Source organism: Numenius arquata, chromosome 19, assembly GCF_964106895.1.
Source record: "Numenius arquata chromosome 19, bNumArq3.hap1.1, whole genome shotgun sequence".
NCBI classification, from domain to species: domain Eukaryota; kingdom Metazoa; phylum Chordata; class Aves; order Charadriiformes; family Scolopacidae; genus Numenius; species Numenius arquata.
Genome location: NC_133594.1, coordinates 6,820,106 through 6,961,462, shown reverse-complemented (window position 1 = coordinate 6,961,462; position 141,357 = coordinate 6,820,106). Strand labels below are relative to the sequence as shown.

At 49.9% G+C, this 141,357-nt stretch overlaps 5 protein-coding genes across 8 annotated transcripts; 2 read left to right on the top strand and 3 right to left on the bottom strand.

Annotated features, from left to right (window-relative positions):
- The first annotated feature begins 1,382 nt into the window (after positions 1 to 1,382).
- On the top strand, positions 1,383 to 15,764 carry FIBCD1 (fibrinogen C domain containing 1). The gene is made up of 7 exons (XM_074161087.1): positions 1,383 to 1,454; positions 6,362 to 6,838; positions 7,836 to 7,995; positions 8,751 to 8,887; positions 14,640 to 14,736; positions 15,051 to 15,230; positions 15,505 to 15,764. The coding sequence occupies exons 1-7, from the start codon at positions 1,383 to 1,385 to the stop codon at positions 15,762 to 15,764; spliced, it is 1,383 nt and encodes a 460-aa protein (XP_074017188.1).
- Positions 15,765 to 20,429: 4,665 nt separating this feature from the next.
- QRFP (pyroglutamylated RFamide peptide) lies at positions 20,430 to 20,822 on the top strand. The gene has a single exon (XM_074161093.1). The coding sequence runs from the start codon at positions 20,430 to 20,432 to the stop codon at positions 20,820 to 20,822; it is 393 nt and encodes a 130-aa protein (XP_074017194.1).
- Positions 20,823 to 26,343: 5,521 nt separating this feature from the next.
- Positions 26,344 to 108,791, bottom strand: ABL1 (ABL proto-oncogene 1, non-receptor tyrosine kinase). 2 transcript variants are annotated; one of them, XM_074161085.1, is made up of 11 exons: positions 108,656 to 108,791; positions 50,806 to 50,979; positions 49,769 to 50,064; positions 43,176 to 43,448; positions 39,307 to 39,391; positions 38,766 to 38,943; positions 36,402 to 36,586; positions 33,646 to 33,798; positions 32,991 to 33,080; positions 32,519 to 32,683; positions 26,344 to 30,111 (listed from the first exon to the last, which is right to left on the bottom strand). In XM_074161085.1, exons 1-11 carry the CDS (start codon positions 108,789 to 108,791, stop codon positions 28,412 to 28,414), a joined length of 3,435 nt encoding a protein of 1,144 aa, XP_074017186.1. In that variant the 3' UTR covers positions 26,344 to 28,411. The 2 variants fall into 2 exon arrangements, with proteins under 2 accessions (XP_074017186.1, XP_074017187.1); XM_074161086.1 differs by lacking the exon at positions 108,656 to 108,791 and adding an exon at positions 60,427 to 60,505.
- A 7,479-nt stretch (positions 108,792 to 116,270) lies between these two features.
- EXOSC2 (exosome component 2) lies at positions 116,271 to 121,056 on the bottom strand. Of its 3 annotated transcripts, XM_074161222.1 has the most exons (9): positions 120,873 to 121,056; positions 120,685 to 120,786; positions 120,509 to 120,554; positions 119,927 to 120,016; positions 119,533 to 119,598; positions 119,318 to 119,386; positions 118,281 to 118,457; positions 117,979 to 118,107; positions 116,271 to 117,086 (listed from the first exon to the last, which is right to left on the bottom strand). In XM_074161222.1, exons 1-9 carry the CDS (start codon positions 120,995 to 120,997, stop codon positions 117,006 to 117,008), a joined length of 885 nt encoding a protein of 294 aa, XP_074017323.1. In that variant the 5' UTR covers positions 120,998 to 121,056; the 3' UTR covers positions 116,271 to 117,005. The 3 variants fall into 3 exon arrangements, with proteins under 3 accessions (XP_074017323.1, XP_074017325.1, XP_074017324.1); XM_074161224.1 differs by lacking the exon at positions 119,927 to 120,016 and having other exon boundaries at positions 120,873 to 121,000; XM_074161223.1 differs by lacking the exon at positions 119,318 to 119,386 and having other exon boundaries at positions 117,006 to 117,086; positions 120,873 to 121,000.
- Positions 121,057 to 123,283: 2,227 nt separating this feature from the next.
- Positions 123,284 to 131,572, bottom strand: PRDM12 (PR/SET domain 12). The gene is made up of 5 exons (XM_074161272.1): positions 131,359 to 131,572; positions 130,260 to 130,450; positions 129,042 to 129,197; positions 124,694 to 124,805; positions 123,284 to 123,666 (listed from the first exon to the last, which is right to left on the bottom strand). The coding sequence occupies exons 1-5, from the start codon at positions 131,570 to 131,572 to the stop codon at positions 123,284 to 123,286; spliced, it is 1,056 nt and encodes a 351-aa protein (XP_074017373.1).
- Between the last annotated feature and the right edge of the window lie 9,785 nt (positions 131,573 to 141,357).

Sequence of the window (141,357 nt, the reverse complement as noted above, 5' to 3'; positions counted from 1 at the left end):
AGAGAAGCCGCTTGGAGCCCTAGTCCCCGGCACACACAACCTGTCACCCCTGCGCCTTATCTGCCACTGCAGGACAGCAGCCCCCACCCCACTGAAGCCACACAGCAGCTGCTGGGGGGGGGGGGTGTCCCAACTGGGGCTGAATCCCAGGGACAGAGACAGAGGGGGGCTCAGAGCACCCCCCAGCCACGTTGTACCGCCTGCCCAGGGCACAGCCCCATGCCACAGGAGGGGGGAGCATGAAAGGGGGCTGCAGGATCCCCCCAGGAGGTTTCCCAGGGGCTTCTCGGCATTGAGAGAGAAACCAGCCTCCCCCCAGCTGGATTATCGCAGGGCTGAGCCATCGCTGCTCTCATGGTGCTCCTCTGAACCTCTTAGCAACACTCCTGCCCGCAGGTCAGACAACCGGCAAATGAAAGATTTAAGTGAGGTGCCAGAAAGGTACGGTAAAGAAAACCACATCCAGGCCTGGAGAGGTGGCGGTAAATCAGGCCGGGAGGGGGGACGGGGGGACACTCCTGTGCAGGAGCTGGCAGCACGCAGGGCCAGAACTGCTGCTTTGAGCTCAGAACATTGGGGTTTGGACAAGTGATGCTCCAGTGGGCATCGCTGTGACCCCACATGCTGGGGGGCCAGGCCGCCGCCTCCCCCCAGCTTTCCGCCATGCACGGGGTTTTGCTAAGAGGCCCCCAGCATTTTGGCTGCCCTTGGGCACAAAGGTTTGGGGGGGGGGGCGATACCAATGCCTCACCTCCTCTCTGCCCATCCCTGCCCACTGGTGGGACTGAGCCCCGTCAGCATGGGGTGTTGAACTGGGGATTGTAGCTTTGGAAAGGGGGTGAGGCCCCCCCACTTGCCCCCCGACCTCCTGGAACACCCCTGGACCCGCCGGCACCAACGCCTGCCTTACCTGCTGCCGCTCCTCCAGCTGTGCTTCCACATCTGGGCAGCTGCGGAGCCCAGGGACCGAAGGCGGGAGTGGGGAGCGGGGAGGGGGCTCAGATCCGGAATGACTCCGGAGCCCCTGGGGCGTCCGGGGGGGGCTCAGGGCAATGCTGGGGAGGGGCCCGGGGACAGTCCCCGGGGCATCGACCGGCGATGTCCCCGGAGCGGGGCCGGGGGAGCCCCGGGGGGAGCGGGGCGGGCGGGGAGGGAAGATCCACCCCCGTGTCCGTGTCCGTGTCCTCCCTCCCTCCCTCCCTCCTCTTCCTCCCTCCCTCCTCCTCCTCCTCCTCCGCCGCCGCCGCCGCCGCCGCCGCCCGTGCTCCCGCCGCGGCCAGCCGGGCAGCGCGGGCGGGCCGGGGGCTGCGCTGCCGGGGAGGGGGTCTGGGAGAGGTCGGGGAAAGAGGGTCTGGGTTCTTGGGCTGGAAGTTGGCGGCGCGATGGGGAACGAGCGCTGGAAAACCATGGGAGGAGCCTCGCAACTTGAGGACGGGCAGCAGGAGAAATCGCAGGTACGGGGCGGGGGGACGGGGGGGGGCAACGGGGGGCAGCGACCAGCCGGGGGTCCCCAAAGCCCCCACCGTGCCCTCCCAGCCAGCTTTTCTCCCGGTGCAGCCCGGCGGGGCGAGCTGTTGCTCCCCCCTGGGCTGCCTCCCCTCACCCCTCATCTCCCCCCTCCCCAAATATAGTTTATTTATTTGCAGCCAATGTCCCCTCAGCCCCCAGCGCTGGGGCTGCCCCTCGGCCAGGCAGCGGGTGATGCTCCGGGGCTGCCCTACACGCCTCTCCGGAACCGCTGCACGTTTCAAACTGCTTAAATAACCCTGTAGAGGGGATTTTGCCTCTCGGCTCCCTGCTGCAGCCGGAGCCATTCCTCTTGGTTCGGAGACTCCCGGCCACCTGGCCCTCTCTCAGCCTGCAGGTTGAGCCCCCCTGGTATTTTGGGGAGAGGCCGGCTTTGCGGTGGTGTGCGGCGAAGCATGGGGGGACCCGGCACGTGCAGGAGTCTGTTTGCACAGCTCACCACATGTGTGCCAGCTCCAGCACACAGGCAGCGGCCGGCTGCCCCGGCCTCCAGCCGCCCAGGGTGCCCCAGCAGGTAAGGAACCTCAAGCATGGCACCCAGAGAGCAGGCAGCACAGGTCATGGCACCCAGAGAGCAGGCAGGGCAACCGCGTGCCCCATAGCGGTGCACCCTGTGGTGCAGGCAGGGTGGGAAAGGGGTGCAGAGTATGGGCAATCATGCCTGGGAAGAGATGGGGGGGAAAGCGAGTCTCGGATGGAGCCTGCGAGTGAAGGGAAGGAGCCTGCCCTCCCTCTGCATCCCAGCTGTGGCTGTGAGACTCACTTGCCCCCATGTTTGCCACTTCCCTGTCCCCCTTCCACCCGCAGCGATGCAGGAAAGGGACTTCTGCCTGACTTCTCCCTTCTGCACATCCTTCTCTGAGCCCTCTTCTCCCCGGTCAGCCCATCCATGCTGAGTGGCTCCCTCACCCTGCTGCCCCAGACCCCCCCCGAGAGAGGAACCTCGCTCTCCTCTCCCTGTGCCGGCAGAGCTGCTCCCCCCCCTCCCAACCCCGGGTGCACAGCCCCTCCACGCAGGGGACTGAGCGGTTTGCAAAGGGGGCACAGAGTTTGTGCTGCCGCCGGTGATGGGCTCCCAGATCCCGTAACCCCCAGTGGGGCTTTTCCAGTGGGAAAACCATCCCAGCCCGCTTGTGTGCTCACCCACGGACCCGGCTCCGCTGTGATCACCATCCCTCTCCTCTCCCCGAGCCGCAAAGCGCTCCGTGCCGTAGGAACGATATCAGGCAGGCTTTGGATGCCAGAAGAGAGCAGGTACCGGGAGCGGGATTCAGTTCGTCTGCCTGCGGGGAGTGAGTGAAGTACGGCGTTAGGCTCCGGGAGGATGTGGGGAGCAGCAGGGTGCAGGGGGAGCGGCTGGGGTACAGCCCCTGCCCCAGAGTGAGCAGGGACGGGGGCTGCAGCCCTGTGTAAAGCTGAGCAGCAGCAGAGCTGGACAGGCAGGGAGGGTGGAGAGGGAGAGGGGCAGCGGAGCCGTGCAGGGCGAGCGGCTGGGATGCAAAATGAGCTGCTTGAGCAGCTCTGGAGTGAGCAATGGCTTGGGGGAAAATGGGACTGTCCCCTGCTGCCCTGAGGCTCCCTTGGGGCTGGGTGGACCCTAGCAGTAAGGTGGGGGTACCTGGACTAAAGTTTGCCCCAGCAGCTGAGCCTGATGCAAACCACAGTGTCCACCTGCCTCAGAAGAACAATCAGGGTCCTGGTTTGTACCTGGCTGGGGGGACGGCTCAGGGGCAGAGCACCCAGGGCTGCCTGCGATGGCTGCCCACCCTCCCACAGCTCAGAGCTTGCCTGGCAAGCCAGCAAAGAGCCACGGCTTTGGCAAGAGCAAAGGGCACCTCCTCTTCAAAGAGCATCTCCCACGGCAGAGCTCAGCCTCTCCCACCACTGTTCTCCATCCGCGCTCCCCGGGGTTCAGCCCATCTCTGGCTCTGCTCCGGCTGCCCCAGGGACAAGCTGGCTCTTATCCTTCCCTCCCCACAGGCTGCATCTGCCGGAGCTGCTGTCTCCCACGCCTAGCACAGCTGCTCACCTGTCCGGATGGCTGAGGAGGCTGGGGATGCTTTGGGGGGAGGGATGATGGGCACAGGGGCTGCAGGGACCCACAGCCCCAGGGTGAAAGGTAGCCCACGGGCTGCTCACACGGTGCGTCTGGGGCACCAAGGACTCAGCCCCCATGGGGCACAGTGGCCAAGCATTGAGCAACTGCCTGAGCCAGTGCCTGGAGAGCCCGGTTCAGCTTTGTATCCAGGAGGCAGCAGAGCCTCAGTTCCTGCCTGGGGCTCCCTCCCCAGCTCCAGAGTAGGTTTGCAAGTGAAGCTCCACTCGTCCTGAGCACTTCCCAGCCTTGCAGCTTCTCCTCTCCTTAGGAAGGAGTGGTTTGGAGACATCAGTACCTCCAGCCTGATGGAAGTCCCCAAGGGGACATCAGTAACCAGGGCAGCTGCCACATGGTCAACAAGGAGATGTCTTGCAGCTGCCTGAAAGCCTTGGCAAGAAGATCCAGGAGCCCAAGACCATGCAATGGAGGGCAGAAACCTCTGGAGCCACAAGGGCTGTGGCCGTGGTGGGGCAGGAGCGTGCGGCAGAGGCGTCTGCAGGGCTCCGTGCTGGGAGCTGGGCAAGCAGAGGCAGTGCTGCTGTGCCGGGGGGGACTTGGGGGAACTCACACCCCAGTTTGGAGCTTTGCTGGTGCCGCTGGCTGAGCGTTTCCCTCCTCTCCCCATCGCAGGTTGCCAGGTAACACAACCTGCCAGCAAAATGCCGTGGGACTCGTAAAGCTGCCACCGCTCGGGATCTCGCGGTCACAAGCAGAAGGGGTCACTTGCAAAAGGGATTGGCCCCTGGTTCTGGCTCCAGTTCCTGGTGCCGGCAGGCGGACAACGATACTGGGGCTCGAAGGCTGGAAAAGAGCTGGATGCAGCTCCCGGGCAGAGCTGCGGGATTTTGGTGTGTTTAAGCCCAGTTGGGATTTGTGTGGCTGGGGGAAACGGAGTATCAGCCATGCATGACTCCGCTCCTGAAACCACTAATGCTCAGATGGGTCCCTTGGCCATCACAGCCCATCTGTGTGTCCTGGCAGGCACGTTTGAGCTGGGGACATCAGTGTGGTGGGGAGCAACAGTGTGTGGGACAGGAGGGCGCAGAGCTGGGGAGCTGAAGGTGCGGCGATAGCTGGGAGAGCCATGGGGACACAGTCCCTGTTCACCCTGTGGATCCCAAACCACTCGACGCTGGCCTCTGGTCAGCAGCCATCTCTCCTGTCACTTCTCCACTCTCAGGGTGCCGAGGGGCTGGGCAGAGCCCAGGTCCTGGATGTCCATGTGAGGATGTCAGCAATGTGTATCTCCCACCTCCATCTGCCACCGTCTTGCTGCTCCCGGGTGCCACTTGTGCCCCCGAGCTGGGGCTCTGTGTCTACAAACACAGGGCAAACTCCTTGACCCTCTGCTTGCTGAGAGCTTCCCTTAACTGCCTTCGACATCTCCTTTTAATGCACACCGAGGGGCCGAGCCTGGGGCTGCCTCATTACGGAGGTCCCCACAGGGTGGCTTCCCATTCAGCCCAGTGTCATTTGCATCTCCAGTTTCACTCCGTGGGCTGGGGAGAAAACCCGGAGCATCCCCCGTGGCTGATGGGGCATCCGTGGCCCCCCGGCCCCTGGCCAGCCAGCCCTGCCGCAGCCGGGGTCACCTTAATGCAAATGGTTGCAGGAGCGTGAATGAAATGAAGGGTGCTTGAAGGAAGGTGTCACTCCAGATAGATGTGCACAGGAGGGGACAGGGCCTGGGAAATCTTTGCAGATGCAGCAATTTTCCCCTCGTTTCTGGGGAAAGTAGTCTTTGTCTCTCCGAATCTGCAGTTTTCTGGCAGCCCTGCAATTCCTTGTGACAGCCGTGGCCGGGGTCAGGGGAAAATCACAGCCTCTGTCCTGCAGGTGTAATGAGAAGGGGAGGTGGCGGGGGGGGACGGGGGGCTGATGGGGCTGGGTGGCAGTTCACTCCGTCCACACTGACAGCATTGGCACTTCTTGCTTTGCAAGGAGAAAAGGCTCTTGGTGCACACGGAGCAGCTCCTGTGGGCTGAGCCAAGGGGTCCCTGTCGTGCCAGAGCTGTCAGAGGGGCTTGGGGGGTCGGAGACCTTTCCCACAGCAACTCCCCCTCACCAGGAGGCTCTGGGATGGGCTCGAGGGCTTTGGGAGCAGCTCTGCTCCCCTCCAGCAGGCAGCAAGGGTGCAAGGGGATGGGGATGCACGGTCCCCCACACTTGGGAGATGCCCTGTGCAGTGCAGGTCCCCGCGATGCTCAGGGCAACGTGGCCCCAGCGTCAACCCACAGCCTCCCCTTACTGCCAGGGACAGCCCCTGCCCTACCTCACCTCCTTGCTTTCCCTGCTCCGGGGGACACAGGGGATATCCCTTTTTTCCCCTTTTTCTCCCCGTATTTGTGCCCAGGGCAGCACGGAGCCCTGCATGCACCTCCCAGGGGCTGCTCCGGTGGAGTATCACCGCCTTAAATAAAACATGCCAGCGGGAGCAGGCGGCCGCCGCGCATTCGCTCTCTTTATTATTTCATACCTCTGGCTCCCGGGTGGGTTTAGCTGCTTTGCTCTCTGAGCGCTCGCCCATGGCCTCTGTGTCCCTGGCAGAACCGCAGGGCTCCCCGAGGTCCTCGCATCCCCTCCTCTGCCACCACCCCCGTGTCCAACATCGCCTCCCTCATTGCTAGACCCCCTCCCCGCAAAGCTCGTGAGGCTTTGAACCCACCTCTCGGATGAAGGGGAGCGGGATGGGTCTGTCCGGATGGGTCCCAACGGTGTCCGTCTCTCTGCCTGCAGAGGATGAGCTGCGGGTACATCCTGTGCACTGTCCTGCTCTCGGTGGCCGTCCTCCTGGCGGTAACGGTCACGGGGGCCATCCTCTTCATGAACCACTACCACACGCCCGTCACCGAGTCGCCCCCCGTCATCAGCACCAACCCCGAGGAAGCCAACGCGCTGGTCACCATCGAGAAAGCCGACAGCTCCCGCATCAACATCTTCATCGACCCCAACTGCCCCGATGCCACAGGCACCTTCGGGCGCCTGGAGGGGCTGCAGACCTCCCTGCTGCGCGCCGTCACCGACCACGATGCCGAGACCAAGGCCACCAAGAGCCAGCAGAAGGCCCTGCTGGTCACGGTGGCGGATGAGGTGGCCAAGCTGCTGACACATGCTGTGCAGCTGCGCGCCGACTGCGATGGGCTCAAGAAGGGGCACAGCGCCATGGGGCAGGAGCTCAGCGCCCTGCAGGGAGAGCAGGGCAGGCTCATCCAGGTGAGACAGGGTGCTGCACGGTGCTCCTTGGGGACAGAACCCCCCTGTCCTCATGTCTCTGGGGGCATAGCCACTTGCAGCCCCTGCCCATGGTGTTCAGGGGAGACCTCCAGCAGCAAGAGCTGAGGTTTAAGGCGGGTGCTTGAGAATTGCAAGTTAGGAAGCACAACTTCAGCTCCAGCTCATCAGTTGTCTGTGTCTCGCTGCCCAAACCACCCCGGTGCCAGTGAGCCAGCTGTGCAGCCTCCCACATTGTGGGTTTCCCAGCTCCAGGTCCAGTTTGGGAGCTCCAAGCAGAGCTGAGCATGGCAGAAGACCATCCCAAGGGCGGTCCATGCAGCAATCAACCTCCCCCTGCTTATTTACAGTCCCCAAAATTTCCCAGCTGATGAGCTGTGTTGAAGCACTCACCTGGGTGTGCCGGGGGTCTGCTGGGCTTTGTAGCAAGACCCAGGGCATGGCTGGATTCTTGGTTCTGTGCCCAGTCCTCCCGGTGCTCGTCTCCCTCCGGCCGGAGCTCCTCCATTCCTGCTGCTTTGCTTCGCTCCCCACCCTGCTGCTCTGCCACCGCCACCCCGTGTCACTCGCCCGGCCTGGGTCACCTCGGGGGACAGTGAAGAGCCAGCGGTTGTCTCAGGACACAGCTATTCCTGCCACCTCCGCGATCCTGTCCCTTGCCCAGAGATGCTCTTTATCCCACGGGGTGGCGGCACCGACGCACCCAAGTTGGGGGATTTCTCAGCCCAGGTGGCAATGGGTGCTATCTGGACCCTGACCCGGGGTCAGAAGGCACCAGAGATGGCATGTGGCATCTGCTGTGGCTTTTCTGTCCCCACCCGGTCCCCACCAGCCTGTACCCAGGACTGCTGCCTGCAGACACTTGGGGAGCCGTGGGAACAGGCAGAGCATCCTCATGGTGGGGTGGTCAAGGGGCTGGTGGGTGGAAGGGGTTTAACCATGTTTAACCTTGTCCCCTCCATGTGTCCCCTGCCCACAGCTGCTCTCAGAGAGCCAGACCAACATGGCTCGGCTGGTAAGCTCCGTCAGCGATGTCCTCGACACGCTGCAGAAGGACCGTGGTGGTGCCCGGCCCCGGCTCAAGGCCGACCTGCAGCGAGCGCCGGCCAGGGGAGCGCGTCCCCGGGGCTGCTCCAACGGTAAGACAGCATCCCCTCGGTCCCTGGGAGAGGGATGCACCTGAGGATGCTCTCGGCAGGTCTCTGCCTAAGAAGAAGGGAGGGAGAAAACCACCTGAGATGGGGGAAAACAGCCTGGAGAATGGATTTAATACAGTGAGGGGGCTGGCAAGAAGATGGGGGAGGTGGAGCAGGAGGGAGATGGAAAGTTGTGTCCTAGAAGGGGTTTTCTCACCATGTAGCCCCTAGTCGTCCTTAAAGCAGCCTGCAAAGCCAGCACAAAAGCCACCTCGCACCCCTGCAGACCCACCCGGTCTCCACGCAGGTGTACCTGGGACAAAAGCAGAGCAAGAAGCACCCATTCGCCTTCCTTCGGGTGCAGAGGGCAGCGCTGCACAGGACTGGGAGTAAACAGTCACATTCATCATCATTTGGTTAAGATGAAGCTGAGTAAGACTGTCCCGGGGCTGGGAGCACATGCCCACACTCCCTGCAGCTCCCCCCGGACATCAGCTCCCTCCCCCTCAGCTGGGTCCCAGCCTGCCCTTGCCGTCACACGGGGACATGGGGTCGGTCCCCGCCGGCTGCCCCGGCCCCCGGGCACCGCTCACCCTGAGCATCGGAGGAGAGTAGAGGGAAAGAGCAAGGCAGCGCCGAGCCGCCAACTAGAGCTGGCAGCAAGGTTGAGAGCCTGAAAGAAATGGCAAGACATTAAATTAGATCATTAATTAACCAGCTTTCCTCTCGTCCCACCCCATCCCAATGCCATGCTGCAGGCTCCCGGCCCCGAGACTGCTTTGACATCTATGTGAGCGGACAGCAAGAGGATGGGATTTACTCCATCTTCCCCACGCACTATCCCTCTGGCTTCCAGGTCTACTGTGACATGACGACCGACGGGGGTGGCTGGACGGTGAGCTGCTGCTGTGTTGGGGGCCACTGGGTAATGCCACCCCCAGCCACAGGCTGTCCCCGTGCTGGGATGCCAGTGGTGGGAGACGTCACTCTTGGTGCTTGGATGTGTCATCGGGGTGGGGGATAAACGCTAATGGGGTCTGGCGGTGCACAGGGTGCCCGCTCCTGCAAGGAAGGGAGCAAACAGGCTTGTTGGCATTACCCGGAGCCCAGAAACCCTGTCCTGGAGCCCAGCAGCCCTGTCCCGGGCTTGGGGAGATCGGCTGGAGCTGGAGGGTGGTTTCATGCAGGGAGCCGGATGCCATGGCTGGAGTTCATCCTTCTCGGTGGGGATGGTGCATGGCACAGCTGCAGTTGTGCCATAGGGTGAATGGCTGAGCTTTGTCCCATCCTCGTGGTCCCAGTGAGCTGGGGCTGGGGATGGACCCCAAACCCAGCCCGTTTCGCCTCATAACGCAGGGGTGCCTGGGGCGCCTGTGATGCTGTGCTGATTCACTCGCTCCCCGGCCGCCCTGTCCGATTCGCTTTGCCGTGGCGGCTGCAACAGCCCCGTAATCACAGTAATGGGGGCAGGGAGCGGAGGGGACAGGGGGACACGGCACTGGCAGCCCCAAGCCCAGAGATCCCCCTCACCTTGGCGGCCCCTTGGGTGCAAGCAGCCCCTGCCCAGGAGGGCATTGCTCAGGGTGCCAGCAGGGCAGCGAGGGGGTCCCCATGGAGGTGGCGGGGGGTTCACCAGGACAGGAGGGGGGGCAGGCAGCCTCTCCCCTGAGGACATGCTGGGTGAGCAGAGCCGAGCCAGCCAGCGCCCCTCCAGCTGGGTGCTGCAGGAGACAAATCCCCACGATCTGATTCCCCTAAGCAGCTTTGAACAGTGCCAGGAGGGAGCTTAGCCCCCCTGCCCTTGGGGGGCCGATGAGCCTTCGGCCTCAGTCTGTCCAGAGCCCACCCTGAGCAGGAGCAACCTGTCATGCACAGGTTGGTACCAGCAGCTCCAGCAGGGAAACTGAGGCACAGCGCAGCCCCAGGGACCCTAGCTCCTGGGAGGGGGTCACAGAGGGAAAAGGAGGGGCCCTGCTTGCTCCCCAGGGTGAGGAGGGTCCTTGCAAACCCCATGCACAGCCTCTGCCAGCCCCAGCCATGCTCCAGCGCTGCCTGAAGAGCAGCCCAAGGTGATTAGCGAGACACTCAGAGGCTTATTTAAAGCTGCTGCAGCCGGGAGGGCTTGGGCTGAGGAGGGGGCGAAGCAAATGATTCTACGCCCAGCAGCACTGTGGGGGCTGGCACAGCGCTGCCTGCACCACCCTGGTTCTGCCATGCCCTGACCCAGGCAGAGGAGCCAAAACAAGTCCCAAATCCCAGCATTCCGGAGATGGGTGCATCCAGAGCAGGGCCAAGGGTGCTTGTCCCAGGCTCCCATTTCTTGGGGCTGCTCTGCAGAGTGCTGGCTCCTGAACATACCGCCAGTCCCTCAGGGTGCAGGGGGTGTCTCAGCCATCTCCTGTAGGGCTGAGAAGGTCTGCTTGGGGCTCTAGGTAAGCCATGGCACGGCTGGGCACCATGGTGGAGAGCCTGGGAAATTTCCCTCCCCTCCTCCTCCTCCTCTGGAGCGATTACTCCTGACATTTGGGCTTATTTGCATGTGGGTGGGTGGGTGGAAGTGATAGCAGCAGCTGAATCAATTTTGACTGGGGAGCTTGGGAGCTGCTGAGCTAAACCTTAGCCTGCATGGTTGGCTTAGAGACCATAGGGAGAAGAGCCACCCCAATGCCCTGTTGGGGAGAAACCCGGCTGCGGTTGCTCACTGGGTGCTGCTCAGCACCTTCTTGTCCCCAAGGTGTGATCTGTGGTGTCACCCTGTCCCCTTGCCAGAGGCAGAGGGGGTTGTTCCCTGGTTGTTCCCTATGCCCTTCTTTCAGGAAGGCACTTGTTGGACCAAAGCCTCTCTTCTCCGTGGTGGCCGCATCCAGCCCGGGGCAGCCACAGGCTCCTGCACTGAGCACATGATTACAGCTCTGGGGCCGTTTGCTGCCTGTTCTGCGTTGTCGAAAAGCAGAAATCTGGCACAGAGGGCAGCCAGCATTGGCATCCATGCAGGGCAGGGTGGCAGGAAGGTGAAGAAATATGGGAGGGAAGAGCTAGAGAGCTCCCAGCACAACCCCCTAGTGTGTTTTGTTCCCTCCTTGGTCCAGCCCAGCTGTCTGGGACGTGGGACTGGGTCGATGCTCGCCAGCGCCAACGGGAGCATCCTCGTCCTGCTCTCAGTACCGACTTTAATTGCAGCAACTCCCCCCGGTGACCCGAGCCTCACGGCAGTACCGGGCTGCAGCCGTGTAATTGCCCAGCCTGACCCCAACCCCCACTTTGACACTCACCTCCAGCATGTTATTAAAGTAATAACGAGGTGGGGGAGGCTCAGCATCCCGGGAGGCCTGAAAAAGTTGCCTCTTCACGTGCTGTTGTCTTGGGAAGTCTTTGCAAACGCCCTGTGTTCCTCCCAGTGCCCCCAAGCCTCCATCGCTGCCCAGATGGGGCAAAGCCCCCCGGGATCAGCATCTCAGCCCCATAAGCGATGGTGCCACGACAGCTCTGGCCACATCAGCATCATTTTTCCGTGTACAGTGTGTAGTGGGAAGTGGTGGGAAAGCCAAAGGATGCAGAAGAAAAGGCTGTGCTGGCAGGACGAGGGCCGTGGTGATGTTAAGTGACAGCTTCCAGCTTCACGGGCACCTGCCGCGCTGGGGATGCTGAGGGGGATGGTGCCCAGCCTGCTCATCACCCACCGGAGGGGTCCCGGCGTGGGCTGGGGGGGTTTGAGCAGACACTGATGCATTTACACACGGGCTGGGGCAAGCCAAAGGCAGCGGGCGAGACGAGCCCGGGGAAATGCATGCCGTTTCCAAAAGATGTGATTTATGTGTCGCCACGAACAGGGATGAGACACTTCTGCTGGTGGGGACAGGCAGAAGTCACTGGGTCCCTGGGATGGCCAGCGCTGCCGGTGGGGATGGTTGCAGGCTGTCACACGGGATTGGCACTTCCCAGGGACCGGCTCCTGCGATGCTCCCAGTTTATCTTCTCCGTGGCTGAACCCAAAGATGGTCTCCCTGCTGTGATGGGGCTCAGAGGAACGCCGTGGGGCTGGGGCTATGGGGGGGCCGTGCCACAGCTGCCAAAAATGTGACCAGGAGCTGGAGCACTGCGGTAGCAGAGAAGTGATGGCCGAGCATCTTCCCAGGCTGTGGCTATGGTGGGGTTTTGAGCCCGTTGGGGGCTTGGTGGGGTCTGGTATCAGGGGGCTGCAGCGAGAGGGAGCACAGTCCTCCCTTGCCACCAACGCCGCCATAGGCACGAGCTGGCGCTCCTGCTTCTCTCTGGTTTTAACCCATTTTTCTGGGTTGGTGCTTTTGCAGGATCCTGCCCTGCGAGCTCAGCGTGACCAGGGAAGGCAGAGAGCAAGGGAGATAAATATTTCAGCCTTGCCTTTAAAGAAGGGAAGGAAATCCTTTTTGCTTAAGAGGGGGTGATGCATATTTGATGAGAAGGAAAAGAGCAACGAGGCAGGGCTGGGAGTGGGCGGCGAGGCTGCGGGTCACCGATGCAGGCAGCATCCCGGTACAGGCAGCATCCCAGTACAGGCAGCATCCCAGTGCAGGGGTGAGGAGGAGGCTCCCATGTCCTCACCTGCACACAAGTGAAGCATGAGGAGGGACTGTGTACGAGAGATGATGAAAATGGAGCAGGAGACCCAGGAGGACACAGGACCTCCAGTGCCCACCAGTCCTTCCAATTCGGTTTCCAGCCCCTCGGGGACAAGCCTGGTAGGCAGCAGGGCACCGAGGGCTCCTTTGGTGCTCGGGGTGATTGCCAAGCCATGCCGAGGCTCAGCCAATGGAGACGTGTCCCACACGCTTCCCTGGGCACCGCTCAGGCAATTGGCCTATTTACAACCCTGGGTCAAAGCCGATTAAGAGGGAGCATTGGTGCTGCCTCTGCCGCCTTCCACGCCCGGCAGCGCCGGAGCCGACTTTGTCCGGGGAAAATCAGCTTCAGGCCCCCGTCCAGCCGTGCCATCCCCCTCTCCCAGCAAGCCTGAAGAAAGCCCCTTTAAACGGGCTTAACCGCAGCTTCTCAAGTGCTCAACGCAGGGATAAAAATTAAGGCTCTAATTCTAGAAGGTAAGTACAGCAGGATCAGAGCTGTGCCGTGCTGAGGAGCGCGCCGCAGCAGGTGCTGGGCATCCCCAGCCCCAAAAGTGCCCGTCTGGTGAAGGGCAAATTGGTGTGAAACTCATGAGCTGGGTCTCCTCGCATGCTGGGATGAAACCCTGGCAGGAGCAGCCTTGGGGAGGCTGTGAAGGAACATCCCTGTGGTGGAGCGAAGCACAGAGGCTTCCCGGCCGGCACTGGGGCTCGGTGGCATTGCCCGAGCCTGGGATGCTGGAATCGGGTGATTGGGCTCGGTGGCACAGCCCAGCCCCAAAACCAGGGTGCTCTGGCCCCTTGGCTGCCAGCACATGGGGTGGCTGTTCCTAAATCACCCAGCGCCCCATCCCCTCCCTGCCACGGCCACGGGAGCGCGGTGCTTGGTGACAATCGGGCAGGCTGGCTCAGCCAAGTTTAATGCAATTAATCCAGGGCTGGAGGCTTAATTAAGTTCAAATGGTCGGACACAGAGCAGCATTTTCTGGATCATTGTCAATAAATCAAACCCAAAACTACGGATAAAGGGGGATGAAACACACAAGGGCATGCCATGCCAATGAGCAGATGGGAGAGGAAAAGGGAAAGGCTCCAAGGAGAAAAGCCGGGCTGAGCCCCGGGGATCTGGCTGGGATCTTGGGGCTCTGCAGGAGTCGGGGCGGTTGGTGCCCCACAGTTAATTTCTGTGAGAAACTAATGAGGCTGTCGCAGGAACGATATCTGATAACGGGGTGGCTGCCCAGGAGAGAGCGGGAACTGGGGGGTTTTACAGGGCACCGAGCATCCCGCCATTAGGGCAGATTTAGATTAGATATAGATTAGATTAGATATTAGGGAGAAATTCTTTGAGGGTGGTAGGACCCTGGCCCAAGATGCCCAGAGAAGCTGTGGCTGCCCCATCCCTGGAGGGGTTCAAGGCCAGGCTGGATGGGGCTTTGAGCAACCTGGTCTGGTGGGAGGTGTCCCTGCCCAGGGCAGGGGAGTGGAACTGGATGATCTTTAAGGTCCCTTCCAACCCAAACCATTCTATGATTTGCAGGATGGCTTGGACTGAACTGGGCTGCACATGCTGCAGGGACAGACCTTGAGTCATGCTGTCATTCTGTCTGTCCATCTGTCCATCCATCCCTCCGCTCTCGCCTGCAATGGCAGAGCCCAGGCTGTTTCCCGCACGCAGCCTGGAGCCAGGCGCGGGGTGCCCACCCCTCCCGGGGGCACCGGCCACCTTCCCGCAGGAACACGCCACGGGTTTCCTGAGCTCCGCTCCCATTTGCAGGTGGAGGATCCAGTGAAGTGTTTTATCTGAACCGATTCATCCGTTCCCCGGGAGCCTGATCTGGCATTTCCCTGGGGACCTGCTCGCCAGCATCCCTATGTAATTACTGATTTGAAAGGCCCAGTTTACAAGGGGGTTGTAATTACTAATTTGCACCCACGTCTAATAAGGGGGTGGCAGGGAGGGGTGGGCAGCATGGTGGGGAGCAAGGGGGGCTGCTTGGACTATCCAGGCTCGGAGCAGTCCCACGACTGACATGTCTCCCTCCCCAGGTGTTTCAGCGGCGCGAGGACGGCTCCGTGAACTTTTTCCGTGGCTGGGAAGCCTACCGGGACGGCTTCGGGAAGCTGACAGGAGAGCACTGGTTAGGTGTGTGGGGCCGGCAAAGCCTGCCCCCCCAACCCCAGGGCGTCCGGGTTTTCCTTTGGGACACCGAGACCCCCCTGGCCAGCACTTACATCGTAGGAGTGACGGCCCGGGCAGGCGGGGGGGGGGGACCAGGTGGCTGCACAGGGAAGCCATGGGGATGTTTTCCCCCAAGCCCTTGGCTGTGCAGCAATAACAGAGCCGGGGCTGGAGGGTGGGAACGGCTCCCCGTCCCACCCTGCAACCCCCTCCCCAGGGACCCCCAGCCACCCCGTCCCTGCTGGGGTCCCTGCACTCACCCCCTGCCTCCACCGCAGGGCTGAAGCGGATCCACATGCTGACGGTGCAGGGCAGCTACGAGCTCCGCATCGACCTGGAGGACTTCGACAACGGCACCGCCTTCGCCCACTATGGCAGCTTCGGCGTGGGGCTCTTCTCTGTCGATCCTGAGGAGGACGGGTACCCTGTCTCCATCGCCGACTACTCAGGGACAGCAGGTAGGGTGGCAGGGCAGGGCGACACACGTGGTCCCATGAGGCAGGGGGAGCCCACAACCACCAGACTCCCTCACTGGGGTCTTGGCAGCCTCCTCTGGCAGTGGAGCTGGAGGCAGGAGAGGAGCTGCAGCCAGGCGTTTGGAGGGTGGGTGATCCCAAGTGCCCTGTACATCACCAAAAGTGCCTCATTGGGGTGTCCAGGGGAGCCCCCCAGGGTGGGAGACAGCCTGAGGGGCAGGAAGGGCCCATCATGGCTCCTTTTCCCCCATGGCAGGCGACTCCTTCCTGAAGCACAACGGGATGAAGTTCACCACCAAGGACCTGGACAACGATCACTCAGAGAACAACTGCGCGGCTTTCTACCACGGCGCCTGGTGGTACCGCAACTGTCACACCTCCAACCTCAACGGGCAGTACCTCAAAGGCCACCACAGCTCCTACGCCGATGGCATCGAGTGGTCCTCCTGGACCGGCTGGCAGTACTCCCTCAAGTTCACTGAGATGAAGATCCGGCCTGTCCGGGAGGAGAATTAGCTGGATGGCATGAGTCCCCCCACCCTATGCCTAGCCCCCTGCCCTTCCCCACCACCTCAGAGCCCCGTCCCCCCAACTACCATCCTCCCCGAGGGCTGGCCCATCTTCGAGGTGCCCCTGGGGAGCACCTGCCCCCAGCAAGGGGGGATTTAGCTCCTGGGCACCCGCGGACATCACTGGACCTTTGCCTCCTCCCGCCACAGCTCCCCTGCAGCCCAAATGGGTCTCCTGGCCAGAGCGTGACCCACGGCTGGTGCTCACTGCTGGGGGGATTTGGGGAGCGGGGATTTGGGGAGCTGTGCCCAGCAGTGTCTGGCAAGGAAGGGAAGGGGCTGCCTGGAGGGAGGGAGGGAGGGAGGGAGGGAGGGAGGGATGCAGCAGCCCGGGAAGCCTGGGCACCTCCGCTCATCTCCACTTTGGGCATGGACACCCGGCCATGGCCTGGCCGAGCCAGCAAGGGACTGGCAGACCCTGGGGAGCCCCCGAGCCCTGCAGAGCCCCTGGGACAGGAATGGGGCTGCTGCTCCACGGCTCCAGCTCGCCGCATGGTGCTGCTGGGGATGGGGAGGGCTCGGCAAGGTTACAGCCCATGCAAACGCCTGACCGGGCCAGTGATTCCTTCTCCGGTCTGCAAAATGCTCGCCTCTCCCCCCTGCAAGAACAATGCAGGTGAAAAGGGACAACTATGAACTCCTTTGTCGCTGCTGTCCCTGTCCTGGCTCCTGGAGCATCCTGGTTAGGTTGGGGCACCCCAAAGCAAGCCGTCATGGAGTTCCAAGGATGCACACCCAGACCTGAGCACGGCACAGAGCTGTTTTGCCAGTGCTGGGGAAACAGGGAGCATAGCGAGGAGGAAGAGGAGGTGAGGAAGGCTGGCTTCCTGGCACGGCTCTGCCTGTGTTTCACAGCTCCTCCCTCCCAACCAGACCTGCTCAGACTCACATCAGACTTTCGCCATCCCAAAGCTGTGACCTTTCCCCAAACCCTGGACTTTGGACAGCATGCCCACGTGCCCCCCGCATGAGCCCCCTCCGCTCGCTCTGGGCCTGGGGACTGGAATTCATTTTCGCCCAGGATGAGCCGCGCTCTGGCTCGGCACCTGCAGATATTCAAAGCCTTTCATTTCTTCAAATCCCATTAAGGTTTTGCAAAAAGAAGCCCTGAGTGGGGCTTAGCATCTGCAGGGCCCTGATAACCGGGCGGCAGGCGATGCCTCGTGCCAGCTGACCCAAAGAGGAGCTGCCACGGGGTGTGGGGTGACTTCTCCCTTTGGTTCCCTGGAAGGACTCAAATGGGGGGATTTTTCCCCCCAAAAAAGGGAGGGGAGGGGGACAGCTGGGACCCCACAACTCTTTATGTGATTTTCTGCCAGTGCCGCAGCAGCAATGGGGAACAAAGCCCCACGCTGGCCCCTGGCCCCAGCAGACACCGTTGGATGGACAGACTGCCCAAGGAGGGGAGGGAAGCTCCCACCAGCCCCATTTCCAGTGGGGCTTAAGGCCTTGGGAGATCAAAGGCTCGTCTTCCCAGCTGTGGCAGATTTGTACTTCCCTTCGTGCTTCTCCTTTTCTTTAAGCCTTCCCCACCTTGGATCCTGTGCCGGGTGCATCCCTGTTTTTCTGTCCTGATGGGGAATCAGGGACAAATGATGCATTGGGGATCACCACAGCTTTCCCCTCTGCCAGAGACGTTCCTCAGAGCCCTCAGGTGAAGACAAGCTTGGAGGACAGGTACTATCCCCACCAACCCTGTCCGGAGCAGCCAGCCAGGCTGGCTTCCTCAAGCCATGGGATTTGGAGAAGCCTGGTGGTGGCTTTTCCCAGCCAGCACGAGAGCAGGAGCCACCAGCAGCTTCCAAGGGGCTCCCTGCACCTCACTGGACCCCTCCGGAGTCCCGCACAGGTGGGGAGCACAATGCTCCTCCTTACTTTCTGTTCATTTATTTCAGTGGATTAGCTGTAGCTGGGTTTTCTAGGGCTTGTCTTCAGGACAAGGCAGCACACGGAGCCATGTGCCCTGGGCAGGAACGTTCGTCCCCTCCCTGGACCCCTCTACTGGTGTTCTTCCATGGTGGGGAGGGGACATTGTACATGGAGTTTGTTGGTAGCACACCCTTGTGTAACTGCCTGTGTCACCCAGGGCCCCCTAATGACTTTGACTTGTGCGAGAGGTATTGAATCCATGCCGAAAGGCAGGATTTCCCAGGATTATTCCCAGGAGCGCACACGTCGCTCTGCAGCCCCAGATTAGGCTAAACCCCTCCATGGTGACACCTCCCTGGAGAGGGGTGGCCAGGGGTCCGGGACCTGGCCCCGTACGTACCTTCTCGGCGAAGCCCTGGGGCGGGTCGTGGTGTGTAGCAGTGCCGTGAAGTCTAGGTCATGTGTGAGTGGTGTCCAACGCTGTACATGTGGACTTTCTTAACTCCTTAATAAAAGGAACTCATCGTTAGCCAGCGTGTCGGTGGCCGTGCCTGTGGTGTGGTGCAGGGACATCGATGGAGGAACCTGCCATGGTGATGGCAAAGGGATGCACGGGATTATCGCAGCTCCTGCCGGGCTGTGGGTGACGGCTCCTTCCCCACGCCAGGCTCGTGTTGTGGCATCCCCAGGAAGCAGCACATCCCAGGCTCAGCCTGCCCGAACCGCTCCACAAAACTGCTGGGGAGACCTGGAGGGGACAGGGATGGGGCAGCGGAGGCTTCCCAGGGACTGCAGCCCAAACCCAGGCACCGCAGGACCTTGGGGTGGCCCTGGGGCCAGGACAGAGAGGAGCCCCCGGTCCATTCCCGCTGAGCAGCAGGTGCTTCTCGCCCCACACCCTGCTCTGCCCAGGACAGGAGGGACCTGGGAGGGGACGGCCAATTGCCAGGCGTTGGGGACCACCCTTTAGCACCGATGGCTGTGTTCACCGGCCAAGGATGAGGGACACACTCGGGCTCATCTATGTGGGGCCAGTCACTGAGCGGGTCTGGGGGTGCAGGGGTCTCTGCCGGTGCCCGGGCACCCACCACACTTGCACACACGTCTAGGACCCCCAACAGCCACACACCACCAACAGGGTGGGGGACGTGAGACCCTTCCTCCAGGTGCCAGTGACAAGGCCAGCTCCAGCGCGGAGAGCACCCAGCCTCTCCTCCAAATGAGGCAGCAAACGAAGGAGGCGCGTTAATCAGCAGTGGTACTGCACTCCCATTGTGGCAGCTCGGCCAGCCCCCCCGTTCCCCCCATTCCCCTCCCCAGCCCCCTCCCCGCCGGCATCCCAGCCTCTGCTCGGTGCGGCCACAGCCCTGCCAGCCGGCCATGCGCTCCAGGGGTGACACGGCAATTAGCGCCGGCGGGTATTTAATGGCAGGTAAGGTGGGCTGGCTGGCTCAGTCTGGGCACAGGGCGGCACAGAGCAGGGCCAGGGGAGGCGGCACCGGGGCATCACTCGAGACGGAGAGGTGAGTGGCCATCGACCATCTGTCTGTCTGTCTGTCTGTTTTCCCCTGCTTTGTGCCCTTGCCTCGATGGGCAGCGCAGCCAGGGAGGAGGGAAAGGATGATGGGAGGCAGCTGGGGGCAACAGGCAGGGCTGGGCACCCACTGACACCCCCAATATGGAACTAGGGAGCCCCGATTCCCGGTGCTGGGAAGGTGCTCCGCACTCTGGGTGCACCCAGAGATTCGGCTCCACGATGGGCAGCTGGGTGCAAAAGGGGAGAGCACAGAATAGGGAGAAGGTGCGAACGAAGCAGGGAGCCCCCCAAAGCGAAGCCCACGGGCAGGGGAGCTGCTGGGGCGGGCGTGGGTTCAGCTGGGTCCAGCTCAGGAGCATCCACAGCAGCCCCCCAGCCTGCAAGCTGTGGGGCAGACAACCCGGCTACCGTCACCAGCAGTGACTTTTAAGGCAACACCTCCAGCAAAAAATAGTAATAATAATAAAAAAATCCATTTCCCCTTCCTGAGCCTTTGGGGGAGGAGGAAGGGGAGGCAGAGCAGCCCTGCCCACACTCAAGGTCACCCCGGGTGCCAGCGGCATCGTCGCCTGCAGCCCAGGACCACGCTCTCTCCTGCTCTGCTCAGCAGACCCTGCTGCCAGAGGGGCACCGCCGAGCCCCATAAAGCAGAGGGATGTCGAGCACCTTCCTCCACACTCGCATTAGCCGGGCGCTGCGGGCAGGACCTGCGCAGGGGGAAGATGAGGCCGGCTCAGGCGAATGCACTTAAGTCCTCCCCGCAGTGCCTCTAAGAGGAGCAGGCGGCTCCGGAGCCCATCAGCCCGCCTGGCTAATAGCCCACTCAGCCACCCCCATCCGCGCAGAGCCCGGCTCTCGGCTGTGAAGAAGGGGAGTAGCTCCAAGGCTGTAATTTGTGAGCACCGAGTGGCTGAAGATGGAGGGGAGCAGGTCTGAAGGAGACAGGGGAGAGGCAGAACCCCCCACAACCACCAGCATCCCCACTGCAGCCAGAGGCTGCGGGAGGAGTGGTGGGTGCCGGAGGGGTTTTCTCGCAGGGTGTAGGGGTGGCAGGGCTGGTTTGTGGGTGCTGCAGCGGGGATGGGGAACGCGGGCTCGCCGAGGACAGCCCCTCTGCAGCCACACATCCTCGCTGCTGCTTTAGCCGCTGCCCAAGGATGCTTTGCCGTTTACCGACACATCTCTCCCTTCCTCTGCTTCCCCCAGATGAGAGCACCCTACTCCCTGTCCTGCCTCTTCCTCCTGAGCCTGGGGGCCTGCTTCCCTCCCAGCCAGTGGCAGGAGCCGGCAGACCCCGGGGAAGGGACCCTGCTCAAGCCCAGCTGGCAAGCGGCGGCGGTGGCCGAGGACTTGGGTCCCTGCTGGAGGGCAGGAGCGAAGCGGAGGCGCAGCGAGGAGCTGAGCGTGCTGCTGGGCATCGCCCGGGAGCTGCAGGGCTACGGCAAGGAGGGCAGCGGGCAGCGGCTGGGCAGGCAGGGGGGCTCCGAGCTGCTGCCAGCCAGAGGGGAGAAGCGCAGCAGCACGCTGGGGAACCTGGCTGAGGAGCTCAACGGCTACAACAGGAAAAAAGGGGGCTTCACCTTCCGCTTCGGGAGATGAGGGCCCGGACTTGACCCCCCCACCCCTCCTGCAGGTCACTCTGTCCCGTCCTTCCCTTCCATCTTGCCTAGATTTGCTCGGACAAAAGGGTATTGGGGGGGGGGCGGGGGGGGGGTTGCTGCTGCCATTGCCTTGGGGAGGGGGACACATTGTGTTTGCTCCACTTGCAGCCCTGCTCCAGCTCTCCTGTCCCTGTTCCCAGTCAGTGCAATGGAAGAAGAGGAGGATGTCTTAAGAAGAAGCCACTGTGTCCCTTCCCTGGTCACACACGGCCTTTGCTGGGGCACGGGGCAAGGGTCTCCGGTGCCGTGGTGCTGGCAGAGGGCAGGGATGCCACCCCAGGACAGGCAGAAGTGGCTGGGGCAGGCGTTGAGGCTGGAGGGAGGAGGGCTGAAGTAGCTGCCGGCCAGGACAGGGCTGTTGGGGAGGAGCAGGTCCCACAGAGCTCTCCATGGAGTCGTGGAGTTGCTGCTCTCCTGCCTATTAAGGAAAAGTCCCTCCGGCAGCAAATTCCGCTTAGTGTCAAGATGCCACTTACAAGAGCCAGCTCCTGTGTGCAAACCAGGACAGTTTGAGCTGGCTCCTGTGAGCAAACCAGGACAGAGCAGCAGGGTTCGAGAAAATCTTGTCCTTAGAAATCCCTGGCGTGAGCACAGAAACCTGCCCTGGCATCACCAGTCCTGCTGCAGTCCCAATGCCCCACTCACACCCCAACCCCAAGACCTGTCCTTAGATGCCACCAGAGTCCTCACAAGGGTGAGAAGGAGATGACCAACCTTCAGCATTCTTGTCCCATCACTTGCCTGAAAGCTTGGCCCTTCCTAGCCCCTTCCTGGCCTCATCGCCGCCTATTCCCAGCTGTAGCCACTGCAGAAACGTGGGTGCAGAGGGGCTGAGACAAGGACCCCTGCACCTACCCAGGGCCACCGACGGGTGCTCGGTGTCCTCCTGCTCTACGGTCCCCTCCACTCCAAGGGTGCAGCTTGGAGAATCACTAGCCCCAAAAGCCAGCACAGCCACGGCTGCGAAGGACAAGCCCCGCTCCAGCGACTGCCTTCTCCTCCTTCGGGCAGATTTAGCTCTGCCAACGCCAACAACAACGTTTGCCTTTGTGTCTACCACTGCAGGCAGAGATATTAGCAATCAGAGATCTAACTACCTGGCTCGCAGGCACTAACGGCAAGTTAGACACCTAACAACTGCTAATATTTCATTGCAGGCACAAAAACGAAGCAGGGCAATTATTTGCAAGCGCTAAATTGCACCCTCAGAATCAAAGACTGTGGCAGGACTTGGTTGGGGGAAAAAAATGAAATAAATAAAAAAAAAAAATCAGGCTCCAAGAGGTGCATTGTAATATCCATCAAGGAGACAGAGCACTTAACACAGCGCTGCCAGGGCTGGAGCGAGCCGTTCTCGCAGCAGGAGCGACGTAAGAGGAGGCTGAATGGAGGCGACTGGAACCCGCAGGCAAACACCAGCCATGGGGCAGCCGGGTCTAGGGAGGAGCAATGGGGGCACAAGAGGAGGCTCCTACGGGGAGCTACACGTGGGTCACAGCCCCACGGGTGCCGAACGGGAGGGACTCCGGATGTGCAGGGACACAGGTGACACCGGGATTTGGCCCTCGCACGAGGACGGTGCCAGCTGCGAGGGTGAAGGAGAGGAAGGGTGCTTTCCTTCCCCTGCGTCCCTGCTGTGGCGACCATTTCACACCGCGGGGACCAGAACAGCGACCAACAAACCTGGTGGCACTCGGGGTGACTGCACCCACACAGCCCCCTTCATCCGGGCGCCCCCAAAGCCACCTCCCATCCCTCTCGACCCCCACCCCACCGAAGGCCACCCGTTCGGGGGACGCAGGCGCAGCGCTCGCATCACGCAGCAGACACGGGAGCTTTATCGATGTTTCTATGGCAACGTCTCTTTTTCCTTCCCCCCCCCCCCCCCCTTTTCTTTTGAATGTTCAAACCATCAATAAATATGCACTGATCAATTTTACCCTGCACTGGAGTCGGGGGGAGGGATGGGAGGGAGGAAGGGGGAAAGAGTTTTGGAGCAACGCTGGGTTAGCGAGGGCTGGTAAATCCCTGGCTTTGCCGTGACGGATCGTTGCGGGGAAAAGTGGCACCGTCTGCTGCAGGAAGGGAAAGGAAACCCGCTGGGCGATGCTGGGGCCAGGCGGGATGCCTGGGCTCCCACTCTCAAGTCCGGGAGAAGAACAGGGTCAGAGCAGCGGGATAAAACCCCACGTATAACGAGGCTTTGATTGAAGCGCAATAACCCTTTGTATAACTTACTTAAAAGTAAAAGCCAGCGCTTCCCACAGCCCTTACCTGCGGGTGGGACAGAGCTGGGCTCAGCCCCTGCGCCCGGGGGGCTCCTTGATGGGCAGCTCCATGCCACAGGGACGATGCCACCACCCTCCTCGCCCACAGGGAGGAAAGGGGCTGTTGGGGGTGGGCGAGGGGCTGTGGCACCCCCCGGAGCAGCCCTGGGCAGGCGTTAAGACGAGTGATGTGCTTGGGAAAAGGCAGCGCTCCAGGCTCTTCGTTATTGCTCCTTGGTGATTGAGGCTGGGGAGGGGGAAGGAGGAGATAAAAGCAAATGGAAAATAACTGCCTGGAGTCCGGGGGTGTTGTCTAGGGGCAAGGAGGGGAAGACACACCAGGAGCAACCTGGAAAGGTTGGAAAGGCCTTCCCTGTGTGCTGGACATGGTGTCTCCCATCCAGCTCCCATGGGAACCTACGCCCCCTCCCAATTCCTCCCCTCCCGGCTCCCTTTGTGGGGCAGCTCCCAGGGGGACACCCAGACCTTTGAGAGCCAGAGAGCTTGGAGCCCACCTGCACACTGAATCGTAACGAGCTGGATTCATTTCGGCATGGCCACGCAGACAGGGCAGGGTGACCCATCTGCAGCACCAGCACCACGGCCCCTTGTGTGTCCTCAAAGGGACAGCTTCAGGTAAGCATTGGATCTTCTACAGATGGCCAGTGGACCCAGCCAGCAAGGACCAACTCAAACACACTTGCTGCCAGCATCGCCAGTGCTGGGACCCTCTATAAAATGCCCTGTTATCCTCCTCTGACCAGGGTACAACCTTCATCCTTGCCCCGGCCCTGTCTCTGCTCATCCGCTCCATTCCCGTAGGCTGCTCCTCATCCTTCCAGCACTTACAAACACACACACCTCGGGCGCAGCAAAGCTCAGAAACCCAAGCAGATCCTCTGCAGAGAAAGAGCCCGATTTAATCACATCCAAGGGACTCGCGAAGGGGCTAATGCATCATAACCAGGTCATTCAGCGCTGCAGCATCGGAAGCACAGGTAGGACCTTTACCAGCAGACCGGACATCAGGACAAACACAGAACCTTCAACACAGGGGTGATTGCTGGGAAAACAGCTCAGCGTAGCCTGGTTCGCAGGTGAACTTCCTGCTGAGCTGGATCTACCACAGAAAAAACACTGAGCAGCCCTCCACCCGCAGGGAGGACAGTTTGGGGACCAGCCTGAACAGTCAAATGACTTGCAGGGTTGTCCCTCACCCACAGCTTTAGGGGCACCAAGGCATCAGGAGTGACCAGAGAAGCAGGTTGATCCGGGAGCATCATTCCCAGCTCACCCTCGGACCAGGAGCCCGTCCAGCTCTGCTGCCAGCCTGCTTCGAGATGCGCGGTGACGCCTCTATTCAGAGGTGACACAGTACTTAGGTGTATTTTCCTCTCTTTTCAATCGTGAAAGGATTAATGTCAAACAAGGGAGAGGCTGTCAGTCGGCCACCGATCACCCCCAGGGGCAGGCAGGGCTCCCGCACACCAGAGTGCCACTGGCCCCGCAGCATCTCTACGAGACAGGTGGCCACACCAGCCTGTCTTTAATAACCTCTTTTTTTTTTTTTTTTGAGAAAAAGAGTGAGTGTAAAACACTGGCCACATTTTACATCTTGTGACAAGCAACTCCTCAACAAAAGGCAGGATGACATTAAAGGAAAACTTAAAAGAGCGAACATTGTAATTTCAAAGACGCGAAAACCAAAACAAAAAACACAAACACAGCTATTTTTTCCCCCAGAGCACTCTCACTTTCAAGCTCAATAGCCTTGAAAATTGGAGCAATCAAACTGTTAAATGCATCGATCTGTTAAATCAACTCCTACTGTACGCAGCTAAATTTAGCCTTTAATCCCCTCTCTTTCACTCCCAACACTGCAGATCCCAGGTCTTTCCTCAGTCAGGTCAACCGGCCTCCGCCTTCCCACGACACCACGGACTGGTCCCTAAGTGAGCAGAGATGGAGAAGACCAGGAGTGAGGCAGGTTCAGCTTTTCCATATATTCCCTCAACCCACAACTATTCACCGTGTTCAAGTCTTTATGCTGGAGATGTACACGAAGAGCAGCCTGGACGTTGATTTTTGCCACGGGTCATCGTCACCAACCAACCAGGAACCCCTTGCAGCTTTACGTGGACATTCACCAGGCACCACCACCCTGCTGAGAAGTAGCCCTTGCCAAGTGCAGGCCATTAATCACATTTATACTTGCCCACAGCATCCTCCCCTCTCCTCTTTTCATCATCTTCACGCTCATTTAGAAGCAGCCCGATGCCATTGCTGTCGCAGCCAGACAAGGTTTACTGATGAGCCTTGTTCCCGTGGCCCAGGAGCCAGCAGTTCCCCGCGCCAGGACTGACAGATTTCACCAGGGACTTGTCAAGGGGATTAGAAATTGGCCGAGCCAAGTTATGACCCTAAAACATCACTGAGCAGCTGCAGGACCTGGGGGGCACGCCACTTGCTTTCAGCTTCCCTTGCTACCTTCTCGTCCTTTTTTGCTCTAACATCCTCATTAATCAAGGCCGCGTCTCATTTTAGAGGCTGCTCAGTACCTGGAAACGTCCCTCCCTCAAGATTTACTGGAAAGGTAGTCTGAAAACAGAAAATAAGGATGGACTTTTGGAGACAACATTATTTCCAATTTTTAGACAGAAAACCTGCGGCCGGACGGCGTGCCAGCGTCTCGAGGGAGATGAATGGGAAGCTCTTCGCTTGGGGTCTGTGCTGGGAGCATCACGCCCAGCGGTGCCTCAGCCAGCGCACAGCTGGAAATGAGGGAGGGAGCAGCCAGAATCATCTGAGCAGAGAAACTCCCAGGTCTTTCCACAGCAGAGGAGGAAGGAAAAACAACAGCAGCTGAATTACAGAACACAAACAATTAAGAGGAAGAGAAGTTTGAAGTCAAATCTCTCATTTAAATCTCCTTGAAGACAACAGCAAAGTCTTCCCTTCAAAAGAGGTGATGACACAGTCTTTACTCTGTGCATCTTTTTTTTTTTTTTTATTTTTCCTCTCCTGACTTTTCAGAGCCGGATCAAAAGGACGTGGAAGAGGTGCTGCTGCCTGGCTCTGAGCAGCCTGCTGTGCCCAAGGGCCCCGGTGAACCCCCCAAACAGGGAACCCCTCTTTTCAGATGCGGAGGTAACCGGGCTTGAAAAGCCTTGCTAACAGACAAACACGAGTTTTCCTCAACATTGATTTATTTTTAAATATACTACACAAGAGAGACTGGAATAAAAAATAAATCAAAAAAAAAAAAAAGGAAAAATAGAGAAAGAGAAGAAGTCGTGGAAGAATTGGAAGTCGTGTACAGAAACAATCTGTACTGGACCAAATTAAAGGGGAAACAACCCCCTTAAGTATCACAGAGATGAAGGACAGAGCTATTTACACACTGTAAAAAAGACAAGTCTACAAAAGTGTGTAATAACGAGATACAAATGTATAATATAGTGGCACAATATGTTATCAAAGTAAAAACAGTACCTCCAGGAAAGAGACAGTCCAAGGGTGGCTGGTTGTTTTTTTTTCCTTACATTTTTAAAGGCAGCCTGTGGCAGAAGTGTGTATTTCCTTTTGAACATTTGTCATGTGATAAGTCACGGCTGTTTGTGAGGGCGAGAAGTGGCGTGAACACACACAAGTGAACTACTAGAAATCATATACAAAAGAAACAGTTCCAAAGAGAACAGAATAAAATACAATTGAAGGCAATTAGTATTTAAGATACACAAGAGGGGTCACAAGAGTTACAGGGGAACAGGACATGGAAAATGCTTTTTTCTCTTGTTTGGAACTGTTAAAAGGAGTTAAATTGCACTGTTAATAGCCCTAAACCTTGTTCTTTCACTATTGTCACAAGTCACAGTTAGTTCCCAGTCATGTTGCATTAGTTGGGAAGGTCACAGGTCCTCGGAAAGGAAGCCCAGGAATCCTGTGGTCAGCATTTTGTGGTGCTCTCCTCGGGAGATGCACCCAAGAGAAGTGTCTGCAATCTTCACAGATCCTTGTTTGATGCTGGATGGAACCACACCGGCATGAGGGTAGTGATGGTTTTAACCCCAAAGTACCAGCATCTGAGCTTTTCCTGGGGAGCCAGCACTGGCACGGGAAGGGAGGCACCACAGCCCCTCAAAGCAAAGGTCTCTATGGGAGGGCAGAAGCCAGGTCCCCTCTCCGCTCATAGAACTGAAAAAGCTGGAAATTCAACCAGAGAAACAGCAGTTCTCGCCCATCCGTGATGTGCAAGCTCAGCTGAAAGAACTGCTGGAGGCACAGAGGTATCTCTGAACTCACCCTAAGCCGTCTCCCACTCCTGCAACCCTCCTGTCTTTGGGGGAGCGATACCTTGCTCAGCACCAGCCCGCTGCCCCCCAACCTCCGCATCCCTCCACACACCAAACACCAGCCCCATTAATGTCAGATATCACAGGGATGCGACAGCACGTCCTTCTTCAGACCTTCTCCAGTCCTTTATCGCTACCAAGGGAGATCCGCAAACAGGCTCCTGTGCCACTACATTAGCGGGTGCCGTCTGCAACATTTTGAACCCCAGTGATTCACTTGGGCTCAACAACATGAAGAAATTACTAAAAAAAACACAGAAAGGAAGGGAAGCAGGTAGAATCATAGGAAGAATTTGGGCAAACATCATTTGTAGCATTCTGTCATTAAAAATAGCAACCCCTTACATTAACAATTTTGCCCCCCCTTCCCTCCCAAGCGCCAAATCTGTTGCATTAATGTCAGGTAAATGTCAGACTCGGGCCAGGGACACGTGCTGCAGCTCTCCCAAGAAATGCAGTGGGTCTATTGCTATTCAAACACTCATCCTCGGGTACAGTGGGGCAGGGGGAAGGGACGAAAATGCAGTAGAAAGTCCTCCTGAGGAGGATGGCATCTGAGTGTCCACCAGTCTGGCTTCAGTCTTAATGGTCTGTCCAGAGCAATAAAATACTAATAAAAAGGCATGGTGTGACATCAGCATTTAGACTTGTAGCCCACAAGGCAAGAACTCCACAGATAAGACGATTACAAGTATATGAAACACAGGGAATCTGAGTTAAGAGGGTGGAAAGTGCCTCTCGAACACAGCCCTGCCCTTTGGAGCTGGGGCATCCATTCACAGTCTGTGTCTTTTGCACGGCCCCAACCTGAATGCCCCGGTCCTTTCTCAGTCCACACACGTTACTCTCTCTCCACAGTTGGCTTTGGCCCATTGGGATTTTATTTTTATTTTTAAACCTGGCTTCTGCTACCTCTGAACGATGTCGCTGATTTCTTTCACTGAACTGAGAAGTTTGCTAAAGTCCTGGGTGGCTGCAGGACCACTGCCAGCTGTTGCTGGGCAGATCTGAAGCTCCCGTAGGTTATTCTCCAGCTTATTGATGGCCTCCCGAAAGGCAAATTTGTTCCTCATCTGCTGAATGGAGTCCACATAGCTCACGCAAAAGGTGTAGAGGTTCTTGCCAGCCTCCAAGACGGCGCTGTGGCTTGCCATTTGTTCAGAGTTCTTGCTGATAGCAATCCGTAGGGCCTCAGTGCTTTCCAGCACCACCCCTTTAGTGATGGTGCCACTGGCAATCCTCTCCGGGGGCTGCCGGGTCTTCCGCAGCGAGACTCTGGTGGATATGAGGGGGATGAAGGCTGTAGATGATGGCTGGTCCCCGCCTGGAGCGGAGGGTACAGATGAGGAAGAGGCAGCTGGTGTTGCTGTGCTCATCAGCAGCTTTGTAGAGGACTGTGGCTTTGGTACAGAGGGGATCCCCAGCTTTTTCACACCTTCCCCTGACTGGTTTGGCTTGACAGCATCGCTGCCTGCAGCCTCTCCAACCTGAGTCAACTGTTTGGATTTCGGCCCAGACACCACATCTGCTGCTGCTTCATGGCTGGGGCTGTGAGAAACCTTCCCAGGCTTGCCAAGGGAGGATGAAGAGAGGGGAAGCGGAGGTGCCGGTTTCAGCTTCGATAACTTCCCTTTGTCCTTCCCTGCCGACTCCGAGGTCTGCTTGAGCCTCCTCAGTCGCGGCTCCTCAGAGGAAGCCTTGCTGGCACCCACAAACCCAGCAGGGTTGGGTTTGGCAGCAGAACCTTGGTCCATCGTCACAGTGGTACCTAAGGCACTGGGTTTGCCTCCATCGTCCTTGTGGAGCGCGCTGGAGGAAGGAGGGGCAGCAGGTTGCCTGCGGCCAAGTTTTGGCGTCAGAGTGGGAGGGCTGGAGCCAGGGCTCGACTCTGCATCTTTGAACACATCGTCAGTGGTCTCTTCGTTTTTCTTAAGCAGCCGCGGAGGAGGGGTCACTGTCCCCCTGACAGCAATGTCAGTCTTGGCCTCGTTTGCCCGCTTGCGAGGCAGTGCTGGCTTTTCACTTTTGTGTCCCCCAAAAGTGGAGGAATCAAACTGGCGTCCCGTGGACTGCAAATCCCGAGGCAGAGTCACGGATTTCCACTCTGTGTCCTTCGCTCCATGGGGCACGCAGGAGGCTGAGCAGGACCTTAAGAAACGCTTGCTGGAGTTGGAACTACTCTCCTCTTCACCAGCCACCCCCCGACTGCTGCTCATCGTGCTGGACTTCTTCCGCAGGTGGGGAGATAAAAATCCAGAGTTCCCAGCGACAACCCCGTTGGTGACACCAGCCCCGTTGCTTGGGCTCTGAAACTTGGAGGGGTCAGCTGGGTCTGCAGGGGGTGCAACGAAAGCTCCGTTGCCAGCATCCCTGCCCTCCTCCTCCCCACCTGCCCTGCGGTCCGAGTGGCCATCCATCTCTCGGAAGGAACTGCTCCGTTTCGGAGGGGTAGGGGCTGTTTTCTTCTTCTTCTTGATAAGGGCGCTGAAGAGGTTGTGCTTTTTGTCTTTCGGAAGCAGCCTCTCATCTTCATTCAAACTGCTCTCCAGGGCTGCCCTCTCCTTCCGTGGGAGCAAGGGTGAAATAGCAGGTTCATGATCCAGAGGGTCTGCAAAGGAAAGAAAAGAGTCCACTGAGCATTGCTTCAACAGCCAGAATAACCGGTTTTCTTCCAGGATCAAACTACTGCAGCACCTCCAAAAGGTGCGGGTTCTATAAAAAGAGACAAATTCAGACCAGAACGAAAGCAAGTTCAGCCACACTCAAGCCTGGACTGAACCTGGTCCCTAATCCTGCAGGAATCCATTTCTGAGGTGGCCTCTACAGGACTTGGCTGCCAAACTGTTTTCCCTGTAGGCTTCTGATATAAACAGCGACGTACAAACACAAAATGTTTATGCTCAGATTCCTGCCCTCACACCCAGAGACTTGTCTAAACTTCACACTGTGAAGAAGATAAATATTAAGAGGTCTTTGCTTTAGTCCCCTTGCTGTTGCTGTCTTTTGAAGAGCTGACCCTCTGAATTAATAAGACATCTCTGTAACCCATCTCCATCCCCAGTCTCCTCCTTCATTTAGATTCTGATACTCCTCACCTCCTTTCCTGGTGTCATCATTTGCGGGGAATGGAAATCACTTTTTCACAAGTAGAAATCAAGACGCCCTTTGACAGCTGGACACTTTGGGTCACACCACTGCGAAGACAGCCAGCCTTGTACAGTGATGGAGGAAAGTGGTAGTAACAGCCCCCTTCGGGAGCAATGCTCCAGAAGGAAAGGATGGGGTGACCCTTTCTCCACTTACAAGAGGTATTTAAAAATGAATAGTGGTTTATAATAAATTTATACGGAGTCCTGAAGGTCTCTGTATCTGGCTGACAGGGGGTCTTATTCCCAGGCCAGGCTCTGGGATAGCAGGTACCTCGGGGGAGGAATGCCTGCAGGGCAGCAGGTACATTTACAGCTCCACCAGGCAGTACGAAGGGAGATGAAGCAGAGTCACAGGGAAAAGGAGGATGCTTCTTAGTCACGTACTGGTGATCATCACGCTATGGGTAGGATTCTGGTTGAGGAGAAAGCATTTGAAGAAAAATAGTTGTGCACTTTGAGAAGACACCAGGCTTCCCACGTGCAGTTAAACCATTCCCACACAATTTATGGGGACCTGGACAACCAGAAGACCTCCCAGTCCCAGCACTTCAGGAGCCCATGGCCTTACTGTGTCTAGACACAGAGGAGCTGTGGGGATCCAAAGAAAACTAGCAGCTTGCACTGAGGATCAGCTTCCAGCTGCTGGACTTGCTGTGGAAACACTGACAATTGAAGGGGAAACTGCAATAAAACTTTAATGTGAAATATTTTCTTTCACAATAAAAAGTGAAATGATTCCCAGCGTAATGTTAAAATCATATTATTCCTGCTGCACTTGAATCTCTCAAAGCCCTTAAGTATTTAAATGAAGTTATTTTACTTCAAAGCTTGTAATACTAGGCAATTATATTTCCTATATATGGTAACTAACCTTCCTAAGTTACTGATACTTCCTTTTTCCAACATTTTACATCCCTTCTTTTTTTCCCCTCTTTGTCTAGATATAGATTTTCTACTGAAACATGTACCACTACCTGAATTTGACATTACACAAGAAAGGTCAGTCACATGAATGGTCAGAGAAGGCAACAGGAGGTGGAACAGCCTCAACAGGAGGTGGAAAAAACCCCACTGTATTGTTTTACCTTTTTTTTTTTTTTTTTCAAATGAGCTAGACACAAAACTACTGTATACATTCAGCATTTTACCACTGCTTTTATTACCTCAGAATGGAAGATAAGTTCTTGAAGAAATTGATTGAAAGAGAGTTTAATTTCATGGAAGATTCTGTAAATACCTCTTTGTCCCTTGCTGAAATCATATTTGGTACCTGCCAAGAGTAATACTCTTCAGTGCTCCGAGCACAAATCTGGTAGGATGGAAGAGTGAAGAAACCTCCCTTCTGGGACTTGCTAAACCCGAGCCATCATCCCGGTTTAAATTATGCAGTGTGGTAGTGTAAAGTGGCTTGAACAAAGCAGATTACCCACAGTCAGATGCAGTGGGAGATCCCACTGATAGGTCCTACTAGGGAATGGGAAGAGGATATGATCAGAGAGCTCTGTGCTCAGGCTCGGGTCTACAGGGAGCTGCAGGCAACAGCCATTAAGTTAAAAGAACTTCTCGGGCTTCTCTAAGCACCGGCAGGTTCAGCGTCAATCCCTCAGCCAGTTCACACTCCCAGCTGCTCTGTGTGTCTGTGTCTGGTCCCAAGATTAACAACCTACCTTTGCAAAACATAATAAAATGAGTTCTGAAGCCAGGAAAGCAAACTCAGCAGCCTGTCACCCAGAAACACAACACTGGTACAGAAAGATGGCACCTGTTATTAGACACAGCTTTTTCTAGGTGAAGACCTGGAGCTGGATGTGCATTTTGTTTTCCTCTGTGTTTCCTGAAGGAATAATGACTTTAATTAAAACCTACCACATTCCCCCAGGCCTCGAGCATGTGCAGTCTCTAGGCCTTCGTTGGCATCTTTGCTTTCAGCAGCTCTCCTGGATGTTCGTGTTTTGGTTGGTAACTCTGGGGCCTGGAGGAAATTGCTCACGACGCTCCTCATGCCCTTCTTCCCCAGTTCCTTCTCCACCTCTGCAATGCACAAAAGAAAATTACTACAATCAACGGAAGGTAAAAACTATTGTGCTGTTCAGAGTTAATAGCACATAAGAAAAGCAAACAACACAAAGCAGAGGGTCCTTGACGATGTTCAGCCATTTGGCCCTTTAAAATCAGGCCCAAGCCCACACACAGAAAAAGCCCACGTGTAAACGCATCCCCGCTTTCTACATCATTTAACTTAGGGCTGAGTTTCATGTGAAAAACGTGCAGAATTAAGGATGCAGTTGGCCCTTTCCCCATCCCTGGAATTGCCACTCTAAGAGGGACCCGGACCTACCATCCGATATGCTGGATTCCTGAAACATCGTTTCAAAGGCCTGATGGATCTCAGCAAAGGAGGGTCTATCGGAAGGGCTCCACTGCCAGCCTGAAAAAACAACACCACTCAAAGCTTTCCGCCAGCGTCAGACACTCGGAACACTACACCAGGAGGGGCTACCTATGGCAGTTCCCTTTTTATAAAAGGGGCAAGAAAAAATAATGACGTGGAAACCTCATTTGGAGGCTGCTGGGTACCTGCAACCACCACCCAGCCAAAGTAATGCTGGAAAAAACTGTATCCCACTAAGTCACGTACCAAAAGCCCACAGTGGAGCAGTAACAGCCAGTCCCTTAAGAAGCCTAATGAAGCTCCCACTTCATCCTTAGAGCACAAGCTTTTCTTTAAATTGTCAGGAAAAAGGAGGCAAAGAAAACATTGAGCTGAACAACAAATCTCTCCCCCAGGCCCCTGTGCTCCCGGTAGAGAAGAGCGGCTGTTTCATAGAGTGTTCATCCCCTGGGGAAAGCAGTTTTAACCAAGCACTTCTACACAGCTTTGCACCTTCACTGGTGCTGGCAGGTGGTTTCTCGTGCCTTGCTGTGTGTGGCCAGATCCTACTGCACCTCTGCAGAGCTAAAAACCAGCATTTGCAGGGCTGAGGAACACTTACATGCTCTCATGAGCTCATAAACTTTCTCAGGACAGCCTTCAGGGCGCTCCATACGGTAGTCTTTCTCCAACAGCTCATAGACTTGAGACAGATCAATCCCAGGGTAAGGGGACATGCCGTAGGTCGCGATTTCCCACAGCAGAACGCCAAAGGCTGCAGTGGAGGGGAAAAAAAAAAAAAAGAGGAAAAAAAAATCAATAAGCTTTGTTTTCATCTTAAATTTGCAAGGGTGCTTAGTGGGAGTAGTCACTAAACAGTGCTGCACACTTAAACCAGCTCTGGGTGGCTCAGATCCCATGCTCAGCAGCAGCTTAAATGTTAAAGAAGCGTAACAAGCCTCTTCGTCAGCACAGACAAGTCTCCTGCGATATGACAGGGTAGAATTAGACTAATTTTCAATGTATCAGTTGTCTCAAACCTGAACGCCTTGAGATCCTTCAAGTCCTATTAAAGGCACAATTAAGAGACTTCACAGTGGATTAGCTGAAACCATTTCAGTGCTGCACTGCAGTCCCTCCCTCAGTTTGACAGCTCCTCTCATCTGCAACCTCTCCCCGGGGGACTCGCACGTTTTAATAGCTCGGTGGTTTTGGGGTGCCCTTGTTTAGCTGCAGCATGGTCTAGAGGGGAAACCTGGGGGGCAGCAGCGAGAGGAAGGTTTCAGCAGTTAATGCCAACAAGACAGGGTGAGGCTGAGATGTTTGGTCATGGGGAAAGCTGAACGGGAAAAGGGGAAGCACAAAAAGGGTCTTGAAAGAGGGGAGGCATTCAAGTCCCAGAAGTCGGTGGGATGCAGGTCAGCAGCGGGGTCAGGCAGCTCACCCAGGAGTCGGGCACTCAAAATAGACTCAACACCAGTTCAACAACCTGCATGTAATTAGTTCAGTCACCCTATTCTGTTCTTAACCTGAAGAGAAAGCGATTACAATTCTGCATAAGTAAGGAAATCACATCACATTACATGGTAACACCACCAAGGGCAATTTACATTAGACATTTCTGTGCACAATTTTCTTTGATTGCTGTCTTGAGGCAGTGAGGTGAAAGCGGCTAAACTCTGGCGTGCCCAGCAGCAGCCGTGGCCTCCGGGGACGGCCAGTTTGCTCTAATCAGATCCCAAAGGCCACTGCCTCGACTCTTAACTACACAAGGTTACGCTAACCCTAATTAAAGATACCAAATACTCCTTTTGGATCTTTGCTTCCTGAATACTCTACTATTTAAATGCAGCAGGGATCCTGCAACCACCACAGTGATACTGCAGCGTCCTTGAGACAGTGGCAGACACCCACAGCAGCCAACACCACCATGAGCAAGTCCAAAGCAGAAGGAACACCTTGATTACCTCCTTAGGAGGCTGTTTTGGGTTTTCCTCACTGTCTATCATAGAATCATAGAATGGTTAGAGTTGGAAGGGACCTTAAAGATCATCGAGTTCCAACCCCCTGCCCTGGGCAGGGACACCTCCCACTGGACCAGGTTGCTCAAAGCCCCATCCAGCCTGGCCTTGAACACTTCCAGGGATGGGGCAGCCACAACTTCTCTGGGCAACCTGTTCCAGTGTCTCACCACCCTCACAATAAAGAATTTCTTTCTAGTATCTAATCTAAATCTCCCCTCTTTCAATTTAAAACCATTACCCCTCGTCCTATCGCTCCATTCCCTGATGAGTCCCTCCCCATCTCTCCTGTAGCCCCCTCCAGGTACTGGAAGGTTGTTATATGGTCTCCCCGGAGCCTTCTCTTCTCCAGGCTGAACAACCCCAACTGACTCAGCCTGTCTTCATAGGAGAGGTGCTCCAGCCCTCGGATCATGTTCGTGGCCCTCCGCTGGACCCCTTCCAACAGGTCCATGTCCTTCCCGTGTTGAGGAAGGCGCCCTATAAAACATTTTGCATCAGCTATCCACCTAAAAGGCTTTATTTTGAAGAAACTTTCTCAGCACAGTTTCCCCAAAATGCCAGAAAACTTCATGGCTGCTTCACTACTATCTGTCATTTTATATGTAGAAGATGCTCAGGATAACATTTTCCAAGTGCCTTTGGGACCACGTCTCACAAACTTCTCTCTCATGTCAACTGGGCACTTTTGAGAATTTGACCAACAGCTATGGCAGAGATATAAAACCCAAAGAAAGGCTGATAAAAAAGTACAATGAGATTTTCTGCGGTCAGATCTGATAGAACATAGCTCCATTTAGCTAAGCCTACTCTTATCACTAGTACCTCAGGGCTCTTCAATAACCATTTGTCATCAAATTTTCCCTCTGTTTCTCCTCATCTCATTCCAAAGATTATTCTTTTAAAATGCAGAAAGACGAGCTTGGAGCTATCACTAGACAGATACACACATTATTATTTTTTGTAACATAAAATGAACCAGATTCTCACTTTCCTCCTCAAAGTAGTTAGAAAGTTCCTGGCTATACAACAATATAGAGCTCTGGCACAGGACCATAAAGCGATATCAAGGCAGCAGTATCGGTGCCCTCCAGCCTGATTTCATACATTTCGATAAACACCACAGTAGCCTTTATTTTCATAGGCTTCAAACATATAAAGTCAGGTCGGCATCCTCAGTGCTCCACTCAAAGACTGACTTAGCAGAGATTAGTTCCCTCGCTCTGACAAGCTCGTAGAACAATGTGGCTCAACCCGGGGAACGCGCTCCCTCCTGAAACGTTTCACAATGTCCTCGTTTCACAGCCCTGGAAAAGAAGACTATAATCTGCATTAATTCATACATGCAAATTCTTACCCCAGACGTCAGATTTAATGGAGAACTTGTTGTAGGCCAGGCTTTCTGGTGCAGTCCACTTGATGGGGAATTTTGCTCCGGCGTGGGCAGTGTAGGTGTCGCCTGTCATTAGCCTGCTCAGGCCAAAGTCTGCCACCTTCACCAAGTGGTTCTCCCCTACAAGGCAGTTTCTGGCAGCAAGGTCCCTAAAAACAAGAACAAAAATAGGCAATGAGGAGTCTTTACCATCTCACTTTTAGCAATAGCAAGGAAACCTGCTGTTCCCAAAGAAACGTGATTATTTTGATCAGGGTATTACACGGAAATTATGTAGTTATACGCATACATGTAAGAGGGAAAGTTATTTTCCATTCCGGCTTTGTAAGACTGTCATCTAAACTTTTTTTTTTTTTTTTTTTAAATTTGAAGTGAAAGCTTCAAGAAGCCCCCTCACTTTCAATAAAAGCTGCCACCCTCAGGATAAAAATAATTTAAAGAAATGTCAGTGCTCAACTTATCAATAGCTGAGCATGAGCACTGAATAAAGCAAGTCTCGATGCCTCACTTCTTGCCCACCTCTGTCGCTCTTCGGTCACCCCAGCCAACACCAGTCGCTCTCCAGAACTCCTTTGCCGGTCCTTGCTCAAGCACCAGGTTTAGCTCCCAGCTCTGCTCTTCTTCCTCTCAAGTGTACCGCATTTTACAATACAACTTTCTCACATCACGTTTCGGCCTTTTCAAAACTGCTGCAGCCTCTGCTATCAGCACTTAACATTTTTTTAAAGGACTGGCCAATAAGCAAATGAAGCTTCTCCTCCACATTTTTTCACCTGCCTCCACCTTGGCAGGTGAGAGAAGCGCACGTTACATTAGCCACTTCCCTGGCTCGTACATGCTGTTAGCACCCTCGGAAATGCTTCATGAGTATAAAAATGTAAAGCACAAAAATTGGTTTCTCCTAATATTAGGTTTCATTAAAAAGACTTTCCCAGATTATGTCACATTGAACTAAAAATTGATTCTACCAGAAAGCTCGAGTGAGATCGTCAGATATGAGCAGACACTGCTGTTTCTTTTGCTTGTTCTGCTCAATCAGAATAAATTAAAAAAAAAAGCACGTCTTACTAGATGCCCATTAAGTTTTCCCAGTGTTTTTGAATATACCTTCTTATCAATGCTGATTACTACAATGTGTGTCTAAATAAAAGCTCCTCTTCATAATCAAATTCCTCCTCCTTCCTGATTCATTAAATGAGGTCACAGCCCAGCATTTGAATCCAGGGATGTGAATTGTGACAACACTCTTAAAATAATTGGGTAGGTGGGTATGGGGGTGGCTGATAAGGAAAAATGCTACTATTTATTTTAGATAAATGGGTCATCAGAAATAAGAGGAAATGGAATGAACAGGAGAGCAGACAAATGGGATTCACACAAAGCAGTTGTTAAAGTTCACTTCCTACAGGCTGAAGGGATGAAATACTTTCAACAGGGCAAATCAAAGGCTGGAAATTTTAATTTGCCGCATCATCGTTCGCTTTATTGACTGACAGAAGCATTTAAACAGGCCTTTCAGGGAGCAAAGGCAACGCATGACTTAGAGGAGCACCTAGAACTTTACACATGATCTTCATATTTGTCTCTATGAAAAAACACGTGCTAATTTTATATTGCAGTTAATTGGGCAAGAAAGGTCACACCGTGGCACAGAGAACATCTTGTATAAAGCTCAGTAACTCTCAAACCTTCGCACAGGATGTGTCATTATATTGCTAGGAGGCCAATTCTACAGATGAAGAATGCAAAGCTCCAGCCGTAATTGCAGCACACTGAAAGGTCAGAGTCTCTGAGACTTTTAAGGCTGCAGAAATGCTTATTAAAGTGAATATGCAATCTGGACAATAGTGGGGAACGATCCCTACAGAGGATGGAAAAAAAGGTGAAACAAACAAGAAGGAACATGGGATAAGAAGGCCCTAAGAGGGTGGCATTGCTGTGAGCACCTGCACGCGTCCAGCAGTATCAACTGCAGCAGTTCTTAACGCCTGTTAGAATCAAGGAAGAGCAGTAGTTTATCTGGTCCATTAAGAGCCTGTTACTTTGGGAAGCATTTACATTTAAGGCCCTTGTCCAAAATATACAAGTACTGATGTGTCTTTCACCTGCATCTACTTCAAAGGTAAGAGAAAAACACTGAGAGAAAAACAATTAGGAGACCATCCTATAGACAGGTTAATGTACTGTATCAGAATACAATGCACTCGTGTGTTAAATATAGGACACCAACTGCATCTGAAGTCAATGCTGTGACAATCTGAAAGGCCGGAAAATAAATCAAGGTGTGTTTTGTGCTCGAGATTCAGGGCTACTAGTCATCCTTCCTACCTGTGGATGAAGTTTTTCTTCTCCAGGTACTCCATGGCTGAGGAGATCTGAGTTGCCATGTACAGCAGCACCACAGCATTCACCTCCTGCCGGTTACACTCTCGCAGATAATCCAGCAGATTCCCGTATGTCATGAACTCCGTAATGATGTAGAAAGGAGGTTCCCGTGTGCACACCCCTAGGGACCAGCATAAAGTTTACAATGAATGCTTGAAAATATCAGTGGATCTTCAGGTTTTGTCCTCCAGGGTAATTTATACTTCTAGAAGGCAGAAATATGGGGCTCACACAAAAAATGAGTTCTGCTTGGAATTGGTTAATAGAGGGTTTTAATTTCCTGCTTCAGGCTCTGGCAACTTAAACATTAGGGAGACGAGATCATTAAAAATCATGTATTAGTAGTACAAATTGTGAATTTTGCCAGACAATAAGTGTCTGTATTTAAAGCCTCGGTATGGTAAGCAGCTTATCTGCTCCTTAACATCCATATCACTGCACAAGGGTTTAGTCCAAATCCCTCTGCTTGGTATTTATCACTTACCTAATAATTGCACCAAGTTCGGATGCTTGATCTCCTTCATTACTGCAGCTTCTTTCAAGAACTCTTCCACCTCCATGGTATCCTCCTGCAGAACAATGGTAAAGCTTTGGCAAGGACAGCAGGCACAAAGGAGGAAGAGATTTTTGTACCAGAACACAAAAAGAACCGAAAACTGACAACATAAGCCACAGTTCTTTCAAGGTAATTTTTCCCTGTAGCCACATCACGATGCCAGGGAGTTAGGAACATTGCGATTTTTAGAGGATTTTTACAAAAATATATTTTTATCATTCTTATTCTACCAGAGCTTTTTGGGGCAAGAAAATCCATATCCCTTTTGTGAAGGGCCTCTCACAGGATCACTCGAGTTGAAAAGGAAAAACGTGCTTGTTCCTAACAGAAAAAAGAAGATAACATGAAATAAAAAGTACAGAAAAGAAAAGAAACAAGAACGAGCATAAAAGGAAGGGTACACCACAATCTGAGAAGCTGCTGAAACATGGGCCCCCAGTTTCACTGGGCAGGAGCAAGAAATCCTCGCTTTCCGATGGGGGGCCGTGACGGACGGCAGCCACTCCATCACCGAGAGCCTGGGGTTTCACAGATTTCATTTCTGGCATTTAGAGCCTGACCCGTGACGTAACCGTTCTGGGCAGATGTGTCACTACCTATTTGTTGAAGGCCATAAAGTTGCTTGGCACAACACAAAACTGAGGAAGATACAATCTTGCTCAAAAGACATATTTTCTGAAGCAAATATGCCCCAAATGGCCGGAAGGTCATTTCAAAGTGGTGCAAAAAACTACAGATCTATTCCTCAAGCAATGTTTCTTTCTATATCCATATTTTTTTTTTCCGTTGGTGGATTAATGTTGACAGGCTACATGGACAAAGTGTTTTAAGGAAGGATTGGAAAGGATTTACTGCTGCTGGTGAGAATGATAACAGTGGGCTGTCGCTGTAAGATCCAGGCAGCTCTCTGCTTTGCAGCGAGGAGTGAGAACCTTTTTCAAACATTTTCATTCAATCATTTACTATTCGTTGCCAATTAGCTTGATTGGCAGCTGCGATTTGCTGAACACACTCTGTCAAAACTAATAGCCCAAAGGTCCTTGTGAGCAGAACCTTAAACTGTTTTCTTTGGCAAAGGAGACTGGGTTAATAATCCAGGTTGCAAAATTACCCAAAACGCACATTTATCTTATGCAAACTCCAAAAGGTTGCTCCTCTGCAGAGCGGTTCCACAGTTCTAAATCTCTTACCTCTCAGTGACCAAATTAATAGGAAGGACACATACAGAGAGCTACTGTAACAATGATTTCTCTGAAAATCTGATCCCAGGCAAAGGACCAAGCTTAATCAGCTTCCATCTTCCACTCTACAAAACCAGGGAAGAACTAAAACAATTCTGGCTACGTGATATTTTCCTAGCAGAGCACAGGACCATGCCATGGCATTAAGGGACACCAGGGTTGCATGTTGCCTAGTTTAAAACACAGGCTTCTCTGCTGGGGAAAAAATAAAAGAAAAAAGAAGAGGCAGTCCTAATAGATGTAGGCTGGGGGTGTGCAGTAAGAAATGTGCTGAGATGAGCAGCTCACCACAGTTCAACCACTAAATGGCCCTCACGGGGACCAAGCTGTGGCCACCGCCACAGCAGGCTGCGCTGGGTCCAGCGACAGGCAGGGCACAAAGCTCTACTCCCGGTCACTCCTATATCCAATGGTATACTTTAATGGGAAACATCTAAGCACCGAAATGTTGTCCAGCACCTCCCAGTTAAAGGCAGCTGAGGAACAGTGTGTGCTGCTCTGATTGCCTTCTTGCATGATGTAGTGTGTTTTGCGCCAGCTCTGAGCTGCGTTTAGGCACTGGATACAAAACAGAACAACAAAGGGGTGTTCGCAAGCATCGCTCTTCAAAAAGAAGTTGGAACGATTCGGTTTTTTTTCTCTTTTAGTTTCCCTTCCCCTCTATCTTTTCTTACAGAGATATCTGGAGTAGATGGGGAAGGAACAAGAAGAACCATATAAAGTTCCGAAAAATATTCTCTCAGAGGAAAATAAAGTGAGTCATTTGAACATTAGTGCAGAAGCTGCGGAGGGCTTGTTTTCCCCAGTAGAACTGGGATATAAATGTGATTTAAAAATGTTTCCCAAAACTTTGAAGAAAGCTATAATCCCACCTGTCAAGCACTAGACTGATGGATTTAAGGAAGGTAGATTATAAATTTGCTTTTAAGGATGGGTTTAGCGCGCATAATTGCAGGTTGAAGTGTTTCTCAACTCTCTTTTTGGTTATTCTTACATTCCCTGGTGGAACACGCTGCTTCATACTACATTATGAACCACTTTTAGTCATGTTTCATTAAATATTTATTTGATATATTTGAAACAGCCATGGGTTGTATTAAGGTTTCTTCTTATGCACAAACAGATTTTACGGGATAAGATGCAATTTGCTTTTGTTGATGGGTTTCAGAGAGAAGGGAATGAAAGCAACAACTACAGTTTGGAGCAAAATGAGAGATCTGAAGATGTTGGGTACCTTCACACCGCAACCAGAAGCAGGAAAGGAGATGAGATGTTAGAAAAATCAACGTTCCTAGAAACAACTGGTCTCTCCTGTTGACGATAAAGACGCATTTTGTTCACCCTGGTCCCATCCCGGCTCCACCTCCATCGCAACGCTCCCCAGTCAGCCCCATGGTCCCCAGCGCTGGCTCCGAGCAGGGACAACACTAGGTGTCACTCGCTCCCTGTGCAACCCAGCACTTGGGCTCTGCTCTGCCAGGGAGCAGCAACAGAAATCTCCAGAGTACAGAAAAGGCCAAAATGAAAAAATACTTTCTGCAACCATAGCAACCCTGAAATACTGAGGTAGCCGCTGCTCAGAGAGTAAGGAGGAAATATTTTCCCCAAATCAAGGAAATGTTCTTCCCCTGACACTAAAGCATCTACTCAGTTCTCTCCACTTCAAAATTTCCATTGCAAAAAATTAAAAGAAACAAACAATAAACCCCATTCTGTTTGTTTCTGCAAGACCAAACCACATCGCCATTGGAGGAGAGAGAACACAGTGTCAAGTTAGCATAAACTCCTATTAAGCAATCGAATGCAATGTGTGTGGATGGTGCCAGAAGATCTCAAGACATTTTTATAAACATAAATGAATTAAACAATGACCTTATGAACTCACAGAGCATTATTTGCATTTCAAGAGACAAGGAAACCAAGACACAGTAATCACGGAGCAGAGCCAGAAAACAGAACTGATTATCCAGTTCCTCATTAAAGCCACTTACGAATTTTAATATATTTTAGCTTGGATACACTTTTTCCTCCTCTTGTATCTTTTGATAAGAAGCAGCTGTGAACAATTGCTTCAGACTTCCAGGTACACAGGGAGCTTGTCTTTTGGGAAAGATGCCACACAAGACAGAAAATCAAAACATGTAAAGCCTCCCTGAAGCAAAGCCTTTGAATTTTGTGTTGACTGACTCACAATCCACAATTTTCCTTAATACACCAGCTTGTGCTAGTGTGTTCATCTGTGAACAGCTCACCTTCGCCACACCCTGAATGCGAGACATCACGGCACTATTTACTTTTCTAAGGTTTCACCGGTTCTAAAGTAAAAATTGCACTGTTAACATCCTCCTTTGTTTAGATACAAGCGTTTCAGGTATCACCTAAACCCATAATAGGATCAAGCTCTTTCAAAAATACTCTATTCCAATTCTACAGCATGGAAAGGAAAGGCCGTTACCCACCCAAACTGTGTAACCAGGGCTGAGGGCAGGCAGCCAGCCTGAACCCCCTTCCTGCTGAAAGGGGATTAATGGGAATGCTTAGAGTCTTGAGTCCTACCTTTAGAGTCTTCACAGCCACTGTAAGGTTGTACTTCTTCCAGACTCCTTCATACACCTCTCCATACTGCCCTCCACCGAGCTTGTGCTTCATCGTGATGTCAGTTCTCTCTATCTCCCATTTGTCGTAGTTGGGAGACACACCGTAAATCGTGGGCTTATTGCGTTTGGGTGCTGGGTAGTGCAAGGTGGTGATGAGCCCATCTGCCACAGTGGAATGATGATGGACCAACTCTGCTAAGGTGTTGAAGCGGCTCTCTGAAGAGACATACAGCTAGGGACCAGAGAGAAGGAGAAAGCTCGTTCACGTTACGCCCATCAGAGCATTCACACGTAGAAAATACATTATAAAACATTATGAAAGCAAAGTGTTGTATTGCTCCTACTCGAGCTGCAGTACCGTGAGCTCCACAAGCTCTGTAACGAGCTCTCAGCTGAGAACAACCAACGCTTACATGGGAAATGCATGGTTTCAGGAGAAAATACATGCACTTCGCTGAAACAACATGGAAGGCATGACTGCAAATAGCATCAGAGTGGCATGCTGTTGCTTGAAATGTCTTTTTTTGAAAGGCTGGTCAGTCAAGACTGTGGGACACTTCCTGGAGACCAGGGGGCTGTCAACCTAGGTGTCTTGATTCCATTATTACTATTTGGGTTATGACATTTTCACCTGCCTGAATCCTCCTTGAATTGTCACTAGCAAGCCGGTGGCTTCCCTGCCATTGGCCTAAGCTTCTGCAGAGTGTTTTGGATGATGTTGGGCAGCTGGTCTGCTCCATTCTCGTGATGGGCACCGATCAATAACACAGAAGTAAAATCATTACCCCTGACTGAAAACCTGCTGTGAGGCACAATAACCCGTATTCGTTACCTTTTTTAGCATTTATAAAGAAGATCCATTTTAAGCCTAAAAGCCTACTAAAGATAACAGAGAAGTGACGACTCCCTACCACCAGAGCTTTCTATTTCCAGTTTTCACACTCAAGCCCAGTCTTCTGCTGGGCAAGGTGACAAAAGCTAGAAATTTAATTTTTAAAAAGTGATGCTGATAACACCTGAAGGAGAAATCTTCGTATCGGAGCGCAAACAGCCTATGCTGGACACAGCACACAGAAGATGGAAGAGCTCCATTTCTCACAAAGGACCAAGGTCTGGGGAGGCACAACCTCACAGGAAGAGCAGGACCACGGCAGCCACCCAGATTTCTGCCCAGACCATGTACTGTGAAACGAGTGCAAGGCACTGGTCCTGCTGCGCACATGACATGTCAACACCTATGAACAAACTCCCCAAATGCTTCTGACTCACTGGATGTGCTCTCAGCAGCCTGTGCATGTACAGTGTCCATCTGTCTGGGATTTCGGGAGGCCGGGAAGTTTACGGGGCTGCCAGGCATCCAAAAATCCCAGACTCAGGGTTCAATTCTGCTTCTTCCACCTAGAGAGAATTTTTGGATGGAAAAAGAAAATGCATCTGTGAAGCTCCAGCAATAAGCAAATATGTCCAACAGAAAAGGGAGATGTGTTTACAAGAGGAAAAAAAACATGTTTGTGGGGAGGGACAAAACCACCCTCAAACTTGAGTAAAGCCTTTGGACTGGGGACTGGCAATTCCCGTATGGATGCTCCTCCCTTGCAGGATCCTCCTTTGTTTACTATACAAACCCAAAATGAGAACGAGAAACACTGGAAAAGACCAAATATTCTGAAGCATATGACAGCACAGGCACTACGTATAAGAAAAGGTGAGTGAAAAGAGCAGCCATATCACCTAAGTCAGTCAGAGTGAGAGATGGAAGTGCCTCATCTCCTCAGCATCCTGCTTGTCCAAATCCCTACTTAAGTTTATGAAGATGAGCCACGTGCTTATGTATGTGTGGTAACTACTATGGTCAGAAGTGGAAAAACCTGCCAATCTGTGTATGTCATGGACTTATTTGAAAGAGCTGCAGGAAGGTAAAATGCTCAGCTCGGGCACACTGTGTAACCCAGAAAGGGGAAAACAAACACAGACGTGAAGGACCCCACAGACCAGTCACAGGCAGGTTCCACTGCTGCAAGGCCCAGGGTGCCTGTTGGCTTTCAAGCTACGGACTTGGTAACAGAATGATGCCCCTTGTAAGTTTTTTGGGAAGTGAATGTTACATAGCATTTGGCATGCAAAAGAGGCAACTATGCTGAAGAAACCTACCCCTCCAGTGTTGGGAAATCATAACCTCTGGTTAAAATGGCATTTCCTCTGGTGGCAATAGTACCTGGGCTTGGGAGTGGGAGATGCACAGTGGCCAACCACGTCATTAACTACTCCGGTGACAACACATACACGTTTGGATCCTCAAGGGCATTCAGGGTGGAAGGTTTTACACCCTGGGATGGAGAAATCTACTTTCCCTTCACTCTTGTTTTTCTTTTGCTACACAAGAGTTAAAATAACTCCTACGGAAACATTATCTCCAGAAAATAAAGGCATCCTCCTGGGGAGCATGTTCTCAACCCTTTACCAAAACGAGTCGGATATTCTTTTGGTAAAGTAACTGGACCAAATCTCATTTCAACACTATGATTAAAAAAAAAAAAGAGAAAAAAAAAAAAAACAAACAAAAACCACCTTTCATGGTCAAAGAGGTGAAATCACCTTAAAAACAGATGTTCTGAGAACAGAAAAGTGACAACATAAGAGGCTTTTACAGCTGCATGGCTTGGACCACCAAGCGTTAGCCAGTACAACCACAATTTAAAACAAGCCATACCTATTTGGGAACGACTGGTAGTACCAGCAGCACTGGTTTGAGCACTTCACATGGACTGAAATAGAATAGCATGGGTGTAGAAAATTATGCTGAACTCCAGGATCACTTAGAAGTATTAGAGGAGTATGGAGAAGGAAGCTGTCCATGCTTTTATGATGGCTTATATATCAGAATCTCAAATCTCATGGAAACTAGAGATACCTGTATTTTGTGTGACAGACTATATGATCTAGTTAGAGATGGAGAAAGAAATTCAAAAAATGGCCAAAGGTTTCACAGCAAACCCATGGCAGGATGGGGAACAGACTCAGGATAACTCTGTCCAGGCCACAGGACAACACTCTATGCCTTAACACAGATGAATTTTGCCATTTACATGAAAAAATAAAGCAAACACCTCCACCCACTACATGTGCTCACTCTGTAGGCAGAGTTTTTCTAACCTCTCCGTGATTACATCTCAACAATGACTTCTGAAGGCCTTACTTCCCAACAGCATTACTGGAAATCAGAGTTATGCTGGACTTAAATCTTCATCTGGAATGTGAAGCATGTATCCCAGGAAGATGGAGCAAGGAGCAGCTATGCACGGCATGCTGTCAGCACAGCCCAGGCAGTCACAGACACACTGACTTTTCACTGCAACCTCCCTTCTCCACTGACCCCCATTACCAAGCCTTAACTCGAGCTGGTTGTTGGATAATTTCCCCCAAGAAAATGGCCTGATGCCACTGACTGTGCTCAGACAGAGGTAACAGGCAGCGTTTCTGCAGCACGCGAGGCTGCAGTGGGACTTGGGAGAGTTTGCTTCCCAGCTACGTTGTCGACACATTATTTGGGCAATTTTTGTATGTTGTCAGTCAAACTGTAACACTGGACCTGTTCCAAGGGGCTCTGCTGGTACGAGTTGGCCACACATCCGCAGCTTGTGTGGCCAAAAGAGACCGCATCTCTTTTTCCTGGCTAGTATATTTTATATAAGGGTGGTAAAACTGGCCCACACTAACCTCCAACGCATCCTTATCCTGATGGGATTCCCCTTCCCCAGTCAGCAGATAAAACTGAACATCCACACACAAAAAAAATCCACGAGGATCCATGATAAAGGAGGAAATCTGCGTCCAGTTCAGCCACTGGAGGCTCCAAGAGGTCATGTGTCCTGTCCTGTGTCCTTAATGCTGAGGACAGCAGGATTTGAAGTACTGGCTGGACAACGCCATTTATTTATTTGGGTTACTCAATAGGAGGCTTTGCCTTAAGTACTATCAAGTGAGGAAAACCAAGTCCTCTGGACCATGGAGTGGTTTACCAGATGAGTAGCAACATTGCACCAGCCAAATCAAGAAAGGTCACTTTTAATGCCTTTCTTAAAAAAAAAAAAAAGCAAACCAAACAAAATAACAAAAAAACCCCATGAAAAGGTGGTCCAGAAGAATACGACTCATTAAACTCAGAAATCAAGAAAAAATTCCTTAAGGATTTTTTTTTTTTTTTTAAAGTTGTTGAACCCCAATATGGTGCTAAAATTAAGGCATACACATCTCCGATCTCTTCCTTGTCCCTTCCATTTTTCCCATGGAAAAAGCCTGGGAGAGGCTGTGCGATGCACAGCACACCTCCACACCGAGCAGCAGTTGTTCCACGCGGTTCTCCAATACCTCTTTCTCCTGATAGTGTGTTCTTTCAGTCACAGGATATGATTCCACCAAAGCCATTCATCCTTACTATGGCACTTGCAGATATTAAACTCCCTGGACAGGCTGACTAATGATCCAGCAGGCTGGGAAGGCCCCAGGTGCTCAGGGAGTTGAAGGTAAGAGCTTTCCTTCGCTCTGCTGCGAAACGGGTAACAGAGTGCGACACGAGTGGCTCAGCGCGGGGAACCTGCTCCAGCCGTCTCCCTTTCGCAGGGATATTTGCTGTTTCTCCTCCAAGCTCCTCGGCTTTGACATGCTTTGACGTGCTGCATCCCCCAGCCCAGCAGCAGAGCGGGCAGCACGTCTGCCGCCGAGCTGTCGCAAATCACTGCCCGGCTCATTAACACAAATCGAAACCGATGGGGTTTAACACACCAGGCTGCAAACTGCAGCGCCTGATGGACGGATGTGGCAAACGGCGCCTTCTGCGAAGATGCTGGCCCTTGGTACGGCGGCAGGGAGGACTGTGGCTACCTCCTGGTTCACATGAAGAGCCGAAGCCTGGGAGCCACAGCTCTCGGTCGCTGCCGCTTCTCGATTTTGCATTTCCAACCACCGTCAGCTGCAGATCTGCTTCATGAATTGTGCTGACCTGCACCCTTCCTCAAAGACACCAATTCAAGCAACTTTGTGGAAAATCAACAGTTAACCCAGCCAATACAGACCTGAACACATCATTGTAGCTCTGCAGAACTGTTTTAAGGATAAAACCAGTTCTGATGGGATGAAAGCCTTCATATGCCAAACCCTTTTCCAGCTAGAACGGAGAACACGTGCTATCACATCACAGACACATGCTTATTTACACCAGCTGAAGGAGGCCCGCGTTCAAAATGTTCACATGTGAACATTGCTCATCTGCCAGCATCAATGCGAATTGAAGGAGTATCAACTACAGAGACAGGAGGAGGAATAATATCTGATTGCCATGGAGTCCTCCAAGAATGCTGCATGTCAGCATTTCCCAGTGCCAATACTGACCACAGAGTGTGTCTACACTGGAGAAAAGAGGAAGAATCAAAATACTGTAGCTTGGAAATACATTGCTGTAAATAACATGGCCAGAATTGTCTCAATTATAACCTGTTTGGTAAAGCAGACAAAAAGTATTTCATTATTGAATAAAATCTGTTTATCTTATTAAAGGTTTTAAAGTGATGAGTCTGATAAATAGGAAACACTATACATTGGTTCCCCGTGTTTTCATACTGAAGATTTTGCTGTCAACGTTGCTGTAAGAAGAATAAAGCTCTCGCAGGACAAAGGAAAATTGGCCAAGGCAAGCCACTACTATACTTGATTTATTTTATTTTTTTCTTTTGAAGTATTTTAATGGCACAGAATCTGCCATCTACCAGATGCTGGCAAGAAGAGCCTCAGCAGCCATGCTCCAGACCCACACTTCAACTTCTGCACAGGATCTAAAGAGACACTGCTTAAAATAGATTCGTTAAAAACAAGATTTTCCGAAATCCAATGCCAGCAGAAATGTTTCCATGAAATTCAAACAAAAATCTGTGGAAAACTGCACTTTTATGCTAACATTTCTCTGCAGCGTCCACAAAGCACGGCATTGCAACACTGCTACAGCACATAACGATCTAGGGGGGGGGGGGGGAAATGAAGAAACCAGAGACTGGGCCCATATAAAAGTGAAAGTGCCTACCCTTCTCCAAGGATCACGCTGAAATACTGTAGAGAAATCAAAAGAGTAGTTAAAAATACTGCAGAATAGCTCAAAAAGCATTCTGTCCCTAATATTTACAGGATTATTAGCAACAGGCACTGACTTTTCTGATTTGGGAGTTGCAGAGATTATCTTTTCAACATATGGGACAAGAATTCAGCCTCAGAACATCTTAATCATGATATCCATTACATTCAGCTCTGACGTAATTTTAGTGTCTCCTACTTTGAAGCGTTTCGCTGCTGAGCTGTATCACACCTCACCAGAAGTTTGCTAAAGGAGTAAACCTGTTTTGTCACAGACGTGGCAGCTACAGTCTACTGTAAGTAGAGATGATGAAGGTTGTGATCAGGGTTCAGACCTGATCAATTAAATTCCTACTACTTGACCTTGTACAGTCAGTGGACAAAGCACACCGGTAAGGTTTTCTCTCATGGTCTGGAGAGCCCGCAGCCTACCTTTCCATCGGACGCAGTGTTTATTCTGTAGTGGTACACCCTTCCTTCGTATCGCAGGGAAATAGATCTTTGTCCTGGACTGCTCTCACTCTCTCGCACGAGGAAGCTGCCGTTGATACCGCTGCTCAGAAGGTACTCAGCAGCGTTCCGTGACACCGGTCCATGATACCAGGAATGCTTCTCCAAACTGTTCACTGGGGTGATGTAGTTGCTGGGTACCCAGCCTTGTCCGTTCTTCGTTTGAGCTTCACACCATTCCCCATTGTGATTGTAGCCCAGGACACGGAGCTTTTCACCTTAGCGCAAGAAGAAAATATATTCAGACACGGCAAACCCAGGAGCTGAGGACAAAGACAGGTTCTTTCTGGCTAACAGATCATTAAATAATCGCCTATGAGAATAGGTATCTGACTGAGCAGGGAGCGTGCGTTTCTTTAAGCTTGAGTAGACCCCTCACAGCCAAATAAAGTCATATGCATGGGTCAGGAGTTTATTAGGCTCTCGTGCGGTTCCGCACCAGCTCTGACACTGCTTGAGCTTACAAAGTGAATCCAACAAATTTTATTTGAACTGAGTTGGCTCAATGGAGAGAACAGGAGCGGATAAACAAAAAAAAAAAATCATTTCAATTAGCAAGGTGAGCAGCTGTGACTTGGAGTACACAAAGAACAGAAGGACTGAGTAAGAAATCAGTGTATCTCTACAGTAATTTTTCATACAGGGACTGTTTTGGAGAATTATGAAAATGATAGAGGCCAGCCTCTAAAATCAGTTTAGTTTAATTTCTCAGTTCAAAGTCTTGCTTCTAATGGAGACCTTAGTTTTGGCAAATAGTTTCTTGCCCAATGCAAAAACTTCAGACAGTTTTAACCTTCTAAAAGGTTATGACTTTGTGAAGTATTTGTATTTGTTTAAGAAGCATTCCCACAGTAAAAGAAATTCCATAGGGTTTAGTGTATAAGTCAGTTATTCCACAGTGACTTTTCTTTCTACGCCTTCTCACACAGTCCCAGTGCCGCTCTGCCCAGCTGCCTTACCTTTAGTTATGCTGAGAGTGTTGTCCCCACTCGCCACGAAATCATACAGTGCAACAAAGAGATGGGGGTCATTTTCACTAGGACAGGACAGAAGGTTTTCCTTGGAGTTCCAGCGAGCTGCTTCGCTCAGACCCTGGGGCTCGAAGTCCGACACTACCGGCCGCTGAAGGGCTTCTGGAGGAGGGAGAGAGAGAGAGAGGAAAAATCAGGTTCATTTTTGCTGATAAAAGCCATCTGGTTAACCCACGCACTCTGATTTTCTAATTTGCATTGTTTCTTGACATGTGCACTACTCATGAGTCAGGGGACAGATATGGATGGCTCTTTAATGCAGATCTCCTGCCACATAGGCAGGACACCCTGGTCCCAGAGCTGTCCCCCAGCTCCTGCCTCCCATGGCACACAGCCCCATCCCTCCCTCCAGCCAATGCCACTCACGTAGACTGTTTGCTGCTGGTAAATCCTTTGGCTCCTGCCTAACTGCTGGAATGGTTAGATTTGAAAACAAACCCAAGACTTTTAAAAGGTAAATCCCTTAATTATCCTATAAATGAAATCACCAGAATGTACAGCACAAAGAGCCAGGCAGGGCAAGATTCATAAGACATGGTATTTAAGAACGAGATACATACTTGCATTGTTCACAGTATTTTTAATCATTTTTCTTCTTATTTGAGTACAAGACCATGCTTTTTCATTACCCTCTCTCCTGCCTGTCGGCCTTTAGACCAGAGCACAGAGGTGAGCGTGACTTCGCACAATGAGTTTTCTACAGTTTTAGGAGCCCTGAGACACCTCCAGAAAAAGAAATTCCTAAAAACTGAGCTTCACGGGTGAGTAAAAACCAACTGCCAGAGTTTTCTGTACACTGCAGCACATTAGGTGTGTAATATTCAGTCAGTATCAGGCAAGTCCAAGTACATTGGGGAATTTTATTGCAGTCGCTTCTGCAAACCCTCCCCTCTGGACAATGATTCAAGAGTTTGGGGCAGTGATGCTCCAGGTAGCTGTGTCCCCTCACTCCAACGTGCCATCCCCCAGCTCTGCTGGCAGCCCCACGGGTGACTGTGCTGGCACAAACCCAGGGCAATAAGTTGTGAAAAGTCTTGGTTTTTGAAGGGTTATTTTCCATCTAGATGAGTTTGTTGAGCAAGGTCACAGCACCGCACACAAACCATCAGTGATGCTACAGGGACAGGAAATACAGCATTATCGCACCCAGCCCCTTGCGCCACGGAACTGCTCTTCCAACTCTGACAATTCCGTGATTCCGTGATTCATTACTCAGCATCAGCTCCCACCTGCTCCCCCCACTCGCTGCTGAATCCCTCTCCTGCCTGGGCGAACGCAGCAGGGCTTTGGAGGGAGAAATCCCAGGGCAAGTGTTTTCTACAGTATCAGGTCACCTGGGAGCGCGGTTCTCTCTTTACACTTGCAATACTCACGAGCAAGGGGCTGCCATGCAGATGCAGTCACACCAAGATATGCTTTTAACCCTATTGCTTGTTGGGTCTGGAAATCCAGTAAAAGTTGCACCAGTAAACCAGTGAAGAACTGACATGATTGACACCAGAAAATGCGTGGAAGTCAAGTGTGGACTGGGACAGGTCCAAAATACATTTTAAGCATTCCCCAGTGGGGAAATGCTTAAAAAAAGCCCAAAGCCCAACCCTACAAACAATAACAAATCCCATTATTTTCTAAGCTTTGCTGGTGAATGTGCCACTATTCACTCACAGACAATCTGGCGTCCTCGATCCGTTGGTCAGATCACCACTGGTAAAGGCTCTCTGGGTGATTATTTATGAATACCGGTACTACTGTATTCTTTGGAAAAGGCAAGATCACGTATGCGGGCAGAGAGAAAAACAGAAAATACACACACTGTTGGGCCTGTTCTCCCAGCCAAACCATATCTGCAGGGAGATATATTTTTATAGTGAATCAGAGAAGTCAAATAATTCTGCTTTCTAAACGATTCCACTGGCCACACCACAGTCAGAAATGTGGTGGTGTCTTGGGTGGTTTTTTTAAAGCACCTGGACATCCTTGCTTCCCCCTCCCGCTTCCTGCAGGAGAATACATTTTAATAGCCTGGGTTTGCTTCAAGAGGGACAATGAGAAAAGAAACAGAAAATCCACTTTCAGAAAATTAAGCTATAATCATTTTACCATGAAAACGCTTTGATCCTGTCAAGCCCATTAAGCTCCCTTATCAAACACAGGGCGCTGCAGTGACTGGAGATACTCCAAGGAGTTACACCATCAGTAAACACCTGGAACAGACAGACAGCAGAGAGCTGCAAGGAGCAGATACACAACCCCAGCGAGGAGCCACACCGTGATGCTCTCCCCCAAATATGGTACAAACCAGCGCACGCTGCACGGTGGGACGGGCCATAACCTCCGTTAGGAAGGAAAATGCCTCCCCCACGGGGGACTGATTCAACAGGAAGGCAGGAAATCCAAGGCAGGCTCCCCTCCAACTCCAGCACGATCGCAGCCCGGCGAAGGACGGCTCATACACGGCCACGGATGGGGATGCGGGAGGAAAGCCAAGCGCTCCGCAAGAATCCCTCCCTCGTGCCCGGGCCGTGGCGATGCTGGGACTGACTCACTGCACACGGATGCCAAGGTATGCGCTTCGATTCAGGCCATGAGACAACACTGTGTCAAACACCAAAAACACCCACAAGCTGCGGTGAGAAAGTCAAGGGAGGCTGGTTGTGCTTGATCACATCCCTACGAACACCGACCCAGTGATAACTGCCTGCAAACCCAAGGACAGGCTGTTAAATAAATGTATGAGAATTTGCTAAGCTGGAAAACTACACAAGTTCCCCATGGAATATATAGGATGCTATGCACGGACGGGCTCGTATCCTCTGTATCCTCCAGGATGACTCTCCCCCTGCTCAACCCTGGCACCCCCATGGAGGTGCACGACCCAACTTTGGGTTGGTGTTTCCAGAAGGTGGGAACCTCAAGTTAAGACCCGGGGTGAGGGAAGGCAGTGACTGAATGAAGCTTGAAGGGCAGCAAGAAAGGGAGGATGAGGCCCTGAGTCAACATGGAGAAGAGGGTAAAGGAAAGAGCAGAATTGTGGTGACCCGAGTGTAGCAGAAGCTTGATAGACCGTGACAAAACACACTTTTAAAGGTCTGGGCCCCAAGAGGAGGCTGTCAGCAGACTCAGGACACAAAACCGTGAAGCGAGAGAAGCAGACAGGACATGTCCATCTGGGAGCCATGTACAGCCGGCTGTCAGCACTATTTATCCCTCCAAGGGATTCTCCAGCAAATGTGCCCAGACATTACAGTCCTTCAGAGCAGGAATCAGACATTGCTGTTCATACATATTGAGGGTCTTTTTCGACACGCTACAGCTTCTTCACCTCCTACTGCTGGTTTTAACTACAATTTTACAGCACTGCTGAGCTTTTCAGTGGGCCAGATTCCTCCTAATAAATCAGTCTGGCTGCTAGACCTACAGGAGGGTACGCTGGCACGGCGACGGGGCAGGAAGGGAGTGTAATTCAATCTGTTATCTCTGCTGTGATTCCTTCCACGCATCCACTTTGTCTTCTGCTGCGTCCTAGCAAGACTGTAATTTATTACTTTGATCACAGCGTGCTCCAGATGACACCTGGATTCCTGGGAGGAGTCCCAAGGCAATGCTGTAATTCAGTTCTCCACTAATACCAACTAAATGACGACTCTTAAAGCAGAGCGGACTTTGAAATAAGACAACAGCAGCTTTTATTTTGAGGCATTAGCCATAAGAATGTCCTTATTTCCCCCTTAAAATTAAGTTTTTACCAGGAGATAACTTATTTTTGCACACCAAAAGGTTTCATAAGCGTAACTATCTCTTGCTAATTACCATTTATACGAAGTCATGAATCATCATTAGGGCCTGTGTAAGAAGTTCTCAGATATGAACAACTGGTCTAGACCAACGCAAGCAAATTTCCTCAGTAATTTAAGGGAAGGGCTGGAAAACAGGCAGAAGCACAGAATTACACTCGGCTCGTCCACAGCTGACTGCGGGGCTGTCCCGAGGGAAGGAAGAGACCTCCTGTCTCCCTACAAAACAAACATCCTGTGGTCTTACAAACTGTGCTGGCATTTTTTTTCCATGAGGTTTCTAGAGCAAGGGAGCGCAGAACACATCTAAATAATCTCTTTGAAGGTACAGCACATGCTATCTAAAGCTTCTCCTTTCCCTACATTCCCTATACTCTTCTTTTCCCCTGGAAGAAATGATGATAAATGGCAGAGTAGCTATGCAGATTTAATACATCCAAATGTTCCCAACTCTGAGCACAATACGATGGAGCAGCTGCCTCTCTGTCCCAGTATTTCCTCTGTGGCCCTCGTGGATTCCCTGTGCCTGATGGAATAGGGATTTTTTTTAAAACTAAAGAAAAAAAATCTCTAAACCAGATCTTTCCAAAAAGAAGGAAGGTTTCATGTTTTATTTCAGACTCATCCCTTCAGTGAGATCATGCTGAGTCTCTCTTGTCACCCACTCCTCAGCACAGGCCGTACAACCTTCTGCAACAAAGGCCATCGCTGTCACTTCTGCTCTTGGCTGGCATTTGGAAAGTCCAGGTTCCTACAGACAGCATGAGGACAAATGATCACTTTTTAAATAGTGTGTATTTTGATACAGAGATGAAGAATTGAAAAAATAGATCCAAGTCTCTTCCAACCAGACCCGCTCCCCCTGTGCTGGGCCAGACTCTCCAGCTGTGCTACCCAATTTCCACCCCCAGCAAGATGCCTTCGTCCCACGGGCAGGCTGCACCCCTCCTCGCATGGCCACCAGGATCCTCTGGCATTCTAAGTATACCGAAAACCAAGTCTGCTGAACGCAAACACGAGAGAACAAGGCCACCCATGGCTCCCGCTGCGCTGCCCATCCACAAACAGGCCCTCACACTCAACTGCAGAGTTTTATCTTGTCTAACACTAAGCACCCCTGAGGATGTGGCTTCTCCCACTCCTCCAAGAGATGATTCTGTCATCCTGGGGCTTTTGTTGGTGTTGGGTTTTGGTTGGCTGGTTGGTTTCATTGAGGGGTGGTTGTTTTTTTTTTGGAGGAAGTTCACTCTCATATTAGCCTGCAGGTTCCACTCGAGTTCATTTGCTGAGTTTATTCCATATAACCCCTTAGTGACATGGTAAACATCATCTCTCCACAGCCAGCTAATCACAGCTGTAGTTGTATGGAGTGGAATAGTGGGTATGGCAGAAATTTGGATTTTATTCCCAAATCTGCTCCTAAACTGCTGCCTGACCTTAGATTATAACCCCTGGGAGGGGAAGGGGAAAGAGTAATTAGAACCAAGTGAACTTCAGTGACACCTGGGTGTTTCTGAAAACTTTACCTTTACAATTTTTGGTTTGGTTTCCTTCCTAAGGGAGCAGACGTAGTGAAGTTTGCCCATTTCTGAGCCCCAGGAAAGGAAAGCACCAAGCAAGAATCATTGAGATTTACTATTATATTTCCCTGTTTTACTGAGCAGCCCCAGAGCGCTCAGGGAAGGATATAACCCTTCTGTGGATGATCAGTGCTAGGTCTGAAGACAGTTACAGCTTTTCCTATGAAACGATAATCCTTTCCCCATCACAACCCATGGGAAATGGAAGCAAGCACCATCAGCCAGATTTCTTAATAAGGATGGGGCAGGCAAGAACTGCTGGAGCAAGCACATAACTAGCAAGCCATTACAAAGCCGGCAACATATTTAAAAACAAGAATTCTACTGAGTGATGGTAGATGAGAGGCCAAGAGGTGAGGAGCAGAAAATAGCCAGGGAAGAAAGGAAACAAACAGAAGGCTCTTTCCGGGGAGGCAGCAACGCCGTCTTGATGCACTCGCTCTTCCTAAGGGATTGACCCAAGACCTGCTGCTGATCCCAGCAACACCGGGGCATGACAAGTTGCTGGCACTGCAGATTTGGGTCTGGCTGAATACGTGCCCAAACATGTAAAAAGGACTCTCCAGGACCAGGGCAATGGCTACAGGCTGCTGCTCCTCCCCAGGCTCCTCTACTCTAACTGTAACAAGACACGCTTAAGAAGAAAAAAATATAGAGACAATCTGACAGCTGGCAGGACAGAAATCAATCCAGCTGGAAAACAACGGACTTTACTAGTGTCCCCAAAACAGTTTTTAAACTTTACTGGAACAGTTTTCAAGCTTTACAGAGAACATTGACAGGTTTTAAACAAGGCTTCTGCCTTTCAGTGGCACAGCAAGCCCAAAAAGGCAGCAAGACTATTTTAGCCCCTATTTGGGACATGGACACGTTCTGTTTTCCAGATCAGATTGGCAGCAGTACGTGCTGTGCCTCTTCCCTTCTACTCTTTACCCTTTCTTGGTGTGAAGTGGGTGAGGAATTATTCAGTTTGGCAAAGGCAGAAAGGAGAAAGCAGATGACAGAAACTCATCTCTCTCACATTTTAAAATAATATTTACTGGTGGGAATAGAAACGAGGGCAAAAAATGGCCAGCTCAAGCATCCACGTGAAATCTCAGTAATCATTAGAACCAGTTTAAACAAAGTTTTGATCCAGTTAAGAAAAGGTCCCAACTTCTTCAGTGAGCAGGCAAGTCTAGAGACACAGCAAAGCGCAGAGCAACGGGATGCGGCACCTGGCATCCCCCCACACCACCCCAAAGAGGACTCTACGAACAATCTTCCTTCCTGCAAATTAACAGAGCATAAGTCTTTGGAAGACGACCACCATGGAAAAAAAATAATATTTCTGATTACTTGGTCAAAAGTCATGTACACCTACACACGTGCCTGACTAAATCAGCCTTATATCAAACCCAACCTCTATGTAGTATTTTCAAGAAGTGTGTTTAAAAATACAACAGAGTTGATTTTGTTACAGTCCCATGCATCAACCAAACACTGTTGTGTTTCTGTTAACACATGAAAACCAAAAGAAGAAATTGAATTAGGTAAAATTGAATCTAACCTTCTGGCTGCAACCGGTTTTCCGCACAACCAATGGACCTTTCATACTCTAAGCAGTTATGTTTAAGGCTTCATAGTCTACTATATAGTAAAGAAACTTTCAGCTTCTCCACCATCTCCTCAACAGCTTCCCACACAACTAAGATAACAAGAGCAGAGTTAAATCCTCCAACAGTATCACCATCATCTCCTTAATCTTTTCAGAAGGTTCCGGGAGGCTGTGGGACGCGCATGGGAGTGGGCTGGCTGTCACACACTGCTCCAAGGGACCCAGGCGCAATGGTCCCCAGTTTGTGACCGTTGACACAAGCCTGTACCCTTCTCACGATCTGTCAGTCTGGCCTTCGTAGGACGGCAAGCCGAAGTGCTTGTTATCAAAATTAACAAATCCATATGTAAAAAAATACGTATTTTTTTATCTTCTGTTATCTTCTCCAGGGTAATAACAGAAGCATATTTTAACTTGTGCCCTTGGAGTACAGGGGTTTGGGACAAGCCATCACTACTCTTCTTGAAGAGTCCTCAATAGGGCTTTCAATGTCACAATAATTTTAATAAGAAAGCTGCCTAGGAATACCACGTGGGGACCTTCAGCTTTAGAAAAGAATACAAAACCCTCCTTTTTAGGTTCCCCCTCCGCCCCCTCCCGATGAGTATAGATTCTCACTTCTCACCCTCTCTTCCAAGAGACCTACAGTCGATTACTGTGGGTCCTGGGTTGTCTATGTCCTAACCAGCTGTTACAGCATTAAGATAGCAGTTGCCACATCTCTTCACCTTTAACGTGCCATTTGGATGTTGGCTTTGGTTTTGCTCCATGCTGAGCTGAGAAATGAGACTGAGTTACTTTGATAAAAGACAGTTTAGAAGTTGTTTCAATGCCCATTTCCCAACCCATCATAAAAAATAAATATGCAACCACAGTCTCAGGGAAGCAGAAGGTGGAAATACCACAGTATTTATTGTGCCAACGATCATGTTCTTAACTTGATCCTGCCTATATGGCGCAAGTCAAACTATGCTCTAATCCTATTATGCAACTGCACTGCGAATTGTGGAGGGGGGGAGTGGTTGGAACACACACACAAAAGAGAAAACTTGCAAAAACAGTCAGGGTAACACCCTTGTAACATCATCCTCCAGCATTCACTCCTGCAGGGGAGAGAGAGGCCCCAGACGCTCTCCCTGTTCTCCCGGGGGCTGCGTTGAAAGCTCCAACGGCCTGGAACGGAGGGGCCCAGCGGGGCTGGGAGCTGCTCCCCACCACGCAGCCCACCAGGGGCAGGGGACACAGAGAGGTTTTATAGACCTAAAAGACACCGAAGAATTCAGTCACGTAGGAAAGATCGAAACTACTCGTACGCATCCGCCCACAATTAAGTTTTTGAAACTTCAAATAAATAAAAAAAAAAGTCCTCTGGAAGCTGCTCTTTGATTTTAAACAACAGAAAATCCTTCAGAGCCACTAAATGCATCTGATGAGTACAGGCTCTTGGTCTGAAATTTCTTCACATGGGTTTGCCACGAGAAGCCATTTGTAGATTTTGAGGTTCCTAACCCATGAATTTCCGAGGACCATTTCTCCACTGAATATTCGAGAGTTGAGCAACAGCAACTTGCGATAGGCCCCAGGAAATCAGCTGCTGCCTTTCGTGCCTCTGATTTGACGAGTTCGCACAGTCCTCCTGGCATGCGGATTATTTTTACTGAAGCAACATCCAGCAACACAAAAGAAGTTGGAGAAGCCCGGACCGCCCCAGTGGGATGGACACAGTCCCGCTAGTGCTGAGAAGGGGCTGAGGCCGCGTGGGGGGACCCATAAAGCTGCTCCACAGATGGGGTACGAAGCCACAACGGGGTGAAGAACTTGCTCAAGGTCACACCAAGCAAAACCTCAGCCCAAAGTCCCCCTGCCCGGCACAGTGCCTCTGTTCCCCAGGCTTTCAATCCGAACTACTCGAGTCCATATGTTTAATATCTCAGCGCCTACAAACAACCATGGCTGTGCGTCAAAAATCACCTTTTTTAAAAGCAATCACACAAGAAAATTGAGTGAAATGAGTGCCTGCGGCAAGCAAACTTACATGGGGATAACCAACATGAACTAAGAGATTACGTATTAACGCATGCTGAAAATATTTTACTGATGGACTCATCTAAATTTTCTTCCTGAGCCTGAAGTTGGATTTACCAACCTCTTCTCACATCCAAAATAAGGGAGATCCTTTTCCGGGGAAAAAAAAAAAAAAAAAAAAAAAAAAAATAAAGCCGAGGCCTGAAGATAGGGCTTTGTTTATGGGCTCGGCAGTAAGATCACTTGACATTTTACAACCATAAATGGTAGAGCCGCGCTCCCTTTGTATACTGCAGTTAATGAAAGTCACCTGGGGTCTGGATGCCGCTTACACCACTCGGTTCCCTTGCCCCCCGCGTGCAAAAGCCTAGCCTAAAGCTGGCCAGGACCAAATATCTCCCCAAACCTGGGAAAAACTGGCAAAGAACAGATAAAACTCGTGTCTAGGATGGAGGAGGGGTTGGACCGTGCCCCCCAGGAGCGCAGCAGCCGGGGTCCCGGCTGCTGCGCTCCCGGGGGGCACGGTCCGACCCCATCCCCTTTGGGTACTCACCTTCCAGGTAGCAGCTGGAGGAAGAGGAAAGCCCTTTCTTCGATTTGCAACCCACCAATTTCAAGCAAATCTCCAACATTTTCATTTGTTAGAGTTTGGCTTCGGCTGTCTGGTTTCCCTTCCCCCCCACCTTTTCTCACTTTTCAGCTTCTTCTCGCACTGTTGAATTATCCGGTAAAAGTCTTTAAAAAAAAAAGAAGTCTTTAAAAACAACTCCGGTAAGAGTCTAAACCAAAATATCCAGGGAAAAGTCTTTAAACAAAATATCCAGGAAAAAGTCTTTAAACAAAATATCCAACGAAAGTCTTAAACAAAACATCCAGGGAAAGTCTAAGACAAAGTATCCAGGGAAAGTCTAAGAAATCCAGCACTCTGAAAACCATTACAAGGGCGAGCCCGAGAGGCGGAAAATCCTGGGGCCCCGCATCTCCTCTCCCGGGGAGTTAACTCCAGCCATCTTTCCCTCCTTCCCAACTCTTTTGGCGGGAGACAGGAGGGGGGGGGGGGGGGGAGGGGAAGGGGGGGGAAAAAAAGGAGGAAGAAGAAAGCAAAGCCAACCGAGTTGGGGAGCCCGTGCTGCTCCCCGTTAGCGGCAGCTGCCCGCCCGCCACCGGGCGCTGGGTGCAGGCAGGGCTGCTGGGGCTCCACTGCCAACAAAGGGCCCCCTTCAGCCGCTGCCGTCCTCCATGACATCAGGCAGGCGAGAAACGCCCTCGCTCCTTAACCCTCCTCCTGCCTGCACCCTGCCTGCACCCTCTCCCAGCGCCAGGCTGAAAAGCAACAAGTTTGGGGTTTTTTTTTGGGGGGAGAGCCCTCCTGGGTTTGGGGAGGGGTGGGGGAAAGGCAGGATTGAGGAGTAACGCTGCTGCTCTGGGTGCTTTGTGCACGGCTCTGTGCAACCAAGTGAATTAAAGTCTTAAAAGTGTGTCGTTTCACAGGGGATTAAGGGAACTGTAACAGGGAGAAGCAAACAGAGAGTGATGCCCATTCCTAAACCAGCACAAAAGCTGCAGGGGAGCTGGAGGTCCTTCCCAGAAGACACAGCCAAAGCATCTCTGTGATGATTACAGGCAGGCAAAGGGACTCAAATCTCAGCTGATGCACTTACAGGGAACCAAAAGTTTTCACTCTCCCGCTACCTACTATTCTTTTCCCCTACAAAACGTGCATTTCCCTTGCAGGTTTCTCAAGGCAACATGTTAATTACTGCTCTCCAGTTTTGATACTTTCCTTTTGAGCATTATTGTATGTTTCCTTTCTAAAACAACCACCACTTTTGTTACATATACTTATATTCTATATGCATATACATTCTCTCTAGATATCTTTATAAAGGAGATAGAAAATCAGGTGTGTGTATACGATTGCGGGTTTTTCCACTCAAAAATCCCCTTTTATTTCCCCAATCTCAGGGTGCTTTTGCTGCTCAGAGCTAGAGGTGCTCAAGGGAGCAGAGCTCATCAGGGGTGCAAAATCAAGAGGCTGGGGGAAACGGCCTGGGAAGCCGAGCCCACAAACTCTGCTGCAACGCGTGGAGCTCTTGGTGTGTCACACACAGGATCAACAAAGGAGCAAATATTCATTTTTGTTCCTGAAAACTTCCCTCCAGATCTGACAGTTTATTTTGGCAAGGTTACTGACTAGCTAGCACTCTTTTGCCCTCCAACGTTTTCAAACATTTAATGCTTTAGGGGAAACTCTGCATGCTTCCAGCATCTGAGGACCATGCCTGCGAAACAGCAAACATTGCTCAGACTCTTTAAACATTATTTTACAGTGTTACTTTGCCTCAGACTTCTGATCCATGGGGTGTACGCCTGAAAGACAGCTTGAAAAGAAATCCTTGGTCTCTCGACCCACACTGAACTGCAATAATAGCATTTGCATTTTTTTTTTAACTACCACAAGCCACATCATTTCTAGCAGAGAAATAATCACAGCAAGGACCGTGTGATGTTCAAAGTGGTTTCACTCTTTTTATCAGAGCAGATGAACATGGATATCTCTATGAAGTAGGAAACTTGGAGAGAACTTAAACATTTCCTCAACTTAAACAGTCCAGAGAAGAGCCGAGGCTACAGACCCAATCCCCCACCTCTGGCAGCCTGCATGTACATTAAAAAGAAAATGATGCATTCCTCCCCATGCTCTCCCTTCCTCCCCTCCACTTCTGGAGGAGAATTTCTATTTTATGGAAGCATAAGAGTTTCAACACCTATCTACTTGTTCCCCACCCACCCAACTTCAGATGAGACTGCAAAAGAGAACTTGTGCAGAACTGCACTGGAGAGAAGGGGGAATAAAAAAAAATTAAAAAAAAAAAAAGAAGAAGAAAAAAAAAAAGAGGAGTTAAAAGCAGATTTGAAGGAGAAAGGTTATATAAATCACAGGAGGAGCTCCATCATCACGTGTTTAGGCCCAGTGTCATGTTTAGGGAACTGGGATGAAGTAACACTGTAAGAGCAGCCCAGGCATCTTGCACGCAACTTCTTTTCCATGTGAGGAGCATCCTTATCCCGCTTCTCCAGCTGCAGCTGCAGGAATGCAGAATCCCCATGGCATTCCCCGGCAGTACAAAGGCTGCCCCCCATGAGCACCACCCAGCCATTACAATTACAGTTAATACAATGAGCGCCGGCAGAATTAATGCGGATTACATTCCTGATGAACTCCTGGGGTTCTTATTCCAGAAGAAGAATGCCTCATCTAAAATTAAATTAACCCGCTTGCAGAAGAACCTCACTCTAGGAGAAAGGCGTCCACTTGAGGAGTTAAGCACAAAGAGCTATCCTGGGATAACTTCCTCTGTAGATAAATTATTCCCTTTATGTTTCCACACAGACAAGCTTGTGTGGTCCCTCTGCTACAAACTTCATCCTTCACCGTTTCCTCTCTTGTGTCATAGCAAACTAGGCTGTAAATACTTCAGAGCAAATACCTTCTGCCTTTCCTGCATGTCATGAAATTAGCTGGTGATAGAGAAATAAAAGCCATATTGGCAGCGTCACACAAATCCTGCTACTCTTATGGCTGACATCTATTAATCCCTTTCATGTTTTGTTTGTCATATACACATTTCAGAATAAAATCAGACATGAAAAGCGTGCAGACTTTTGGGCTACAGAGTGACTGATGCAACCTTCAAGTCAGGCTCTCTGTTGCAGAACAGCAAAACAATTTTGCTTGGGAGCAGACTCAGAAGATCTCCAGCTCAGCCTCCTGCTCAGAGGACGACTATCTATCCCGATCAGGTTGTTCCAGGCTTTTTGCAGCTAAACTTTAACTGAGTCTGCCGGGCAGCATGAAACATTTTTTATCCTCTTATCTCTACCCAGATTTGCCTCACTGCAAGTTGTAAGTGTTGCTTCTCCAGCATTTGCTATGCACCTCAGAGAGAGGAGTCTCTCTGGTCACCAGTTGGGTGGTTCCGAGCGCACTGGGACACCTCCAGTCCTCTCTTCCCGATGGGGCGAAGGCAGCCCCCTCGGCCCAGGGGGCACCCCCTCCTCCAGCCCCCCGCCAGACTCCCCCCGGTGTCTGCTCTGGGGGAAGGAGAGGCTGGACGCCCTGCTCCAGATGTGGCTTCACAAGTGCCAAAAAAAGGGAAATAATCACTTCCTTCGACCTGCTGGCTCTGCTCTCGCTAATGCAATCCAGCATCCATTAGCCTTTATTGTTCAGGCTCATACAACAGCACAAACCTATTTAGCCAACTGCCTTCAGATTTGAGCTTCTTCTAGCAGACAGCTCTTTACTTTCTTAAAGCCAACTGAATTTGAGGACCAGTTTTTACAAAAGGGAACTATCACACACACGCATGACAGTGGCAGCGAAAGGACCGGACTCCATGAGCAGAAAATGAGTTTTGGCATCATCCCATGATGTTAGCAGCTGGAGTGAATTTTGTTGCGATACCATTAAAACCAGCTTGAGAGCTCATCACCCATCTAAAAGTAGAGCTTAATTTTATTTTAAAATCCTCTTCTGAAACATGGAAAGGTAACAAGAGTTTGAAGCCCGAAACACTGGACATTTTTTGATAGGCATGTTCAGCTGTTTTGGGATGGAAAACATCACTTGAAACAGAAGCAGCAAAAAAATAGTGGTTAAAGCAAAGAAGTAAGAAAAAGAGCAGATTCTTGCATGCAGTTATGAGGTACCTGTGCCTTACCTTGCTCTTCTATAAATGCAGCTGAGAATTTCCCCACAGGTTATAAAGAGTAACCCCATACAGGTAGCGAAGCACTTTGTTGTCTCTGGATGTATAGACCAATGAGAAGTAAAATCACATCAATTGTAAGATGCATTTTTCTTAGTAAATGCTAAGGTTACACGTGATTTTGGGCATTCACAAGTCACTGTCTTTATGCTTAAAAATAGGTCCATGCCACAGAGGACTGCCACACCACACAGCTCTCTTCTGATGACATCTTTCACATTGTGAAATAACACATTCTAACACCATTACCTGATTAAAAATATATGTGTGTATGAAAATGATCAAAGCAGTCTATGTTGAAATCCATGAATGACCACAGCATGTGCTATAGACACAGCTGTAGCAAAGCTGGGCTTTGATCCGACAGCAAACACAGTATTTTCCTGTTTTCCTGGGGGCTGGTCCAGCTTTGTCTGACAGATTCCAGTTTTCCTTTAGGTTTTCACATCCTCCACCATTAAATGCCTCCATCCACTCTTAGATACAATGTGCCAAGCTTTTTGGAAGATACCGGCGTGTATTAGACAGAGAGGACTAGCAGCTTTAAAATCCTGGCTACTAAACTCTTCCTTCTTGGCATGTGTAGCACAAACCACTGTCTGGTGGAGTCTCCAAAACTGTTTGCAATGAATACACCCTCAGTGGGTGATGCACGATAAGTCATGAGAACTTCACCATGGCATGTCAAAGAAAGAAGGTGAGCCCAAGATCAGCAGGGTCGGAGCTGAGCCCACATCCCACACCCAGCCCTTTAAAAGCCACCTCAGATTCAAACACCTGTCTCTTGAGTCAATCCCCTCTCAGTCTCATTAATTGTTCATCGACAACTTGCAACTACTCCAAACAAGTGAAAACAAGCCTTCCAGGATACTCCGACTGTTCTCCGCTTACCTGGCAATGACAGCACTACCACAAAGGTGATTACGTTCGTGATTTATTACTGGTACCTGCCACCTAACAGGCAGAGGGTGAGAAAAGTCCTTGTTGGTGTTTGTACATCGAATGACTACATCAGCCCAGCAAAACTTTCCAAGTTTGTTCAAGCACCGAAGGAGAAAGCCCAAGTGACCACAATACTGCAGGATCACCACTAATTTGGTGATCACTAGGGCTCAGTGACACCACTGTCATTAGCAATGTGTACCCAGGCAAACAGGGCTCAGGTGGTTTTACTGCTCTGTCCAGATTCCTGGCTGAGATGAACCTTCGTGCCTTCAGTCATCTGGGTAAGGTCACCCGAGGTTCTCCAGCACTGCCCTACCTCAGAGCCACTTCACCGGTGCTGCCATTGTCTGTTTTATTCCACCTTTTTATGCAGGCATCTCTGACTTTCCTTTTCCAGTTCATGTATAAAACATTTTTATAGAGACCAGTATTCTACCTTTCTATTGAAGCTCTTCTCAAAATTCAGCTGACAAGTTTACAACAGCTAGTTAAAATAGCATGTTAAAAACAAAAGCCTCTTGCTACTAATCTGACCGCTCTACAATAGGCATTATTGTAAATAAAAAGAAAGCCCACACACGAATTTGAACAAAGGCTAGTTAACACCTGAGGGCAAAGAGTGTTTTCCTTCCTTCAGAAACCATCTAGCCCAGCGTGAGAGGCCCTGCAAGAGCACTGATAGATCTCTGCACACACAATGAAATATTAACACTTCTGGCACTTGGACTTAGCAAATCCCACTCACACAGGAAGAAACTTTTTTCTTAAAAAAAAAAAAAAAAGCCAGGTTACAAAAAGTCCACTGTACGCACCAGCAGAAAAACAAAGGATTTTGCAATACAGCATGTGCATTTGTTGGGTTTTTTTTCCTCCATGATTTAACAGATGTTTGTTATTTGCAATTTTCATGAGGGAAGGAGGTGACTGAGAAGCGGTGGGATTGCAGAGAGGGGATGTCCAGCTATTTGAAATTCCTTTCAAGCAACAGGGCAGAATCCTTCTTTTCAAGGTGGTAACAAGGCAGAGAGTACTACTAAATTCCTGCAGTGGTGGTCTGATTCAGCTGTGAAATAAGGAAGATGGGTTGTGAGCTCCACAGGGAATCGCCTGGGGTATTAGTGTTTGAAGCCTGCAAGGTTAAATCCAAGTCCAAAGGGGCTCTTTACAAATCACTGAAAAAGTTTTGGGTGTCTTCCATTAAAGGCCTTTTGAAACATCTGCAGGCAAAGAAAAAGTAAGAGGCATCTTGCACTTTCCAGATCTGAAAAAAAAATAGCAGCTTACCTTAAAGACACAAAAATCACACAAACTCCTACTCACTGTATTTACTTAAACTTCCATTGTCCGGGCAGTTTATTAAAGTTGCGAAAGAGGGAGGAGGGACCGAGAGCTTTTGTGCGATACGTAGAGTCACATCAGTTTAGGGATCCTACTGAAGTTCAGTATTTTCTGCCAGCCCAGAGCAGAGAGGGTTTACACACAGCCAGGACATAACCAGAAACGATTCATACTTGGAAAGTATCAGAAAATGAATTTTAGGGAAGTTTCTTTGCCAAATACTGACTCAGATCTTGAGTGGGAGCATTTCCGTGTTTCTTTTAAATGAAAAGGCAAGGAAATGCAGCTGAAAAAAGTAAAGTTAAAACAAGAGGTTAAAACGGGGAGCTCAAAGGCAATGACTTCCTGGGTTATCTTGTGTAATTCCGAGCACGTCCGCAGGAAGAGCCAGGAGGACCAGTAAAACGTGTTTTAGTCCCGGCAGTAACTAAGTGGTTAATTCCTTCCATTCAAGAGCTGAAAAATCTGCCAAAGCAGAAGACCAGGCCTAAGCGATCGAATTACACGTGGGGAGGGGGTGGAAGGGGAGAAGAAGAAAAGAAAACAAGTATTACTGAAGCACTGCTGCATTAGACCCAGCAGGGATTAGGAGGAAGCCGGAGGAGGAGGCATCGAGGTTTCTCCAGCCCCATCCCACCCCAGCTGAAGCGCCTGGAGACACTGAGTCCTTACCCACCTCTGGTCCTTGTTCTCCCCATTTCAGGGACGTGCACCTGTGCTGAGCACCTTCACGCTGGCCAGTATGCCAAAGCTTTTGTGCATCAACTATTGGAATAATATTACTGGAACAGTCGAAACGTCTTTTCTTCTTCCCCTCGCTCTCCCCTCCCAGCCGATGCAGTTGGGCTGCTTTTTCTCTCCCAAGTGGAGAGTTTAACCCGGGGCACAGCTCCATGAGCGTGTCCAGCATACCTGGGGCTGCCACGGAGACAGGAACCACCAAAGAACTTGAAAAGCAACAGAAAAAAACCCACGCATAGCAGACACAAATAACAATCCATCAATAAACAAATAATCCACCGAACCTAGCAGCAATTCAACCCCTTCGCCTCAAAGCCCATCACGCAGAGGTCTCACAGCAATATTAACATTTTCCCAGCTATTTCGGGGCAAGCCAGGGCTCCCTACCCAGCCACACGCCGCTCCTCTAGTCCTCGCTCACCTAAACTGTTTCAGCACTGAATTCAGCAAAAAATTACCATCATTTGCTGAAATGCAGAAAATTTCAAGTAACACAGCAACAGGAGATGAGGATAAATTCAATTGCAAAGATCATTTTTCTCTAGGGATCTAATCCTCAACAGTTATGCTTTTGAACAGTATCGGTATCAATGGACAGAAACCTTTGCAGGATCACAGCATACACATTTCCTGACACTGTAATAAGTGTATTTATTTTTATTAAAACAAACAAACAAACAAAAAACCCCAAACCCAAACAAAAAAAAAAAAAAGCCAAAAACCAGTGCCTTCCAATCAGGAATTCAAGACTTTGCTAATTCATCCACAGTACATACAATTTTGAGAAAGTAGAAGCCCTTTGTAACTATATAAATAAAAAAGCATTTATATAAGTGTAGAAGTTGCTATATAAAAACATCTAAAATCACTTGATTTAAATTACAGTATTTATCCACCCTCAACATCTACTCTCAGCCTCCCTCAGATACGCAGGTGAAGTGCCTGGTGCTCCACAGCACTTATTGCTTATTATTCCCAGTATAAGAAATTAAATATACGCTCCCAGAAAGGAAAAGCTTCCAGTTAATTAGAACTGCCTGCAGCAATGGTTCCCTCCAAACAGTTCGGCATTTTATTTTGTTGTCAGGACACAATATAAGAAGCTTTAAGAGTCCTGCTGGGACTATGACGTAAAGGCAGGACCAGTATTTTCTCTTGTGAAGACTGGGGCCAACAGGCAGAAACTTCAGACTGAAATAAGCTATTCCACTGTGAATCAAGGCAAATGTAAAGATATATATATATATATATATATACACACACACCCCTCTGTGCTGGTCCAACTGGAGCAAGGATGCGGGAGGAGGTATCCATTTTACTCATGCACTGCTGAGCGTAGACGGATGCAGTTCAAGTGCTAGACCTAGTACTAAACTGTCACAAGGGTTTAAAACACTGCGTCTCAATTACCAAACAGAAAACCACATTGAAAGAAGCATTTTAATTTGATTTTTTTTTTTTTTTTTTTAAGGCTAGGTAACATTCCCTCTAGGTTGCACCATTAAGACAAAGGAAAAGAAAGGAAAAGCTTGATTCCGAATTCATCAGGGCAAAGTTTCTTAAATTAAGTCCTTTCGGGATGAGTTTCCTTGGTATGCGTAGGGTCTAATGCTTGTCATATTTGCATTTAGATTTAGAAAATGGCATGAGACCGTAGAATACCTTCACATTTTCTGTCTTTCCAGGCCAAAGAGGGAAGATAAAGAAGGAAGGTGTAAAAAATAAATCAGTGCTACTGATCTCCGGTAACCCCAGAGTCTGCCCCTCCGTGTATTTTGAGAAATGCAAAGTTCCTTTCTATTCATTCCCTCTCCCCTACCTGCCCATCGCTAATCAGAGCCAGTCACACAGCAGATACATTACATGTGGTCTGAGGTTTACAGCTGTTGGCGTGAATAAAGATTGTCGATTCTGTCTGCCCGCATACCAGACAGAAAATAAAGAAAAGCGCGGAACTATAAATGAATAGCAACAGTCGGCACCCTGTAAGCCGTCGGCCCTGCTCCACGCTGCCCTGTGGCTGCCACATCTTTCCTTTCAGGCGCAGCTGAGTCACCTCGCTCTTCACAGGGACAGAAGTAGATGTTGAAGACCTGCACAAATGACTGAAAATACACAAAGTCAAACATCTGCCACTGCTCTGAAAATTTGCACAACGGAGCACAAGGGCAGGGAGCAGAAAAGTGCTACAGGCAAACATGGAGATTAGTTGGTGAGACGGAGTGAGGGTCCTCAGCCAGTTAACCCCGTCTAAATCCAGAGCACCTCAGTCCCACCTTCCCCATCGTCTCCCTCACAACCATGTGGTGACCCAGTTCAAGAACATGACAACTCTCCTCACTACACATTCATACAAATAATAGTGTTGGCATCATAAAGGGGCCAGGAGAGCGGTTTCTTAATTCAAAATACGGAGAAAATAATTTGTACTGGCAAGTAATGAGTTGTATGGACAGCTTAATCTTACCGACCTTTCCCACTGAAAGATCTACAAACAAATCCAAAAGGCATAAATGTGAACGTAGGAGTGGAGCAGATATAGATGCATTTCATTAATCGTTCAGAGACGATCAAATAGACCAGAGTCGTTCAGTGCTGGGAGACCTGCTCCCACCTGAACTGGAAGTTCTTCAGCCAGCCTTGAGTAACTGGCCGGGCTCCAGCCTCAGTGTAGGAAGGCAATGCCTCGAATTCCTGGATAGCTGATGGATGCTCAGGTACACAGCAGTGCTGCAACAGAGACAATGTGCTCCGAAAACACAGATTTGTGAGAAACCCTTTCCGGACTAAGTTCCTCTGTAGCTCCTCTGTAAGCCTCTACTGATTCTGAGGGTGTTCCACAAAGTTCCAGGCAGAAGGTACCACCACCCTGTAATTAAATTCACAGCTTTTCCTAGTTCTCGTTGAGTTCCAGTCCATATTGAGGTCTCATGTCAGCAATACGTTAAGTCAGGTACGCTCTATGTTATTTCCACAGATTGTGAGCCTCTAGCACAAGCTCTTACTGTATTATCTTGTTCTTGCTTTCTCCGTGAAGGAAAAGTCATGCAACACTCCCAGTAAAAATAAACAATACCAACGCTTTCTGAAATTGCATCTCTCTCCCAACATGTTGCAAGAGGAATGGAAAATACCATGTATTGCCCAGGCAGAATACTCTTTCATTTGACACTCCTTAGTTCGACTTTACCAGACCATACCTGTTATAAAAATTTGGTTTTACCTGGATGATACCTGAAATGTAGTGCAGAAAGCACATTTAACTTCACTAGTGCATGGTGTATTCAAGACTCCCTTGTGCAAGTTCCTCTGCCTGCTCAGCCAAGTCAGATACGTTATATCGAGTTATTACAAGAATAAAGCCTACAAAGTAAGTGAACAAACAAAAGCAGCCTAGAACACGTATCGCTAAAGGAGAAGGAAGGCTCTGTCTTGAACCAGCAAGAGGTGGGGAAGCCCAGAGCGAAAGCCAACTGGTTTCTGTTGGGCCACACGTCCCAGTTCCCTCCCTTCTCTTGGTTCAGCTCACTCTTTGCAAGTCCCGCGCCTGGAACGCGGCCAGAGGATTTTCACAGGGAGAAAGAGCTGCTGTGTTCCCCTAATCCCTCCCCTCCACCACGCACTGCACTTGCATTGCCAGGAGAACCTATTTTAAAGTTAATCTCAAAGCAGAGGAAGCTTTGGAGAAAGAAGCAGGACTAGAAATCTCCAGCAGCCCTGGAGTCAAGGGCGGGATGATGAAGCCAATGCATCACTCCATGTTGTACGGGAAACGGAAGATACTGAAGAGGTAAATACCATTTATAAGATCAAGAAAAAGCACAGAGGAAAAAGCCCACAGACTATGTGATCTCTCATTTTTTAATTGTACCTGAAGTGTTATATAAAGGCTGTCACAATGTCAGCGGGGGGATTAGCAGGTTATTGGTTTGGAAAGAGCTGATAATAGCTTGGTTCACTTTTGCTTACACTGTCAACCCCTCAAACAGAGTCTGGATTTTAAGATTAAAATAATTTTAGGGAAAAAAATAAATAAATTAAGGGAAGCTTAACCATTCAGCTTATTCATATGCTCTAGGAACAGACATGCCACAGTTTTATTTCCAACTCTTCTTTAGATTTCTCTTATAATTGCAGATAAACCAATTACCCGATTTGTGCCTCCTTTTTTTCCAGACATAAAAGATATTCAAGCCACTTGGCTTCTGGACAAGCTCACTACAACTCAGGTCCCAGCCTCGAGATCCACTGCTGGAAGGTACTATACGAACGTGAAACATTGGGTAACACACCCAATACACCAACTTCCAGTTTATAAAACACATTTCTCATGTACTTCGAGGGCACTCGCATTCTTTCCATGCGGTGGGGCTGCCTGGCGGCAGCTTGGCTACAGAGGGCAGGATGTAAAGGCTCCTGACATTGAACTCCATGCGGGCTTTTCTCAGCTCGCCCAGGGTGTGCTCAGTATCAACAACACATCCTGCACAATTTGCGAAGAGCCTGCACACGCAGGAATTATAACAGACATGAAAAGGAGCTAGATCCAAGGATAACAGACAATTTTTTTCCCCCCTCACACAGAAAGGCTTCGTTTATATCCAAGAGAAAGAGAAGGTTTTCATGCATTGGAGCACCAAGAAGCTTATTCCATGGGGGAAAACAGGTATTTCGGGTGACAGACTGTTCCACATAAATATTCTGGGACTCCCCGAGGTCTGTAAGACAGACTGGTAGTGAGCTCTATAGTCTAACGACAAAAGTGCTCCAAACCACTTCAGTCTTGAAAGCTGTGAGGAGTCAACAAAGTTGAATACCTTAATTGGAAAATACAAAGGCTTCTACAAATGCCTGTTAACACTGATTATTGCCCTTTTCTGAATCCGCTCTCTTCAAGCTTCTTATAATATCATAAGAAAAAGCAAACACGAACAGCAATGAGGAACAGCCTATTCTGAAACCACTTCCAGGAACAGGGATTGTTTAAACAAAATACATTAAGTGAAACCATCTGTATTAAGGGTCAAACGCCATCTGAGGCTGAATGTGCAAAAATAGCCATTTTACAAAGTTTGGGCAATTATCCCTTTGTTGTTTTTGTTTTTAAAATGAATAATCAGTGGCATGGAGGTGTTACCAAGGGGGTAAGCGTGAGTAAGGAATTTAACTCTGCAGCTCCAGGGCTTACAGTGCCAAGAAAACATTACTATTAATCTTGGTGCTACCCTCTCCAGCGTTCTCAGAGGAAGGTTTTCTCAATCCCGTTCACGGAGCATCCTCCCGCTGAGGAACGTGTGGTCCAGCGCAGGGGGGTTTGGACACTGTCTCCATCCCACTCCCCGTGGGAGGGGTCCCCCCCAGCACCGCCTCAGTCCCTGGTGCCAGACAGTCAGTTGATGTGAATCACAAGGGATGCTGCTTTCACAAGACTTGCTGGCAAAAGAGAGGTGACAGAAGAGGTTCAGGGAAGGGAAAAAAAGGCAACTTAAAGTTACAGGGTGATCAAAGATGTGTTTTAACCCGTTTCAGCAGGGGAAGTTAGTGCTGAAATTCAGTAGGATTCAAAGACAGTTGGCCGTTGCTAAAGATAATAAATATTAAGCTAAAATATTCAACATTTATATGAAGTCTGCAGACAGGCACCTTGTAAGAGACTGACACATTGTAGTATTTCAAATGTACGTTGAGCCTTTCCCATCTCAAAGGATTCATAAAAGTCTCATCCAACTTATCTGAAATCTAACTTTAATTGGAGCAGCATGGAATCCACAGTGCTTCAAAGCAAAGCCAATGGCAGCGGGTCTGGGACACTCAGCTCTTCAAGTATTTATTTAGACAATGTAAATTGTGAACTATTATCACTATACAAAGGGAGGTGGAGCCTGCTCTCAGAGATCCTGCCCACTGCAAGAGAGGAAGAACAGCTACATCTGAATATGGTCTTAGTCCCCTGCTGTGGATTTGATAATGTCCAATTAACTGGAGAAATATTTCCGTATGTATCACTAGTGAAGTCAGACGGCAATCAGATACTGCAGCTGCAAAGGCAAAAAAAAAAAAAAAAAAAAAAATCATTCATCATTTTTTCTGGAAACCAAGCAGAGGGTGACGATGGAAGGGAAAACTGCAATTCATTTGCTTTCAAAAAAACTGCCAGCAATAAGGCCAAAAGAATACCAATATAATAAAAAAAATTTTACTAACATTTACATGCTAACATGTAAATGCCTGGCAGCTTTTTAAGCAGACAAATATTTAATGGATCCAACATAAATGCAAATGTCAGCTATCAACAGACAAATTGCACAGCTATGATGTAATGAAATAGCTTTGCTTTATGGGAATGAGGTCACAGGTTTGAAATACGGCCTTAAGTGTAAAAAAAAAAATAAATCTTTCACAGAACCTGCAAAACTGTAATGCAATTACTTGCCTAAGTCTAAAATTTTATAGATGTTTAAATTCAACTCTAAAGATAGAAATGAGTCATCAATTTGCATAAGGATTGCTGGGGACCATATCACTCTTCAATCAAAATGAACTAATGAAGCTTTCATGGTCTGAATATAATTGCTACAGCAAGAGAATTAAAGCTGAACTATAACATTGATGTGAACGCACATCACAGTCACAAGACATTTTTATATTCCTGATAATAAAGTGTCAGAACAGCCTACAGACATAGAAGAACACTTGGGCCAGTATAGACCCCAACGGAAGCAAACTCAAGGAAGAGCAAATTAGCAAATACAGGGGAACTGAATGCCCAGTGAGGAATCCCACTGCATCCATTCAAAGGATCCGCAGTTTGAAATGAGCTGACCAGAGAGAGACAGCAGCAAACCCTGGGAGTCATATTTTAATTTTTTTTTATCTTAGCTTTGCAGAGTAGGACGAGGCCAGGCTGGTGGCACAGACAGCAATGCTCATTCAAAACCCTTCAGCACCCCACTAAGTGACACAGCCACCGAGCCACCCCACAGGGCTCCCCAGGGGACCAGAGACTGAGCTGCTCTGCTCAAAAACCTGAACAAACAAGGAAAAGCCAGGTTTTCTCATTTTTCTTCATTCTTGGCTCTCCAGAAATGGGTTCTTTTATTTTCGGAAAAGTCACTGTGTCCCTTACCTTACGTGTAAGGGACAAATAGCTTTGATGTATCTTACTCTGTCGTGCTCAGATAAAAATTGACAGAGTTCAGTACCTGAAGTTGCATTACAAATGCTCTGTCCCAGCAGGGAAAAAGCCTGCCTGGAGGGGAGATTCGTCAGGGCTTTTTGTTATGTTCTACTACCTCTGCTGGGAGAAACAGCCTCAGTCTGTTGGCCTTGTAAATGAGGAAAACAGGCTCTCAATTCTGAAGCAAAAATAATAGGGATTCAATAGGGAATATATGAGGCACAAGACATTATCTTTGAGTTCACTGTTACGCCATTATATGGATACTTTTTCTCTCCAGAAATATATCATAAAGATTAATTCATCTGTGGCTTTGAGGTGCCCAAATACTACAGTGGTTAGCATCACAGAGAGTTTTCAAATAAAACAACCAATGCACTGACACTATCACAGCAGATTTTGGCTATTTCACCTGCAATAGCAACTGAAAGCATTTCAAGAAGAGCACAACTAATATCTGAAACCACCTCCTGTGAATCAACACTTGGTTTGAAGGAAGGAGGTATTCCCTATCCGTTCTGTCTGGCTGTGGGTGGACATGAAGATAAAGAGCAGCGTCCATTAACAGCAAACCCCCCCATGGTGGTAGCACCAGCAAGCACTTCTGCCACCCCCTGCGACCCAGCTCGGATCCGAGTGTGTGCTCCCAAACCACATGCTGGTTCCTTAGCAGGACCTTGTCTTCCCAGGGCAGGTGAAGTGGCCCAAGAGTAATCCCAACATGGCTGCATTCCAGCCATGGCTTGTCACGTCATAGAAACCAGCCCAAACCTGAAGGTGGTTGAAAACGTTGAAGAAAAGGATGAGCGGGGGCCAAACCGAAAGGCTGCCCCCCGCCTTCCTTCCTGTGCCTCCCAATACGTTATTCATTAACATACCACAACACACATATCAATGAAGAATTCATGGAGATTCCCTGAATACCAAAATACTGAGTATAATGGCAAGCAGAACTCACTTAACACCCTCTTCCAGATCCACACCCTGCCCCGGTGGATCACTCTTATAAAGCTCCACTTGTATTTACAGCAGCAAAGTCCTCACTGAACCCCTTCCTCACCATGGCCTTCGATGAACAGAGCCCATCTCTAAACAGAGCAGCGGCCACAAACGCTGTATCTTTAAATCCATCCCCATTTCGTTTTCCAAGTTTCTGTTTGAGCCGTTACAACTCCCTCAGGACTCCACTGACTCACTGCATTTTCTGGATGACGCAAGCACGCTCTTCTCCACAGCTTCAAAACAGGCTCCAAACGTTTCCAGTCACAAACTGGCCACCAAAGAACCATATAAATCAGGTGTTCTTCCTGAGCAGGCATCACCCTGTGAAACAAGGAGCAAGCTTCGGTTCCTATCCTTATTGGAAATGTATTAAACACCGGCACTTCTGCTCTTTGGGGCTACTTCTAGGAAAGCTTAAGTTTCCACTCTGAAATCCTGTGGAAAATAGTTTGCTCCTGACTGAACACCTACGAGAGCTGGCCCACCACTTCCTCTGACCCATCCAGCTCAGCCCCTTCTCCCTGTCAGTTTGTGGTTCCAGTTCATGCAAACCTCTGCTCTCGAGCTGTCCCCTTTCAAAGCACCCACAAATAGAAAATCCCCCTCAAATTCTCTAGGCTGGTTCCTGGTTTCTCAATTCTACCCATCAGCCAGGGCAGGCAGGTAAAGAAAGAGAAAAACTGTTCCAGGAGGGAACTCAGGCTGGGAAATTCTGCCAGGGGGTGGACTCTATGAAGTGACCTGAAGCCACCATAGGGACCAGATGAATGCAAAACCACTGGATCTGGGAAAGCATCTTCCATGACTCCAGACTGAACCCTGTATCTCTTCCTTCTGAATCCCTTCACTCAGCTCTTCGTGCTCCCCCGATCCCTGCAAGTCAGCAGACAGACCTTTTATGTACATTTTTTCATACAGGAATGGTAACAAAAGCAAAACAAACACTGGCCTTCTGACTTATGTTTGCTGCTTGATAGCAAAGGCAGCTGAAAAATTTTTGTTTCTGCTTGTAGCTTTCAGCTTTTATCCACTCTGAAAGGTTTCACTGTGACAAGAGAACTGGAAGTGACATAAAAATGTAAAACTGAATAATGAAAGAGAAAAAAAATTCAGAGAGAAAGATGAGTGTGTCGTGTTTTATCATCTACGTTAACATCGATATTACACATCTTAAGGAAAAAGGCTTCCTTGCTAGGCTTCCTTGATTATTCCCCTCAAGCCAAGTTTAAGGTAAATGTTTAAGACAAACCTGTTCACACTTACAGCAACACCCGGGCAAAATCTTTTGCCAGCGGAGGGTTCCTGACTCCTGACTCAAAGCGGGGAGCATCACTAGAGCTGCTCCAGGCAGGCAAGGGATGTACAGGCAGCACCAAGCATTCATTTTCTCACACCACGGAGCAGCACAAGCAGTGCTGGTACAGAGCAAGGACACGGAGCAGACAGGGAGGTGGGAGCCACCAGGAAAAAAAGCAGGCAGAGGGGCTGGAGCACGTACGTGCTGAGAAGTACAAGATGGTTTTACGCAGTTAGTTAACCCCGAGTTCAACAAGCAGCGCCCTGGCTCCATTCCTACTGCAAAACAATGACTATGGGGATATTTGCAAAATTAGCTTTAATCCTTATTTTCAGTCATTAAAAAAAAAAAAAAGCACATACAGCACATATAGCTTAGGGTTTTCTGTACAGACACTGGGAGTTTTATATTGAACCATATGTTAAAAGCGTATTCTAGAGTGTAAGCATACTCAAACAACTTTATTTAGATTTAGATTTTTTTAAATTGGTATTTGCAATATCTTGGAACGACAGAGGACTGAGGATCCTGCCAATTTATGACAAAAAGAGAAGGTTTTCTAAACATATAAATACACTCAGTTTTAAACTGTGAACTGAAAACTGTAGACACGGCATGCTTTTTCTCACAATCAAATTACTGTATATTTATCACATTTCTACAGCTCACCACATTTATTTTTTCCTAATTTCTGTGTCTCCTAGTTCACTCTTAAAGCAACAGAGAAAAGAAACGAACCACTAAGGCAGAACTCTGAGGCAGGATTAGCATATTGGTGTAGGAAATTGGCCAGCTCTTCAACTGCTTGAAAGCTTGTTTCTCCCAATCAGGCTGGATTTGCAGCCCGTGAAGCAAGGACGCACTAAGGACAGAGATTAGAAAAGTGTCAGGAATTATGATTCAGCGAGGTGAATCACCCCCAGGTCCCCTGGGGGGTGGGATTTGGGATAAGCATACCCAACTGCAAGGTTACACAACCCCCGCCAGCGAGCACAGCCATGGGGATCGTTTTCTCGGAGCCAGAATTCAGGTCCCTCCTTCCCACCCCTCTCTCTCCGCGGCTCAGCACCAGGCGGCCGCTGCTCTCCTTGGGTTGTTTCCACTTCCAGCCTGAGGTTTCAGTTGCCCAGAAGCCCACACACCAGCACGGCCCCGCTGCCAAGCACGTGGTAGAGCCCTGGCATGGAAGTCGTACTGGATCTTCTCAAGAGCTGTTTGTTATTCAACAGCCACAGATTAGCCAGCTTCGCTCCAGCTTCACAAGGGCAGCGCGGCGGCGGTGTGATTTATTCCACTCTTTCCATGTCAGACGTTACCTTTATACAGCACAGACTCCACGCTTACCCAATATTTTTATCTCTAGCAAAAGCACATCCCCAGCTCAGATATCACATTTAGCCAAATAATTGGTAACGCTTTCAGAAAGTGTATTTTGATCCACCGGAAACTCAAAGAAGATGCGTTTTTATTAGGGTCCTTTGAATCACGGATGTGCAAACAGGGAGAGAAATTCTGCAGCCCATATTTGACGACAGCCCGATGGCTTTTTGCTCCAGCAGAAACTGTGGAATTTGGCCTGCGGTGCTTTACCCAAGAAGCCATCCGATCTCATGACTAAGTGCATGCGAAGCGATGGGGGTGGTGGGGAGGAAGAGACACGCAGGAAGATGGAGCTCTCATAGTAAACATCTGAGCTGTCTGGAATAAGGTTGTGCCATTAAAATGAAGCCACTGCTGGTTTTCCAGTATCTTTTCCTCTGTTTATCTCGGTTGCCATGGCTCTCGCTTGAATCATCTGAACAAATTACATACACATGTCCCAGGCCACATTATTTCCACTCGCTCCACAACTCCAGATCGACTTTCACTCACCTGGCAGCCGCTCGTGCCAAAGAACGTCACCAGGGCCAGTGATGGAGCGCTGCTTCACGGACACCGCTGATTAGAAACCGATGTCTATTACTTTAAAACAGCTTATTAATATTTCAGGAAATACAGAAAAGGGGAAGAACACAGGAAAAATGGCATCATGTTATTCTTCACGACCTGGTTTCCAAGTGGGTTGAGTCTCCAGTGTTGACACAACCAAGTGCTCTTTCGGGTCAGCTGGAGCAGACCAGCTTGGAGCTGCAGAAGCTGCTCCCCTGCTCTTCCAGTGGACCGGCACAGGCAAGATTGAAGGGAAAGGAATCAAAATTCAGCTCTCTGGCACATCAAGCCATCTAAATAATCAAATACATCATCCTCTGACTGTGTTCATGTGCCAAGTGCCCCGAACTAATTAGTTACACAACCCAAAGTTAGATGCCAGCCTACTGAAAGAGGGCCAGACTGTGCTCTTGGTGCTGCTAATCCACGGCTCTCAGAAATATATTGTGTTGGAAGCTCTGAGCTCACCAAGATAACTCTAAAGCATCCTACACCTTCAGTAATAAAGATCTGTTTTCCAAGTATTAATCTCTGCATCAGAAGATTTACAGCAGGGAACTGTGCCCTACCTTAAACATATGGCATGAAAACCAACCTGTCACTGCTGCCATGTCAAAATCAGGACTTGAAGGATTTCTGCCTCTCTTCCCCCATCTGTCCTCACCAAACCATTAAGAATCAGAAGCTGAGAGCCGATGCTGTCTGGAAGCAGCAGCTGAAGCAGCGCAGCAGACAGAGTCCTTTGCCCAGACAGAAGATATACTGCTGCTAGAGACATAAAGGCGGCTCAGACAGGCTGCCGTCCTCCCGTGTCAGAGCCCAGCGACGTGCACGCCACACGGAGAGGCTGGGGCATTTCAGACTGCAAAAAAGCCAAGAATCCCTTAGCGTTAGTGTTGGGAATAACCTTTTGCCTGGAACTGAGCAAGATGGAAACATAAGGGTATTGCTCTCGCGGTTTGCAGAAGCCTGGATTTCTCCTGCTCACCTGCATTCCCCCCCCCTCAGCTAAGTGAGAAATGTCACCCAACCGACCAGCGGGTGCCCTGCGCTCCTGGCCACACAGCTCAGGAACAGAGCTCTCACCGTGCTGAATATGGAGAATAATTTTCTATAAACGCCAACGTTCCCGCCCTGGGAATTTAAGAAATGAGCAAAATCAAACAAGGAAACTGCCCCTGGAATGTTTATGTTTTAATCAAAGCGAGCCCTACATCAGAATCTCTCTGTTGCCTTCAGCAACCCTGTTAAGCTGTTTTCTTCTAGAGGAAAGTCTAGTCTTTACCAGGTCTTCTTCCTGTCTGTCTTATATCCTGGGATATAGCCGCAAATGAAAAACAAAACAAAACAATACTAAAACCACTTTACTGTGTGGCTGCACAGTTCTGTGCCGAATTGAAACAACACAAATTATCTCACTTTGTAGCGCACCAGACTTCAGAACCCCACTAAATTGATCCCAAATTCTTGAGATCACCAATTTGCTCCAGGACTATATCTACTAGAAAGGTTATCCTGGCACCAGCAACACGAAATCCACTAAAATAGCTCAATACTAGATGCATTCATGAATGTTTCAACGGCCAAAGTGTTACCATATAGAAGCACAAAAAGTGCAAACTGCTAATTTTTTTTTTTATTTTTCTTCTACTGCTTTGCCTTTCAGGGAGAATTTTGCCAGACTTGAATGGAAAGAGAAAATGAAACACGGTGCAATGAAAACATTAAACATGCGATAAAAAGAAAGAAGGTGGAAAATACATAGCTGCAATCTTGGTGGCCAAAATAAGTCCCAGCACAAACGTGATGGCGGTCATTTTCTTCTTAAAATGCAAGTTCCCCAAAGCGAAGGATACATTGAAAGACACACTTTTTGTGAGCTTACAGTGACTTATTCAAACATTCGCACCAGCTTTCCTTGATCAGAGAAGATAAATGGAAAAAAGACCTATGAAATGGGACCTCAGCACTTCCACAACTCAGGCAGCATTTGGTCTCTGTCACAGCAGTTGTACCTACTGCCCTTTATTAGGAACTGTGTTTGAAACCTAGATAGTGGCAATATATGATTTTCAAAGAAAAAACAAACTCATCCTTTTTTATTCTTTGACCTTAGGTAGAGAGTACAGAGAATGTAACTGCTGAGCACTACCAGGAAATTTAAAGCAGGCTGTGAAGAGAAGATTTCAAAGTTTAAGGATGGACCCATATGCCTGGGTCACTGAAGAGAGGAGAAGGGAGGAGGAAGAGGACATAGGGGTGGGAAGGGAATGGAAAGATGGAAAGCTCCCTGAAACCTGCCCAGGAGGGCAAGCGCTGCCCAAGTCTTGCCCTGCAGAGATTTATCTGTACTCCCCCCCCCAAAAAAAATAAAAAGCCCCAGCTCTGCCACGTGGAAAAAAGCAGCTGTCTGGGGCTGAGCAACATGCTGTACAAAAGATATGAGAAACTGGAGAGAAAAAAAAACCTGACAGCCTCTTTGCTCCATGGTACAAGACGTAGAACTTCCCCCAACACCTCTGACTTTTTGGCCTTCAGCTTCAGGAAGACACGCTGCGGTTAACCCAGCACCACACATATGCTGGACTGACTGGCTCTTACTGGGCAGGAAGGTTGACAGCTGAATTTTCCCTGTTTCTCCTTCTATTTCTGGGTTAAATTTGGCTGCAAGTTATTAGGTATGCACCAGCTACCACACAGACAGAAAGACACCACCCAGGAAACCTGCCTAAAACATATTTTCTTCAATTCAAAAAAGGCCAGCTACAGATTAACAAATTAGCAAATACCTCACTGGCACCTGGATTGTGCATCTATGGAGAAATGGAGCAAGGTGACCTGAACAGCCTTTCAGAGGCTCCTCACAAGGTGTGAACGTGTGGGTATGTGTCACTCCTGGTGACAACCCCTTTGAGCAACGCTCCAGTGATGGAGACCTGTCATTTACTGTGTCTGGTTACTCCACAAAAAAGTCCTACCAGCACATGACGTTCCAGCGAGTGATTTACCGGGAACTGGTAACGTGGCATTTAGAGCAAATTGGCACTGGAGACCTACGTATCCACACCTCTACTTCACAGACAAATAAATTATTGTACATCAGTACTTACTTACCGTGAGATCTGCTGTGGAGAAGCACACGCTAGTCACTAAGTTCAGACCCTCATTTCGCCGCTGATGGTTTTATTTTGAAAGACTGTCACCAAGTGGCAGAGCTCCGAACCGCTGCGCTGGGGTCAGTGGCCGGCGTTTGGAGAAGCAGAGCCACAAAGACACCATCAGCTGAACCGACACGACCGAAAAAGCCACCGTCCTGTGCATCTAAGCACACCGATGGAAACGTCGGGATAGATCACGCAATAAAACCATGAAAAAAATTATCTTGGAAGGAAACTTCAAATACTGCGAAGTTTGCTCTTTCAGTATAAAAACTGATAAAATTCAGTTTCTGATCCATTCCTTTGAAGCACGAAAATCATTGACAACAAAGTCTAACGATACTGTTCCATATGAAACACTGTGAGGGCTAAATAGAGGGACCCAGGAGAGGCCAATAAAGGATGCGGCTTGTTTAAAACAAAAAGAAGGAAAGACACAGCCTCCCACTTCAATCTACAACTTGAGTCAAAATGCAATGTTTTACACCTGATATGAAGCAACGTAAGTTATTTTTAACTATTATACTTAGTGTTTTCCCAAAAAGGCAATTTTTAAGGATACGAAGATCTACACAAACCAGGCGTTTGAGGATTCATCTATTAATCCAGCAGGAGCCTGGCTGGGTAAGCTGTTAGCAAATGGCACTAACATCACACCCATGGGGACAGAGGCTCCTCAGCTGCATCAGGCACATCAGGATCCAGGTAGGAAGCACAGGATCCCTTTGTTCCATCCCATACCTGTAAATGGCCATCTGCAATACAACAGCAGCCAGGCTGTGCTCTTTGTTACCCCTGCCAAGCAAAAAGGCACAGTTTCTCTCTTAAATTGCCTATAGTCTTAATTCGTTTGATTTCTCTACATGTCACTGAAGGTAAGGACAGACAAGGGCATTTCCAGGAATCTCTAAGATTTACATCAGCAACAGCCAATCTTTGCGGGTCATTGCTGGATGCAGACCAGCTGGGCACCCCCGATACTCAAGTAATCCCTGGACAATTGGCTGTCAAGGCTTTAGAAAGAGCTTCGATATACCAGAGCTAAAGCTAAATCAGCTCTCCGGGTCTAAACTTTCAGCAAATGAAGCTTGTGGAGATAATTTAGACTACCTGTGCCTGCTTTCCTGTTAGATACTTGCCTTCTAATTTGCTTGGGGAGTAAACCAAGTTAGTTTACATGGAACTTTCTTTGCTCTCTCTACTCATTACCCAGAAATCCGTAACAGTGTTAAAGATCTGGGAAGATTTTCAAGAGTAAATTGGAAATAGTGACTTTTTTGCGAGCCTCCCAGTACACAGCTGATGTTTATTTAGGCCCGCTATAGGGTTTTCTCTTCAATCAGCAAAGTTTCTAGTCTCTGAGAAGTTACAGAAATTTGACAGATTTCAATCCTGTCTTGAAGGCTGGAAGACGCAGCTGGAGTCGGTTGGATGGCTGAGGATAAGTGTTCACTGGCTGCCTGGAAGAGAGGGGACCCAGGCAGCCCACGAAGGGTTTGCACCGAGCGATACAAAGAGAAGACGGTGCCACACGTCTCCTGCAGCTGCCAGTCTAGTTAGAAACGGTGTCACTTGAGAGAGGAAAACATGGAGATATGTAACGCGGAGCCTCCACACTTCAGCTGTAGCTGCGCAACACAAATTGAAAAACTCAATCTGCTACTCTGAAGGACGTTACCTATTACGACACCAACCTACCTTCATCCCAACCCAGCAGGGCTAAACGCAGGCTAGCGTAGCCTTCAGCAACCGAACCAGGGGCCACAGCCACTGTCCTGGCCGTGCCTGCCCACCGAACCCACGCTCAGCGACACCGGCTCCGACAGGGACATCTGTGCTTTCAGGAGGTTGTGTGCACCGAGAAACTTGACTCATTCCACACAACCCATGAAACAACGAGACAGCAATAATTTCACTTACTAATTGCTCTAACTCTAGATTACAATAATGATGTGAAAGAAACAGCTGCCAGCCACTCCCTGAAATAACCAATCATTCCCACCATCCTACTTGTCTCTCTCTCAAAAAAAATATCCCTTTGCCATAGCAAACTGATCTGGAAGCTTTACAGCTCCTAGAGGAAATCTTGCATCACGCCTAGAGACCTTTAGAAAAGCACTGGCAGCAAAATAAATTATTTACAGCACTATTTCTGACAATACAATCTCCATAAATGATACAAGATTGAAGGGTTTAAAAATGAGTGCTTGTGGCATGGGGCCCAAGCATGTGTCTAATAGAAATATTGATTAACTTGATTTCTACAGACTCTGTAAACAGTCTGATGAAAAGGGAAACTGCAAGTATAGCTGTTTTTTTTTTACCTTTGCTGTAAAGTAGGACAGAGCAATCACTTCACCCACTCAAACTAAGCCAAATTAAAGCCGGTTTGGCTATTTACAGAATTATTTTCTCTTTAAAACAATCCAATCTACATGTTGTTTACCTGATTCTAAGTCATGACTTATTTCATCTCCCCAGAATAACTCAGTCAGTCGAGGCTTCTGGCTTCCAGCAAGGTTCCCGCTGTTTACTTAGGTTTTCCAGCTGGGTTGAATGATATGCAAAGAGGTCTGAGGACTTGCTGGAGGTCACACAGAGAGGAAAGTCAGTTGGCTCCGCGAGCGTAATAGCCCTGCACTTTTACAGCTCCCAGGACTTTGCTCTAAGCACCAGGCTAACCTTCTCATCAAAAGATACTAAATCTGTTCTCAACATTTCAAACATTTGCCGATTCTTAGGAAAAGGCACTTCCCTCCATAAAGAGTTGGAAGCAACTCTGCTAAAGGGCACGATGAAAATCTGAAGGCACCAAATGCACATGCTCACAATTAGAAAAAAATCAATGGAAACTGCTAACGTTAAGTTTTCCACTTTCAACAGCAGAATTTGCAAGCGTATTTTGTCACGCAATTTAAAAGAAAGGAAACTCCAGGGGATGTTTAAATAGAGTCTGCCTAAATATTTTGTTTAAGGGAACTATTTTCATTTTGGCTAGAATTTATAGGGCAAAACATCCTAGGCAATCCACAACGGCCACCAGACTTCAATTTGTCCCAACCTGGACTACCTGCATGGCCAAGGACAAGCCATCACACTTCTCGATGCCTCGGTTTCTGCAGAGCTACAAGGAAAATAAAGGAGAGTTCACTCAGGTTTTCCCACTGCTACAGTTCCACCAGGACAAACTGGTCTGCTAAGCAGGGCCTGGGAGTGTATTTTTTTGATTGGTTGCGGGGGTTTTGATTTGTGGGGTTTGGTTTTGTTTTCCCAGAGCAGCACCAGGGACATGAACCACTTGAAGAGCAATTTACCTCCCTTGTGCCACTGCAAATACATTTGATATAAACAACACCTCTTGAAACTCCGACATGACAAAAGCAAGGGCTGTAAACTTCTATTTAAACACAGCACTGACACTAAGAGAGATTAACAATGATATTTTGGAGAAAAGGCATTTTTTGCTAGTAATTCACCACCCACTCTCATTCATGGGGGCACGAGCATTTCCATCCATCCTCCCAGCACTGCAGGGCCCTCCAGCAAACCACTTTCCCACTTGTCACTTCACCCCAACAGGCCTCCTGCCCTTCTCCATTTACACTTCTGTCATCCAAAAAACACTCCTTTTCACTTCCAAGCTCTTCAAATTCATGCCCTGATGTTCCTCAGCTCCTCTTCTCTTCCGTCCCAGAATAATTCAGGCAATTGTACTTCTGAGATCTGATCTGCCAGCTCAGCTCTTCTAATGCCCTTTGGCTCTTCCACTGCACCAGCTTCCATTTCTCAGTTTATTCTTCTTTAAACTTTCTTCTTCTTTTAAACCTTCACAGTTTGTTCTCTTTCTTTTCTCCCAGTGTTACCCACTCTATCGTCCTAATGGACATCTCCAATTAAAACTTAATTATGTCTCATACCAGCAGCTGTTCTCAGGCTGATGAGCACCCCCTAGAAGAAAACCCAAGGCAAAAGGTCTTTCCCCTTAGACATTTTGCTATAATCCAAAGGTCACATGTAAAGACAACCCATTATCTGACACTTACTCCAGCACTATGGATTTCTTTTTTTCTGTTTAAATTACTTCAGAAGAGGTTACCCTACCCTTAACAAGGACAAGCGTCTTCCCATGGTGAGGTTGCACAGATCTAAAGCTTGGCAAGCCAACAAAGGTACAGTTAGCTATTTTCTTCGACATAAATAAAATTTAATGTCAGTCATTGCTTCAGCCAGGCCGTTTCCAGGTTGTTCTTCACCTCTCCTGCTCCATGAGCTATATGTCACTGGGACAGCAATGCTGGCTGTCGGGTTTAGCACAGCTGGTACATAGGAGTGACAGGATGAGAGCCTTTTCCAGGTGCCAGCCCCTTCTGTCACAGCATTTCTGTTGTGCCTTGGCGGGCTCAGACCCGGAGCCGATCTCTAGCCTTCAAGCAAACAGTTAAGTGTGCCTCAGTTCTGGCTCTACCATGAAGCACTCATGCTGCTGGGGTTACCATGGTTCTCCAGCCTGACCATGAACCAGCCAGGACAGGGGGTGGGGATGGAGAGGCCAAGTTATGCCAGGAATGAGCCTGGGGAATGCAGCAGAGGTCACACTGCAGAGCGGGTACCGACACATGCCGCTCGTTCCAGCCTGCAGCTCGCTGAAACTCCTGGACGAAGGGCTCTCCCAAAGCCTGGGAAACCAGCAGTGGGCGATGACCTGCACCCACTGCATCTTCATCCTGCTTAGCATATGCCAAGTACAATAAGATGCATTAAGTCAAGTCTTTGCTTTACCCAGCACATGATGTGATTGGCAGAAGAAGTTTTTTTCCCCCTCTAATTCTGCTGATAGTATGTAATTCTGTTCATCCCTTTAGCCTTAGCCAAATATTTATGTCAAGCTGGGAAAAAAATGCCAGGCATAGAGCAGGGGGCGGAGGGAAGACAATCTCGAAAAGGCTTATAAACCAATTTCAGCACACAAAGCACTTCTTACTTCTGCCCAGTCATACTCAGATTAACAATAAGGTCGCTATGTTGGCCATTCCTTTTTTTAATTAACCTTCCACAGGTTAAAGAGCTGAAGACCATGCTATGGATAATCAATAAACCTAGGCACTAATTCCATACCCGCAAAACAAATGTCTTACTGGGTTAGGATAAAACTTCAATTGCTTGTTACATGCAGCAACTACCTGCTAGAGGGGGGCAGACGGACTTTAAAGTACTAATAATGTCACGTACTCACAAGTACTCATGCTCATCAGCCAGCGTGCCTGCACTGCATTCAATTTTTCAGTCACATTGCTGCTCCCAGGCACGGATCTAGCACGTACATCACTTCTACCACTTACCCAGTTCTGGTTGAATGGGAAAATTCATTATTCATTTAATTTTAAGTAACAGCCAAAGGGCCCAATCAGCAGCAGAGTGCCCCAGTGCTGTGCTAACGCAGATGAGGAACAGCTTCTCTCTGATGCAGAGGTCTCGGCGCCGTAGTTCTTTTGTTAAGAATATGCCATCATTTTCTTAAGGGATTCGAAAGCAGAAACAAAGCCATAAATTATTTTCTAATTGCTTAGCAGCGAACAAAGGCAGAAAACGACCTGCTGCGTCCCAACTCTTCCAAAGGCACACGTGAATAAACAGGACTGCTGGAAGTCTAACAAACTGACAACCCATCCCAGGGAACACAAAGAGGAATGTTTGCCTAAACACTGCCTTTCAGCAAGACTGTAATCAAAGAAAAAAAAAAAAAAAAAAAAAAACATATATGATAAGAAAGATTCCTGGTGGTTCTGGCACAGTGATTATTTTCTACGTAACCGGGAAAGTTTGGAAACATTTGAATATGTCGTTTTGCTGGCATCCTTTCAAAAAAAGAAAAAACCCAAATGGCTGTAGTTCAAACAGCAAACAAGGCCCCAAACCAGTTATTAAACCAAAGTGTTATGGATCCACAGAAAAAAGAAGCTTGTTTTTTCACATTTTCTGCACTATGAATGAAGAGATAACGGAAGCCTGTACAGCTATCTGGTATTAGCCTGTCCACAGGACAGGGGTATAACTATTACAAGTTAAAATAATCAACTTGCTTTTATCGAGGAGTCAAACAAAAGAGCCGAGAGGAGAGTTCCAGCTGCCTGTCTCAGCAGGGACGGGACTGGGGAACGTGACACCCTCAGATATTACGTCCTGAACATTAGCCCTCCTGTGACCAGCGCTCAGTAGGTCCAGATTTGATGACTTTGAAACTGATCCATGAGACACACTAGGTTTGCAGGCAATCAGGCCGGCTAGCGTTTTCTGAAGTGACTAGAGATTAAACAAAGAGGCAGAAAGATAAGGAAAAATGGGAACGGCAAGAATACCAGTCAAAACAAGTGAGTAACAGCAAGAGAGGAAGATAAACCGGCCTTCTCCTTTCTAGAGAAGCAGGAAGATCTTGCTTAAAAGCTTCTTACAACTACAGGAGTATCGTTGCAAAATCCTACCAAAAGACAGCATGTGCTGAGCAAACGATGCTCTCACAAGGAGATGAGTCCAATAAATAATTGCTTCTGAAAACCCACCGAGCACGGGGAGCTCCTGTATTGTACATCAGCTCTCCCTAGAGGCAGCCGCCTGCACGGAAAGGACTTCACCTTGGTACAACTCCTCCGTGCAAGGAAAAGACAGCACAACCCGTGTGTACAGGGTTTGGGGTTTAATACAAGTTAATACTGTTTATCTGAACCAGGCCAACAGAGGTAGCTGTGGAATATAATAAGATTGTGATGGAAAGAAATGTGCAGCCGGAACTTTTAAGCCACGAAACAGCACTAAGCCAACAATTCATTCGTTATTTTTTCTAAAACTGGGAGGGGAAGAAGAAGATCTATCTACTGAAATACGAGATAAATCACTCAGCGGGTGTTTCTCAGATGCCTGGGAATAAAATGCATTGCAAGGCATTATTAATGTTTATTATATAGGTCTGCTACACCACAGTTTATCACCAGCGATCTTCACCAAGCTTAAAACCCATGCCTAAATTAGCCTGGAGTTTTTACAGAACACAAAAAACGCGGGTGCACAGCCTGGAGGGGATCTCACTGAGCTGAGCTCTGCCATTACTCCAGCAATGGAGTCCGCAGGCTGGCACACCGCTGATTTACACCCACAGAGCCCCCAAAATGCCTCCATGTGCAAGAGCGTAGCAGCGAAAGGAGATGTAATGCATAACCCCTTTCGTTAGTCATGTTGACAAATCAGAAATAAGTCGAGATATCTTAATTACAAAGCCTGAAATTCACTTTCACAGCTCACTGGGAGTAGTGGGAAAGGAATCAATCCTTCAAGGGAAAGGAATGAGCTGGTTCAAGTTATTAGGGACGGTAAAGGGGCCACAAATGCTGGTTTTAAGTTGATAAAAATACTTTAATGAATCATTAGGGCAACGAAGCTGGTGAGGGGTCTGGAGCACAAGTCTTACGAGGAGAGGCTGAGGGAGCTGGGGTTGTTCAGTCTGGGGAAGAGGAGACTGAGGGGAGACCTTATTGCTCTCTACAAGTACCTGAAAGGAGGCTGTAGAGAGGCGGGGGTCGGTCTCTTCTCCCAAGTTACAGATGATAGGACAAGAGGCAATGGCCTCAAGTTGCGCCAGGGGAAGTTCAGGTTAGATATTAGGAAATATTTCTTTACTGAAAGGGTTGTCAGGCATTGGAATGGGCTGCCCAGGGAGGTGGTTGAGGCACCATCCCTGGAGGTATTCAAGAGAGGAGTTGACATAGTGCTTGGGAATATGGATTAGTGTTGGGTGGTGTGGTGGTGTGTGTGTGGGTTGCGTGTGTGGTGGTTTTGTTTTTGTTTTTTTGTTTTTTTTGTGTTGTGTTTGGTTTTTTTTTTTTTTTTTTTTTTCATTGGTTGGACTAGATGATCTTAAAATGTCCCTTCCAACCTCTGTGATTCTGTGATTCTGATTCTGTGATTCCTAAGATTAAGGCTCTTCTCAAGATGCTTGTTATCCCGTAACAACCGAAATAAAAAGATCATCCTGACTTTTCCCATTAGCACCCAGAAGTCCTACAATGGGCATCTCAAACCCACATAACCCAAGTTATTAAACCAACAGTCACAGCACATTTAAGAGCTCCCTGTATAACGGCCCTATTGAAGGCGGTTCTGCAGGGGGACTCTGCGTGTGGACCCCAGGCAGACGTGGCTACAATCGCCTGAAATGTCGAGGTCTGGCATCAGAAGGCGTTTTGTCCAGAAGGCAGAGAAACACACCCCCCAACACACACCTCCCCACAAAAAGCCCTACATCACTCAGCTGTGTAACATCAGTGCTTTAAGGCACTCACAGAGCGAAAAAGCGGCAGGAAAGCCTGCTCAAGCACCCCCAGAGTAGGTGATTCTACCAGCTGCCCAGGAAAGACCTAATATAAGCCGTAAAACTAATTTCAGCTTCAAATAGGGAGGCTGCTCCTCCCTCTCTCTCTCTCTAATTGAGCAGGATAGCAAGCAATCGGGACAGCACAGGAAATCTGCTCTTCTCTTCTCCCGGAGAAACGTAATGACATGATGGCAAAGTGTTTTTATCAGTTCCCCAGACTGCGAGAGCCGAGCAACTCCGCACCATTCATCAGGAGGAGAACGGACCAGGAGAACAATCAGAAATCCATTAGCAAGCTGCCGCTCGCCTCCGCGGCTGCTGGAGCTCCCGATCAAATGTCAGAGTGCTGAATGGCTTCTATTACTGGAGAGGAGGAAAGGACCCGGGAATTATTTCAAACCGATAAAGATATTATTACAATTTTTAGCTTTTATTAGCATCAGGGCAACCATTTGCAATTTGCATTGTGCCTTTAACTAAGTTTCTCAAATCCAAATCTTTTGAGCTTCCAGCATAATTAAAATGGAGAAAGGTCTGCTCCAGTGCCACCAACTCACACCACAGGGGAAGCGGTGGGGGGAAAAGGAAAACTGGAGATGGAGATAGGGCTGCTCCTTGATTGTTTTTAATCTCTCATTTTTTACTGCCTGCCTTCAGAAGCCAGAGCTCAACTGCGAAATACTGAAAACTTGCAAGAAAACAGCAAGAATTACCAACGCTGCTGTTTATTAGCAGGGGAGTGACCCCATAAGAATACATGAGCTCATCACCAGTGTTTCAGCCCGATCCTCCGCTGAGCTGCGGGCTCATTTCTGCTCAAGTAACACTTTGCTGTCCACGTATCAGAGCACGAGAGAGATCCAAAACCAACCTCCTCCACCAAAATCTTCCCCTCCCCTGGTTACTTCTTCCCTTACGTGAAAGGTGATCAGGCTGTTTAAAAAGCAACGCAAATCGCCAGGTCATATATATGTTTGTACATTAAAAACGAATGTCCATACCATCTCCTCCAACGTTATTTACACCGTGTCTGAAAGCTATTATCTGGCACAGAAACTAGAATAAGATATTCTGAGCCTATTAGCAGCATATCGCGTATTGAAATGGTTTGTGCAGATTCGCTCCATCCATATACTTAAAATATAATGAAGAATTTAAAACAGGAAACTTGCACATGTACTAGGAAGGAAAAAATAATAATTAAAAAAAAAAAAATAGGAATTCTCCAGTGCAAGTATTTCCAACTGCAGACCGATTCTCATTACCTTTCATCTGCCAAAAAACCAAATTAAAATATCAATCAAATGTAGTGATCCAGGTAAAAGTCTTAAACCGTATCTTTGGTTCAGCAACAGCAATTATTGTGTCATTGTTTTCAACTCGTTGAGCTCCAAAAATGAGCTCAGAAATGACTACAGCAAAAAAAAAAAAAAAACCAAAAAAACCTACAAAATCTCAACAGAAATCTGTCATCCACAATACCTGAGTTACATTTGAATCACGATACTTTTACCTCTAAAACAAGCAACAGTGAAAGGAAATCAAGGCTCTCAGCATTTCCGTTATGAAGCGCTAGCCGTAAAAACTACTACTGTAACATCTCTGCATTTTTTATTTACTAGAATTTTTCTACTTTTCAAGTAAAAGTCAGACTGAAGCTTTGCAGTGTGCTAATACCTGGCAGTATTGGATCCACGAGCACTAAAGGCGACTGAGCCGGGCTGGGACACGCTCACTGTGACACTGGGAGTCCCATGCGTGTGCAGTGATTGACACCGGTGTAAATCACGATTTACGTGATCACGATAAGCGATCACAATTCACACACAGGGGCAGACCCGTGGAACAGTACCTGCTTATCACCTTAAAGCTCTGTTTATTTTCCACCCAGAAAAGAGGAAACGCGTGCCCAGTGAAGCAGCCTCGCAAACTGTAAAAAAAAAAAATAAATCACTTTAATCCACATGGGTCCCAGCAACTGACTTTCACCTGCACAGATCAGACATGGATCAAATCATGGACATTAAAATAGGGTCAATAGCGGAAGGGACTACAGTTCATGGCAACACTCTCCAGCCACTCCGAGTCTGTCAGCAGTTCCAGTGCTTTACCAGTTGAGATCTCCTAAGCAAATTGCTTGCCATGATACCTGCTAAATTATCTTCATTTCAGAAAAGCCGTTTAGGGGTATTCAGACTCTGATCCCTCATACAGCAGACGTGGGCTGACAGGGAATCTTCTTTAAAACAGAACGTAAGAACGGATGGAGGGGTGTGATTTGCTTACTGGTAACAAGTCTCAGTGGTTCAGGTAACCCAGCCTGGCAGGGATCACCCATCACCAGCATCTGAAGACTGTGGTGTGCCTGGTACCAGAGGAGACGAGCTATTAGTTATGGCCCAGTTCCTCCAAGCCAGATGTCCTCACTGCAAACAGTAAGCCCAGCCAGCAGCCCTGGTGACGGTATCAGCTGCCGGAAAAGTGGACAGGAAACCTAAAATGCCCTTTCTTTCCCTAAAAAGCCCACAGCCCTTCCACTGGGTACCAGAGTCAAGTGCTCACTGTCTCTGCCTGCAGATCTTCTGAACTGGGACCTCTTCTGCTGGGGGTCTCAAACCAGCACCTTTTAAAGTGCTACATTCATGTAAATAAGGAACGTTTTTAAGAACAAATTAGTTGAGCATATTCTATGAAGTTATTTCATTTGTTTTTGGTCCTGTTCATTTATTCCAATCTACTGCACCTTCCCTTGGAGAGGTTATTAAATGCTCTGCTAATGGCCGCCAGCACTCATTTAATTCTTCTTAATGAACGTATGAGTGAGTAGCGGAAGCTATTATGTAGGGCTTAATAAAGGGCGGGAAGGAATTTCCTAAAATTTATTGCCACAGGCTGCTGCTTGAAGATAAAATAAATGGTAATTGCTTGGAACAGGAAAGAGGAGGATGATAAAATGTCCCTAGACATGAGGTAAAAAAAAATAAAATACCAAGTGCTATGAACCAAAATCTCAAAACCCGAAGGATCGCAAAAGCAAGATGGCCTCATCCTGGCTTTTAGCTTTCTGTAATCCTTCAGACGACTCCTTTGAACAGGGATGCTGAGTGATGAACTCAATCTCAGCTGGAAGGATTCTTTTACAACACTGGAAAGACAACCATTCATATATATATTTAAAAAAAAAAAGCATTAATTCAGACAGCATCTTATGAAAATATTATTTGCAGGAAAGGGACAAGGTGGAAAAAATGGAAGGACAATGTTTCTGGACTGTTGAGTCCAGCAAGACAATCCCTCCTGAAGTACAGGGTTTATGGTATGAAGGAGATGCATAACATTTTGCTACAATTATGTTTTCTTTCTCATCACTGTTTTGGTCAAGGCTGATGGAAGAAGGGAAATTACCGAGAGGTGGACCTATGTATTGTTTCTTCAATTTCTGCTATTGTTTGTTAAAATAAATAAAAATCAGCAGGCTGGACAAGAAGGAAGGTGCCTGACTGGGAAGCTGTGAGTCCCTGGTCCTGCACCAAAGCACCGCAATCACACCTCCAGCCTCCCCCACAAGCCCCAGGTCAGAGCTCAGCAACCAGCAAAAAACAAAGTGGAAATCAAAGACCCAGCCCATGTAATCGCAATCTAAGAGAAAAATACAGGTTTTCAAAACAAAGCTTTTTATTATAACGCACAACAGTCTTCTGTCCACGCAATCCTTCAGGCTTCACTCAGACAGTATGATCCACTCATACAGATGAGTTTGGGTAAAAGCTTTGATGAGTCTCAATCAAGAAAGTTGAAAAACAAGTTTCCCAAGAACGGGTCTGGTTTTTTGTTTCCACTAAGCAGTCAGAGGTGATATTTTGCACGTTAGAGACTGCCAAAGCATCGACTAAAATCAGACTATTCATGAGTTATGTGAAGTTTAATTACAGAAGCAGCAATCTGAGACCGCAACACTCTCGTGCTCAGAGGAATAGCTCAGGAGATCCAGGCTGCGGTGGCAGAGGAGAGCAGGGACATCTGCACGTCACCTTAACCGAGTGCCACCAGCGTTTCAAGTACAGCTGCCCCACAGAGGACACCGCCAGTCTCTGAGCACCATCTTCCCAAAGCGCAGCAGGAAGGAACGACTACGCACAACTATAGAAAGATGATGTCAAAATAGCAAATTGAGTGGGCAAGGCATCTATTTCCCTTTACATAACGGGGCAGAAAGCAAGAAATACTATTTTCAATAGCAAGCTAATATATCCAAGAGCTTAAAAGTGGACCCAAGAAGAAAAACAAGATTAGGTTTGCTCTTTTTTGCTGCTTAGGGCAGACAAAGCCCCTCTCAGAACACCACCATTTTTCATGCCAGCTTTCACCATCTTAAAACCAGACAAAAAGAGGATAAAATCCAATTTTTCTTTCTTAAATCCTTGGCAGGTCACCTGCAAGCGCAGGCCAACAGCTTTTCTAGCAGGCAGTAAGAAATTATGATTTTCTTTTCTAAACAAGGATTTCAGTTCCTTCAGCTCAACAGCAGGATTTTCATAGACTGACAGAACACAAAGCAATCAGCCAACCTGCGAGGGCATCCAATTTGAAGATGGACAGTTGCTTCTCCAAGAGCAAAAGCAACAATTTGGTAGAGATGAAAAAACAAAAACAAAAGAAAAAAAAAATCAAAACAAAACCAAATAAAAATCAGCTTTAGGACACTGGAAGACAAAAGGTGAGCAGCAAAAGCTGAGTGTCAGGGGATATACTACACAAATCTGCAAAGGACAGGTGACTATCGGAGAGGCATCTATCAGAGAGCATTATACAACGAGAGTTTAATCTTCCCACAGCCCAATGAAAAATCAAAACAACATGAATGTGCATAGCACTCTGATCGGCACTATTACCTTTACAAAAGGCAGTACTTCTAATTTAAACAAGCAAACACAAATTATCCCATCCCCGAGTACCTTCAGGCACTTCCACCCTCTTCTTAACCCTCTAACACTCCTGTGAAGAAGTCCTACTCCTATTTACATGGGCTTATAGAGCAAAAAGTTGCAGCTTTATGATGATAAAGAACATAAAGACAAAGGATCTGTTTTTTTTGACTTATGAACAAACCAAGCAGGTACTTGTTAACCACCAGTGACGCGCGCTGCTGTTTCCTGCTACGAGGCAGAATCCAGCATTTCATTTGCCTCGGCGCTGGCGCATCCCTGGAATCACTACCTACACAAACCGCAATTACCCAGCATGAAAATATACATTTTGCTTATCCAAGGACAATCCTCGCACTGAGGGGAAATGATTGAAAAAAAAAAAAAAAAATCTCAATTATTCTTTCAAACATAACACTAGCTGATGCCAGGCACAAAGAAAAAGCTGCTTTTTTTTTCGGTTTTATTTGGTTTGGTAGCAAGAGTTTTCATTTCTACTGTGCGCAAGAGCCAGATGTGGGAGGAGAAGCGTAGGTGGGATAAGGGAAAGTAGGAACGAAGGTCCTTGTTGCGGTTTATCTGTGGTACGCTACGTTTCAAAATAACAGGAGCTCTGTCATACAGCCTGGCTCACAACCGCCCCCGCAGCAGGAAGCGGCAGAAGAGCCCCGGAGAAGCCGTGCACATTTCCGTCATCCTCCTCCCCGCGTCCGCCTTATCTGCTTTTACTTGTGCGTCTCATAAAACATCCCCAGGGCAGCCCCCGGCGAGGTCAGCGCCTCCGGCCAGACCTTTCATCAAACGCTCCAGGTACAATCCCGGGCTAAAAGCAATTCTCTCACCACAGCAGGAAACCCAGGATGCTCGGATTGATGCGTTAGCATCCCACACCAAGAGTCAGGACGGGTGATTTGTACTCAAGAGAGGTCATATGGTGCAAGGGGATGAATACAGGCAGCAGCCAGCACCAGCATCCGTGGCTCCGACCAGGCATTCACACAACTTCACAAAACAGGGGGGGTCCACAGTAACAGTATCAGGATTTAGGGGCATCGACGGAACTTCTTAGCAAAAGGTTGCCCACAGACCTCCTTCCTACCACCCTTTTTTTGATAGCACTTTGCCTAAAGTATTACACTCTGAGATTTTTATTTTTTTTAAACGCTTTTTTGATGGGGAAAGAGAAGCAAGGGAAAGCGCCCAGCCTGTTCTCTTCCAATTTGTTGTAGTCTAAAGAAACCCATTTGTTCAGCTTAGGATTCAGCGTCATTGCGATAATAATTTTTAATTGTACTGCATATTTATATCCATTTTAAATTTCTTTATAAGTCAGAAATGCACCCTACAATTACGTTTTCAGTGCATCTCCCCTTAAGTAAGACCACCTTCTCCAGAGGGGGCTGCAAAGCTCTCAGGGACTCATCCCTTACGGAGGCTGCCCAGATGGGTACCTCCACAGCAGCTGCTACGGGTGCGACCACAGTATCCACACACCAAAGCGAGGATAAAGAGAACTCGGATCCAAGCGTGATTGTGTAAGATTAGGGAAAGAGGTCTCCAAGGTAGAAGAGAGCACCTTTCCTTGCATGGGGTTAGTTTTACTTCTAAAAATTTTAGAACTAGTACATTTTTAAAATTCAGCTGCTAGCAATTCCAATTTGAGAATCATAAAAAGTACTACATTAATAATTGAAATGTAAAATGCCTGTCTGATTCGCTCCAGTCCTCAGTCCCTCTCCCCAAAGGGCTTGATTTGCCTTAGGGGAGCATTTCACAAGCAACACATCAACTTTCTGAAATACAACTTCAGCAGATGAAAGCCTCATAGCCACAGAAGAGCTGCCGTCCTTCTAATTCTGGAATTTAAAAACGGTGACATCCACGGAGCTATTTAAACTAATTTAAAGGTAGAACAGCCAAAATATTTCAGCCTAACCAAGCCCTTCAGATCCCACACGGTATCTGCGTCTGGTATCACCAGCGATCTCCCCATTTCAGCCACAACATCCACCCTTTATCAGCCGGCAGACAGCGTCCCGCCAGCGCTGCCGTGACTCACCGAGAGTGCGGTGATGAGCCACCCTCAACACCGGGTGATTCAAGCCTATCTGGTGGCCGTGAAACGCGTCTCATACCAGGGCCTCCAGATCATCAGGTTCTGAAGTGCGGCTGAAGCCCACCGCTTCCTAATTTGGGAACATTAGATGAAGGAGATGTCTGAGCCGGAAAGCATCTGGTCTGATGGTGTCTTGCGCCTTTCACCTTGATGTTCTTAATGCTGCTGTAGTTTTGCAGGACCCAATGATGTGAACAAGGCCAATGCACTGTAACATTCACTTTTCTGGGGAAAAGTAACCCAACTCATCAAATTAGAACAAAAACACCTCACTGGATTTGTGCTCTTTATTCCAGTGAGCGGAATGCAAATATTTCATGTTAACATTTCATGGTTCTTTGAATCCTTACTGGATACTGAATGCTGCACTGATCACTATTTTCATTTAATGTTCCTCAAATCCTGTGTTTTTAGCCACAATTACAAAGCCATGCTCCTGCTCAGTGAAGTTTGCAATTGCTCTCAGGAGAGGTCTCCTGATCAACACTGCGGCAGGTCTGCAACGAAGAGTCAATGCAGCACCTCTGCTTTGCAGAGGCAAAACTGCAGAGACCAAAGTGATTACGTTACCATTTAAAACTAGTATTTGCCTCCAAAAATCCAACCTTTATTTTTCTAATTCATCCTTTTGCTCAGCTCAAAACCGTCACCTACTTGTTTAAGAGATGTTATTAGCACTGTGCATTTTGCTAACCCATAACAGCCTTTAGGATTGGGCCCCCTCCAGAGCCATCGCTGCAGAGGGTCCAGAATCAACTCCTGGAAAACGTCTGTAAATTGTACTTCGAGTGCAATACAAACCACAGAACCATCGGGTGCTGCACCCATCACCGTGCAAAGCCTTGCTGTGTACCCACCCTCTAGCAAGAGCAAGGTAAAAAGCACCAGTAATTCTTGCGGTGAAGTCTGATTAGACGGAAGTTTCCCCAACAGATATTTTTCCCAATGGCATGGAACATGAAAGGTTGAGCAACACTTACACTGTCTTACATGATTACCTCGTAACAATAATTACTACTTAATACCTGAAACATGATAGCACCTTGACATCCAAACCTCTGTGTGGGAGGCACTATTTAGCCTTAACAGAGAATCCACAGAACCCAGAGAAATAGCAGCTTCTATGTGAACATCAACAGTATCAAATGATGGGAATAGCTTTGTCTTCCCTCCAGTTTATTTCCAGCAAAGGGCATCTATTTTGTATTAAATAGCTGCACATTTGGGGAAAAAAACCCCATGTATATAGCAAATGCATTTAGTGTAATCCATCAGTAGTCTTAAAATAAGTAAAAGGTTGATTGCAAAGAATTTTAAATGCATCTCCTTATCCATCAAGTTAAATATATTTAAGAAGAAATAACAGCTTGGAATTAATTCAAAATTTTTCAGTTGAGCTTTCCTAAGTTATTTGCAAACATTAGGTGTAGCCAGACAACAATAGCTCTAAGAGCTGTTCCAGTAATTCTGGCTAAACTAGAATGTACCTTTTAAACGAACATTATGTGTTGTCAGATTTACAGAGGATATGAAGAGAGCTTAGAGCTAATAAAAATAATAAAAACCCATTCAAGCATACATATTTATGGCTTAAACTATTTTGCTACATGCACTAAATCATCTTCATTATTATGAAATTCTCCCACCCAAAAGAGATTTGAGTAAAATAGAGTATTACTAGATTACAGCTTCGCTTTTGTTAGCGTTGTTATGACTTCATAAAAGTTTAACTCCACAATTAGCTTTGTGATAGCAATAACGACAGTCAGACAACACCAACTGTGTAAATAGCTCTAACAGGCTGAATATTGTTTTCAGTTATTCCCTAAGCATCCTCGCCAGGAAAAGCTCACGTGTTTAGAAATGCTGGACACAATGCTACAAGAGGATTTGCAGAATCAATTTCTGTACTGAGAGGACCACACAATTTAATACCAAAAAATAAAGTATATAATTTTAAGAAGTCAGTGTGGCATAACAAAAGAGGTAGGGGGATGAGATCAACCTCAGAAGACAGCAAGAAATGAAAAGGAATACAGCACTGAAAACTATTTCTGTTGTTTTAAAAAGAGAAGAGTGGGCTGAAATGAAGCTTTAGGAGGTGAGGGAGCAAGATTTTCCCATTAACAGCAAAAGCAAACATCACCTACCAACCTCTTTTTCATCAGCAAGCTAGCTCAGAAAGATTATAGGCTCCAAAAGTAACTAAAAAGACGTGACAGCCACTATTCCTGAAATTCATGGTTGTCACTTCTGACCCTGGTTCTTGCCATTAGCTTTTGCTCATTTCCAAGACGCTTCTTACTGCAGGGGGTCTGTTTTAACTAGAGCAAGTTATTAAAAACATTCAAAGAAGACACCTGGTGGCCAGTGCATCAAATGACAGTTTAATTTTCTCAAGGTTTATTATAAAGGAATCACAAAAATCCAAGTGAAAAGAGTTGAGTTTACTTTCTAACAGCCCTGTCGATAAACCACTGCGGTCACGTCAGAAAATGAGAAAACAGAACTCAGGAGCAGCCCTTCACCAGTTACATTAAATGAGACAGCACCTAAGAAATGGCCTTTGAAACTGGGCAACTTGAACACAAATGAAATAGCAAACATTTCCTGAAAACCCAAACAATTTCCTATTTGAAGTTTCCATGTCCTTATCCCACTACCATTCACACATTCAGCCTCTGGAAAAACAACATTGTTTATTCTGGGAACACACAGCTCATTGGGGTCACTGCAAAAACCTGACAGAGTCAATGTGTGAGTGTCGGTAGATGCTGGATACGTGGAGTAAGTGACATTTCCTCCCATACAGCATCAGTGTGATAGGAAACACAGGGAACATGCCCAGGTCACTCCATACTTCCAAAGGCGATGGACATCGGACAGGGAACAAACAGCAGGTCAGCAAAGGGGGGAATCCTGTACTTCAGCTAACTTTGCCATCCCAAACCCCAGGCTTTTAACAGGGAGCAGAATACAGAATTCAATATTGTCTTCATCACATGTTATTTCCAGCTTCCAAGTCCACCATTCCCTCTTTAATGCAAATATGGAGTGCAAACTCCAGCAGGATGAGGTTCAGCAATATTACTATTTTATAAGCTTGAAGGACAGACTGGACCAAACAGGATTTGTTACTGGTGAGATGGCACTTCAAAGGATGAGTCTCCAGAGAAGCAGACTGGACACAACTCAGGCCCTGGAAAGGCATTCGAGGAGTACTGAGTTGATATGGACGGAATAAGGTAGGAACTGAAGTCAGTCTAAAAGATAAATGCACCAAAACGTCTTAGAAAAGCGGCACTAATGGCTAAGAAGCTTTTCAAGGCAGGCAACGTCTAACAATATTGATTCTTTAATACACACAATGAAACCAAAGTCTTAATGATTAATAATCTGTTGTGAAATTCTATTCATTAGGTAAAACCAGAGCACAGAGATGACACAACATAAATCAGGGAGCCTCCTCGCTCATGAAAGAATGATGATCTCGCTTGCGCCCGTGTAAATTAGCAGCAATCACTCTGCGGAAAAGCAAGCTCATGCTTTTCACAGCCTAACCGCTAACAGCAAGGAAGAAATGCTGGGAAAGAAAAAAAAAAAAAACAAACCCCTAAATGTAACTTCAGGCCTAACTTCAGAAAGTACTTCAGGCAAAAACTAAAGCAATCGGGTACTCAGGACACGTTTGCAGCATCATTACAACACAACATGTGGAAAGGGGCTCCTCCCAGAGCATAACACACCAGTTCAGCAGATTCATATCAAATTTTGCCATCAGGGCCGTGCAACTTCCAGCCATTTCACAGAAAGTTATGCTTAATATTTAAGTGCAGAACTGGCTTTAAACTTGCAACTTTAAAGAAAGAACAAAGTTAAGAACTAAGGAAAGACACTGCCTCGGGCAGCTTTACTTACTAAAATCATCTGGATGTTCATTCCCCTTTTTGTCCAAGATTCCCTTTTAAACGGGTAAAATGGATATTCTGGTAAGCAGATGAGTAACCTCTACAGGTTGTTCAGATTGATCTTCAGTTGGCATAGAGCAGGCTAAGAGCTGACTGATAAGACAGTCAACAAAAGCAAAGCACCAGGAGCCCCTCCTGCTTCTGCTGAAACCGCTCTGCACGTTTCTTGCAGCCATGGACTTCTGCCATTCACAACAGACCTTTCATACGGAGACTCACTACTTCTCACAAGAATGGCCCAGTACGGCTGAAACGACAAAAAACTGCTGGGAGAAGACACTAGCGCTCTTTATATGGCTATCAACAGACACTGCAGATAGAAGGCAGTGTCCTCCCCTTAAAAAAAAAAAAAAAAAAGGGAAAAAAAAAAAAAAAAAGGAAAGCAAAGTCCATCTGCAACAATAACTCCAGAAGGACAGTAGTATTTTAAATGCTTCCTTCAGTCTGTATGAATCGAATGTGCATCAGTCAGAGCATTTTTCATAGCTGGAAGAGGTGACACCTATAACATACGGAATGTCCACTCCCACACAGTACCATGGCAATACATGTTTCAAACCTTACGATATGGATGGAGTACACCGATGGTGCTGCAGTAAATGTCTTGGGAAATCTGGGGATGCTAAAGTACTCCAAATGGGAAATGAGGCTTTAGGCAGCACTATGATCCTTTACTGAACGCAGCACTGGGATCAGCTGGATGCCAAGAGCTGGACTAACTACTGCAGCCACGCGTTCAGACCGCCTGGTGTGGGTTAACAGTATTCCTGACCTGACACCCTGCCACGACACTGGTTACCATCACATCCCCACAAGTAAACACAGCACAACTGCCCAGGACTGACCATACTCACCCACTGAGTTCTAATCTGCTTTATCAGAGTTCCTATAAGCGCAGCTGCAAACACAACCCCGTTGTCCCAAGACACAACACAACAGCATCCCCACCCTACAATGACAAGCAACAGGACAAGACTTTCCAAGGACACTTTTACCTTTCTCACCCCCGTGATTTGCCACGTGCCACAGAGCCCGTCGCAGAGGGCACCAGGGATGGAACTCAGGATTCCCAACTCTAAGCAATGGGACTGTGTCAACAACTTACTCACTTTCAAGCTTAAGATTTAAACTCTTCAATTTAAAATACTGCAAGATTGTTGGTAAATGTTGAAGTGTGCTGAATTAGATGATCGCTTACAAGCAATGATTTCTGTTCCAATACCCTGCAGCTTTCTCTTGCCTCCCTGTCCTGATCTTCTCATATAGCCTTCCTATTAAAATTTGTAAATAAGAATGCAGAACCAGCACAATCTACTAATGAAAGTCTGGCAAACGAGCAACCACTACCTATTTGTCATGAAGGAGATGAACTGCTTAAATATGGCAAGTTATCAAAGATTAGTCAGTGCACAAAACAGAACTGCTTTTGCCCGGGAAAAGGATTAGCCTTTCCCCATCATCATCATCACCTTCCACCTCAGCGTGTGGAAAAGCAGTTTAGCAAGTCTTAGGTCTCTTTTCTAACGTATTCCAACACTCGATCAAGTTTTGCAGAGGAGCTTCTTAGCAAAACCTACTGGTATTTGATAATTGGAGCAGGACAAAATATAGCAAGAGCTCTGTATGATGAAAAGGGATATAGTCAGAGGCAGTAAACAAATCTGCATTTGGTGTGCAGCAGATATCAGCATTAACCAGACTAATACTGAAGCACATCGAAGTTGGATACATAAGCGATGATCTCCAAAGCTGGGGATAAATCTCTCCTAATAGAGATGGAAATTGAAGTTTGGGAGCTGCCCAATTTCCAACCTAACAACGAGGAAAGTTTTGTGGGTTTAGAACACAGCCCTGGGCTCCTGAAGGCAGGCTCTAAAGAACAGACTCCTACGAGGCCAGTGCTAACAATACAATTCCAGGTGAATGGTCTAAAGCGGAATCAGGAGTAGTAAAGCAGTTTCTTTCAAGTCTCAGGCGTTGCAGTTGATGAAGCAGAGATGGAGTATAAAAATGCCCTAAGGAACAATGGAAAAAGATAAATGCAGGGTTTGTAACTACATGGGTTTAAAGAAACAGAGTTCTGGTATGGAAGGAATCTCATTTAAATCATTTCCATGTACGGGCAATTGACTAGCTAATAAATGTATATTGCATATAAAGAAGATATATTGAGCTCACCTGTAGGATAAAGGATAATGAGCACAAAATCATATATTATTGCTTGATCACCACCTGCTCTAGACCACCCAGCTGATAAAAGTATATTCCTGAGCCGTACAGTTATTAATAACATCTTACTCGTGAAAACAACAACAACAAAAAAACACTCCTTGGAATTATGCATTTTCCTACATGGTATGAAAACGATAGGAATTTCATAAAAATAATAAACACCAATAGAATTATAATGATATATATTGTAGTATATACTCATACATGCTGATCAATCACCAAGTCCTGAGGACAGAACCAATTATAAAGTAACTTACTCATTTTCACGATCCAAACAGTCAAAACATGAAATTTAACAGCGTAAAGCAAGACAGATTATTAAACCTAAAGACTCTTAAAAATCAATTTTTAATCAATAGTATAGGAAAAGATACTTTTAATTGGTTGGGTTTTTTCTAATAATGGATTTCATAGGGCACATCTCCGACCAGCAGCTGTGGCAAGCTTATGCTATGGATCTGTTTTGTGTGATTAATTCCTAATTAAAGCACTAATACTTTCAGCACTCTTGTAAGAAAAAAAATTTCAGATCCAATATTAAAGACACTGTAGTAGGCTGACTTCAGCTATACTCAGCACTAAAGGTATAAGAAAAATTGATCCAGATCCTGGAGTTCATCTCTTTTTACAGTAAGGCAAACAGCTTGTTTAAGCTTCCCTATCATTTATCTGCTGGAAGAGAAACTATCAGAACGACCACATTTTATCACTATGAGAGACTAAGAAAAGAACATTCTTGTGCGAGTGCTTTATCAACTATAGTCTAAAGATACTTAAAATAAAGCTCAAGGCTGAACAACTATCACTCCCTGGTAGCGTAAAGGGGTAACATAGGTTCAAAAACAAAGTTCCTTCTCTTTCTACTCACTTTACAGTTAGCTGTATAACTTTGCAGAATGTTTCAAACACAAAACAATTAAAAAATTTTAAGACCAGGTTGATATCTATCAGGGATCCATTAGATGTAACGAGAAGCAGCATGTAAGAAAGTCTCATATTCAAAACCTCTTCTTCCTGCCAAATCAATTATTGCTCTGACTGTCACAGCAAAACTGGCACCAATGACAGGAAATATGTACATTAAGCTGTAGCATCATTTGAAAGACTTACATTTCGAGATATTTACCATAATTTCGCATTGTTGAATCCAAAAAAATAACACTCAAGTTCCCACCAACACACTCATGGAAAGATGGTCCCCATTCCCAGTCACTGTCACAATTTACACAGCAGAGAGTACATATAAAACTCAACCCTTTGGGCTCGCACAAGTGGAGACACCGCTCAGGATCTCACCTCTCTTAACACGGCTCTGCTGCTGTCAATTCGAGCAGTAAAGGGAATTAAAAGCCATGGACCAAATCCACTGCCTCACCAGAGTCACCCTAGCATCTCTTCTTCACCTCAGCATCACAGGTCAAAGGACTAGAATTCCTTTTTTTAAGCCTTCAGGTGCTGCTTTTGCTTGGACATAGTTCTACCAAGATGCTTCAGGGAATCTGCTCATCATTCAGCACCTCAACACCTACCCAAGACAGTCAGAGGTGGTGTGGTGTTTGCTGAGCACTCCCATTAACTACTGCCAACTCCAGATCAGAGTTGAGCCCTGTGGGAATACACCTTCCTTTTCCAAAGTCTGAGTTTTGCTGGGATTAATGTTCTGGAAAGGCACAAGATACACCAGCGTGCAAACTTCAAAAGGCATTGACAAAATCTTTGCATTAACCATCTCCTGAGCTTTTCTCTCAGTTGGATATTCCCAAAAAACAGTGACTATAAACTCATTTCTCAGCTGAGAAAAGCACAAGGAAAGAGGCCAACATCGCCTTTATACTTTCTCTCAATTTCAAGCTCACAAGCAATTTAAGAGATGGAGTAATCTGCGTCAAGATGAAATCTGTACAACCCCGCCAAGGGCTACTCTGCAGCCCCGGGGAACCATGCCAGCACGAACTCCAGCCTGTAAAACACCCTGAGTGCAGAAAGCAGCAATACAAAAAAACGAAGCCCAAAACTTGCCCATAGATTATTTTTCCCCCCTTAATGCACTCCTCAATTGTCAACTCATGACAAAATTTAGAGCCTTTCTGCAGTATTCTCACAGAACATTTGACCACCAGCAGAGCTCATTGCTGGCCGGTTGCCTCCTTGGCTTTTCAGAAGCCTCTCGATCCATTGCTTTGAGCACTACGGAAAGTGCAACGACTCAGAAATGGAATTACTTCCCTGAAAGTTCTTTTGCCTTACACTGTTCGTATCTGATGATATTCACTAACCCTTTCAGTTAAGATTCAGTACCATTGAAGCAATTAAGATCTTCAGTGCTCTGAAAATCACTAAGTGTCTGCTGGATGAGCCTCAGGAGAACTTTGCAGGCAGCGGTCCCGCTGACACAGGGTCATGAAACAGCTTTACAAAAACACAGCTGTAAGAGGAGAGCCATGCTACCACCAACTCCACATTTTTTTTTGTTGTATCATAGGTTCGAATATTCAAGAACCTCAAACAAGTACCTTTCAGAGTTTGACTATCTCTAGGGGTTTGCTTTAAGCAGCCCACCCTGGAATTCTTCCTTGAGCATTTCTTAGTTATGAAAAGCAAGAAACATGATTTTCCTGGGACAAACTGGTTTCCACAGTGTGACAGAGAAACCAGATACAGTGCTTGGCATTTAGAAGAAACTGTGTAATGAAAGCACCGAAAGACAAACATGCAAAAATTTAGGGCCTAAAAAAATGCCAATCTATTTTTATGAACTACAGCCTATGGCACCATATCTGAACAGGACATTAAACGCTATTCTGTCCATTAATTATAAAGTATGTCAGACTATATACTTCAAAGACAAATTATCAATTAAAAAAAAAAAAAAAAGAGGGAAATTTTGTTCCCTTTGTATTTTTCCAGATATTTTAAGATAACATTTCTCAGGACAGGAGCAGCCCAAACTCAAAACAGAGCTCAACAACAAACAACGGTGGTACAGCCTTCTACTGCTTGGGCTTCGAAGAACCGTTTCAGACGCTCAAAGGAAGAAACTTTTCCTCATGTGGATAAGCGAGGCTGATCTTTTGCAGTTCTCTTAACAGATGTCCTGGCCTTGATGTCCCCTTTCAAGTTTATTCTTTTCTAAATCAAGACACTGAGGTCTCTTGTGGGCATATGGTGTATGGACATTATAGACGCTATTTTTCTTTGCAAATGTGCTGGGATCTTCTGACCTCAGGTCATACTGGCAAGAAGTTACCATCTGCCTATTCCTGTTAGATGATCAAAAAGGAGCCTTTCTGGCTCTTCTGCTACATCAAAACACCAAAGGTAGTCAGAATATGGTACTGCTTGCAGTTAGCACTCTCGCTGATCTCATCTGACCTTGAAACTCTGTCCAAAGTAGTAAAAGCAACAAGCAAACCTGGGGTGGAGGAGCGGGACTGAAAACACCCCAGCAGTGGGTTTATCATCCGAGGGCCAGGTTGGCCCTTACCTTCTCTGACCTTCCCTTAATTACCTTCAATTTCCTCAGTGCACAAACATTGTATGGGAAATTAAAAGAAACAACACTGCTGTAACTCAAAACAGTACTTCAACACAGCAGTACGCACACGGAATCTCTGTGTCTTTGCTGAACACTGCACAGGATTTCTTGGGCCCTTCTAGAAACAGAGAATGAGAGAGAGTTTGAAAGAAAAGCCCAACTAAAGCAAAACTGAATCAAAACTTTTCCACCAACTAGATTGTGTTCTCAGACACAGCAAATATTTCAATTTTTAGTTATGCAAAGATTACAGATGCAGGTTTTTTTTTGTTTTGTTCACAGATAAACTTCCTTGAGAGGACAAAACTGTTGAAGAAACTTGTCAAAAATCCCATTTTCCAGCCAAAGATAGAGGCCAGTAGTGTGGCCTCTCAAAGAATATTAGAATTTTAAAAAGCATTGTGCAAAAGCAAGAATTACCCCAAAAAGTTTCAGTGAAACAATGCATTTCTGTGCCTCACTTCTGTAGAGATGCCTTCAGTTTACAATTTCTTTGGTAACTTTTTAAAGAATTAAAAAAAAAGCAGCATTTGAAACAGTCACTAAACCTACCTCTGAGTCCTACTGAGCTTTTCATCCGGCTTCGTTCCTGAGATTCTCAGTCCCCTCTTAATTTACAGAAGACCAGCAAGTAACCGGGTTGCTGTACCCCTAACTTGGCCACTTTATCCTCCACCACAGCACCAGATGAAGGCTTAATCAGCTCTGAGAAACCACCAACCAAAAGTGCTGTAAATGCACTAAGGAAACTAACAAGAAACTGCTTTATTCCAACCACTTTTCCCAACAGCAGTATCCACAAACTTTCCAATAGAAATATTTTGGTTTGTTGTGTTTTTGGTTTTTTCCCAGGTAGCAGAGTCCCTTTTGTAAAGATAATTAAAGAATGCTTGTTGCTGACCATAGCATCACCATCACCTGTGGTTAGCTTGTAACCTACGAGACAGACAACTTGAAAAGGATGAAACACTTTCCCGGACTGTAAACCAGAACACACCTAAGGCAGAAATGAGAAACTTGTACAACGTTAAAAAGTTACTTCCTTGTATTTCACATTTAGCTGTACAAGAACCTCTCCCCAGGTTTCAAGCAATCTGACCCAAGTATTTTCTTAATAAACAATCGCAGAAGATCTGCATTAGGACACACGGGAGAGAAAACAAAAGACTCCCATAAAGTACAATATCTCTGTATCTGCACTGTGCCCTTGAATAAATCCATATTGCATCTAGCTTGGTAAATCAAAATTAAACCAAAAGAAATTCCAATAGAAGAAACCTCTTACCATGTTCCACAAAGACGTTACAGTGTGGGCCCCCATGCCTCGATGACTCCTTCTTCCCTGCTCCTTTGATGAAGTGCAGGGCAGGCAGACTTGGCCTCCTTTGGTCCCCAAGAACTTTTCCAGGCTGCTGCCCCATAAAGTAACTCTGGGCAGCCTTTCCCAGGACGAGAAGTTTTTGAAGAAGTCTGTGATCCCTGATCTTCCAGGTTGGGAAGGAGCTTTGAAGGAAAACGTATTTTAGGTGGGTGCGTTGGTTGCACTCACTGCGTTATAAAGTCACTTGAGGCGAAGAATTAAGACAAGCGCAGATTCCTCCGATGCTTTTGAAGAGGACAACAAGGCTCCTTAGGTCACTTTAAGCAAAAAAAAAAAAAAAAAAAAGACCAAAAGTTCCAACTGCTTAGTAATGGCCAAACGTTACCAAAGTTTCAGGTTGCCATATGTAGTGTGTCTTCCACCGGGTAAAGGAGAATTAGTTCATCTCACAAAGCAAGAAACCACGAGCAGGCTCATCCAGGGCAGGAAACAGCCATTCCCACTGACACCAGTGTCAAGGTTTCTTTTTTTTTTTTTCTCCTCCTTTTCTTTTGCATAGCATTGAGTTAGCAAAGGCCAAAGAGCCAACCTATTTGGCTTCAAGTATCGTTGACGTCTAGCAGGATCAAGTAGGCTGAAAACATGTCAGCTGGCAAGGCGAAGCGGTGGCAGCTCTGGGCCCCGCAGGCCCCACACGCGCTGTGGGGTGAGGGACCGGGACGGGGCGGGGGGGGGCTGCTGCGGTCCGGCCTCACAACGCCTCGCCTTCTCCCATCGCAAGCCTGGGGCCGCCCGCACAGCCGCTACCTCTCCCCGGCAGAGGCCAAGGGGGCCAGCGGGCCATGAGGGGCCACGGTGGCGTCGAATCAAGGCTGGGGCCGCCGGGCCGGCGCAGGTGGCCGCCCTGCCGCCCGCCTCAGACGGAGCCGGGTGCCGGGGTGCGAGGCCGGGGACGCGCTCCGGGAGGCCGGTTCCTGCACAGCAGCCAGAAGAGGTCAAGCTGGGGTGACCGGGCCGGCTGCATCCCCACAGGGGGGACCGGCGGCGGGGGAGGCCCGGGCGGGCAGCGGGGCCGAGCCCGGCCCGGCCGCGGCGGGAGGCGCGGAGGGGGCCGGGCGGGGGGCGGCGGGGCCGGGCGGCCGCACGCCCGAGGGGGGCCCCGCCAGGCCTGGCAGGAGGAGGGGGACGAAGGGCCGCAGGGCAGGGCCGGGGGGGACCCCGGGGGCTGCCGCCGGGGGGACCCGCGGTGCGGAGCGAGACTGGCGGGGGGCGGCTGCAGGCGGCGAGGGAGATCCCGGAACCCCCGGCGCGGCGCAGCCCCGTCCCCGGCCGGCGGGGCGGGCGGTCACATCCCCTTCCGGCCCCTCCTCCTCCGCCGCCCCCGCCTCCCGCCCGGCCCGGCCGCTGCCCCATCCCGCTGCCGGCCCCGGGCGGGCGCCGCGCCCGCCGCCATGACGGGGAACCTGCCGAGCGGGGAAGGGGCGGCCCGGGGGAAATGGGGCGGTGAGGGGAGCCGGGGCGATGGGGTCCGTGATGGGGTTCCCGGGGTGAAGCCCGTGAGGAGATGGGGGGGCGGGGGGGAAAGCGCGGGGCGAAACCTTCGAGGGGGATGAGGGAGCGAGCAGGGGTTGGGAGGACCGTGAGGAGAAAGGAGGGTGAAGGAGGGGGGGCCATGAGGAGGCGTAGAGGGGGGAGCCGTGAGTGGCGTGGGGAAAGGATGAGGGAACAGGGGACACGACGGTGTCTCCAGGGTGAAGCCATGAGGGAAATAGTGGTGCCATGAAGGGACCTGAGGGGAAGGGGAGGTGGAGGGAGAGGGCACAAAGGGGAAGAGGAGGGAGATGAAGGAGAGCCACAAGGGGAGTGGGGTGAAGGTCAAGACAGTGGAAATGGCAGGTGGAAGAGGAGTTTGCTAGTATAACATCAGTAACAAACACTAGCCGAGGACCCAGAAAGCTCCATGTGGAATCCCTTACCCCTTTGCAAGAGCCACCCAAGCTGTTTTCCCCTAGATCTGACAACGAGAGCTCGTTGGTCCTCGAGGCAGACAGAGGCCCCCTCCTGTGCATGGGTCTCGAGGCCCCCGGCCAGGTCCGGACCCTGGAATTCCTGGAGAGATGGACAGGGAAGAGATCCTTGGTGGGTACACTGTATGGACAACCAGCAGCTTTTTCACAACCAGGAATCGGTCACGCTGCTTGCACAAAGGACTTCCCTTCCTTATTAATGCTGTCAGAGCACATGCAGAACTTGGTACCAAAGCCAGCCGTACAGGCCAATGAACGTGACAATCAATATTTATTGATCTACTTCTGTGCACCGTTTGGTACAAAGATGAAGCCAAACCCCCAGATTCTTCAGCAGGACAGCACGAGCGTACCCTGAGCTAAAGAGCACAGACGGCGACGCTGAAGATATTTAGTTTCTCGTACGTTCTCCGGTTCACCTTGGGAATAGAAGAGGCTTGAGGCAGCAGCTTGAGGTCAGGGCGTTTTGGTCAAAGGTCTGCGGTTGCTCCCACGCGACAACGGGAGAACACACAAACGCAATTTTGTGCAGTAGCCTCCTGCTCAAGGGAACCATCTGGACACAGCGCGGCTTGTTTATACCGACTCCTCCCTTGTGACAAATCCAAACATACTCCATGTCTCCTACGCCATATTCAAGGTCCCTGGCAGACATGTATTTTTTTTATCTTCCAACAACAGCATCTGAAATGTAGTGGTTCATACGGCCCTAGGGGATCCTCCACCTCTGCTGTGGCAGTCTGCTCCCACATCACTAATTCTTAGCCAGGAGACTGATCCCAAACCATTTCTATTGCATTTCTCCATCAGTGACTCAAATTGCAGCTAGTGAAGCTGTTTGTGCTATACACACATAGCAGACAGAAATTCTAAGACTAATCCAGGGTCATGTCTCTTGAACTCAGCAGAATTTCTCCAGGTTTAGCTCAGTAATGGAGATCAGTTTCTCACTGCAGTGATCCAAACCCCTGCTCGGCTCCCATGGATTGAAGGAAACTGAGGAGACAAAGCTGGCTGTGAACACAGGCTGAGCAGCCTGGGAGAAATTTGTTAGAAAAGACAATACCAACCATCCTTTACTGAAAAAAGTGATTCCCTTCTGGGTCTGACTGGAGCATCCTGGATGATCTCTCCTACCATGGCAGGGCTGGAGCAGAGTGAACTCCAGAAGATTACCACAGGTCCCTTTTACTCAGAAGGCCTTGACCAACAACGCAAAGGTAATTGCAAATAAGCAGGACTTGTGTTCTGGACTACACAGGCTGTATATATGCTTCTCCCTGCCTCACCCAAGATCTATGCAGATGAATGTACCTAATTCTTATTTAACAGACTAGGTGAATTTATCATTCAGGTCAACAGTCAGGTATTCCTTCGGATGCTCTACAATCATAAGCAGCAGGTTCTTTGCCAGGAGTCTCCAACCTCTTCCCACTCAGCAGTTGCTCCTAAAGCACTTCCCGTTTCCCAAAGCCGTGTTGTAGTTAATCCAGGTCTATACATAGGCAGATGGGCCAGCTGGTCACTCCCGAATATCATAGCTAGGTATCTGCCCTCTTTTTCTTCCTGAAGGGTATTATATTTTCTGTCCCCTACCCTGCTGCCAGATTTTATGAACATGATTGTCTCATGTTAACAAACTTGAAGTTGCTCAACAGATTCAGAAATTATTAGGGGAGATGGAAAAATTGTGTGAATGCAGAACAAATTAAAAAAAATCTAGACTTGTTTCTTTCAATCGAGCCTTGCATGCGGCCTGTGTACATCCCATATATTTTATAAAAGAAATTGCAATACTTTTTCTGTTTACCTTCAATTAAGACTGGGTTGTTACACCCATCAGCTGCAGTGATGTTTCCTCTATTTCCTCCATAACGATATCTTAAAGCTTCAACCTCTTTACCAAATAATAAACCTTAGCATGTTAATTAGCAGGGTCCTCAGGAACCTGAGACAAGCATTTCAAGACAATCTCAGTGGGGTTTTGGTATCTTCTAGGGTCTGCTCAAAGCTTTGTATTTGTACCATTCACCTCAACTGAACAGCAAAACTGCATGCGGATAATACAGAAGTAACGTAATAAGCAGCAGTAATTGGATTAATAACCCATTAGCACAAATTTACAATCCCAACGGCTATTACTGGGAGTAAAGGGAGGGGCTGCCGTTCTCCATATTAGTACATGAAGCACTGCCACCAAGAAACGGGAAAGTTATTTCTACAGCCGAGTGATTTTGCCTTCTCGTTTCTGCAGGCAGCGCTCACCAGCAAGAGAACTATCTACCAGCTCCCCTTTCAAGCAGGTCTGTGCCATGTATTAACCTGGCAGTAAGAGCACAGGCAGGTGCTACTGCTGCTTCACAGACAGACTCCGCACGGTCAGACATTGGCGATCCAGAAATCAGATTGGTCTAAGCTGTTTAAATGCTTGCATGGGCATTTTAGTTCCCCATATAAGAATGAACACTTACTAGGTTTTTCCCACCCCGCTTTGGACTATGGTTTTGTCCTTAAACCAAAGAAGCCGTAGTTTCTTCCTTTTCATCCTTTCTGCTCAGAAGTTGCCTAGCAAAATCCCACAGACTATGTCAAGAATTCAAGAGAGCAAAACCCCACAGACAACGTCAAGAATTCAAGAGGACACTGCTTTTGCTAGAGTCCTCCTCTACATCTCGAGCACTTCCCGATCCAAAAGCATTTTGTATATAGCCTGCCCATACTCCCACGCAGGCCTGCCTATGGAAAAAGGGGGGTCGGCTCCCCCACCTACCCGAGATGCCAGAGCCCCCCCAGAGCCCCTGCGCCTCCTCACTCATCTCTGCTGAGCACTAGGAAAAGTCGTTTGCCATATTGCGGGTCATAACTGAACAGTGATACCTGAAGCCTCTCCATATGGGAACCGTGAGCACTTCCAGTTGCTTTGGAGACGGATGAGCACTGGTGGCCCTCAACATTCGTCAAGAGAGTGAAAAGTCACAGGGATTCAGCCAAACCAACAGTAAATGGCAGCTGGCCCAGTACCTTTCTTAGACACCTTTGAAACTGCTCAAGAAGTTTCTCCCTCCCCACGCAAGGCTGTCATTCTTATCTCTCTTTACCTGCTGGCTCGATGGGGCTGCAGGAACCGCTGGCGATGCCCTCCCCAAAGCTTTGTTACAGAATTGAGCTCTGGACTCAGAAAAGCACTGGCTGAATTCGCAAAGAATGGCAATGACCCCTCGTGGCCAGGGAGGAAAATACCGGGACCTTCAGTTGCCCCCCCCCCCCCCAAAGATCCATCACCAAACCTTACCAGCTGGTGCTCTTGTTCTCAGGCTTAAAAACAAAAGTGCCATTTATTTGGGTACACGGGAACAAGACGACTCACACACTCTCCCCCATCTAGTACATCCCCAAGGCCAAAGTATCAGGAATGCTGCAGTGAGCAGGAGGAATGGGAAAGCTCAGAGCTGAAGCAGTCCAGGTCTTGAGCTCATTGTTTTTCAGGTTGTATACTTATGTATCGAGCATAAATACCAAAAAAAGGTTCAAAGTGGGGAGAGAGGGCTACCATAAGAAGGCCGGAAATAGACAACAGTTTTAAAGACTGCTATGTAGAGAGAAAAAAAAAAAAAAAAAAGAACAAGAAAAAAAAGAGAGAAAAAGGGAAAAAAACCCATATATAACACAACTCAGCTGTGCAGCCCACCCAGCCTGCTGCAGACACCAGCACCCTTTCCCTATGATCCATGTTAGGAGAACCTGGCCCCGTGTCATCTTGCAGGTCTGACAGCTCACACTTAGTACCCACGAGCATGACCCAACTCTAAATTAACCACTTCCAGAGCACATTTACGCAGCACGTTTCCATCACATCACCACCAGCAGCTTTCCAGAGCCTCATAACCTCCCCCAACCCCTTTCTGACCTGTTGGACACCTGCAGAGAGCTTCGTTGAGGACAGAGAAGCATTTTGCATTCCTGTACCAGTTCAGCAGAACCATTTCCAGATATCACATCTCTCTAGGTGTTAATGAAGTACAGTCTCTTCACCCCTTTACCCTTTAACTGACACGGAGTTGTTTAAGCGGCAGAGATGCAAAGAGATCTACTGGATTAAGTATAGACCTCTCCATCAACCTTCAAAAATGCTTCAAAAAAGGAGGACATCGGATACTTTATCTTGTTGCTTGTATATCCCCAATCTGCTTATACCTATGCCTCACAGCAGAAATCCCTGAATCTCCCCATATGGTAGTAAGATAAACAGCTGCTAAACTACAGCAATTGGGTAGGGGAAAAAAAAAAAAAGAGGTACTTTTCTAATTAAAAGATGGAGAGGCTGCTAAAGCTTTTAGCCTTTTAGCACTGTCCCGCCCCACACAGATGGGGATAATGCTCCTACCAGCTTCACACACAGCATCGTGGTTTGGGCTGGGCTGGCAACTAACCCAACGACAGAAGTGTCACCATCAAGCTTTAATTTTCAGATTTCCCAAGTCACCTTGAGGATGCGATTGTTGCAACACTTATTAGGGAATCCTCATAAAACTCAAAAATAACAATTCCCGGGTCTTGTGTGGAGCATCCACCAACACCCCCAAGAAGTTTAGTACTATTTCACAGAGGCAGCACAGGCAGAAGTTGGTGTTGTGCAGCAGCAGAATGGATTAGCCGTGTCCTTGCTTGTCCTTAGGCAGTGAGCTCCATAATGCTCTGGTACTTAGGTAGCAGCGCTGGTGGCAGACATCCAGCCTTTGCTGTTTGGCAGGGCAATGATGCAGAGCTGCTGGGGAAGGTAAATGCCACAAACACGATCCGAAGCTGCCACCTAGTGCTTACTCTGCACCGCAGGCAGGGCAGAGCAGTCTCAGCTAGACGAGAAGCAACGCAGGGTATTTCTAGTTCCCAGAAGACAGAGTAAAGAATTTTCCCTTTTGCCTGGGGCGAGTGTGAGAATTTGCAGCGTTAGAATTAGATTCAGGGACAATTAAGGCAGACGTTTTGCTTTTTCTTTAAGCATTACAGCACTGTAGTTCAAGCAGCTCTAATACAATCGAAATACTATATATATATTATATATATATATATAACACATATATCAAACAAGCAGCTCTAATAGAACATCCTCACACATCTCTGGTGCTCTAAGGGAAGCATCACATCCACTCTGTACAGAGAAGGCAAGTGACTGACTGCCAACACCTGGCTCAGCATGCCCACCTCTAACCACTGGCCTGAGGATCTTCACCAGTATCATACTGGGCTCCCTGTCATCCCCCCAACACAGCAGCTGCACGACTCAGCTCTCCACGGGATCCTGCAGGGAAGCAATGCTAAGAGCGACACAGTGAACAAAGCCAGGCAATCTACTCACAGAGGAACTCTGCACAGGAGATACGCTGGAGAAGAACGTCAAGTCCTGCTTGAATGGGGTGAGGAACAGCTGAAGAGGAGGTAACAGGACATTGCAACCATTCTGAGAGTCCTGGCACAAGGAAACTTGAGCAACCGTAACTCTCAAGCGAGACCCAATTCATTCTGGAGAAAGACAAGCTAATGCGCACACTCCTGAATGACTGATCTGTTTCAAAAAATTTATTGAAATGTAAAATATTTAATAGAAAACAATACTGGAGCCTCCTCAGAGAGGCTCACCACATAAAAAAGGGACCAGCAGGATGCACACAGACTGAGAAGGCCCTGCTCGCTCATGGCTCATGTGGACACCCAAATCACGCCACATCCAATCTCATACCCTTAAGACATATAAGCCATGAACAGCCAGACCCAAAATATGGTTAGCAACAGTGTGGATACTCCTGGCCTCCAAAGACTTACACCTGTGACCTGCAGTCTTAAGGAGAAAACCAAGAGCTCTCAGTCAGGTCAGACTGGCAGATCTACATCACAGTAAAGGAAAATCAACACCATTTAGAAAGTCTTTGGGGATGAGAGAACCATCACAAAACACATCCTGTCCTCTCTCTCACTCTGCATCAAGTTCAGGGGCACCAGATACAGCAACAAGTGCTGTGAGATATGTCCCAGTCACACCTGCAGCTTCATAAAGGTCAGACATCAATTTTTCAGGCTGCTGCACTAAAAGGCTATTGTACTTAAGTACTATGTAGTACTATTGTACTAAAAGGGCTCAGGAGGTATCCTTGGAATTAAAATGAGGGATTTTGGTGATTTCTGAAACGTGGAATGAATGTTTGGGACAAGAACATAACAAAAAAATAAAAATACTGAGAATCCAAAGCTGCCATGCTGGGACTTGAAATGACTGCTTCTGGCCACGTGCGCTACCCCTCCAGATCCAGCAGCCTCTGTCGGGTTTCCAGAACGATCTCCTCCATCACCTCTGGTTTGAGAATGTCCTTGATCTGGAGTGGAAAGAGGAGTAACATTGGCACCAAAAAGCAACTACTATTATTGCATACTCCATGGGGACAAGGGTTCCTGACACACAACAACGAGCAGCAAGAGAGTTTAGAGGGTTGTGATCAAACAAGACCATCGTGGCAGAGGGTCCAAGGCAAAGTTAGCTTTGCCAGAATTAGCAATTCTTACAGAGACCATCAGAAATCAAAGGAGATGCTACTGGCAACTCTTCATCTCTCCTGAAGGACACACACCGGTATTTGGGAAGGGGAGAGATGACTTAAACAGAAATATAGGTCAAAAGAACATTCCATCTAGCCAAGCAGGCTGCCACTGTGAATGAAAGGAGACAATTTTGATCTTTTCTCTTTGTGAGTGTGTCTGTCAGTGATTGTGCTGGTGGAAATCACAGAGAAAAGCTGTAGAGCAACAGGTTAAACTGAGGGAGCCCTCCAGCAGTGCAGGATGTGGATATAAACAGAAAACCGGTCTCTGTACAATACATGACACTTGCTTTTTCATTTGTTCTTAAAGTGCACCATAACCTCATACAAACCCAAATTTAACACTGTTTTCACAGGGACCACAGAGGGTCCATAATCCCAGCAAGGGATACACAACATCTATCACAAAATGGACCTATTTCTCTACAGGGATAGTTGGACTTTGCCAGAGGCAGAACCCTTCAAACCATCACCCTGAAAGTGTGCAATGCAATTTGTGATGCAGAAGGAGGGGAAGTTCATATTGTCACTTACTACAGGATGCTCTGGAAAGCTGAAAGGAAGCCCCACCACCCAACTCACCGACTTCAGCAGCAACTGATGCCGCCTTTCCTTTCCCTCCCCACAGCGTGGACCTGTACACACCAGTACACACCACTGGTTTCTGTACCTGATGAGGAAGGGATGCTTCATAGCAATACAGGATGCTGGTGTCAAAGAGCATCAACTGCTGAGTAACCAGAGCCACAATGCAGTTTCGGAGCCGTGAGATCACCTCCCGGTCAGACAACGGAACCGGCTGCGGAAGGACAGAGGACAAGAGATCAATACACAGGGAAATAATGCAAGCCTGCTGTAAAAAAGTGAACCCAATTCCAAATCTTTTAATATCTCAGGTTATTCATGTGCCTCTGACTATGTCAGACTAACAAAACATTGTTGGTAGAAGGTTTATCCTCCCTGAGCCCTCACCTCCAAGTTGGTGGTGAAGCCCCCTGCCTCTTCATCTTTCTGCTCTGCAGTTGGGTAGATCCAGATGAATCCATTGTTGCCGAGGATGACGGATGCTCCACAGGGCAAATCGTGGAAATGAGTCTTCTGGCGTTTCACAAGGGAGGGGGAAACCTGAACGAGCACACCTTGGCCAAGCTGAAGAGGAGACCACGAGACTCAGACCATGAGCCACCACAGAGAACATAAAGTCACCGACACGCACTCCACTCCTGGTCTAGGAACTAGTCAATTTTAACACCTTTTTCCTGCGAAACAGTGAATATAGAACCCGCCTGCCTCTGGGAGTGCTGGGCGGATTAGCTAATGCCTGTGCAGTCCTTTGAAGATGAAGAATACTCTAAGTGCTTAGCACAAATGTTAATAATATCTTGATCGTAACTACACGTCAACCATCCCTGCAGAAAAATGAGGAGCGAGAGGCCCAATTTAGCAGAACGCTTTCCCTCTTAATCCAATCGCCGTCCTTCACCCTTTGTGCAATAAGCGCACTTCCCTTTCATCTTTTAAGTGCTAATACCCTTGGTCTGGTAATCCCAAACTGCAGCCTACGCTCCAACGGCCCCTTGGCTTATTTCAATGCACAAAACCAGAGATAAATGCCAACTGCGTAAAGCTTAAAATAGAGCCCCGGAGAGAGAAACAAGCCACGGGGGCAACGGCCTGCAGAAGACGAGTGATGAAGTTTGAGTCAGAAGGTTTTTCTCTCCAGGGTTTAATTCCTGAGGGGCTAGTAGGGGGGAAACGGGACTCACAGGCTGTAAGTGTGGACAAGGAGAAGAGAAGCTCAAAGGGCAACTCAAGGGCACTCCCTCTGCTTTGGGGAAACTGCTCGGTGCTCCCACACAGGAGCCAGGATTCTCCCTACCCTGCAGGAATGGCTTATAATGACACCCTGCTCTACTCCAGAGCTTTCTTCTTAAAATCCCTCCAAAAGGCCTTACACAAGTCAACTGGAGCAGAATTAGGCCGAGACTGAGTGCTTTTGAGCAACTTACCTTCCCATATTTCAGACTCCGGGTGTGCAGCGACACAGCCCCATCAGAAAATACAGACTGGACCTCTGCCTGTCAGTGCCACTTAAGGAAACAAGGTCTCTAACACTGCCCAGTGCCACCAGCCACTAGCTGTCCCCAGCAGAGACTGGCCAAGGTCTGGTTGCTCTCCCCACACCCTCGGCTGTGCCGTCCCAGTGCCAGCAGTGGAAGGATACGCTGATGAGGTCCCCTTCCTGCAGATAGTCCCTCATGGCAAGCTCATCTTCTGCTGATCTCCTTCTCTGAAAGGCACAATGCAAGAAAAGTGTAGCTCAGAATGAGAAAACACCAGTTAATACTGACGTTGCCGGAAGGGATGCTTAGGACGCCATGCCGTCATCTGTCACCAAAGGACAATCAGGCAGAGCGGCACACCTTTACATCACTGAAGTGTTTATGTCCAAATAACGCTGAGAGTTAAAGATGTCGGAGCACTACAGACCCACCCACGAAACCCAACGGTGCCCTTGTGCCAGATGTGGGAAGGGCTCCAGAGCTTCCCAGCTTCTGCCGTGGAAGCCGAAGACCACAGGGCTCCCTCTGGCACTGCTCTGCGTGAGCTGCACTCACCAGCTCCCCACCGGGTAAGTTCATGGAGGAGAGCAGCAAGACCGAATCTAGCCTGGAGTTGGTTTCCACTTTCCATCGCTTCTGCTGAACCTGGAGAAATAAAAAAAAGAAAGTATCTGTTGATATAGGCCCAAAAAATGAACAAAAGTTCAACCGTTAACCCAGCTTTGCCACGCTACCACTAAACCATGTCCCTCAGCACCACATCTGCCCATCTTTTAAATCCCTCCAGGGATGGCGACTCCACCGCTTCCCCGGGCAGCCTGTTACAAGGTTTGACAACCCTTTTGGTGAAGAAATGTTTCCTTACATCCATCCTAAACCTCCCCTGGTGCAACTTGAGGCTGTTTCCTCTTGTCCTATCGCCTGTCACTTGGGAAAAGAGACAGACCAACCTCCACCTCACTACACCCTCCTTTCAGGTAGTTGTAGCAGCCCCCCCCCACGCTGGCAGTGCCTCCACGCTGGGACACCAACATGTTTTTAGGAAGGACAGAATTGCTCCGGATGGGACCGGGACACGCCAGTCCGGTGGCCGGCCAGCTGGGCCACCTCCTCCTCCTCCTCCTCCATGAACGTTACCTCTGTGATCCTCCCCACCACGATATCGCCGACCTCGCCGTTGTACCTGGCAGCGGGACAAGAGAGCGCAGCCCGTCAAACGCCTCATCCCCCCGCCCCGCAGCACGGCCCAGCCCTCGCCCGGCGCAGATGGCGGCCTTCGCCCTCCCTGCGCGGCGGAGGCCGCCCGGGCTCACCTGGTCTTCAGCGCTTTGACACACACCAGCTTGTTCACCCTCTCCACGGCGCCGGCCACCGAGGCGATGAGCTTCTCCTCCTCCACGTAGGTGCCGTGGCCCCTGCGCAGAGAGCGGCCGCCTCAGGAGAGTCCGAGGCCGGCCCGGCCAACCCGCCCCTCCGCCTGCCTCTCCGCCGCTGCCCTCACCTCATGTAGCCCGTGTCCGTAGTGATCGTGTCCCCCGGCGCCACCAGGTGCTTCTCGCCGCCCCGCGGCGCGCTCGGCCCCACCGCTTTGCGGGGCACCGGCAGCCGCATGGTGATGGCGGCCATCTTGAGTACGGGCGGCGCAGCGCAGGCGGGCCTTTCCACAGGCGCCTTCCGCCCGCCATCTTGGCTGCTGGCGAGAAGGCCCCTGAAGTGCGGGCGGCGCCATTTTGAGTGAGGGCGGCGGCGATGGGAAGGGGAGAGGGGTGAGGCTCCTGGGTGGCCATTTTGGTTCCTGGCAGGAAAGGGAGTCGTGGGCTTCACTGCCTTGGGATCCAAGGAGAGGGGCCATGTTTAGTGCGGGCAAGGCGCCTCAGGACGGGAGGGAGTACGACGGAACGGCGCTCAGGCTTGGCTTAAGCATCTCCGAGGAATTTACCCCTTCCCCTGGCAAAGCTGATCCAAATAACGCGTTTGTGCAGAATTTTTATTCATTTAATCCAAGCAGAAGTGAGGCTTTCAGAGATCCTGAGAGAATACAGCAGAGTGTCCCTCATCGCAAGCTCGTCTTCTGCTGATCTCCGACATGCGCAATGCAAGTTAAGTAGCTTGTAGCTCAGAACGAAAAAACGCTAATTAATACCCACATTGGGGTGCCTTAGGATGCCATGCAAAACGCAGTCTGGTCACCAAAGGAAAATCAGGCAGAGTAGCCTGGAGAAAGAAGCCAGCGATGGCCTTCAGCGCTTTGCTTCCTCAGGTCCAAAATCAAATACTATTCTTTCAAGCAGGACCTGTAGCCCATCACAGCTGAAATATGGCCATTAATTGATGGAAGCTATCAAAGGATACCCACAGCTGTCACTTCAAATAGAGATTTGGCTTAAACGTCTCCGAGGGACGAGGAATTTACCCACCCCTTACTCCTTTAGGTGGACGCAGGGAGGGACCAGAGCAATAATACCAGAGTCTTCCAGGCCTGCAAAAGGGCTTGTTTTCCCCAAAGCTGATATTTCCTCTTCCCAACTGCACTATTTGGTCCAAAAGACGATGCTACATCTCTTTATTCACCTCGTGGCACTCTAAACATTCTCTCATCCCAACTGCTACATCCTTTCCCCTGTCACAGAGTGAAATAAAGATTTCCAAACTACCCATCTTCTAAATGATAAATGTTCCAAGTAATTTTTATTTAGAATACAAGAGAGAGGTACAAATGTATTTACACTGTGTACATATACAATCAAATAATATATAATATCAAAGTTTTGTAAATAATGTTTACATAAATATTTACAAAGTTAAAGTGACAGTTGTTTGCTTTTTTTCTTTTTCTGGAAGTAAAACACAGTTTGTGAGAACTTTATACATCTTAGACTTATAATTAATATTAGAATACCTTCTTTTAAGCTTTATGATACACAGCCCTCCTCTCGCGTGTGACAGGACTCCAGAGGGCGCTGAGACTTGTCCTTGGGGACAGAGCTGGCCCAGGGACAGGTTTTCTCTGTCCCCAGAGGCCAGGAGAAGTAACAGCCGAAATGTTCCCTCACAGCTGCGGGGAGCGATGACGGAGAGCGATGGGACCTCACAAAACCTGCCCGTGGATGGGCATTTCCAGCTGGCACGTCGTGCTGGGGGTGTCCCCATGGCACATCGCCTGTCCCCTCTGCCCGTGGCATCACTTGGGAGGTGTCGGGCAAACCTCACCACATGGAGGAGGGCAGGCGAGGGATTTAGGGGGGGGGGGGGGGCGAAACGCAACCGCTTGCTAAATCATGGCTCCCAAGGAGGGAAACGTGTCCCTTGGAAAGAGCCACCAGGGCCAAAGCTGCCCCTGGGGCAAACAGGCGTGAATGGGGTGGCCAAAACAGGGCTGTGCCAGCCTCCCAGCGTGGCACGTGTCTCTGCTGGGCACTCGCTGGAGCAGGAGGAGGAGGGAGAGGAGCAATTTTTCTTGCCATCAAATTATCTGTAAAATTATCATGACTCACCCAGGCCCAGCTTTCAGCCAGCCTGGCCCTCCCCCGGTGCACTGGCAAATCCACGCAGGATGTCCTGCTGTGTCCCCTCACCCCTCTCCCCCTGACACCCCCAGGGACCACCGGCCCCAACACACACACACCTTAAACCGCATCTCCCCAGGAAACATCCTGCACGGTACAGCTTATAGACCTTGGGGGAGAAAAGGGGGATCCCCTCTCTCACCAAACAGCCTGCCAGACCTCACGCAAAGGGTGACACCCCAAAAATAAACCAGCACCCCCTACACTTCAACACACAGAGCATCCCCCTTCTGCCCACCATCCTCCAGCTCTGCCCAGGGCCAACACTACCCACCCACCCCCCCTCCCCAGTTCATTGCGTGTCTCGGCGCCAGTCTTTGCTGTCCCAAAACCCGGCGGCAGGGCTTCACAGCACCATGGTGGGGATGTGGTGGGCCAGGGAGGCGGGATGGGGCACGGGCAGGGCGGGCGAGTGAGCCTGCAGGGAGGCGTTGGGGGGCCGGTGGCGGGCGCTTTTCTGGTGGGCCCGCAGCCCGGCGAGCTGGGAGTAGGCACTTTGGCAAACCTGGCACTTGTAGGGCCGCTCGCCGGTGTGCAAGCGGACGTGGTTGCGGAGGGTGGAGGACTGGCTGAAGCGGCGGTTGCAGAAGCGGCAGACGAAGGGCTTGTCCAGGGTGTGGATGCGCATGTGGGAGCGCAGGTTGCTGCGGGAGTTGAAGCCGCGGTGGCAGATGACGCAGCGCATGCGGCCCGTCGTGCTGGCCCCCGTCTCCACCGCGTGGAAGTCCTCTGGGGACAACATGGGGACAGTCAGGCGCTGCCCCCCGGCACAGCAGCTCACCCCTTCCCCGAGCCCCCACGGTGCTGACTGCCCTAAACACCCACCCCCTACCCCCTCGCTGGCTCCTCTACCTGCGGAGGATGCCCATGAACAGAGACCCCCATCCCGGGCAGAGCGGGGTCACAGGCTGGGATTCGGGATGGAGCCAGAGCTGGGAACAGGCTCACTCAAATTTAGGTGAGGGCAAACACTCAGGCCGACCTGTCTCCCCTACAGACTGGCACAAAAAGTGCTTTTCTCCTCCCTGGGCTACAAGCGGAGATGAAAGGGGAGCGCAGGAACCCTCTGTCCTGGGCTCCAGCCTGAGCTCCTCAGCAGCAGCAACCTGTCCCTGCACCAGTCCCGGCTTCTCCCCCTGCTCTGCTCACGGGAAGCAGCACAGATGGGGTCTGGCTGCAAGCACAGCATCCCCAAAAGTGCCTGAGAGCTCTGCTGCCTGCCATGGTGGCATTTCCCTCCCTCCCCCCCCACCCAGATCCCCTTGCCTGCCCTTCTCCACAGGGGAACGCCTCGGGAACCACCGAGGCAAGCAGAGAGTGAAAGGCTGGGGAGAGACAAGCCTCCAGCAATGGTGATTTGGGAAAAGATCTGTTAAATGCAGAGTGGGGATGTAGGCAGCTGCATCCACCCAGCGTTTCACAGTGCATTGGGGTTGCCTTCCTCCCGCTTGCACGCCTGCCCTCCTCCTCCTCCCTGCTTGGCCTGGCTGCATCAGGCAACAGCTGTTGGCCACCACACCGGCGATAGCTGTGGGCAAACCGGCCTAGAGGCAACCCCCTGAATTATTGGAGACCTGCTCAAGCTGTATGGATCTGTATCGTGGTCCCTGTGTTTGACCCCAGAGAGTTGGGCGATCTGACATATCCCCTGGTGCGTCCCTGCCCCGTGCCCGCCCCATAGCCTCAGAGCTGGGGACGGGGTGAACGGAGAAGAGGCAGGGATGCTGCACCCGTGGCTTTTTCCAAGGTTACTTACCATGTTTGTTCTTCTTCTGCTCCTCTTCCAGCCCTGGCACACCTGGGATGCCCAGGAAGGTGTTGTGGGAGTTCCCATACCAGACCAGCAGCTCTTGGTCCGGAGGAATCATCTAGAGAGCAATACAGATGGGGGTGTCAGGAGGGGGACAATGAACAGCTTCTCATGCATTCTCGGCTGGTTGTTTCAGACCTACCCTGGCCATACTCCAACTCCTGCCAGACCCTGCTGCCATCTGGGACCTGCCAGTGGTCCCCAGAACCCGCTGAGAAGGCACAGCACAGCCCACGCTGCGGCGCTGGAGGTGATGGCGTGGCTCAGAACCATCCACCACCGGCACAAACCTGCACCGGGGTCTCCCCCAGGCTGGGCCACAAACACGGTGACGGGCAAATAAGCAGCTACAGAGCACACAGATGGAGCTGAGGTTTCTGGGCCCAGAGGTCCCTGCAGCTTGGGGAGACAAGGACGTGGTGGCACACAGAGAAACGGAGAAATAAGCCATTTGTGACCCATGAACTGCAGAGAGGCACAAGTGACAGAGACCAAAGCAGGGAGATGTGACACGGGGCTGTGGCTCAGTGCTCCTGCAGAGCGTGTCGGCTCTGGATGGAGCCGTCGGCACCCTCCCACCGTAGGACACGGGCACCATCTCCCACCCGACCCTGCTGGGGATTATTTTAGCAGGTGGAAATGCAGAAACACCAGCGAAGGGCTCATCAGCCCTGGGATCAGCGGGGAAAGCTCAAGGCTGGTGTACAGGAGAGCGCGGCTCAGGGTGTGAGATGCTGCCGACATCCCACACCGAAACCACGGTGCCTGCAACAGCCCAAGGAGATCTACAGGGGCAGGGAAGGGCTTTTCGCCACCCACGCTCCTGTTTCCCTGAACCGATGGCATTTCTCCTTCCCCTGTTGTTCCCATTAACGTTCCTGCTCTGCCAGGGTGGCCGGAGCGAGCAGCCAAGAAACGCCGTTCAAGCCTCCCCGTGTGAAGCAGCTGTGGCTGGGAAGACAGATGCTCTCACGCTGGTTAAGGCAACGTTAATAACAATATAATTTTATTAAAAAAAAAAATATGCAGACTTTTCCCTTGCTGGTCCCTAATGTTAAGAACCTAATTTAAAAATGGGAAAGTCCCTTGTTTGGAGGGTGGCTTTCCATACACAGAGTAGTCCAAGAAAAGCATCATCCACATGAAAAAGATCCTAAGTTAGATCACCTGAGTGCTGAAAATGTGCCTAATTTTAAGCACCTGAAAGCAGTGGGAATTTGACTTCGTAAGTTTAAGTGTCCGTCTGCATGAAGACCTCACTGGGGCTGCAGAGTAGGAATTTGGGAGGCAGGGGAAGCCAATACAATTTTGCATCCCAAATCGGTGCTGTTTCTTGGTGTCATTTCCTCTTAATAGAAAATGAGTTATTTTTAATACAAGCAAATAGAATAAAATATCTCCAAAAAGGATAAAACACATTGCAAGTGTGCATACGTGTGTGCGCGCACGTTTTATTCTGCTGGAGCTGGTACATCTGTGCCAGCAGCAGGTGAGCACTCATGTGCATACACCCCAAAGCAATTTAAATCGCTCTCCCTTCTCCCCAAAAATCTCATGGTCTTCAGATCAAAGGCCAAAACTCGCCGCCCTCGCTTTGTTTTCCAGCAGCAGCAACATGGAATTGCTGAGGAAGAGGATGGGGAAAAACAAACTAGCAAGTAAAGGCAGGAACGGGCAAAGCATATGAAAATATTAAAGGCAAATAGTGAAAAAAGGCAGAAAATTAGTCTGATTTTGTGGCGGGTAGGTGAGAAAGGCATCCTAAGAGATATCGCACTGGAGCGATGGTGCAGCAGAGGTGGGTGCAGAGCGACAGGGACTGGGCAGATCGAGGTGCCCGCCAGGGAAGGGGATGGATCAGGCACAGGACAAGAGGCTGTGCAGGGGATGGAGGGTGACGGTGCCCACGGACGGACGTGTGCGAGAGGGAACAGCTAGGATCAGATCAGTGCTTGCAATATCCTGCCCGCGACTGAGCTGTTCCAGCTGGGCTCGGGCTGATGCTGAGCTCTCAGCCCAGGATTTGCGGTGAAGGAGGTGACAAGGCAGTGGGTGACAAGGGGGGGAACTCGCTCAGGTCCCAGATACTGCATTCGTGTGCCCGTGACTCCGTGCTAGGGATTAATGAGCAGAGAGAGAACCACAAAAGGAAAATCCTCTCTTGCTTCTCCTTTTCTTGTTGGATGTGCAAACCCCAACGAGTTTGAACAAGCCATCAGTTTTGGACTGCATGTGTGTGTGTCTGCAGGTGTGTGGGAATGGGGAGCCCCCAAAAGATGCAGATCCTTGACCTGTCGTGCCCGTTTGTGACCCACCTCCTCACACACTCCATCCTTCCCTTCCTCACACAGAAAGCTCCAGCCCCTTCTGCTCCTCACGGCACAGAGGGACCCACGCTGACCTGGCAGCAGTGGGAGCAGGAGCCCCACCGGGTGCCTGCCGTGCCCGGGAAGCGGCCGCAGTGTGACAGCAGGCACCCCTCATCCCCACATTCACCTCCCCATCACTCGGAGTTCATCGCTCTCAACATTTCAGCTCTGCTGCTCGTGCCGAGGGATTTAAACTCATCCTGCTCTGGCGCCCGCTCCTTCAGCCCCGGGAGCAAGCCCGCAGACTGACCGTGATGATACGAGGCCTCTACGTGCACCTCCCCAAATATCGGCTCGCCTGCCCCATCATCTGTGGGCTTTTCTCAATGTGTGAGAAACACAGCTCTATTGCTGATTACACCACGGCTACCTGGAATTATTTTGCATCCGCATAATTTAAGAACAGTAATAAAGAGTACTTAAGCTGCTGTCACAACAGGCACAGCTGCCCACAAGAATATCAGGTCTTAAAACCGGGTACAGCCGAAGCCTACACAGGGGTGTCTAGGACAGGGAGAGGAGCACAGCCGCCCTCGGGCTGTTGTGCTGGATGGGGACAGGCAGCAGAGCCCTGAGGAGGTACATAGCACTCTCCCGCAGCAGAAGAAAATATCTTTTCTCTTCTTATCCACCCACTTGCCTTTCCCATCCCACTGCGGCAATCCCAAACCCAGCCCTGATGCTGGTGCAATGCAGGATTGGGCCGTGGTCCTGTTCCAGGGAGCATCTGAGCATCTGCTCCTCCATAAGCCAGCACAGGAGCCCAGATAGATCTGGGGGCTGCCCTTGCCCGTCAAACCAGCGGCCACTCGTGCTCTCGTGCTCTTTTCCAGCTAAAACCCTCTCCCAGGTGCAAACAGCCACGGGAGCTCACAATCCCGAGTGTGTGAGACTCTGGACCCGATATTGGAGAGGGACCGTGCCGCAGCGCTGGGGTGGGGTGGAATGGGAGATGTCCCCTCCTGCAATTCTAAGCTGAAGCAGCTGCACAGGGACACCCCACTGAGCTACCACCTTCCTCCACCTGCAACGGCGTTGGGTTATGGGGACAAGAGCTGGTCCCCGCTGTCACACCGCTGGCACTGCGTGACTTGTGAGCACGCAGCATCAACGCTGCCAGGGAGCTGGACACCAACCTTCATCCCAGTACCTCCTGCGGGGAGTTGTGGGATGAGGATGCTTCCAGCCTCACCCTGGGACATCCCTGGGACCCAGTGCCTGTCCCTGGCTCCTCCACCAGGCCAGCACCCACCAGCACTTCGTAGTGGGGTGCGGGGATGAGCCAGGCAGGATGAGTCCCTTCCCTGCAGCTGCAGACAGCCCAAGGCACGGCCGCACCAGCCCCGCACCCTGCCTGCTCTGCGGCTCCTGCCTGCCTCCCGCAGCCCCGATCCTCTGCTCCATTTACAGCTGGAGACACTTGTGACCCCCCCGGTAAAAGCTGTGCAGGATTAGGCACATCCTGCACTCGGTGCCTGGGTTTCACAGAAACCCCCCCCAAACTCTTTCCTGCGACAGAGAAGCAGGTTCTGCACCAAATCCCATTTTTCCAGAGAGTATCAAAACACCGCTCCTGCCCAAAGCCCCAGCTGGGTCGGGATTGCAGCTCTTTTCACGCTTTACACCCCAAAACAAGCTGGGGCAGCGTTTGCTCTCCCTCTGCTCAGCACCCATGAGCCCACTGAAAGGGGACAGAAAGGAGAAGAGCCCTTTGCTGCTCCCTGAAGCCCATGCAGCGGCCATTCGTCACAGTCCCTACCTGTGTCCCAGCAGGTCTGAGTGCTGGGGATGACAAAGCCACCCTGTGCTCCCACAGACACCCCAGAAACAGCCCGAAGAACAAGGTGAGGGGTCTGTGGGGTGGGAGGGTCCCAGCACCCTGCCCTCCTCCTGCATCTGCCCTGCTGCCTCCCGGCCCCGCTTACCTCAATGGCCTTGTAGAAGATGCTGTTCCCGATCTGGACCACCTCCAGGTTCTGCTCCTGCTCATTCCGCGCACATTTGATGTAGGTCATCCAGCTGCGGTGGTCCTCCTGGCTGGCATCGATGAAGTACCGCACCGTGCCGTCCTCGTTGAAGACCTGGGAGGGGGAGAGAGCGGTTGGTAGTGACGCTGCCCACAATGGACCGAGTCCCTCCACCTCCTGCCTCTGGGATAAAGTGCCCAGCCAGGGACAAGCTTAAAGCCAGCACAGCCTCGGGGCTGAGACCCTGCCGGGAGCCTCTGCCTGGAGATACCCAAACCCATCCTGCTCATGGTGCTGGACCACACATCCACAGCAGGGCTGAGGAAGGGCACCCTGCTCTCACTGGGGAGGGCACAGCTGGCCCCACCAGCCCATGCCCACCCAGATAACCCAGCTCCCTGCCTCAATTCTCCCCTTCCCAGCAGAGTCCCACCAGCAGCTCGTCCCCAAAGGGGCTGTTGAACGTCCTGCAGCTGTCCCCAGGAGCAGGGCCATCCAAGGCTGGAGGAGGAAGGTGCCTGCCAGACCTGGCCCTCAGGGGAAGGTGCTTTGCAGGATGCCAGGAAAGGTGAGACAAGTTTCTATTAGGCATAACATTATAATAATAATAAAGAATAACTAATAATAATTAAGAAGTGTAGGTCTGACACTCAGTGAAACAAACAAAAAAATAATTTAAAAAAAAAAAAAAGAGGACAACCCTCTCTATGAGCAGGACATTAATCCGTGATGTCTTGGCAGTTCAGATTCTCCCCCAAACCCCATGGTTTCTCTCAGGGTTAACTGCACCGGGGCTGGGACAAAGCAGGGGACACAGGGCAGAGCTGTTTTCACCCACTGTGCACGGCAGAGGCCGGCCGGGGCTTTCACCATGATGGCGAAGGGCAGGGTGTGATCCTGCTGCGTGGGACACCAGCAACAGCTTTTCGGGGCTCCTCTGAGAGCTGGATGCACCCCGAGGGATGAAGAAGCCTCGCCTGCCTCCTGCCCCAAGCATCTCCTAAACCTGTCTGCCCTGGAGGAAGCTAAGATCTTTGGATGAGGGGGGAAACTGAGGCACGGGGAGGGTGCCTGATGGCACAAAAGCACAGGAAAAAGCCCCCGGTCCCCAGCACCCCATCCCTGCCTCTCCCCAGGTCAGCCGGGACTGGGGATACGGGGGGGGGGGGTCGTTACCTCCCACATGAGGTTGTTGTTCTTGCACAGGTCCACATGCTCCGGCGAGATGACCCTGCCGGTGAAGGGCCCCATCTCGGTGCCGGCCTTGATCCAGGTCTTGGAGAAGATGCCGAGCCCTTCCCCGGGGATGGAGCTCTGGGCGATGATCACTTCCGACGGCAGCACCAGGCTGGACAGCTTCTGCACCTCTGCGGGCGGTGGGACAGGGCTCGGAAAAGGGACCCGCCGCCGTGTCCCCCCCCACACCTCCCGCCCCACCGCTCCCCGGGCTGGCCGCGGGGAAGGGCCGGGGTGCCTGGAGAGGGGGGCCGGCGGGGACCCCCTGGCCGGCCCCAGCCCAAATCCCGGGGCTGAGCCTTTTAAACGCCCAACCGGGCTCCTACAAAGCGGTACAAGGTTCCCCCCGGGGCATTGAGGAGGTACCTGGGAAAAGCAGCCCGGGCTGGGCGAGGGAGCGGGGCTGAGAAAGGGGGTTAAATGGTGTCTATTTCGGCCCATCCAGCAATTTGTCATGCTGTTAAAGTGATCTGCATTCATTAAACTCAACTAGAAAGAAATTGCTAATTCTAAATTCATTAGTCCTTTAGGAATGCTGTAGCGGTACATTGTGCCTGAATGGCGCAAGGGCTTGTTTAAAAGGGCCCAGGAATTCCTCTTACAAAATGGGGAGATGAGATGGTTGACATATCGTGAATGGAAATGGAATTAGCCTTCATGGTAAATTAAGAGAGGAACAGAAATCCGAGAGGGGGAAAAGGGAGCCGGGACGCCCCGGCGATGCCTGGGCGAGAGAAAAGATATTGTCCCGGGCGGCTGAATGCGGGGCGGCCCCGGCCCCCCCCCGGTTCCCTCCCCGGCCCGCGGTTTAAGTGGGAACTTTCTCAGGTCAAGCCCAAGTTAACCAAATGAATTTAAAGCCCTTCTTCCCCAGTCAACTGCTATTACACGCCTGGGGAGAGCGGGGCGCCGGGAGCCGCATCCCGCCGCCGGGCACCGGGGGCCCGTCCCGGGGCTGATGGAGGGGTCTGGGAGGGGGGAATCTGGGGGGGGGGGTGGTGGTGGTGGTGGGAGGGGGGTGTCCGGTGCCGACACTCACCTCCGGAGAAGGACTGAGCCAGGACCTCGGCCGTGAAGGCGGTCTTGGGGCTGCTCTTCTCCTCGAAGAGCTGCTCGCCCAGGACGTTTCTCCAGCGGCCGTAGAGGAAGCTGTGCAGGATGTCGGAGGTGATCACCTCGGCCAGCGAGAGCCCCGGGGGCTTCAGCCCGGGCTTGAGCACCAGGGCTTCGGCGGGCAGCACCGAGCCCATCATGGGGGCGAGGCGGCGGGCGGGCCGGGCTCGGTGGGGCGCGGGCGGCGGGCCGGGCTACCGTGCCGCTCGGCGGCTCCCGCCCGGCTATATATGAGCTTCATTGACCCTCCTAATTGGTTATTAATGACCTCCCTGACGTTGGCGGAGAGACTAGGGCTGCCGGAGCGAGGCGAGCCGTCGGAGCCCCCCCCCCCCCCCCCGCCTTCTCCCCTTCTTCCCTCCCCTCCCGGGGGTGGGGTGGCTGGAGGGAGGGAGGGACACGGCGAGAGCACACACACACATGTATACGCATACACACACACACACACACACGTATATACACACGCACCGGCTCAGCCCCCCGCACCCTCCCGGCCCAGGCAAAGGCAAACCCGGGCACCTGTCCCCGGCCAGGGCGAAAAAGCAACGAAACCGGTAGAAATGCCCACGCCGGTGCCGCACGGACGGGGCGCACCCTCGGGCACGGTCCCGCCCGGCCCCGCTCCCCTCCTGGCCCCCGCGCTCGTTTTGGGGGTGAAACGCGGCGCTTTGGAGCCGCTGTTCGCTACAACGAAATCTGCGGTCCCGAGGCCGCCAACCCCCGCACCTCGGCGGCGTTTAGCCCCCGTGGCCCCGGGGGAACGGGCCGGACCTCCCCTGGTGGGTTCCGAGCCGCCGCGGCTCCCCGCTCCCCTCCTGCATCCCCGGGCCGGCGGGTCGGTACCGGCTGCCGCGGGAAGAGCCGGCGCTGCCCCCCAAATCCCGCAGAGGGTCCCTAAGCACAGAGCGGGGGGGAATGCGCCCCCGGGGCTAGTCCCCAAACCCGCATCCCTATTGTATTTGCCAGGGGAAGGTGGAAAGGGCCGGGAGTTGTGCCCATGGGTGAAAGGGGCCGGAGTGGATCCCCCCACCTCCCCGCAATGGCAACTATGTCCTGCCGCGTCCCCCCTGGGGCCGGACCCCCACCCCGGGGGGAGGCTCTGGCAGCACCTCTGGGGCTCTGCCGCCGCAACATCCCCATCTCCGCACCTAAAAACGTTCCAGACACGGTGCCCACGCCACCCCCCACCCCGCCGAACACCTGGAGCCCCGCAACCCCCGTCCCCGTCCCCCAGGTGGGTGCCACCAGAGCGGTCCCCACAAATTGAGTGCTCCCCTCCCTCAGGGCCCGCGGCTTTGCCGGCTCAGCAAAGGGTTAATCTTTCCTGGATTTAAACCCAATCCTGCTGTGTCGGAGCTTAGAGCCCTCTCCTTAGCCTTGTTCTTTTGATTTTCATGGGGACGAGGGGCTGTAAAGGGCTGGGGGGGGGGGAAGGATGGGCCCCCAAATTCCTCAAGCTCTCAAAGGCCGGCTCCTGCGCTCCAAACCCCCAGGGCACAAACCCTGCCCGGAGAAGGAGCCGGGCACGGCCAGACACACCCCCCCCCCCCCCCCCCAAATCCCCCCACCCCAGTCCCCGGGTGGGTATTTTATAGGGTGAGACTGTGGGGCGGCTCTTCCCCTTGGCAGCGCTGCCTGGCGAAAGTGATGTTACAACCCAGGTGCAATTATTCCTATTAACCCACTCAAGAAGAGGCGCAAGTGTCAGGAATCAACCCAAAACCTGCGGTTACCGAGCGGTTACCGGCAGCGCTGCCCTAGAAAGGGGAGGTTAATAACCTACCAGGGTTTGAGTTTGGGTTTAATGTATGTAAAAATCAGTTTATTTTGTTTTGGTATGGTTTGTTTGTTTTTTTTTTTTTTCTGGACTTTGGCTATAGGAGCCGTCAGCCGACGTGGCGTGTGAATATTTCAGCTTTGCTAAATATAACGCATCAGGTGGAAAGCTCTCACAACACACGTCTTCCTCCGCCCGCCGAAGCAAGCGATCCCCTCGGATTGCTTTTTTTTTATTATTTTATTTATTTATTTATTTTCCCCTAGGAAACACATCAACCCCCAAGTTATCCCGGGACAAAAAAAAAAAAAAAAAAATTAAGATGCTCTTAAAAACCCTGCGGCTGCCGTGCGGGCTGCGCTGCAGCCCCGGTCCCGTCTGCGGGGGGCTGCGGGGACTCGGGGGTGCGGGGGGGGTCGGAGAGGGGTGGGATGGAAAAAGGTGGAAAAAAAAAAAAAAATCCTTCCATTTTCTGCGTGGTTTTAAATATCCCCAGCTGTTTCCCAAAGCTTCTTCCCCGTCCTAGGAAGGTGCTTTCGTGTGTGCCCCCTCCCTTCCCCCCCCCCCCCCTCCTCGTTTCTCTTTTTTAATATCGCAGCTATCCCTCCTTTTTAACATTTAAGAGGAAACAAGTTTAATATTCATGGCTGTTAATAGAGAAGGGCCATTATCGCCGCCCCATTGTTCTGAGCCCCGCACAATGCTGCTTGTATTTTCATGTGTATATTCCCAAAGTTCCTTCTGAGCGTTTAGTGAGCACTTTAATATTCATGGGTGTTAATAGAGAAGCCCTCAGTATATTGGCATATTGTTGGGAGGTGTACATATTGGTCTGACTTTGAATAGCCACAGTCCTCTTTTCTTTTGCTCTGTTTTGCAGGGTTGATGGGCCAGGAGTAAATGGGCATTTTTCCCCCCCGTCTCCCCCTTACAGAGAGAACATCTTTATTCCAGTCCCAGACTTTCTGGTTTCCCATTCAGGACCCTCAGAAATAATGTCAGGCAGAAGAAAAGTGGAGCAAATCAATCTTTCATGGTCTTTTTGAGACCAATTTGACATCCATGGACTCTTCTTTTCTTTCACAGCCTACAAGGGGATGGTCAGGATCTGGACAAGGTTGGGGTCTGATGAGGGGAGACATGGGATCATAATGCAGCAAAGAGAGAAAAGAAAAGCAAAACAAGAAAAGATTGCAGGGATGGGGTGATGGAGGAAAAATGAGGGTGAATGACAGTGCAAGAAAGGAGATTAGAGCCCAGCAGCTGCTTTTTGGGGGGCGGGGGGGAGGGGGGAGCTCTCTCCCCTCTTCCAGCCCTTCGCATGAATAGGATTTGAACAGAGCGGAGATTGATTTATAGTTATTGCAGTTGAACATTTATTGCTCTTAAAGAGTGGCGGGGAGAAAAGAGAGAAAAGGGGTTTGAAAAGCTCCTTTCTGTATTAAAGAGGTATCAAATGAAGACTGCTGAGATAATATACAGTGGCCAATGGGAATTTGATTTGCTTTAAAATTTAACTCTTGTGGGGCCGCCGCTGAGGGACGCGCCGGGGATGGAGCGGCCGCTGCCCCGGGCCGCTGGCAGCCGGGATTCGTTTCTCTAACCCTGCGAACCGCCCGGCTTTACCGCAGAAAATACCCGGGCGGCTCCTGTGCGCGGCGGGGGAACGGCTGCAGCCGCGAAATCGTTATTATTTCTTCGTTATTACAATTTTTTTTTTTTTTTTTTTTTTTTCTATAAGGGGGGTAAAGGCAGACGGGATGCGGAGCTACGAAATAACCGGTGCAGGGAAGAGCCCTTTTCGGAGCTGAGTTTTCCTGCCCTAAAACCGGAGGTTTCTCCTCCCCGGCAGCAGAAACGCGATCGCAGCCGAGTCCCCCCGGGCGCAGAAAGGAGCCCATTGTTCAATGGGGAGAAATACATTTTTAGCGGTGATTGAAAGGTCCCCTCTCGTTTGAACTCTAGAAGAAAGTCCCTGGCAGGGAAGAGCATCCCCCTCCCTCTGCCCCAACATCTGTTTGGAGCAATCCAGGCTCTAGGGCAGAGCCGGGCTCTGCCCCCTCCCAAAGTCATTAAAAAGATATTAGTTGAGCTGAGAAAAGTCCAGCGCAGCCCCTGATCCGGGGTGTGTGTGTGTGTGTTGATGTGTCTCATTAAAGACGGTTTTGGATTTGCCAGCGCTAATAGCAGGAGAAGGGACTCACGGGGTGCGAGTTGAAAAGATCCCGGTTCCCGACCGCCCCGCGGCGCCCTGCCCGCTGCCCGGGGCCCTCGTGCCCGGGGCCGTCGTGGCGCGGACCGGCCGACCCCATCCCTCGTCCCGTGCGCCCCGCCGAGCGCCGGGGGAAGGGGAACAGCGGCGAGAGCCGGGCTGGGAGCCGAGGCGATCGGGTGCTTCGGACGTGTCCTCCGCACCTCCACGGGCTGCAAATGCCCCGGTAGCCGGAGGGAAGGGGGAGGCAGGAGGGATCATTGCACCCCTGCGGGTGCCGGGGGAGCCGGGGCAGGAGGGATCATTGCACCCCTGCGGCTGCCGCAGGAGCCAGGCGCCTCCGAAGTTGCTAAATGTGTCATTTATTAAAGCATTCAGGGGGCTTTTCTTTGGCGTTTGCTTGCAAACTCACAAAGGCCGAGCTGCTGTTTGGGGGTCTTTTCTGATGGAAAAAGGGCTCGGAGACCCCCGGCACAAAAGAAATCCTGGCAGTGCTTTCAATGGCTAGGACTCAATGAGGGGGACCCTGTGCGCAGCGGGCGGGGGCGAGGGGCCGCCCGGTGCTGCCTGAAAGGCAGGCCTGAATGTAATGGGGAGATCTGCGTTTATTTGTTGGGATCACATTTAATTAGCTTAGTACAACCCTTGAAAGACAAAGGGACCTCAATCTGGATCCAATCTGAAGCTCGTTTGGAGAGCGAGGGCTCCTGGAAAAGTCAAAAGAGAGAAAGGAGAAAGAAAGGGAAGGCTGGGAGAGAAAGGGGCTGGGGGCCCAGCCAGGTGACTGGCACGCGTGAAACAAGGGGGCCTTTTGGGCACAAGGCAGGGCTCAAAAGGGAGGGAGGAAAATAGCCTCTTCCTCAGGTTTTACCTACTTAAACCCCCTGAAGGGGCCGGAGCTGAAAAGCCTCAATAGGGGCTAAGGAGGCTGCAAAGCAAACAGCAGCGCTGGAGAGGGGGCTCCGGCCCTGCCGCCGCAGCAGTTGGCAGCACTTGGTTATGGGAATGTGCCCAAATGTTACCTGTGCCCGGGAACGCTCCCCAAAGCCACCGCCCCGCAGCAGGAGGCACGGGGGGATGAGGTGATGCTGGTCCCCATGTCCCCCCTCTCACCTAGGGTGAGACCCTTCCCTGCACCTCCACCCATCCCTCTGGGACCCATGCAGCACCCCTGCCTCATCACTTAGGATGCTTCATCGTGTGCCCATGGGGCCATGGCTGGTCTGGGGCACAGAGGGAGGGTTCCCAGTGGTGCACCCATAGCTCTGGGGCAGCCCCCAGCATCCCCTGTCCCCGTGCCAACACAGGGCACACACGGGTGCGTGGCACAGAGGATACGCTGCCACCTCCCCAGGGGCAAAAAGGAGGAGGGCGGCAGTCCCCAAGGTGCCACATCCATGGGATGGGGCTGAAGGAACCTTCATCCCCCTCCAAACCACACGCTGCCTGTTTGTCCCTGTCCTCCTCCAGCGGGGACAGGAGCAGTGGGGAGGGTTCGGGGTGCCCCAGAGCAGTGCCGGCCCCTCGGCAGGTACCCAGCAGCTCCAGGCATGGGGGGGTTTGGTGGGGTGAAGCCGTGACCCTCCCGGTGAGCGCTCCGGCACAGAGCGCTGCAGCCCCTCCGAACCCGGCGGGCTGATTGCTCTGCTCGGAAAAGGAGCTTTAGGGCATTATTTGCCTCCATTTCACTCTGCGGGAGGCGACGGAGCCGAGCAGAGATGCTGAGTGCTCTCCCCTCCGCTCTCGCTCGCTCTCTTGCCTTTTATTTTTCCCCTCCTTCCTTTTTTTTTTTTTTTTTTAGGTAGCATTTCCAGGATTATTTTGGCGAGGGGGTCACGGTGCTCAAAAGCAAACAGAAGAGGGAAAAAAGAAAAAAAAAAAAATCACCTTCCTGGCTGTGTCTGACGGCTTCGCGGGGCTCAGGCAGCCTGGAAATGAAGCGTGATTGTGGCAAATCACGGCAGTGACTCCTCGGCCGCCTCCGCGGTGCTGCAGCTCAGCGAGCAGAGCTGGTGGCACGGGACAGCTGGATGCCAGCACCCACCGAGGCAGCCCCGGCCCCGCGGGGACCTCACTGAGCTGCTGGGAAATGCTGGAAGTGTAAAATACTGTCACGATGGCTTTTCTGCCCACGACCAAACATTTTGGCTGGGGATGAATGAGTTCAATCTCCTCGATGTGGCCAGGTGCTTCCTGGGGGTCCTGGCGAGGCTGGGACCAGGCTGTGGGGCCAGGAACAGCCCCTGCTTGCTTACCCTCGCCTGCATGGTGTCCGCACCCAGGCTGGATGCCGAAGGTGCTCCCATCTGTTTGAGAGTCCTCCCCAAGAGCACAGAGCAGTTGGGAGAGACGGGGAATTTGTACTGGAGAAGCAGGAAAATCTCTGCGCCTTTTCCTCCCCTCTGGCAGTGACCTGGGGATGGGACAGTCCCATCCCACCACCATCTCTCCCGCATCTCAGCGTATTATCTCCCGCATCCCACCACCATCTCTCCTGCAGCAGCAGCTCCAGCTGCCGGATGGGACCCACGCTGGTACCCGCACCGAGACACCAACCCAGAGAGGGCCAGAGCCCAGGGCAGGGCAGGGTGAGCTGGGAGAGGGCATGTGAGCCCCATCACTGCCCCCTGCCCCTCTCTCTGCTCCCACGAGGGCTGGGATGGGGCCACGCTCTCTGTGCCCCTCCAGCGGTGCTGTACCCATGGGCTGGCTGCAATGGGGTGGCTGCAGGAGCCGGGGTCGGGAGATGGCAGCTAAAGCCGGGCAGGACCAGGGTCCAAGGAATCCTGGGCAACATCCCCATGGCCAGGGAATGAGCCCAGGAGGAGGAGGAGGCAGCGAGGCCGAGGCGGAGGGCAGGGATGGGTGCTGGGAGTGGGGATGCTCCACAGACAGGTGACCCCGGCCATGGGGCCGAGGAGGCAGGGGGGAGAGACGAGCCCTCCCGCGGCTCCTGCCCTTTGCCAGCCCCATTCTCTCCAAAACAAACAGAGCGGTGGCCCCTGCCTCCCCGTGTAATGACTCCACGGCGGCGAAGTTTAATATTCCCCGGTGAATGGCCCAAACAAGGAGCCCCGCCGGTTGGTGCGGCTCGCCGGGCCACAGCCGCCGGTGAGTGACGGCTCACACAAAGGGACGGGACCATCTAATCCCCCGGGACTGCGGCACCTGCACCCCGTCCTGGCCGGGATTAAAGGGGAGCGAGCCGGCCTCTGCGAAGATCAGAGCCTTCTTTATAGCGGCCTTGAAATAGGATTTCCTCAAGTGATAAGGGGAAGATAAGCTGGGGGGGGGAGCATTGGTACCTGCCCCTACATCAACTCCAGAGATGCTCTTTTGGGTCACCTGCCTCAAACCGGGTGCCCCAGACCTGGAGGGAGGTGGCAGGAGGGATGCAGGCATCCCAGTCCCCTCGTCCCAGGGGTGGTTGGTCCCTCCCCACCACCCCTCTCCATCTCCAGCACCAGCCGAGGTGATGCTGAGACAAGGGTGGGGGCTCAGTGCTCGCCCGCTTGCTGCCCTCAGCTCCAGGGCTGCTGTCCCCTCTCGCCAACAGACCAGGGAGCTCTGGCTGCTTCAACTCATCCTCATGTCACCTAATTCCAGAGTCCCTCCTGTGAGCAGCTCCCCAGTGCCTGGTTTCTGCTGGTTTCCAGCATGAAAATTTGTGGAAAATCCCCTTTGTGTCGTTTGCAGCCCTAAGAGGGCAGAGAAACGCCCGGTCTGTGATGGGCACCCTGCACCGCCACAAATCCAGGGAAAAACCCTCCGAACCAGCCAAATAAAGGGTAAACAGCTCCTTACATGGAATAAAACCCCCATGTGCTGCTTGACAGGATACACCAACACCTTTATCTGCACAGGAACAACCTGTCGCCGTGAGATCTCGATTCCTCATCCGGCGCCACAGCCCTGCAAGCACCAACAGCCCCCAAAATCCACCCCCCGAGAGCGAGATGAACCAAGGGGGGGGGGTTTGCAGGAGAAGCAGCAGCGCTGGTGGGACCTCACGAGCATCCACATCGTGTTGAAAACCTTCACGTTAGATACCACGAGCTCTCCCTCCGACCACGCCGCCCGTCACCCACCAGCTTACTGTAAATATACTGTTGCTCTAATGCAATTAAATATTTAATACTTGAGGAAGAAAAAAAAAAAAAAAAGTCCCATGCCTGCTTGTCTCTTTCAATAATTGTTTCAGTTTAACTCGCAATGTCCATAATGTAGTTCGTTCTTAAATCATGCAAAATTAAAGAAAGTATTTTAGACCATCTTAAAGCCTCCCCTCTGCTCTCAAAATAGCCTTTGCCTGTTCAGGCACACCCAATATAGAGCGCAGCAGAGCGTCGGGGTCATCGCGAACCCGGCGAGATGCTTTAGTGACGTGCTTTTCCAGGCTGCTGCTCAGAAATAGTTTGCAGAAGGTCTGCAATAAATGTCTACTTAGAAATAAACCTCTGTGCCCGAAGAGCGGGGCGGGTGGGCACAGCCCGGGCAACTCCACGGGACACGGGGCCGAGACACTCGTTCCCTCCCGTGAAGGACACACCGCTGGATAGAACTGTGATGGGTTCATGCTGGGGACAGCGAAGCCATCGAGTGCCTGAGCCGGGGCCTCGGGAAAGGGATTGTGCTTGAAGAAAGGAAGGTGATCTGTAGAGGACAGAAAAGAGCCAGGGCTGGGGACCTCCCACTGGAGCACTCACCTGGGATGGCCTTTAATGCCAGTTCCTCCGTCCCCAAATGCTGTGCTCCAGAGGCAGAGTGGTCCCCAAACTGAAGGTCTCCTCGCTGTCCCCCAGGATTAACACTGGGGCATGGTCCCCTGCTGGACTCTGGCCCCCTGCGAGGAGGAAAAGGCTGTGCCATCCCCCCTGCCCTTCATGGACCCCAAAGGTGACCCACGTGTTGGTTCCTACACAGCACCTTGGGGACCTGCCCTGCTCCTTGCAGCGTCCAGTTTCTGCCCAAGAGGCAGAGAAACTCTCCCTTTTTTTGCCAAAAACTAATGCAGTCAGTGCTTAATCCACTTTATTTGGGGATTAAGGTTGAGCAGGAGACTCAGTTCCTCTCTTGGAGACCACATACTTAGCTTGAAGGCACCACAGCGGCTTCTGGGCTGCACGATGCAGCCAAGCCAGAAGACATGAGGAGCTGCCCGCAGACCCCAGAGCGAAACGCACGGTGCCCTGGGGTGGGATTGACCATCCCACCCGTCCCCATGACCCCTGGGCAGCCAGGGTCCAGGAGAGCAGCAGGGCTGGAGGGGGGCTTGGAGGAACCTGGAGGTCACCAGCCCCTCGTGAGGTACCAGGGCGTCTCCTCGCCTCCTCCAGCCCATGGTGGACCCACAGCAGAGAGAAGTTCAATGGCTGCGGCCCCTGCGCCCCGGGCAGGCAGCAATAATGGAAAACAAATTGCTGAACTTGGGAACGTTTCAAGCACTTTAGCCTCGCAGGACACCAGACTGCTGATGAAAACCCAGCTTTGCAGGCACCATCTTAATGACAGGCCAAATTTCCAAGGCTTGCAAACTATTTCTTTCACTGCCCCACCCCCTCAATAAAAGGTTGCATCAGAAAGAGATATTTCCATAATTTATAGTATGGGTATTTCACTGGGGAGAGTCACTAATCTGTACTTACAGATACATTTAAGAAAATGCATCCTCCCACAATCCTGCACCATTTACGACTATTGGCACAATCTGTAATACTCAGTCTTCAATTAAGGGACACCTTAGGGTTCATTATCACACAATTGCTCCCTGTGAACCATGCCAAATGCTGTTTTGGCACAGAGCTTGGAAGATGAATTAGAAGGAAGTCTTCTCGGTAATGCCCGCTCCCAATTCCCATCAGCAGCCTTTATGCCCTCCTCTAGCCATTTTTTCCCCCCTCTCCCCTCTTTCCAAGTGGCTTTTACTATCCCATCTT

Excerpts from the sequence above, each read along its gene's own strand:
- PRDM12 (XM_074161272.1), bottom strand. The coding sequence starts at position 131,572 with ATGATGGGCTCGGTGCTGCCCGCCGAAGCCCTGGTGCTCAAGCCCGGG. Across the intron at positions 129,198-130,259 it reads ACAACAACCTCATGTGGGAG|GTCTTCAACGAGGACGGCAC; the intron begins GTAACGACCCCC and ends TCCCCCTCCCAG. Across the intron at positions 123,667-124,693 it reads GCAGAAGAAGAACAAACATG|AGGACTTCCACGCGGTGGAG; the intron begins GTAAGTAACCTT and ends TGTTGTCCCCAG.
- EXOSC2 (XM_074161222.1), bottom strand. The coding sequence starts at position 120,997 with ATGGCCGCCATCACCATGCGGCTGCCGGTGCCCCGCAAAGCGGTGGGG. Across the intron at positions 120,787-120,872 it reads ACGGACACGGGCTACATGAG|GGGCCACGGCACCTACGTGG; the intron begins GTGAGGGCAGCG and ends CTCTCTGCGCAG. Across the intron at positions 119,387-119,532 it reads AGGAAGGGGACCTCATCAGC|GCAGAGGTCCAGTCTGTATT; the intron begins GTATCCTTCCAC and ends TGGCACTGACAG.
- FIBCD1 (XM_074161087.1), top strand. The coding sequence starts at position 1,383 with ATGGGGAACGAGCGCTGGAAAACCATGGGAGGAGCCTCGCAACTTGAG. Across the intron at positions 8,888-14,639 it reads CCGACGGGGGTGGCTGGACG|GTGTTTCAGCGGCGCGAGGA; the intron begins GTGAGCTGCTGC and ends CTCCCTCCCCAG. Across the intron at positions 14,737-15,050 it reads GACAGGAGAGCACTGGTTAG|GGCTGAAGCGGATCCACATG; the intron begins GTGTGTGGGGCC and ends CCTCCACCGCAG.
- QRFP (XM_074161093.1), top strand. The coding sequence starts at position 20,430 with ATGAGAGCACCCTACTCCCTGTCCTGCCTCTTCCTCCTGAGCCTGGGG.
- ABL1 (XM_074161085.1), bottom strand. The coding sequence starts at position 108,791 with ATGGGGCAGCAGCCTGGAAAAGTTCTTGGGGACCAAAGGAGGCCAAGT. Across the intron at positions 50,065-50,805 it reads CACTCTCAGCATAACTAAAG|GTGAAAAGCTCCGTGTCCTG; the intron begins GTAAGGCAGCTG and ends TCTTGCGCTAAG. Across the intron at positions 36,587-38,765 it reads AAGAAAAACTTCATCCACAG|GGACCTTGCTGCCAGAAACT; the intron begins GTAGGAAGGATG and ends TCTTGTTTTTAG.